Source organism: Peromyscus californicus, unplaced genomic scaffold (assembly GCF_007827085.1).
Source record: "Peromyscus californicus insignis strain IS unplaced genomic scaffold, ASM782708v3 Scaffold_15__1_contigs__length_86483966, whole genome shotgun sequence".
Lineage (NCBI taxonomy): Eukaryota > Metazoa > Chordata > Mammalia > Rodentia > Cricetidae > Peromyscus > Peromyscus californicus.
In genome coordinates, this window is record NW_026294447.1 from 66,920,396 (window position 1) to 67,064,574 (window position 144,179).

General features: G+C 41.7%; 1 protein-coding gene across 1 annotated transcript; it reads left to right on the top strand.

Annotated features, from left to right (window-relative positions):
• Nucleotides 1–101,198: 101,198 nt before the first annotated feature.
• Nucleotides 101,199–103,477, top strand: LOC128110552 (mitochondrial outer membrane protein SLC25A46). The gene has a single exon (XM_052738226.1). It carries the CDS (start codon nucleotides 101,273–101,275, stop codon nucleotides 102,527–102,529), a length of 1,257 nt encoding a protein of 418 aa, XP_052594186.1. The 5' UTR covers nucleotides 101,199–101,272; the 3' UTR covers nucleotides 102,530–103,477.
• Nucleotides 103,478–144,179: the final 40,702 nt, after the last annotated feature.

Here is a 144,179-nt window from a genome sequence, read left to right on the forward strand (position 1 = left end):
CAGTCCCACATATCACCTTTCTTATTTAAAAATCCTCCTGGTCTGAAGGATACAATAGACAAAGAAAGCTCAAGCAGGTTGTCTGTCCTATGTCTCTTTTCTGTTTTGATCTCTGGTCCTGTAACTGGACATCATGTGGAAAGTCATGCTTGTATTTGTTTTGAGGGAAATGAACTCTATCTCTCTAAGCCCTTAGAGTCCAATGACCACTTCAGGCTCCCTTATGAGGGGAGGCAATGTTCATAGAAAACACACACACTTGAGACTTTGTTGAATTGTTTTGTTTTCCTCCTGGGCTTTTATACGTTGTAACGTCTCTGTAACACAATGTTTCACTAGTTCAAAGATAATGAAATCTAAACACTGTAGTTCCATGAAGACTCCAGAAACAGTCAGATGATAGCTTTATAGTATGAATTCAGAAGGAACATCCCTTTCTTTTTCTTTTTTTGTTTTTTCAAGACAGGGCTTCTCCGTGTAGCCCTGGCTGTTGTAGAACTCACTCTGTAGATCAGGCTGGCCTTGAACTCACAGAGATCCTCATACTTCCAAGTGCTGGGATTAAAGACGTGCACCACCACTGCCTGGCAGAACATCCTTTTCAGAGAAATGACATCAACATGGTCTCTGTGTAAATCCTGTCAGCCTTGTCCTCACTTTACAAGACAGCAGAGTCCCGTTTAATCCCATTCCTCTGACTTTAAAGCAGCATTTACCGCGTCATTTCCAGTGGCTTGCTGTAGAAGGACACAACAAACACTGTTCATTTTCCTTCTTAGACATCACCCTTAATAACTTCTGAACCTGCTGACAGATAACAGTAGTACAGCAATCTTATAAATAACTCTCATAAACTAAATTTACTTGCATTAGGCTGGATTATGGAAATCATACAACAAATCATTAAGCTAACAAAACAAAAGGATACCTTGAAAATATGTTCCTTTTTCTTCTATTTAGAAATTGGGAAATACATAGACAAATTCTACTTAACCTTTGAGATTTTTAAAATATGACTTCATATCAATACCCTTAGTGCTTTCCAAGGAATTGTAACACATCCTATTAACTCTACGAATCCTCTGCTGATAATTAACTAATTATTTCAAAAGAATGTTTGGCTCCAAACAAATTCAAAATAAAATTGTGAAAGAAAGATTTTCTGGAGGAGGGGAGTGAGAGACAAACCCTGTTCAGAAATCCAAGTATTTGTTAGAGGACACAGAGTGAAAAACGCCAAGCCACCAAACCGCACATACTGTTGAGCAGGGCCAAAGACTGTTCGGCAGTGTGTAGGTGCTGAATGGAAGAAGCTAATGAGAAAAAGAGTGATTGTGACAAGCAATTATGTCACCTATGTGAACGGCTTAATTTTCTAAATTAGCCACTTTGATAATTATGACATCTCATTTGTCTTTTAATTCCATGAGCTCTGAAGTTTACCTTTGGTTTTTTTTTTTTTTTCAATCAGATAAGAGGCTTTGATAAGCCAATGGTCTATTATGTGTCTAAAAAAATTCAGATTTCAGGCTGATTGGCCTTGCTGTTTGCTTCCAGGAGAGCAAACGGCTCTCTCCACAAGAGCTCTCCAAACCTTGCATTTCTCAATTCTGTTTGCAGTAGTGATGGGGGAGAAAAGGTGGCGGGAGAGGGACGGACGAGACGGCAAAGCAAATTAACAGTGTCAACAGGACTGAAGAGAAAACTGTTCAGCCTACGTTGGCAGGGGGCGGGGGTCGGGAGGCAGGCTGGGTTCTGAGCACATTAGAAACTGCTTTAGCAGCATCCACCATGCATGCATACCCCAAATTACTAAGCTAATTACAAATTACCCTGATCTGTTTGCTGAAGTACTTTCAAGATCTCAGAGGACTGTGTATTCTATTTGCTGTTGTGTTGACTTGGAAGTTTGAACAAAACTTTTGACTTGTCTGGCTGGCATGTTATGTCCATTTCTTGAAAAAGGTTTCCTAAGCACTCCAGCAAATAGGACTCACGATGCTGAGTTATAGTCGCAGTGAGGAGCCATCCTGACTTCTTTGACTCATGAGAACTTCTGTTAGCATAGACTCTTTCTTTCTTGAATGAGTGACATTAGCAAAAAGATACCAAGATGTGTTAAATGAGGCAAACAGGGACATGTGCTTATGGCCTTGCAGAGATAAGAGCCAGGGATGGGAGCTCAGGGCACAGTACAGGTCCCCAAATACTTAGGAACACCAGGAAAATGATGAAGAAGGACCACATACGGTTATGTATTAAAGGCTAAGATGTTAGCTCCTGGGAATTAGGGATGGCTTGACTGCTGGCAGACAGATACCAACTCACCCCCACACATCATGTACAAGACCATGGACTGACCAGATACTGCTAGTGGATGGATGGTACTTCTTCACCCTGCAGAGGATGTACACTGCCTTGTGTCTTCTCTTCCAGATCAGTGCTCCCTCTAAGGTTTTTTTGAACCCAATATCACTTAGAAAAAGAAAGTTTTAATGTATGCATTGAGTATTCTGTATTTTAGAGTTAGTGTTACATTAAGTGATTAGAGCCAGTAATTCCTAAACCTGAATTGCTGTATACCTTTTGTTTGGTTTGGTTTGTGCTGTGGGATGGTCTGTATGTCAAATGTGTTGCTGATTGGTCAATGAATAAATCACTGATTGGTCAGTGGCCAGGCAGGAAGTATAGGCGGGACTAACAGAGAGGAGAATTGAGAGAACAGGAAGCTGGGTGAGGGAGACACTGCCAGCCACCATCAGGACAAGGAAGATGTAAAGTACCGGTAAGCCACAAGCCACGTGGCAAGGTATAGATTAATAGAAATGGATTAATTTAAGCTGTAAGAACAGTTAACAAAAAGCCTGCCACGGCCATACAGTTTGTAACCAATATAAGTCTCTGTGTTTACTTGGTCGGGTCTGAGTGGCCATGGGACTGGCGGGTGACAGAGATTTGTCCTGACTGTGGGCCAGGCAGGAAAACTCTAGCTACAAATGGCGTCCAACGTGGGGCAAGAGTTTCCACCTAAAACCTGAGTAAAAAGATTCTAAAACGGAGCTAAAAACAGCTCCTAGTTGTCTCTTTTAAGCTAGTGACAGCCTGCGTGTTTGAGCTACTATGGCGGGTTCCTGGCGTGCATGCTTGACCTACAGTATGGCGGGAATGAGGCCTCTACAAGTGGCACATTAACTGTGTGATGGGTTTAGCCTTTGCTAGTACAAAACAAAACAAAAAAAGAGAGGTTTCTGGGCTACACGCTGCTTTGATAAAAGCATAGACCCACTATTTCTGAGAGTTGATGGCTCCCAGGGCTGGCGGAAAACGTATCACCGCCATGTTGGAAAGCTAAAGTGGGCGGAGCCAACAGTGCCAGCGCCGTTTAAGGCTTAGAAGGCTACAGTTCAAAGCAATAGGCTCAAACTAATATAAAAAAATAAGCCACATAAAGATGGCTACCACACAAAAAATTTGGATTATGTTCTCTTTGATATTCGTAACTAAAGAAAAACATTTGATTACAAAAGCTGTTGAGTTATGCCAAAATGTATATTTTAAAGGTACCTTGACTTCAAAATTTGGATGTAAGGAAATGTTGCTTTAAAAAGGAGGCTCTGCTTTTGTTTCCACAGAAAGCCAGAGGCTATGGATTTGTTCCAGATTAAGACACAGCAGGTTTAACCAGCCAAGACCACCTAAAAAGTCTCCGATGACACCATGGCCCAGGTGATCCAACATCCAGAACCGTTTCAAGACAACTGGCTCAGACAATACACCCTCATGGACTACTCCATAACCCTAAAATATTCTTTGTGTCCCCATAAGATACAGTGCCCCCCTCCAACAGAAAATAGTAAGAAAAGCTACGCCCAAATTCCCAAATATACCAAACTGACTTTGGAGATATATAAAGGTTAAAACCTTCCTTTTTAAGAAAAGAAAAGGGGAAGTGCTGTGGGATGGTCTGTATGTCAAATGTGTTGCTGATTGGTCAATGAATAAATCACTGATTGGTCAGTGGCCAGGCAGGAAGTATAGGCGGGACTAACAGAGAGGAGAATTGAGAGAACAGGAAGCTGGGTGAGGGAGACACTGCCAGCCGCCATCAGGACAAGGAAGATGTAAAGTACCGGTAAGCCACAAGCCACGTGGCAAGGTATAGATTAATAAAAATGGATTAATTTAAGCTGTAAGAACAGTTAACAAAAAGCCTGCCACGGCCATACAGTTTGTAACCAATATAAGTCTCTGTGTTTACTTGGTCGGGTCTGAGTGGCCATGGGACTGGCAGGTGAGAGAGATTTGTCCTGACTGTGGGCCAGGCAGGAAAACTCTAGCCACAGGCTTGGTTTTTGTTGTTGTTTTTTTTGTTTTGTTTTTTGTTTTTGTTTTTTTGGTGGGGACAGGGTTTCTCTGTGTAGCCTTGGCTGTCCTAGAACTTACTTTGTAGACCAGGCTGGCCTCAAACTCAGAGATCCTCCTGCCTCTGCCTCCCGAGTGCTGGGATTAAAGGTGTGAACCAGCATTGCCCATCTGACTATCTTTACCTTCTTGATAGTAGTATCTTGAACATTTCAACAATGGTGTGAAACCCTCCTGTGTTTGGGGAACTGTGCTCAGATATTTTCATATTTATGAAGAACTCTGCCCTTCGATTACTAAGGCTACAGAGTATCTTAGTGGTTCAGTAACCAAACAGTCTGTGTAGCAGACCTTGAAGTGTCAGTACCAGTGACATCAAAATGAGATACTCTATCAGAGGAAGAGCCAGGTACCAAAGTACAAATTAGATTTTTTTTTTAATCAGTCAGTCATGGGCCTGGAGAGATGGCTCGGTGTTTAAGAGCACTGGCTGCTCTTCCAGAGCACCCAGGTTCAGTTCCCAGCACTCACATGGTAGCTCACAACTATCAGTAACTTCAGTCCCAGGGGATCTGACACCCTCATACAGACACACATCCACAAAACACCAATGCACATAAAATAAAAATAAACCTTTAAAAAAATTACCAAAAACAAAATAAAAGTTAAAAATCAGTCATTCTTTTTAAAAAGTTATTCACCATGTATGGATTCTATAAATGTATCAGTTGAGTTTATTGTTAGTCAACTTATATATTTTTATTTTTACATTAAAATTATGTATGTGTCTGTGTTTGCTCACATGCCTAAGGTACTTGCAAAAGCCAGAAGAGGGCCTGGTATCCCCTGGGGCTGGAGTTAGAGGTGTGTGAGCTGCTTGACATAGGTACCGGGAACTGAACCAGGTCCTGCGCCAAGAGCAGCCAGTGCTCTTGACCACTGAGCCACCTCTCCAGCTCCCCGTTTGGTTTTGGTTTTGGTTTGCTTTGCTTTGGTTTGGTTTGGTTTTGGTTTTTTCAAGACAAGGTTCTCTTGTCTTGAAATAGCCCTGACTGTTTTGGAACTCACTTTGTAGACCAGGCTGGCCTGGAACTCACAGAGATCTGCCTGCCTCTGCCTCCTGAGTGCTGGGACTAAAAGCATGTGCTGCAACCACCACTACCTGACTCCTCATTTGTTTTTTAATTAGATGGATTCTTAATTTTCTTAAATTGCAGTAAAATTTACATATAGCAAAATTCAGTCTTGTAAGTGTATAGTTTTGCAAGAATTGACAAACACAATTAATTACATAACTATGGCAGCAATCCACAGTTCTATCATCTCCTAAAGTTCCATCACATCTTCTTGTAGGCAGTGTCCACCTTCAACTCTCTAACAAACGCTGGCCTGTTTTCTGCCTTGGAGTTCTACAGAATGCCATATAAATGAAACTCTGCATGTACAATTTCTGACCATGCATAATGAATCTGGACACACCCATTTTGTTGTGTGCATCAGCAGTTCATTCTTCTTGGCTGTTGAGTGTTTTCTGCTGCGTGGGTTAACCTTCGATGAACCAAAAGCACTTAGTTTGTCAACAGGCTGGGGAGATCACTAACAAAGCACTGAACATGCTCACGAGCTGTAATCAGGACACAGCAGAGGAATTCCTATGCAGAGGATTCCAGAACTGTCCCAGTGTTGAACAAGTTCACAAAAGCTCACAGAGTGAATCACACCAGCACTTGGCCTTCATCTCCTTGCACACCGCTCCTCAAGGTCTCATAGAGAGTCTTCTTTCCTTCTACCGAGCTTCTTAAAATTCACATTATACATAATCATATCATATTTTATTTTCTTAGCATTTATAGTTGTTATATACTAATTAATAAATATAAACATGTCTGCAATATTTTTTCATTGTTTTATCTATGTTTATCAAGAAACTTCTTCCTAGCCAGACTGACTGTGGACACGTACAGTCCTTATATTCTGGGGGCCTAGACAAGACAAGAAGATTGTCTGAGTTCAAGGCCAGCATGAGTCAAGATGAGGGAGAGGAGGGGGAAAAAGAAAATTGATGAAAAAGTTCTTGCTTACTTTGTGGAGATACACCTGGAGTTTGTCTTTCTTCCTTTCCATGGGTTCTGGAATGCAGGGTATGCCCTTGACATTTAAATGGATGGCCACAGAGAAAGACATTTAGTTCTTTCCCTGTTTTAATATTTTCAGTTTTTAGGTACAGTGACAATTTTGCTGTTTCTGACAGCCACATAAATGACAGCAAAGACAAAGTAAATGTCAGCAGAGAGTGCTCCTGGATGACCCAAGAGCTCTCAGAGTCGCGCGGCACACTTCGCTTTTTCTTGGTCGACTCCGACAGGAAGAAAGGGCAGCACGAGAAAATCCCAATTAGTACCGTATATATGGGGCTCTAGACAGTCACCTCCACAGCCTTTCTCTCAGAAAGCTCTTACCACAGGCTTGCGTTTGGAAAGAAGCCCTTTCATTTTCCTGGTGCTCGATGCACCCTTCAGCAGCACACCGATTGCATCCGAGCAGATAAAGCAGGATTTTACCTTTATGCTAGTTTTGTTTTATGCTCATCTTGTGTGTGTGGGAGTGGAATGGTGATGGGATAGTGGAAGATGGTGAAGCCTGCTAATTTTTTCATAAGATCATTTTTCCCTTGACATACAATTTGATGCTTAACAATTTTTCTGAAAGTCAAAAGGAATACTACATTCTCTAATTTTCACAGCACTATAAATAGCCCACACAAAACATAATTGTATAAAAGAGATGACACCTCTTTATGGAAGAATTTCCACTGGAAAGATAAAAGGAGGTCAGAACTCTTATGTGAGGCATGTATTTTCAAGTATTCATAAAAATAGAAATCATCAGCAGTGCGAAAATTCTTCATGATAGACAGTCTCATAGAAGATACTGGAGCCAAAGCCATTTTTACAGGCGCCAACTGTAGTGAGAATGGAACTCAGCCAAGAAGCGGCTGCTGGGCATTTAGCTCACGTGCCAATAAAAGGGAGGAGTGTGTGCGTGTACACACACACACACACACACACACACACACACACACACACTCCAGCTTGGGGAAGTATTTGCCAGAAACATTTTTCAGGCCTTCCTCTGCCATCTGGTTCCTACAGCCAACTGTGAGGTCCTGCAGTGACTCCAGTGCCCAGAAGTTGGGTACTATGGAACAGAGAAAGAAGAGGTCAGAGGAACACCCTGCAAAGCTGAGGGGTAGGCAGCTACAGAATCTTTAGGAGTTCAAGACCCCAGCTAACATGTAATGATGTCCATGGGATAAAGCTCTGTGGTAACTAGCTGGAAGTCGTTGTGTGTACACTGGTACTGACTTTGCCATTTAGCGAGCGCTGCAAATATATACATGTATGTGTGTGTGTATCCAATATTTACAAAATTTGTATTTCAATGTTTGAAAAGACCATGACTGCCTAGCTGGATTTATAGGCTTGCAAAGACACTGTAAGAAACATATGAATTTTTTTATTTGTTTATTTTATGTGTATTGAATGTTTTGCTTGCATGTATTTATGTGTACCATAGGTGTGCATGGTGACCATGGAAGTCCCAAGGGGGAATTGGATCCCCTGAAACTGGAGTGATAGTTGGTTGTGAGCCACCATGTGGGTACTAGAAATTGAACCTGCTTCTCTGCAAGAGCAACAGGTACTCTTAACCACTGAACCAACTCTCCAGCCCCATATGAATTATTTTAAAGCGACTTGTAGTAATGACATTGAGCCAATGTCTTGAGTCCTTTCTATCTGGCAGACACTGGGTTAAGGCTTTACATACTCAGAAACTCTTGATTTTAGATTAGACTGGAAAATATTTGCAATAGCCTCATTTTACAAAGAAACAATCTTAAAGGAATTAAGTGGCTTGCTCAATACTCCACAGCTTGTATAATGTAGTCATAGCATTCGAAACCCACGTTTCTTCATGCCTCTGCATGAGATGATGTGGAGCCAGCCCTTTTTGCTTAAAATTAATTGCCTGTAACTTGCCAATGTTTTGAATTTACAACAAGGGGCCTATAGACCACTGATTGGCATTCCCCACGCCAACGCATCTCCTGGACTCACCCAGCTCAGCAGGGGAAGATATATAGCTGTCTGTAGGTGCACAGAAGCCTGGCTCCTCTGGATGATCGTGATTGCTTCACTCCCCATCCCTTATCTGCAGGGCTTCTGTGATGAGACCTTGGGTCCCTCCGTTCTTGTAGAGAGAGTAAAGCATTGCAGCTTACTTCTTTTCTCTATCCCTCGGAGGATGAGTGTTAGGGATGGGATGAAAGCTGTGAGTTAAGATTACTTCCCTGGCAGCAAACATTGCCCTCTGGTTGCTTCCAGGCTCTGCACAGCTCTGTTGATTACTTCCTGCTGCAAGCTCCGTTATTACACATAACAAAATGGTGGGAGGGAGGAGAAGAAAAACTAGGTAGGGTCAGGTTCTCGTTCACCTCATTGCTTGGTTCATTTCTTCCATGTTCAGAACTCTTTGTCATCAGGGAGAAAGGGAACTGGGTAGAAGTGAAAGAGAACTGGGCTAGGTAATTTACAACCCCAGGCAACCAGATCATTTTATACCAAAATGGTACTTTCTCAAAATCTCATCATTCATACCAGAAGTATTTCTTATGGAATGATACTCCTTAGCTTATGAAAACATTCTGTGCAGCTGAACTTGCTTAATCTATGATCACTTTGCCTCCCTGAGGATTTGAGGGAAGGGTATTATGCCATTATGGTGTTAAAACGCATCAGTGACTTGATCATTTGAAGTGCTTTAATAAAAATGAATTCTGTTAGCTGATTCTGATTATCCAGCACCAGATTTACAGGCTTTTAAGACAGTTTCCAGTTGTCAGATATTTTCCTGTGAGGCTCTTAAATATTTAGATTCCATTCTTTCTGGGTATTCTAAATATGGGAAACAGATATCTCAGTATCAGAAATATTAACAGTATCTCTCTGAGAACTGCCTTTCCGTAATGGCTTTTTAAAAACTGAAATCATGTCCCTTGGTTATGTATCAAAGTAGGAGGTGGAGACCTAAGATTCAGTCAGGTTAAGATGAGGTGTTGGTTAAAGAAATTAATTATTATGGCTAATTAGAGAGAATAGAATGTGAATAGAATAGTTTTACCCACAGATTTCTTCACAGAGGTAACTATCAATAAAAATTATTCTATTTGATAATAAAATCTGTGTTCAAATGCATGTTTAGCATGTATCCCTTGATGTCTTTCTCATTTGCATATATGGATGTGCAAGCCATGTGACAACCCCACTCCCACCCCCATCCACGCTGCTCTTGCTGGTGAAGTATTAGGAATCCTGCAGGCAGAAACAACAATTTCTACCTACGAAGCAATTATGTCTTCCCTTTGACAAGTATTTCCATTTTGTCCTAGGGCTTGTCTCCCGTTTTAGCTATATTATAAAAAGTATTTTCCTCAGAGAAAAGGCAATACCACAGCAAACAGATAAGAGGTATGTGGACTCAAAACACACATTGTTGGATATCTTGCCTATAACCCCATGCTGACCCAAAGTGCATATATGATCTCCTGTGCTCTGGAAGCATAGAGAAAGTAAAAACCTAAACCAAGAGGTACAGAATCAGTAGGACAAATCTCCCCCCACCCCTGCCAAGCCTGCTAACTGGGATTCCCTTCAAGCCAGGTAGTTTCAAGGACTTGTGACCAGTGTATTCACATGGGAATACGTTAGAATTCTGACTTCCAAACCACAGGTATGGTTTGTTCCTTCTTGTAAAGAGCCAGTATCCTAGCTAAGGGAATATGATGAACACTTCTGCACCATAAAGACATGGAAACAGCATGGCTTCCAGAGAGGCAACCTCCTGTCCCTTGCTTTTAGCTGTCTTAATAGGGATCACTGAGGGCCGGGTATAAAGCACTGGGCCCGTTTTGCAATCATATAGAAGTAAGCAACACATTCTTGTGGTCACCAGGACGACTCTGTTAATTACCTCTTTTAGTGATGAAGGTCATTCCACTTTTATAACTCGAAAAGGAAGAAATGTCCCCTCTCATTTCCTTGTACTCCAGCTGACCTCTGAAGGTAGCTGAACCCAGTGATTTGGTTGTCTTTATTCTGGGTCTGGAACTGCTTTTCTCTGGGATTCATATTTAAAAACAGGTAGGAAACGAGTCTAGCAGATCACTGATGTTCAGCAGGGCCTGGGAGCAGGTGTAACTAGAGAGGTTCATTTATCCAGCACCGTGGAGCCAGTTTCTGGACAGGGCAGGCAGAGACAAATGGCAGCATCCCCAAGATGTGATCTAGAGACTGGAGACAATTCCCATGAGCAATGTGGAAAAGAGGCAGAACTTCATGTTAATTGTATGAGTTCCGTATTGCAAGCTCACCCTGAGCTCTGTGAAGATGAGATGGACAGCCTGTGATAGCTAAGAACCTGTGAGCTGGGATAGCTCTACCACCCTGAGCAAAGAGGACTCAAAACCAAGATTCATTTGTTTTTATTTTATGTGTATAAGTGTTTTTCCTGCATCCATGTCTGTGTACCATGTGTGTGCAGTGCCCATGGGAGCCAGAAGAGGGTGTCATATCCTCTGGAACTGGAGTTACAAATGGTTGTGCATCTCTATGTGGGTCCTTTATAAGAGTGACAAGTGCTCTTAATGGCAGAACGATCTCTCCAGCATCAATGAGGACTTCAGTAAAGACAAATCTCTTCATATAAACCAGCCCAGTTCATTCCTAACTGCGAGGTGTGTGCAGATGGATGCAACAGACGGCTCTGAAAACGCTAAACTAAAAGTGTTCAGCACTGCTAAACACACTCTAGTCGTCCTTCACCTCTGCAGGGCACTATTATCAGTCACGAGACTTGTCCCAGAGCCTCTCCAAGGTTGGTAGCTTGTACAAAGAATCTCAGAATCTTTTATAGGAAACTTATTTTCAAATACATGGTGCAGTCACCTCCTGCCTCAGAGAAAAATGGTCATGGTAAGTGGTGCTGTATCATCGAATGGGTTTAAGCAGATTTCTCCATCTTGTTTTACCCACAGGGAAACCAGCGGACACAGAATCAGTGACTTACATAGTGCCCTCTGGAATTCTTAACCTTACACTATGTGTGTTTTGGTCCAAATCTTCATCCTCTAGCTCTCTGGAAACCTTTTTCTCTACCACAGATTAGAACTGACTCCTTATTTTTGCTCTTTTGATAATGACTAAGTATTATCTATGGGGAAAAAACCCACTGTGCTAATATTATGATAAACATGGGCCAAGCACATCTTCTTCAAACTTACAGGTATATATGGATTTATTATTGAACGTCATTATCCTCTCAAGTATCGTGTGATATAAAGTTTAAACAAAGCCGGCTGCTCATATTTCAGTTATAAATACATACCTTTCCATGCAGGAGTCTGTAGTATGATTTTTTCTGGGATCAATTACCGAATCTAAAAATATTCTGATCTTATTTTAAATTGCTTGATCTTCCTTATCAGTCCTCCACACTTTCTTTGGGGAGCTGAATCAAGCGTGTTATTCTTTTCATTTGTGTTTTCATTTCATTGCTGTCCTCCTAAGACAAACCTCCTCAACTGCTATCAACTGTAAAGAATGCTCTTGGCTAAATACAATAGATGTGCTTCTGAGACACTGCATGCAAATTGGATTTTTATAAACTACATCACATTTATACTTAGACTGTAATTTCAAAAGTGCAGTACAAAAGAATGCACTTACTTCAAGAAATGGTCAAATAATTTCTGATGTCTACTTGCAATTATTAAATGGATATGATTTCATCATTTCAATTTATATAGAACATAACAGAATAGGATCAATAAAAGGACTTCAAAAAAATCCACTGTGTAATGGAGGTAACACTTAACCTGAATATTGAACACATTGTTTTGGAAACCCTACCTGCATCTGAAATTTAGGACGGTGAATTAAAATTTATTCTTTCTCTGACTTTCAATTATTTCACCCATAGAGAACAAGATTGGAACCCAGTTCTCTGCAATTTAAGACTTGCAACTAGACTCTTTTGACACTTTGAAATTATCATGCAGTCCATGTCTGACCTTTCCTGGCCTTTGTGAAAGCTTCAACTTCCTCCTTTCCAGACAAGGCAATGAATGTACTTCAGGAAATAAATTATGTTGAAAACTGAAATGGGAACTGTAGATGTAGACTAGAACTGAGTCTCCTCTGTGTGTCAGGTTCAAAACCAGGCACTCCACGTGTACATGCCAGTTGTCATGTCGTCCCACACCAAAGCTAGGAAGACTATCAGTGGGTGGGTCTATTTCCAGTCAAGAAAATGATAGTTTTGAGAGGCTGGACTTAAATGCTTGGGTGACACTGAGAAAGGCACTTAATTTCCCTGAGCTTCAACTTTTCTACAAAACAAGGCTCTTTCCAGATTCACTGTGAAACTAAAAACATGTTCAATGTCTTTCAACACCCATTATACTGATCCCAAGTCTAACCTAATCCACAGCCAATGTTCTTCTCCCATTTGGAATGGAGCTTAGGTGAGGAAACCAAGAACTTCGAAACAATCTTTTAGACAATGGTGTCCTTAAAAATGGGATATCTGTCTGTCTTCCTCTTGGTTTCCCTAACATCAGCACAGATGCCCAAAGTTGGATTCTAGTCCTGGCTCAGTCAGGAGCTATGTGACCAAGGTACACAAATGTTATCCTCTGAGAATGTGTTCCCCTTCTCTTCCTGAAAATGGACATATCAGATGGAGTGCCATCTGCATGTTTCTGCCTCTGCAAGAAGCCATGACTCATTTGCCCAGGACCCAAGAAACACATTCCAGCTCTGCTTTGGGAGGCTCTTTCTTAAAAATTCTGTCAGACAGAGAGTGGGATAAAGAAGCAAATGGCTAGTTGATCATTTTGAGTCCATTTCCTCACTCTCTGTTCCGTTTGTCAGGAATCTTGTCATTGGGACACACATGTAAGCTGGAGCCAGGGAAACCTATAATAGACCCGCTTTCAGGGTGGATTGAAATGCACCAAAGAAGTCGATGACGAGAGATAACTGCTGGTCTACATGTGCCGTGGGCCGTGTACTGCTCCATGTCAAATTAAAACTGGAAAAGGCTCTTTGAGCAGCAAAAGCAGCTTTCCTGTACCTTCAGTATCTACTATCAGGAAACAAAATTAACCTCCTGAAATTCAGTGGTTGCAGCTGGTTTTGTCAGGTTGTAGTGGGAACAAGCGTGTGCAGATGTCCCCTGTACACATCCATCGCACTTATATGCTGAGCGGGAAAGTGAAAAGCTGTCATTTATTCAGCATTATCTTGGCTCCTGACTAATCTTCCTTTCTTGTCAGTTTTTGTTTTCAAAGTTAACAAATGTTAATCAACTATCTGCAGTTGCCGGGGTCTAAGCTCAGACTGTGAGAACAGGAAAAAGAAAAAGTGAATAAAACATAATGTTTGCCTGATGGGTGATGGGTGAATGATTTCCCAAACAGCATGATGTTTTGAGCTGTAATAATTTTAAGAAATGAGAACCCACTCAACATTTTTTAGAGGCTGAAATACAGTTTCCCTACAAAGTCAAAGGTCCAGCTTACTGGGAAGGGTGCTGAGAGGTCTGAGGGGGACTCCACATGCCCCATCTCTCACAATTGTTAGTGCTTAACACAGTTGCTTGGATTTTCTGATCCCAACCAGAGCTGGATCAGAGCAGAGACTGGATGAATCAAAGTTGGCTGTGCCTTCTGCCTCATTCTGAAGATTAAGTCAGAGGTTAAGAGCACCCCACTCAACTCAAGAAGCTCAGAGCAGACCTTTTGCCACAGTCAGGAGCTGGGTGGAGGGAGAGTGTGAAGGGGTGTTTTTCTTCTTGCCACAGTGCTTAGTCATGAGGTGAGAATTCCAGAGTTGCATTTTATGACCTCAGCTCAAGACTGAAATTTAACTTAAAAGTTGGTATTCAGGAACCACGGTGATCTGTGATGTTAAGATTCTCCCACAAACTGCTCTGTTCCTGAGTCATCAGCAGAGTCAGTGACCTCGATGAGAGTTTAGATATGCTCTTTGATATACACACATCACACACCAAACACTGCGACTGTGATGGTGGCCTCCTGCCCATTGCCTGCCCAGCAAACATAGTCTCCAGCATTCACTGCGGAGGCCTGGAGGATGTACAGGCAGCAGCCTCCGACCCGGCCAGCCATGAAAGCGGTATACGAGGGCTTCCCAGAGCCCAGCAGGGGCCCCATACATGCCTGCCAGTGTGACCCCTATATAGCCTCCCACCTGTGGACCCTTCCACATTCTAGGAATGAGTACCTGATATTAGGCAGGCAGGCTGTCCCCAGGCTTGTACCAAGTGACCTGTACATGCGTGTGTACTGCCACCACACAGTTGAGATCCAGTGTCTGACCCTCAGCCACTCTGGAGGATGAAGACTCAATTCTGACAGGCAGGACAGGTCCAGGGACTGTAGAGACAGAGGGCAGGTAATAGATACTTCCTAAGAGTGTTCTATCATGTATAATGGAGAAAGGAGCAGTCAGATTATACTAAATATATAATTTGTGAGACTTTGATATTCCTCTTCCAAGATGTGCATGAATCTTACCAAGATCTGAATTTTGAGCTTACTAGAGACAATGCTGTAACATTTTCCCATGAAATGTAGTGAAGGAATAAAAAAATTGTATGAGTTTCCACAAGCAAGATACTTGAGAATGGTTGGGGCCATAGTTCAATTGGTAGAATTCTTGCTTAGCACACGTGAGGCTGGGTTCTATCCCTAACACTGCATTAATGGAGAAACACATTCCAGCTCTGCTTTGCAGGGCTCATTCTTATTAATTCTGTCAGACAGAGAGTGAGATAAAGAAGCAAATAGTCAATTGATAATTTTGAGTCCATTTCCTCACTCAGCTTAAAGAAAGTGATGCGTTCCTATAATCCAGTACTGGGAGGGAGAGAGGTGTGCATGCAGGAGGGCCAAAAGAGCAAGATCATTCTCAGCTACATCAGAATTTGAGGTCAGAATGGAGTGTGTGAAATACTGTCTCAATAAAACAAACAAAATAAACCTTGAGGGCCCCCATCTTGCTCTCTCCCCTGATTGCAGACCTGATGACTTCTCCAGTCTCTTCCTACTTTCTGTCTCCCTCCTTCACCAGTTAGATGAATGGTCCTGAAATCGCCCATTCTTCTTTAAATTATTCTTTTTAATGTTATAAACCTTTTATAAAAAATCTTGCAAGTAAAATAAAACATCACACACCAAAATTAAATATTCTATATACTTATCCACCATCAAAGCCAAAAACAAAAAGAACTTTCATGATAGAATTAGAACTGGATGAATCATTAGCTTTATAAACACCTGAATTTCACATTTAAAGCTTTTGGGCTCTACTATACCAGTTCAGCTTTTCTTTTATCAAATCAATCTGGGATTCACCACAAAGCTTTCCTGGATGGAAATCTAGCCAATAATGTGTGTGTGTGTGTGTGTGTGTGTGTGTGTGTGTGTGTGTGTGTGTACACACATGTGCGTGCATGCGCGTGCAAACAAATGTATGTGTGAGTATAATATGGCACAAAGAAAAGAGATCTAGAGAGGCTAAATATAAGGAGATGAAGGACTGAATGCAGGTCATGCATGTGTTAATCCCAAAGATGGGAGAAGAACTACCAACCCAAATCATCATGGTCAAATTAATTAAAACAGCAATTAATTTAGGCAAAGCTCTTTTATTCCTGTACACAGGCTGCCTCTCCCTAAGTCAGGGTTCAAGAGTTCAGCATTAGATATGGGGAAGACAAGGTTTTTATAGCTCAGGAGTAGGGAGTTTCCAAATGGGGGATTTGATGGGCATAATAACTAGTTAGTCATAACAACCTCCTGAAACAAAGACATGATCACAAGGTGGTCATAACAAAGTAGTCATATCAACAGGGAGTCATAACAACCTTTTGAAACAAAGGTAGGGTTGCAAGATGGTTTTGAAACAAAGACATGGTTGCTGTTTCCTGGAACAGGTAGTGCAGAACCATTTGCAGTTAATGTTACAGGTTACACATCCCAATCCTTGAGAAACAGAGGTTGTCTTTACTATAAGATAGTTTATCTAAGATGGAGGCAGGCTGGTTCATCAGCTGCTTACACTTCTACTCAACCTAATATGACTTGGGTCTTGGCTCCAATTGGATGCTCCTTTCTCATTTTCACAGCATTGAGTAAAAATGGGGCCTTTATCAGGTTTGTAGTTTTAAGATTTTTTAAAAAAACCTTAATATTTTAAAGGCAACTGTGCATTTCCTGTTAGGAGAAAATGAACAGTAAGAATGTAGAGGTGGAGGAGTAGAAGTAATCCTCAGCAGTCCATGTGAGCTGTTTTCACAGCTCCAGTAGTGGACAGGACACACTAAAAACCTAGGGTGAGTGCTGATGCCATGGTTCCTTGTGCCCCCTCCCCCCGAATTTAATTTAATTGAGTGTGTGTAGGTGTTTTGCTTTCATGTATGTCTATGTACCACTTACATGCCTGGTGTCCACAGAGGCCAGAAGAGGCTATTGGTTCCCTTGGAGCTAGAGTTACAGGCTCTTGAGATGGGCACTGGGAATGGAATCCAGGTCCTTTTAGAAAAGCAGCCAGTGCCTTAACTACTGAGCTCTCTCCCAGCCCCACCAGTCTTCTTGATGATACTGAGTTTCATCAGTCTCCAATGGATAGTCTTCATGCTGGAAATAAATGAGTAAAGCTCAATAAAATAATTGATGGGAGAAAAGTGTGATGGAGACTCACAGAGTCCCTTAAAGAATCACAGAGGATTCCAGAGTTGGCTGTGGAGAGAAAAAATTGCCAAGTACAAAGGTTTAACTAAACTATGAGGTCTTTAGATGCAAAGCTTCTCCATTATCTTGGGAAATCTCTCTCATGGTCATTGCGTTTGGTCCAGAGGATGGCTTCCAGAGAAGTCTCTCTTTAAAGTCCCAGGGAAAGCCACTCCCTCTTCTGTCTTTGCTCTTTCTTTGCTCTTCCTGTAAAGATGAAGGATGGATCCTATGGCAAGAGCCATAGTCTCTGAATTCTTCAAAGGCTCTGCTTTCCATGGACAACATTATTCACTGTAGTCATATTGGGAAGAGGGATAAAGAGATCTGGCATCAGCCCCCCTCCCCCACAAAGTCCTAAAGTGAGATTAAAGTTTAAATAGATAGCCAAGAATATACACATCTAAGCAGTCCACATCAAGGTGTGGATCATTGAGCCATGGTTATCTGATCTCCAGTCTCATCCTGTAAGGTGATCTAACAAGTTGTTAGAACCATGTGAAATTTCTTTCCTGGAGACAAGTGCTCCTCTGGCTGGCACCTTGTCCTTCTCCCAGAATGAGATTCCTGGGGAAATTCCCATTTGTTTGGGGTTCATGTTTCTTTTTCTTTTCTTATGTTTTTTTTTTAAGAATAGAGATTTAAAAAAAATTTTAATGATTTACTTATTTTTATTTTATATGCATCAGTGCTTTGCCTGCATGTCTGTGTGAGGGTATCAGATCCCCTGGAACTGGAACTACAGACAGTAGTGAACTGCCATGTGGGTGCTGGGAATTGAACTTGGGTCTTCTGGAAGAGCAGCCTGTGCTCTTAACCACTGAGCCATCTTTCCAGCCTGGATTCATTGTTTCAATAGATTGAATAGACACAATTTCTTTTAAAAAATTATTTACTTGCTCATCTATTTATTTCTTGTTGGGGTGTGTTCATGCTATGGTGTGTAGGACAGAGGGAGTCAGTTTCTCTCTTTCTACCATGTGAGACCCAGTGATTGAGCTCAGATCATCAGATTTGGTAGCAAATGCCCTTGTCTACTGAACCATCTCTCAATCCTGAACTCACATTCTTTTTTAAGACAAGGTCTCACTATGCAGTCCTGGTTAGCCTGGTATTCACTATCGCTCACTAAGTAGACCAGGCTGGCCTCTAATTCACAGAGATCTATCTGCCTCTGCCTCTTAAGTACTGGAATTAAAGGCATGTGCCCCCATGATGGGTCTGAGCAGAGAAAGGAGAGGACTATTCTTCACTATTTCCACAGAGTTCTTAAAAACGAAACAAAAACTCACTTTTTAGCAACATATCTTTATAAACATGTATTAATTGTACAAAATGAGAAAGTTCATTATGACATTTTCTTACATTTATACCATGTACTAACATGTCCGACCCTCTATTATTCTCTCTTGCCCCCTCTCACTCACACTGATCTACTTCTTCACAGATTGTGCCCCCTTTTGCTTACACATCATCTTTTAAAATTATCTAGATTCTGCATACAAAAAAACATGCAACACTTGTCTTCCTGAGTCTGACTTGTTTTGATTAACATGATGACTTCCAACTATATCCATTTTCCTGTAAGCAATATGATTATTGCTGAACACTACTTCTTTATCCATTCATCATCTGTTGGGCACCCAGGCTGATTCTATAACTTGTCTACTGTGAATAGTGACCCTAATAAACTCTCTAGAGTTCTTTTTAGTCATTTAAAACTCTAGACTATCTTTCTTCTTACAAAGTACACTGAAATTCTGATGGGAAGGAGAAAATTCTGATGGGAAGGTGACTTCTTAAAAATGTGCCCTGATTTCTGAGCCTTCTGGGGGACAAATTATGTCTGAATGTGTTCCAAGAAGGCTAGAAGGGAAAGAGCATTAATCCCAAACAAAGGGTTCCAAAGATGGAATCACATGTACACTCTTGTTGTAACTCATGACTCATGCATGAATGCTTTCCTCGTAAGGCACACCGGTGCTTGTGCTCATGCTTGGCAGTGGGCAGTGACAAATAATGTTGGATGGGAATATTAGATCAGAGTGACACAGAGCCAACATCATAATAATGGTTAGTATTTGGGGGCTTACTACATGCCATTGGCTATATCATCTGTAACTTTTAATAGATTGAAACAATAGTTTTATTTTATTTTATTTTTTTTGGTTTTTCGAGACAGGGTTTCTCTGTGTAGCTTTGCGCCTTTCCTGGAACTCACTCGGTAGCCCAGGCTGGCCTCAAACTCACAGAGATCCGCCTGGTTCTGCCTCCCGAGTGCTGGGATTAAAGGCGTGCGCCACCACCGCCCGGCTAAAACAATAGTTTTATTATCTGTTTCCACAGGTAAGGAAGCACAGGTTACTGAGTTTGGGGTAACTGAGCTGAGTGCTGATTTTAATGTACTTATGAACGAATTTGCCTTTTATCTTACCACACTAATGCTATAAGAAGAAGATAACCCTTCTAGTGAGAAAATGGCGGTTCAATTTGTTCTCCACTGTGTGTACCTGGGCCACCATGGTATCGCTATACCGGAGTCCTTTAGAAGAGTCTCACTTTTATCTCCAGGCTTTGGACATTCCTAAGAGGCTGCTAGATACAAAGGGGTTCATGGCAGAAAGTCAGTCTGTCTGTGGAGATCCATGTGACCCACACCTTAGCTGCTGGGGAGACAGAACCTGCGGAGCAGGATTGGAATAGTGTAAGTAACCAGAAACAATACGGAAATTTATCTGACAAGACAAGAAATTCACAAGTCTACAGCTTCTGAGCATAAGACAATCAGTTGCCCAGTGACATCATCAAGGGCCTACCTACTTCCTCTGTCGCCTTGTCACTTTTCAGATCCAGTCCTAAATGGTGACAGGCTGGGGCAAATGCAACTGAGTGTTTCCTTAGCCTCATGAAGCAGGAGAAGGGCAGGGCAGACATACCCTGTAATATAATATTCTTTCAGTCTTACAAGCTTTAATTTAACCATGGGTACACTACTGAGGATGGGGGGGGGGGGGTGTCTAATGCTGACAAAGGAAGTGAGATCTGTTAGGAATCTAAAGGAGGATGGGCTCTAAGGAAGTAATGTTGAAGTACAACCGTTGACAAAAGCAACTCAAATGGTGTAACTTTAGTAGATAGCAATAACAACATTGGCTGGCAGAGTTACCATGACCTTGGGGCAGACCCCTCCACCCAAAAGAGGAAAATAAATAAACAAACAAATAAATAAATCAGCTTTTAAGCCGGGCGGTGGTAGCGCACGCCTTTAATCCCAGCACTCGGGAGGCAGAACCAGGCGGATCTCTGTGAGTTCGAGGCCAGCCTGGTCTACAAAGCGAGTTCCAGGAAAGGCGCAAAGCTGCACAGAGAAACCCTGTCTCGAAAAACCAAAAAAAAAAAAAAAAAAAAAAAAAAAAAAAAAAATCAGCTTTTAAAAAGAGGGCATCGTATGTTTTAACACTTTATTGACAAAGTTTTTAAGCATAGGATGATGTTAGAGATTTACATAGTAACTTCTGTGCAAATATCCACCCATTCAGAGAGATAATGCTATTAGCACCAAACAGCTCAGATAATTTGCACAAATTCATCTTTGCTTTTGTTCTGTATAAATCTCTAAAATCAACCATTTAACATCCCTGTGTGCATTGGAGTCTGTGATACCTAGACAAAGTCCCTTGTCCTACCACAAAACCCTTCTCTTCCCAGGAAGTCCCTTAATTCTCCAATGACTCAGTTTCCTCATCCACAGGTGCAATTGCCACGGCAAGAATAGCTACGAGAAGTGGATGAATTAATGAGTGGAAAGGGTAAGGACCGTGCTGGTCCTGCCCGATGTGTCTGTGAGAGATAGCTCCCTCCTGTTGACAACAGGAGGCTCCTGCCACCACTCTGTTCTAGTGCACTGCCTTTCTGGCCCTCAGGTGGTATCCAAGGGCTGTCCTGAAGACCAAGACTTTGCTCTCTCCACCCTCCTGGCTTAAAGCCACAGCCCACAGGCTGCCGGCATGTGACTTCAGAGGTCGGCCTTTCTTATTTCACAGAAAACAAAATGGAAGGCTAGCATTGCCAGCTGTCTGGTATTTGCTGGGGAGTACCCCCCTCCTTCCCCACCATTTTTTCATAGTCCACCTATCCTCTGTGCAATTACACGCCTCTCCAGCACATGCTACTTGCCAACTCTCTCTCCAGTAATTATTCTGTTTTAGTCCACTGCAACATACCTGCCAACAATCTGAACGGTGCAGGTGGCAGGACTGTCTGTGCCCCCATTTGCATGCACCCTGTGGTGGCTACCTAACAGTGAAGCTCTGACACCATGGACAAGCAGAACAATGACAGGGGCCCAGCTTGGGCCAGCACTGCTCAATTTCCCTTCCCTTTCATTCCTTCATGTATTTATTTATTGTTTACTCATTCTCTTTTAAACACTCCTGCCCCCCACCCCTCTTTTAAACACTCCTGCCCCCCACCCCAGGGAGGTAAGGTAAGAGCCACCACTGTGAGACACTTGGAAATTAAAGTGCTCTCAGCCTAGCAAGGCACAAGGTCTCTCTTTCCAGCACCCACCCTGAGCAGCACAACCCATTGGCTGCTCCTTTTGACTTCAGGAAGAGCACTTGTTTTATCTGACTTTTGTCAACAGAGATATCTTTCAGAAATGTATTCTGAATTCCTTTAGGGAATGTGACAGATAACAGCTAAAAAAACAAAACAAAACAAAAAACGATGTTTTTTACACTAACATACCATTTTTGCTCATCGATTCCTTTTTCTTTATTTTTCTGAAGAAAAAAAGAAAGAAAGAAATACTTTGGGATGGAATTTTCTAAGATTGGACTGAACTTAACCATTATCTAAAAGAAAAAAAAAACTTCATTATTTTAAAATTGGTGAGCTACATTCTTTCAATTATTTTTGAATTATGGAAAAAATACAGTTTTCCCACTCTGACAATGGCCTCCAGCCATTTACTGGTCTGACTCAAACACAGCGATCAGCTCCAATCAGAGCAACCTGGTGCTCTGTGGACAGTGAAAAGGAATCCAAATTTGAAGTGGTGTGTCCACAGCTCTCCACATCACAGCTTTCTGAAATTACAAGGCTGAGTGTGCAATTATTACATTTTTGTCTCAATCGTTTTTTAGAGTGCTTCTGCTAAAACTCTCATTTCAAGCAGTCCAATAAAGTATCAGTGGTAAAAAGGCAAGAAGACTCACTGTGGTTGCTCACTAAGTAAAGTGGGGGTGCAAAGCCTTGGGAGGCCCTCTGGGTTTCCAGAGCATTGTGTGATCACAGTTTCCTTCTTCAGGCATTGGAGCCTTCCTCTACTTTCCTCTAGCTTCTCCAAATCTTCAATGTACTATCTTTCTTCCCAAATGAAAGCCTTCTTGTTTTCCTTCTTTTATTATTAATTTTTCAAGGGCAAAAAATGAAGTATTAGGACATATAGGTGGCGTTGACCATCCTGGTCAGGTGAAGGGCAGGGTTCACGTTTGAATCCCTTTCCTGCCTGAGATACTCTCTGTCTTACTAAAGGTACGCAGCTACTCATTAGCTATTCAGCATTCAAAATGACTGCCACAAAGCCATGGGGTGTCTTGCTTTATGGAATGCCTGTAAGAATTGCTTATTTTATGATCTAAAAAGTCTTAAGTATCCTGTGTGCAAGAATCAAACAATGAGCTAATTTCTTTGTTTTGCAAATGAAACTGGGGCCAAGAAAAAGGTCATTGATCCACTCATATATAGTCAACATGTTTTATTGAGTACCAATTATATACTAGCTGTATATACTAGTCTCCGGAGATACAGAGCTGAGCAAAGCCGTCCACAAGTGGACTTGTGAGAGAAACTCAGATAAATCATGGCATCCCACATGGTATACACAGCTGAAGCACAATGTATACTAGAAGTCAAGAGACCAGGAAGACAGGCTTAGAAGCTGCACTTCACCTTCACACATTGTGGACTGTGGAAGGGAAAGCTGTGTGTGTGACTCGTGGTGGCAGAAAAACATCTGGGATGCAGCTTTCCAAGACCTATGCTCGAGACTGACCCTTCTCCACCTCCCTTGGAAGCCTGATAAGAAAGTTAAAAACATGACTCTAGCTGCTCCGTTCTTTGAGTTTGGACATGCTTCGTTTGGCTTCCACTTGAACTTGGGAGTCACTTCCAAATGGGACCTATACCAAATTGGATGAACACTGCATACTTGTGCTGCTTTTCCCAGAGTGATACCACCAGGACTGTGCTGCGTTTTATTTGAAAGATGACTGCTTTTACTACAGTAGTCCAAAACAAAGAAAGTAAATAAAAATACAGTTCTCAGTATGTAGTAATAAATACACGTCTGAAAGAATTTTTAGTTTATTTGGTTATTTATTTCCAGTCAGATTAATTTCTAAAAAGATTTGAGGTGAAATGTAAATATTTACATGAGGCAGTAAGATTAATCAGATACTGCAATCACCACAAAGGGGGAAATAGAGGATTATAAACTCTGAGGGTATATATTTTAAAGATGGGTGCATTGAAAGTCTGTGGTCCACACAGCAATCAAGGCAAAAAAGAAGCTTAAAAACTGGGTATATCAGTTCAGCACTTGCCTCCCTGGATTTAACCCCCACCCACCACCACCACCTACACTTGCAATCCCAAGACCTGGGCGGGGGGGGGGGGGGGGGGGGGGGGGGGGGGGGGGGGGGGGGGGGGGGGGGCAAAGTGGGATTGGGGCACAAAAGGAGAAATTCAAAGTCCTCCTGAGCTAGTTAGGGACTTGCAGATCAGTCAGGATCACAGAGGCGCTATCTGAGAAAGCAAGGAAGAAGTCTGAAATGGGAGCCAGTCTTTTGTGGGAATAACTCCATAGGTGCACTCAAAGAAGGACCGGCTGCCAGGACAGCTCCCAGGAGGAACTCAAGCCGATTAACACATTTCTCTGGAAAAGGCAGCTTCCTTTTTCTTGCCCTGTTGATTTTTGTTTTCTTTTTCTTTTTATTCTCAAAACAAGTTTGTTTTTTATTTTGTTTTGTTTTCCACACTAGACTTTATTTATTTATTTTTTATTTAGAAAATGCTTCTCTCTCAAAGCAACAGGAAAGGCTACTTAAAAATATATTGGACAATCATGGTACCACATGCCTTTCATCCAGAGGGATCTCTGTGAGTTCCAGGCCATCCTGGTCTACAGAGCGAGTTCCAGGACAGTCAAGGCCTCACAGAGAAGCCCTACCTCAAAAACCCAAAAACCAAAACAAAACAAAACAAAAAAACCCACAACAACAACAAACAAACAAGTGATTGCATTGAATTAATATTTGAAATTTCCCACAGACACTGTATATCCAACAGTAATACTATTTCTTTGGTAGCCACACAGTTGTAAAATGAGTTCCTTGCCATTAATCATTTGCCTATTTTAGCTGGTTTATGTGTTAGTTGGTGGCAGCAGAGAAATGAAATATGTCACTCCCACAACACTGGCTGTGACTTGAATGCAAACATGGGCATCTGTGACTTTGCAGCTCTGGTTATAGTTATCTCAACCTGCATCCTCTCACTGAATGATGGATTCATCAATTCAGTAAACTTCTAGGAGGTGTTTACTCCATGCTAGGTATGGTGCTGGGTGCTAGTGAGCAGCAGAAAGAGAAACAATGGGAAACACATTGGGTTTTATTTTTGAATGGTGGTGAAGACCTAGGTGTGTTCAAATTTGTTTGTTAGAAAACTCTCACATTTCATGGTCGGTGGATTAAAAGAAAGTAGGACTGAGTGATGATGTAGCGGTCCAGGTAAAGCATGGAGCGATCCAATGATGCGGAAGATCAGGAATCTTCGGGGTGATAGAGTCAGGGAGGGGAGGGGCGGTCTGTGAGACGGAATAACTGAAGAGTAAGATGACTATGAGCTGACAAGGAAGCAATGGAGGATGGTGACTCCTGGGTTCCCAGGCCAGCTCCCAGCAGAGGCTTTGAAGTAGCCAGACATGAATATAAGAACAAGAAACGGGCATTTGAGGATCAGCTAGGTAAGAAGATACACAAAGGGCTTGATGATGGATTGACTTCTACAACGGTGATCGGTAAGACTTGAGGTAAGAAGACAAGAACATGTGGTCAAGACGCAGAAGGAGGCCAAGGAGGAGCTGTTTGCAGAGACATGGGATGACAGACAAGGCCAGTTTCTTTTGGGGCAAGTAAGACTCGGACTAAAGCAGCACTAGAATCAGAAAGAAGACGAGAAATGAAGTGGAATCCAGGGTATAATCACACAACCATGCCTCTTTGTTTGAGCTCCCAAGTAAGACGCTTCCCCAGCTTCCCGCCCCTGCTTACTCAGCAGAAGCAGAATGCCTTCTGCTTCCTCACATTTCCCCTCTTAATAATGATAGAAGCTGCTTAATAAAACCCATTCTTCTTTATCCTACACCACTGTTTGTGGCCATCCTTCATCTCTTTGCTTCGAATCACTACAAAAACCAATTTTTATTTGTTTATTTCAAAGGTGAAAATACCCTCTTTGTTTAGGCTGACGGTTAAAATACCACCACTGTCACTTAGCCAGTAGTCAGCAACACAGAAAAGAGTAACGGGAAAACCAAGCATGCTTCAGCCCGTTGGTGCCTCCTGATATGTGGGTGTCTGTCCTAAGTGGAAAGCTTTCCTTCTAAACTGCTCCATGCCCTAGCTTGGTTTCTGTTCTTGTGAACTTGGTATGAGGTCTCCCAAACAGAGCTTTTTTTTCATTAGCTTACAGCCAAGCTGAGGGTATGCACTTTCAGATGGAGAATTTGGAACCCATGACTGGACCCAAGACCAAGGTAAAGACAGGAGTCAATATCCTCTTGCTTATAACATCCTTTAAGTTCTGGAATGACCAAATGCCACTGGAATATAAGAGAGTGTCCCCAACCTATATATTTCTAGGGTCAAGGAGTTGCAGGGCCAGTGGAAGGCTGTCATAGCTTTTGGTTGATTTAGTGGTAAGCCAGGAGAGAATTCAGAATTATCTGCCAAACTTTCTTCCAGTCGATGAAAAGTCTCTGATGCCTTCAACCAAGTGGGCCTTAAGAAAGCTACAGTGTGTCCCCAAACCTATCAAAGGCACCTCAGAGTTAGGTCCATGGTTAGCTAGTCCCAGTGTTTTCCTGGTTACATGCATGTTCTGGGGAAATGAAGCATTGCCTCTCACCTAGGTCAGACTGTGTCGGAGGAGACAGTAAGGTGAGAGAGGAAGAGCGGAAACACATGAAAAGAAAAGGCTGCCTGAGAGAAATGGCTTTTCTGGCCAGGGCAACTATGGAAGCCAGGGAAGTTTGAAGATCAGAGAAGCAGAAAAGCAGCCACCAGTGACTTCTTACCTCTCCAGATTCTCTGACCAAATGGGTACCGAGATCCTGTCTCCACCTGCCTTATATTTTTGTTTCCACCTCCCAATTGTGTTGGGATTAAAGGCATAAGCCTCCCAAGTGCTAGGATCAAATATTTGAACCTCCCAAATGCTGGGATTAAAGATGTGAGCCACCACTGCCTGGCCTCTATGGTTAACTAGTGGCTAGCTCTGCCCTCTGATCTCCAGGCAAGCTTTATTTGCCAGAACACAAACAAAGTATCACACAATACCCAGTCACACAACCAGCCACAGAGTAAGAAGGAAAGAAAGGTATACAGAATAGAGAAAGGTAAAAGCCCAGAGGCAAAATGTTGATGGGATAATTTGAATTAAGAATGCTGGCTAGAAATAAGCCAAGCGAAGGCCAGGCATTCATAAGTAAGAATAAGTCTCCATGTATTTATTTGGGAGCTGTGTGGTAGGCCCCCAAAGACCAAAAAGTAGAAAACAAAAACAAACAAAAATAATTTCAAGAAAGTGTTGGTGGGGCTCCATTGAGAAATACCTCAGTGTTGTCCCACCCAGTGGCTTTTATGGATCTTATGTTGGAAATTTGGTGGAGACTTAGGTAATTTATATTGGGATTGGTCATTTTTTAGCACATCCCTGGCCAAGCCAGTAAGGAGTTGATATGCTCTACACATATTCCCTATACTCAATCTGAGAGTTACTCATTCAATTGTTATGGAATAATCTTTTTGTACACTGTGAAGATGTGTCTTTGCCAAGACACCTTCTGATTGGTTTAATAAAAGAGCTGACTGGGCAGTAATGAGGCAGGAGGTATAGGCAGGACAGCAAGACATAGAGGATGCTTTAGAAGAAGAAGGTGGTGTCTGGGGAGTCTTGAGAGATGCAGAGAGAAGCAAGATGAACATGCCATGTTGAATGAAGGTACCGCCATGTGGCAAAGGGTAGATAAAAAATATGGATTAATTTAAAATGTAAGAGTGAGCTAGTAACAAACCTGAGCTACCAGCTGAACATTTATAATTAATAAGAAGTTTCTGTGTGGTTATTTGGGGAGTGGCTGGTGGGACAGAAAAGTCTGCCTACACCCAATCAAGGGAGAAGTCATGTGTGTTGCTATCTGACTAGTCCATGACTGACCACGGAGCCTTATGGTCTAAGGTAGCTATCTCATGTTTCAATAAGATCTTAGTATTTATCACTGTCAGTTGGGCTAACTCTTACTCAAAAAAAGAGTGCTAAAATTTTGTATAAACTAATTCTAGTAGCATTATGATTTCAATTAATTAAATTTTTAACAATTTTTTGTGTGTACATGAGCACACACATACCATGTTATGTCTAAGGAGGTCAGAGGACACCTTGTAGGCCTCAATTCTCTCCTTCCATCATGTGGGTTCTGGGGATAGGATTTAGCACCTTTCTCCACTAAGCCATCTCACTAACCCAGTCTTATGTTTTTTTAGGCATCTATCGATGAAATTTTTATGTCTTAGTTAAGGTTTCTATTACTGCAATGAAATGCCATGGCCAAAAATCATATTGGGGAAGAAAGGGTTTATTTGACTCACACTTCCATATCACTGTTCATCACTGAAGGAAGTCGGCACAGGGACTAAACAGGGCAGGGACCTGGAAGCAGGAGCTGATGAGGAAGCCATGGAGGGACATTGCTTATTGGATTGTTCCCCATGGCTTGCTTAGCCTTCCTTCTTACAGAACCCAGGACTGTTGGTTTAAGGATGATACCACCTGCAGTGGGCTGGGCCCTCCCTCATTAATCACTAATCAAGAAAATTCCTTACAGGCTTGACTACAACCTGATTTTATGGAGGCATTTTCTTAATTGAGGCTAGTTCCCTCCTCTAGGATGACCCCAGTTTGTGTCAAGTTGACATAAAACTATCCAGCACAATTTGTTTGTATTTAAATACTTTTCTTCACAAAACATGCCAGAACAAAGACAAATAGCCCACACATTTCAGAACTGTGCTCAGAGCCACCATGACGTAACTACTGATGTTCCCAGGAAATTCTACAGAAACAGACATAAGAATTCTGAGGCATTTCTTACAGGACCAAACATCTCATTTGTCCTTCCTGTGACAAAGTAAAATGTCCTGTCTATTCTATACATCTAAAACTGTTTTCCAAACCTAGTTTTTGTTGAAAGGCTACATTCTCTTTTAAAATAATAGCTTTTGAAGTGAAAGATTGTATAATAATGGGTTAAAAAGTAACCCCTGTATTTTCTTCAATTATAATTATGTGGCGAGCTTAATGAAATAACTTTGAAAGGAGGGGATTACAACCCCTCCCAAAGAAATTTCCCCATCCCAGAGGGAGCACAAAAAAGTTCAGGCAGGCCTTTGAGGACTGTGGATGCACCAACTCCTACCAGCATGGAGTTACTGGAATGATCCTGTTCTCTTTAAGATGACGTGTCCTTACTATGTACTATAGGTTTCATTAAGAGGGACACCTCTTAGGTGGAGTCAAAGGACATTTTGGTAGTTAACTTCTACTTTTTCATGCTAATGGTTTTAAGTATTTCCAATTAAAGAAATTCATCTTAGAACAAGCACTAGCCTACAAGGGAGTTCACTGGATAGGTGCTATTTAAATATTTTAAAACAAAAATTTGCCTCACCATGGAGTAGCTTCCCTTTAATTTAAATCCCATAAAGCTAAATCAGAATCAAACAATAGAGCTTTGTCAAAGAGGACAGAAAATCCTACCTCTGCTTTTGTGGTGGATGTGAAGGAGTATCCAAAGATTTCTTCTCTGTAGTTAAGTTATAGTTGCTTAGGAAAGGATTGTGGTTTTAGTTTAAACACAATTTCCAGGGAACTCTGAATATGTGGTTGGTTTTACAAAGATTATTTCCTTTGTTGCATCACTCCGAAGTTTCCAGCAGCAGTCATTAGAGTTTGGTCTCCAGAAGACCATGTCCTAAAGAGTCAACCAGTCTTTGTCCATCAGAACTGGGAGGACACATGCCCTGTGTATTAGTACTTTTTGCATAGTTGGGACAAGATACCTTATATAAACAACTGAAGGGAGGAATGATTTATTTGGAGTCCTGATTTCATGGGGGGTTCAATCCATGGTTGTTTGGCTCCTGCTCTTGGATAGAACATCACAGAGGCATAAGTGTGTGATGGAGTCGTCATGGTGGTAGGAAGCTAAGAGAAGTGAGGTATTGTGAGAGCCAAAGTTACATTTTAAGTTTTAATTGCCATGCCTTAGAGATCCATGAAATAAAAATGCCCCTAATTTATAAACCCCTTGCCCAAGGACAGATAGTTCCTGAAATGTTGAAGGCCATTATTTATGGGTGATAACAAGCCACATGTTTTCACTCCCCTAAAACAAGTTTGTTTGACCCATCTGCAGTGGATGTGCTTGATTACATGTGGGTGGGAAGTTCACAGGCAGGAAATATGTCAGGATGTACACTTGCCCCTGATTGGACCTGATGGGAAATGAATTATGGGATTCCCTTCTTAAGCCACTGCAAACTGTGTTTCTGGACCATTTCCTGGGAACCTGGGTATGGACCTGGCCAGAGCCCATCTGCCTGGCCAGTATTTAATTAATGTTTGCTTCAAATTTGACTTTAAATTGTGGTAGTGGTGTTATTCTCAATTGGTGGAATTAACAGTACTGGCAAAAAGTGTTCTTCTTCTCCCTTTTTATTCTGACTGGTACTGGGTCCATGTGATGGTGCTATCCACACTCATCCCCTCTGGAAATGCCCTCAAAGACACACTCAAAAGTGTGCCTCAATATCCTAAGTGAGTCTAAATCTGCATAGATTGACAATAAAAATGAGCCACCTCACGCTGCTTCAAAGGGAACATGTACTTTCTGAAAGGACTAGTAACAGAATTACCTCCCTTGCAGAGGCAGAAGACACTTCTATGACTCTTCCTGGAAAGCCTGCCTGGTAGGGCTTCATTTAGAGCTTGCCTCCTGCCAGTCATTTCTCTGTAGCTGTGCTTATGAAGCTGTGCTAGCACACAGATGCTTTATTGCCACAGACACATAGCCCCTTCTCCTAATTAATATGGATTTGCTAAGAGGTTGAGTTTTCATTTTCTCATAATTTCTTTTCTTCCTAACATGATGCTTCCAAGCTTGGCAACATTTCATTTTGAATGCAGAAATGAATCCACCTGTCAATTTCTAATGAACATGAGTAAACAGAAACTGTTTACTTCCACACCATCCTTCTTGATTTTTCTTGCTTTCTTATACACTTTGAATTCTTATACTATAAAGAGTACAGAATCAAAGCACACAGAGGAATATTTAGGTTCAGAGAGACAAAAGTTCCAGAATGGTTCATACTCGGAAGCACCCTGAGAAAATCCTATCCCAAAACCACAGTGGTCTTCAGCCCTTCATGATGCAGCACCTTGCATGTAGTAGATATTAACAGCCACTTACTATTGTGGAGGTATGATGTGGACATTCATCTTGGTAAGGACCATGTATCTCTCTCTCCACGAGGAGGGCCTTTGGCCAGCTTTATACAGAGGCTCAGCTGGGAAGTAGGCAGAGGAAGTCTGTGGAGCGACTGGCAGGGGCCCCGTCTTTGCCAGCTGTACTTTTATGGTCTACTTTCATGAAGATACACTGAGCAGGATGCAGAAATTTCTTGTTTATCCCCTGTTCACCCTAGTACCACTGCAGATAAAAATCAGAGAAGTGAAATCTACGTTGTCAAGTTTCTACAAAGTTTGTACTCATTGTTTGGAAAGGCCATGGTTGGGAGCTGCCCAGCAAATCCTGTGAGATTACTGAACTGGAGAGAGTGGCAAATGGGTCTCTTGGGAGGGAACTCCTGCCTTATTTAAAGGGCAGTCATTCAGTCTATGGGGATGGCATGCCGATGGACTTGCTTCCCAAACCTTCAGACAGATTCCTAAAGCATATTACCAGACCAGTTCTACCTCGACTCAAGGGAATGTTACCGTATTACAACCAAACTGTGTTCCTTTGTTCTAAGGACATGGGTGTTAGGGAAATTCTAAAATATTTATGCCAGGTACTATAAGGCTCTAAAACACACATTCCTGTATACCAAGACATCACTGTTTTCTTATTATAGCTGAACACATATTTATAATGTATTTTCCTCTTGTAACTGACAGATTACTCGAACAAAAGACCATTTGGCTAAGTGATACTTTTTTAAACAGAGTATCTTAGAATGCAAATGCCCTATATATTCTTCATGCTACTCAATGGCTTTCTTATAGGTTGATATTGCCATTTTGAGGATTTTTTAAAAATGTTAAAACATTGTTGTAAAGTCAAAAAGTAGAGAAAAAGTATATATACAGAAATATATATTTTTTAAAAAAGAGCTCCTACAAGCTAGTAAAAGCAATTCCCAACCAGGTAAAACTCAAAATGAACAAAAAATTAGTACACATAATGCCACATGTTCAACCTTATTAATATTTGAGTAAATGAAAATTGAAATGGTAATTTTTACCTCTTAAGCAATATTCCATTGTGGAGAAGATTTGCTAAATCTGACTTCTGTTCTTTACAGTGTGGCTATGCCACTGAAATAAATCATTTGCTAAACTCAGTCACCCAAGGCCACTTTCTGCCTTTTAGTTCATAATGTTGACTATCAGATGTGAGGAGCCAAGTTATATAGACAAATTTCTAAATGGTCTTATTAAATAAAAAATACAGAGCCAAATATAGGGGTGAAGGCCTTAGAGAGATCAGGGAAATAGGGAAAGCCACCAGCCAACCTTACCTCACCAACTCTGCAGCTTCCAAATGTGACCTACTTCCTGTCTTACCCACGCCTTTATTGCCTTGCTGTTCTGCCCTCTCATTGGCTATCTTAGCCCAGCTACCTCACTTCCTTGTCACTGTCTGTCTGTACAGACCTCCAGGTCTCTATGGTTGGTACTGGGATGAAAGGCATGTGTTACCACACTTGGCTCTGTTCCCTAGTATAGCCTTAAACACACAGAGACCCTGCCTAATAAGTGATTGGATTAAGGGCGTGTGCTGCGTGACTTTGTTTACTTAAAATGGCTGGCCTTTTCCCCTGATCTCCAGGCAAGTTTTATTAAAGTATAAATAAAATATCACCACATTTCAGCACAAATAAAATATCATCACAAAGTTAGATTGAACATTTTTTTTTTTGGTTTTTCGAGACAGGGTTTCTCTGTGTAGCTTTGCGCCTTTTCCTGGAACTCACTTGGTAGCCCAGGCTGGCCTTGAACTCACAGAGATCCGCCTGGCTCTGCCTCCCGAGTGCTGGGATTAAAGGCGTGCGCCACCACCGCCCGGCCTAGATTGAACATTTTAAAGCATAACTTAAAGTAATTGTATCGAAGCGTATGGCCTACTTCATATTTCGATTGAAATAAAAGTCCAGAGAAATGAAACCTTATATTCTTTAAAGACCACAGTATTTCAACTCTTTGATTGCCAGTTACAACATGTTCCCTTTATTATTTATGTCGCAAGTGTTTATTGAGTAAGTACTATGTACACAGCATTGTTTTAGGTCTTGGAGATGCAGGTAGGAAAGTTGAAAACGTTCCTGTTCTCCTGAAACACTCTGCAATTATGTCTGAATTCCCTTACTTAGGAAAAGTCTCTACTTCTCCACACAGAGTACAGAATAGTATTTCAAAAGTTGATACTATTTGCTCTATAATTATTATTATTATTTAATATGGATATTTAAGCCAGCATGGTAGAGCATGCCTGTAGTCCCGGCACTTGGGAAATAGAGTCAGGAAGCTGAGGAGTTCCAGATCACCTTCCCACAGTTATGTAGGGAATTTGAGTCTAGCTTAAGCTACATGAGACCCTTTCTTTAAAATTCAAAATAAATTATTTAAAAACTAAACATTGACATTTAGCCCTAAATTCCAACTCCTTATTTTTGTAGGCCTAGAAAAGGAAAACAAGCGAACTCCTCCTTCACCAGAGGCTCATTTGTGTCCAGTGCATCGAGTTTCCTGACTTCTCACTTCCAGTTGGTGTGGACGCTAAGGTTCTTCACAGTGGGCAAGGAGAGAATTGACTTCTGAAGTTGTTCTCTGACACTCACACTCAAACAGACAAGCAGGCAGGCAGGCGATGCGGCGCGCGCACGCGCGCACACACACGCACACACACACACACACACACACACGCAAGCACACGTGCACACACTTAATAAATGAACATAAAAATTAATAGAAGAGTATAAAAGGTAAGCCTCTAGACACACCTGTGAGGGATTATCCAGATTACGTTAGCCTACTGGCATGCCTGTAAGGGATTATCTTGGTTAGGTTAACTGAGGTGGGAAGACTTACCCTAAATTTGGGACACCATTCCCTGGGTTTGGGCCTAGGACTGCATAGAAAGGAGAAAAAAGTTGAGTGGCAACATCCATCTCACTCTGCTGGCTGACTGCAGATACACTATGAGCAGCTGCTTCAAGCTTCTGCCATTGTGACTTCTCTCTGTGACAGACTGATTCAGAGCTGTGAGCAAAACAAACCCTACCTTCCCGAAGCTGCTTTTGCTTAGTATTTTGTCCCAGCAATGTGTAGAGTAACTAATGTATTTAGGTCTATTTACTTATTTATTCAAACATTTGTTTATTTATGTGTGTGTGTGTGTGCAGGTGTTCACATGCCACACTACCACATCGTGAGTGTGGAGGTCAGAGGGCAATTTTCGGAAGTCAGAATTTTCTCTCTTCCACTCTGTGGATTGCTGGGATTGAACTTAGGACATCAGGCTTGGTAGTAAAGCACCTTTGCCTGCTAAGCACCTCCCTGGCCCCATACATGTCTACCAATTGTTTAAGTACCCTGACCTTTGGGGAAGGGAACACTACACCCCTTCTTGTCCTCACCCTGCTAATTGCTACCCCTGTTTATGAAAAAGTCCATTTCCTACTGCTTCTGTTCTTTCCCCTTTCTCCACCATCTGCTGTTACTGTCACCCCAGTGCTGTGGTATGAGGCATTCCACACCTACCACTCTAACTACTGTAACTGCAGCTTCTGCTGGCAGCCTCACTGCCTGCCAGTCTGGTTTCTATGCTATAGTTTTCCAAGAACTTTTAAACACTGTTGGTCTCTACGTAGATGTTGAATAGACTGCCAGCAAGGCATATTCTGGATGGCAGTACTGTCTTCTCTGTGAGAAAGAGAAGTTTATGCTTACATTCATGAGGCTTCTGCAACAAAGGGACTTCCTATGTATTCAGTCCACGCCGTGCAGACAAGGAGAATAGTCTCCCAACTCTCACTCTTGCGTTGGCTTTCCTTTTGTTTGCAGTGCTGAGGACTGAGCCTGGGGCCTTACACACTTTATGTAAGTGCTCTATCAGCCACCCCATCCTACTCTTCCTATGATATTTAAGAACCTGCATCCCATTTCCTGCATACATTCCTTTGTTTTTTCAATGAAGTGTTATTGAGAGCCCACTATGTCCTGGGTGAAAGGTTTACAACACGCCCCCACGGTCGGGCGTGTTCGCATATGCCCAACAGACACTTCCACCTAGCCAGTTCCAGGTCAGGATAGCCATTTCCGGGTCAGGGCATCTTGCGTGACCAAGATCCGTGACGTTCCATTGGCTACGTAGGCGCGCAACGTGGCCATGTGATCTACGCGCTTGCGTGTAATAGTGACGCTGATCTGTCCACGCCCAGCCTTTAAAATCCGGCGCCATGTTCCCGGTTTCTTCTTCTTCTTCTTCCTCCTTCTTCTCCACACATGTGTTTCCTGCAGGCCTGTTCACTCTCTGTCCCTTTACCTTTAATAAAACTCTTGTTAGCGGATTCTGTCGTGTTTCGTGACATTTCCTTGCAGGGTAAGAACACAACGCAGCCGAAAAACTAACATTTTGGTGCCGAAACCGAGCGGGCGCTTCCGGGTGCCCTGCGCCTGGAAACCTGTAAACCGGGGACTGCAACACTCTGCTCTGTACGCGACAGACCGCTCTCCATTTTGCCTGACCGCAGAAATTCCATGCAACACTGCTTTCTCCGATTGGTGAGTCTCCCCCATTTTTTGGCCAGTGTAAACGGTTTCCTGAATCTGTGAGAACAACCGGTACCTCACAAGTATTCTTGAGACCGGGGGAACCCCCGGCCACGGTCTTCATTGGCTACGGTCGGCCCCTATCGCAGGCCTCAGATTTGTAGCCCTCTCCCACGTCTGCAGCCTGAGATATTTCTCGCGTTGGGACCACCGCCGTTGGGTGCGTCCTGGGGGCCACATGGGGCCGACACGTTCATCCGACTTGACGAAGCGGCAGACGCTGTCCGGATTCCCGGGGAATCCTTTCCTCACATGGCAGGGGCCCCCGCTTCTGTGGCTGACGAGCCAAGGAGCGGCTTGTGCCCGGGATCCGTCCTTGGCCTTGGGGACGCCTGGGGCCTTGGCTCCGGATCACGTTTGTTTTTTTATCTTTTTTATTTTTCTGCCTCTCCGCTGCAGACATGGGAAACAAGGCTTCCAACCCTGTTAGTCCTTCCTCTCCGTTAGGCTGTCTTGTTGAAGCTTTAAAACCTCTCAGTTTAATGCCTTACATAAAGATTCCTAAGCTAACTCGTCTATGTTCTAAAAAATGGCCAAAGTATGCTTTAGAAAACAACAAAAATGGCCGCCGAGCGGCTCCTTAGATCCCGATATTTTACGGGAGTTATCTAATTACTGTCAGCGCTCAGGCAGATGGAAAGAGTTGCCCTACGTTATAGCATTTTTCTTTCTCAGTGCTAAACCGTCTCTTCTGGATTCCTTCTCTCCTGCTCATATGCTCTTAGCTATGCCTGAACTGGAGGATTCTCTGACTCCGGAATCTCTGACTCTAGATCCTGCTAACGAACCTCCACCTATTCGACCTCCAGCTCCAACTCCTAGAACAACCGTTCCTTCCGCTCCCCTTCCAGATTCTTCTTCTTCTAAAGCTGCTCCTTCCTCGGCAGCGGCCGGTTCCAAAGGCCCTGCCCTAGCTCCAAACTTCACTCCTCCTACCACCCGCTCTCGGGCTGCTAAATTGCCAGATTCCAGCCATCCAAAACCTTCCACTGTTCTCCCTTTGCGAGAGGTGGCTGGTGTGGATGGACTGATTAAAGTTCATGTTCCATTCTCTCTAGCAGAACTCTCTCAGATAGAAAGTAAGCTGGGTTCTTATACTTCTAATTCTGCTGCCTTTATTAAACAGTTTCAATATATAACTCAATCTTATAGTCTCATCTTTCATGATATATTCATGATACTTTCTAATAACTTACTTCCTGAGGAGCGCAGGCGGGTTTGGGAGCAGGCTAGGATTCACGCAGACGAAATTCATCAAACTAACCTCTCACACCCTCCAGGAGCTGAGGTGGTTCCTGACCGAGAGCCACACTGGGATTATAACACCCAGGGTGGCTGTCTAGCCAGAGATAGGTTTATTACCTGTCTCCTGACAGGTCTCTGTAAGGCTGCCCTAAAACCAGTAAACTATGAAAAACTAAAAACGGTTATTCAAGATAAGGACGAAAATCCATCTCATTTCCTAGAGCAGCTCACCAAGGCTCTACTTCAGTTCACTAGCTTAGACCCGGAGAGCCCTGAGGGCAGGCAGCTGCTAATAACCCAGTTTGTCTCACAGAGCTTCCCTAACATTAGGGATAAACTTAAACGTTTGGAGAACGGCCCTTTAACTCCACAGGCAGATGTGCTGGTGATAGTGTTTAAGGTGTTCCATGGTAGAGATGAAAAAGTCCATAAAAGGAGCTGCCAGATGCTGGCAAGCACTGCCCGACCGGCTCCCCGAAAGCCGTCTGGTCCCTGCTTCAAGTGTGGGAGAGAAGGCCATTGGGCCCAGGCTTGCACCGCCGGCCCACGAAGGGCACCAATAAAGCCTTGTCCAAACTGTTACCAAAAGGGTCACTGGTCAGCTGACTGTCCTAATGTCCCAAGCGACATAGGAACGCCAGATGAAGACCAACCTCCAGCTGACTTTGTAGGCTTGGCTTACAGCGAGGACTGACGCTGCCTGGTTTCCGCCCCGGCCACTCCCATCTCACACAGGGAACCTAGGGTAATTATAAAGGTCAATGGGCGGCCCCATCTCGTTCCTTTTGGACACCGGAGCTACCTACTCTGTCCTGAGAGAGTTTTGGAGGCCCACCTCTCCTGCTCGTCTCCCTATTGTCGGGGTTGGGGACAGCCTTATCTACCTCATCAGACACCACCACTCAATTGCATTTTCAGAGGCATCCCTCTCACACACACATTCTTAGTGGTGCCAAGCTGCCCTGTACCTTTAATGGGGGGGGATCTTCTAGCTAAGGTAGGAGCGTCCATTTCTTTCGCTCCACACATTCGCCTCATCCCAGACATGCCAGCAGCTCCTTTACTTCTCCTCCTAGCCACTCACTCTTCTGACTAACAATTCCTTTCCCCTACCAGTCTCTCAGGTAGACACAGTCTCTCAGGTAGACACACAGAGCCGGAGGCAAAAAGGACCATCAAAAATATCCAGGCGGTAAGGAATAATGTAATACAATAATCTATCATTGTTCGATACTCAGCAACTGATCACCTGCATTTCCTAAATGCTAACCTAATAAGGGAAACCGGTGCCTTAAATAAACTACCTCTAATAAGGCTTGTCTCAGATAGAAATTAAGCAGAGTACTAAGGCCAGATCTACCTCAGGTAAATATCACATGTCTCTATCTGGACAGGCCAGATCTACCTCAGACAAATGCCAACTCCAAAATAAAATAATAATGATTCTTTCTCTCTAAGCCTTTTCTATGTCAACAGTATCTTGTCAAACAGAAGGTTCCCAGCCACAGCACGGATGGACAGCTGCAGAACGAGGGGACGGCAGAACTTCATTCCAGGACCTGCCCACCATTATCCCAGGACTTCACAATATACCCTCTCATCCCCCTGCCCCCCAAGAGCCAACCAACGCCCACTATTCAGCTGGAAGCAGTCTTTGAGAGAAACGTCGCCCCCATACCCAGGCAACCACAATTTTTTTCTTTTTTAAAAAAGGAAGAGTCAGGGATGAAAGGTTTACAACACGCCCCCACGGTCGGGCGTGTTCGCATATGCCCAACAGACACTTCCACCTAGCCAGTTCCAGGTCAGGATAGCCATTTCCAGGTCAGGGCATCTTGCGTGACCAAGATCCGTGACGTTCCATTGGCTACGTAGGCGCGCAACGTGGCCATGTGATCTACGCGCTTGCGTGTAATAGTGACGCTGATCTGTCCACGCCCAGCCTTTAAAATCCGGCGCCATGTTCCCGGTTTCTTCTTCTTCTTCTTCCTCCTTCTTCTCCACACATGTGTTTCCTGCAGGCCTGTTCACTCTCTGTCCCTTTACCTTTAATAAAACTCTTGTTAGCGGATTCTGTCGTGTTTCGTGACATTTCCTTGCAGGGTAAGAACACAACGCAGCCGAAAAACTAACACTGGGGTCATCGCTTCGCTGTTCCTTCTTGGTGCCCTGTCTTGTTTCTCATTCCCAGATGTTCCTGTCCCTGATTCATACCTGTCACCTTTAAGGAGAAATCCCTGGAACAGCTGAAGGAGAATTCTGCACAGAACCTCAGTGGCTGTACTAACTGGAAACGCGATAAATCAGACACAAGTGGTAGAAGAAGAATGTAATACACTCAAAGAACGGATGCTTCCTAAACTCTCACCTCAGTGTCTCTGATCACATGACTACAGGAACAACCAAATTCAACTGGGTGGATGTCAACTTCCTGGCTCATCATCATTGCTAAAATCTGAAATATGATTTCTACTTTTTTTGTTGTTATCAAATAACAATTTCTATTACTCAAATTTCAGAAGGTCTTAGTGGATCTTGTTCTTGATTTTGAGATTATAGCCATAGAACAAGATATTAGAAAAGTAATTAAAATTGAGTAGGGTCAGATAAGAATGTAGCACAATTGATAGAGTGCTTGCCTAGCAGGCACAAGGCCCTAAATTCAATCCCAGCACTACATAAACTGGGTATGATGTGCAGGCCTACCGTCCCAGCACTTCAATGTTAATTTAGAAGAATCAGAAATGGAAGGTGAATCTTGTCTACATATTGACTTTGAAGACAGCATGGGCTATAAGCTTTACTTGTTTTTTTTTTTAACCCTGTCTTAAAAAAATAATTAAATAACAGCCTGGACTACAGAGTGAGTTCCAGGAAAGGTGCAAAGCTACACAGAGAAACCCTGTCTTGAAAAACCAAAAAAAAAAAAAAAAAAATTAAATAAATTTAAATAGCTCAGTAGTTTACATAAATAATTTAAGAAGACGACGTTAAAGATGAAAACCTTGTCAACCTAAATTCTTGCTACATCGTTATAGTGATAGCCAATTTTATGTGTCAACTTAGCAAGGCTATGATGTCTAGATGTTGCATGGAAGGAACTTTTTGGATAAAATTTGAACCACTTGACTCTCAGTAAACTGGATTCACTTCTATAATCTAGGTGAGCCTCGCCCAATCCGATGAAGGTGTCAAAAGACCGAATTTCCTTGAAGAGGAAAAACATTTGCCTCCAGATAGACAACATGGGCATTCTGCCTGCTCTCAAGGCTTCATGATGGCTACTCTTGATTGTTAGCTCAATTGGGTCTGGAATCAACTAAGAGACATATTGCTGGGTCCATCAGGGCATTTTCGGGAAGGATGTCATCACCTGTACCAGGGAAGACCTGTCCCCAGATCGGGCTGCACTTTCCCACAGCCCAGTTGTAAAGAAATGAAGGAAAAGCAGGGATCTTTGCCTATCTGCCTCTGCTTCTTGCTGGTAGCTATGTCTACCTCATTACTGCTGCTACTGCTATTGTCATCAGAACTTAGCCTCTACCACTTTCCAATGTGGACTGAAGGCCAGTGATTCACCAAGAATCTTATTGGCCTTCAACACCAGATTCGAACTTCTAGGTGTGATGGCTGGTTTTATGTCTACTTGACACAAGCTAGAATTATCAGAGAGGAGGGAGCCTCAGCTGAGAAATGTCTCCATACAGGCTGTAAGCAAGCCTGCAGGGCATTTTCTTAATTAGTGATCCATGGAGAAGGGTCCAGCCTATTATGGGTGGGGCCGTCCTTGGACTAGTGGTCCTGGGTTCTATAAGAAAAAAGTTGAGCAAGCCATGGGAAGCAAGCCAGTAATCAGCACTCCTCCAAGGCCTTTGCATCGGCTCCTGCCTCCAGGGCCTGCCCTGTTTGAGTTCCTGTCCTGACTTATTTCAATGATTAACAGCAATGTGGAAGTATAAGACAAATACACCCTTTCCTCTCCAACTTGTTTTTGGTTATGGTGTTTCATCACAGTAATAGTACCACTAACCAGGACATGAGGTGTATACAGCCTCACTCACTAAGCAGCTATGGCATTCTAGGCATCTTCAGCACACAAATGGCCATTGTTGAACTATCCTAACACACAAATTACTACTGTTGAACTATCATTCTACTACTTAAGCCAACCTAGTAATCCACTCTTATGAAATGCATTCACTCTTTTCACACTGTTGGTTTTCTTCCTCTGGGGACTCTTGGCTGACATAAGACTCAAAGCTATTACTGTGAGCTTTGCAAGGACTTCCAGAAGTCCTGCTAACTTCAGGTTTGTCAGTTCCCACAGTCTTGTGAGCAAATGAGTATATTACTTAAAATAAGTCTCCACCCCCTTCTCTCCTCCTTCTCTCTCTTTCCACTTATATGTGTGTGTACCTGCACACACCCTGTTACACAAATTGCTAAATGGTCTTTTAATAAAAAACCTGATACCAGATATTGGGGTAAAAGCTGAAAGATCAAAGAAGCAGAGCAAGCCACAGCTACCCACCTCTTACCTCACCAATTCCTCAGCCTGAAAGAGCCCTAGCCAAAAGGGCTTCAGCTTAAAGAGCTTCCTCAGCCTAAAAGGGCTTTAGTTCCTGTTTCCTCGTGCCTTATATACCTTTCTCCATCGCCCTGCCATATTACTTCCTGGGATTAAAGGCATGTGTGCTTCCCAAGCAAAGCGTTAGATCTCAAGTACTGAGATTAAAGGTGTGTGCCACCACTGTCTGGCTCTGTTTCTCTCCTAGATTGAGTCAGTCTCATGCAATCCAAGGAGGCTTTGAACTCACAGAGATCCAGGCGGATCTCTGCCTCCTCCGTACTAGGATTAAAGGTATGTGCCACCACTGCCTGGCTTCTTTGTTTAATCTAGTGACTTGTTCTGTTCTCTGATCTTCAGCCAAAGTTTATTAGGGTACACGATATATAACCACACACCCCATTAGTTCTATTTCTCGGGGCACTGGGCAAATTGAGTTACACACTATTATATTCCTGCCACATCCAGCCCGGTTCCAGGAACCTGACTGGGGCAGCCAGGGAATGAAGAAAAGACAAAACACAGAAAAGATGGGAACACGGTAGGCTAGGCTCACTGATGGAGAAACTACAGCACCCCGGAAGCTCAGTTTGTTTATTATGTACAGTTGAACAGAGAGGTGGGGCTATTGCACACAGCTGAACACAGAGGCAGATATAGTTAATCTTAGTAGAAGTAGTCTCTGTAGGGGAGCAGACTTCAGGGAGGAGGCTGCGGTGAACCTTTTCTGCATACACTGTCAGCATCGGCACACAGACCTGAAGGCTCACAACCCTTTGAGCCTCACCCTGGAGGAAGGCTTTGACATTTTCCCATGGGTCTATGGCTATGGTCCTCCATTTCTCACATCCTCCATCACAGATATTGACTCTGTTACTTTTTGTTGCTGTTATGATTTTTACATTTTATTATTTATTAATTGTATGTGTATACACACACATAAGTGCAGGTGCCTGACCATTGCCAGAGTATCCCTAGGAGCTAGAGTTGCAGGCAGTTATGAGCTACCTGACATAGAAGCTAGGAACTGAACTCCAGTCCTTCAGAGGAGCAGTATGCAATCTTAACCACTGAACCAACTCTCCAGCCTTCCTCTACTTATTTTTTGTGTTGATTTATGCAAAAAAAATTTCCTTTCCTAGCCAGGCAGTGGTGGCACACGCCTTTAATCCCAGCACTCGGGAGGCAGAGCCAGGTGGATCTCTGTGAGTTTGAGGCCAGCCTGGACTACCAAGTGAGTTCCAGGAAAGGCGCAAAGCTACACAGAGAAACCCTGTCTTGAAAAACCAAAAAAAAAAAAAAAAAAAAAAATTTCTATGGTGATATTTTAATTGTACTGAAATGTGATTTTATATGTATGTTAATTGACCCGTCCTGCGGGCCAGGTTATTGATGAGACCGGAGGAGGCACCTCCTGAAAGATCAATGGGGGCGAGAGAGAAAGGAGACCAGGCGCATAAAGGAAGACAGAGTCAGTCTGAGTCGCATCGAGGTCTCGTTTATTGACTGGGTATTGAGGCCTATAAGCAGGGCTTCAGGCAGGGAAGGGGAGCAGGGGAAGCAGGGAGAGAAGAATGGAAAACTCCTAAGGGAGGGTGAGGTTGCTTTGGTCCCAGGCCCCTGCAGCTGACTGATTAGCACGTACTCCAGGAAGTTGTACAGCCTGCTTTTGCAAGGTTTGATAAAGTAAGGAAGGTCACACAAAATTCAAGACACAGCTGTCCGGAGTCGGTCCCCAACAGTTAATAAATAAAGTTGCCTGGGGTCAGAGCTAATAGTAAGCCATAGCAGAAGCTGGGCTTTGGTGGTGCACACCTTTAATCCCAGCTCTTAGGTAGATCTCTGTGTATTCAAGGATACAGCCAGCATGGAGACACACGCCTTTAATCTCAATACCAACCATAGAAGACCTGGAGGTCTGTACAGACAGGCAGTGACGAGGAGGTCATGTGGTTGGGTTTACAACCAATGAGAAGGCAGAAGAGAAAGTCAATTAAAAAGGACAAACAGACAGGAAGTAGGTCTCTTGCTGAAGAGGACAGCAACAGCAGTGAAGGGTAAGGCTCTTAGCTCTGACCTCTTGGGCTTTCATCTCTGCATTGGCTCTGTGTTTCTTATTTAACAAGACTGTTCTTCTACAAATTTCCTTTCCCAGAGAATATCAAAATGCCTCCCCATGAAGATCAGTCACCTCAAGTTTTTTGTCAATAACAATCTGAGCACAATGTCCACAGAAAGTCTGCAGTGTTGCAGGTGAGGATGGACAAAGATGGACAGCAGCTCCCCCACTGTGGTTTCAGTTACCAACAGTTAACCCCTGCTCTCAACTATTACATGAAAACTTGTAGAAATGAACAATTTCGAAATTTCAAATTGTGCACCATCCTGAGGAATGTCACAGAATCTGGCTCCATTATCCTGCCAAGACATGAATCATCCCTTGACCGAGCATATCCACCCATGCTGTATATCACATACACCCTTTAGTCACTTGGTAATCATTTAGTAGAGATAGAAGCCACACTCACTTATCTTTTATAATTGTATATTGTCAGAACTGTCCTATGTTATTATCAATTATTTTGTATGCAGTTTTAGAAATGAAGCTTAACTATAGTTACATATTTGGTAAAGCCCTCAGCATCTATAGGTTGTGGTACTACCTGCAGTTTTAGACCAACATTGGGGATTTGGCATGGATTTCCCATGATTGAGACAGGCTCCTATATTTGCTAATCTGAAAAGAAAATCTGCACTCCAGGAAGTCAGTTTCCAATAAAGAACAATGGGGGCAAGGAACACTCTGGCCCAGCTCATAAAGTAGAGGATCAACCTTGGCAGTTTATCTTAAGCCTTGGAATAGAGGATAACTCTAGAAGCTTCCACATTCAGGTTTTTTTTGCCTTCAGGTTTAGCCACTGATTGGCTTTGGTGAAGGCAGCTGGTAGAATCCTTGTTCCACTTTGCCAAAGGCCTCACCTCGTAATACTGGAGCTTAAGATCTCAACATGAGAATTGGGGAGGACACAAAGCATTCAGTCGTAGTATTTCTTCTCCTTTTTTCTTTTCTTTTTGTTTATTTGTTTTGTTTTATTTTGTTTGTGACAGGGTTTCTCTGTGTAGCCCTGGCTGTCCTGGAACTCTTTCTGTAGACCAGGCTGACCTCTGCTTCCAAAGTGCTGGAATTTAAGGCGTATGCCACAACTGCCTGGCTTCTGCTCTTTTTCTCCCTCTCTTCCTTCCTTCCTTCCTTCCTTCCTTCCTTCCTTTCTTCCGTCCTTCCTTCCTTTCTCTTCCTTCCTTCTTTTCTCTTTCCTTCTTTCTTTCTCTTTCTTTCTTTCTTTCTTTCTTTCTTTCTTTCTTTCTTTCTTTCTTTCCTTTCTTTCTTCCTTCCTCCCTCCCTCCCTCTCTCTCTCTCTCTCTCTCTCTCTCTCTCTCTCTCTCTCTCTCCCTTTCTTTCTGTCTGTCTTTCAGATTTATTTATGCATGTGTTTTGTCTGCATGTGTATCTGCAAACCAGAAAAGGGCATTGGATCCCACGGGACTACAGTTACAGGCAGTTGTGAGCTGCCAGTTGGTGCTGGGAATTGAACTCAGGATCTTTGGAAGAGCAGTCAGTGCTCTTAACCACTAAGCCATTTCTTCAGCCCAGTCTGTATTATTTCAAACCCTCTGACTCCACAAAATCCTTGTCTTTCTCACATGGAAAACAAAGTCATTCTCTCACAACAGTCTCCAAAGTCTCAGCTTGGGGCCAGTATCAGCTCAAATGTCTAATGTGCAGTGTCTTCTAAAAATCACCTCAGTCGTATTCCAGTGGTATTCAAGGCACGATTTGTGCCAAGGCAAATTTTTCTCTGACTGTGTTCTCAAAAACAAACATATTGTGTACTTCCCAAACACAGGGCTGGGGCAGGCACGCTACAGACCCTCCTGCACGAACAGGGGGAAAGAGCAATCGCCAAAGGTCTCAGGCAAAGGGCAGCACAGACCCTGAAGACAGAACGGTGCTGTTGGGGTTCATGCTCAGTCTTCCAGACACTTCTGTGTTGCAGGCCGAGTTCACCCTGTCTGAGCTGTAGTTGTGTGTCTGTCTGCAGCTCTCCCAGGTGGCTGCCCTGCTCTCATGGCCTGAATGACAGGAGCATTCCTGTAGCAGTAGCTTTCTCTGTGTTAGGGACGTTGCTGCAGCATTTGTCTTGGGCCCAATGCTGTCACTTGAAAGCCAGCACAGCTACGGACCCTTCGTTGAGCCCTAGTGTGGAGTGACCTTAAGTGAGTATTCTGAGGTTGGAGGACAGGGCACACATACAATCACTAGTCTTCTGTTGTCAAGTGGCTATATTAGAAGTGAAAGTCTGCTGATATTATCATTTTCACAAAAACAAGACGAAAGGAAGGACAAAACCTTAAAACGCAGACTATCCACTGAAAAATTAATAAACTTTATTAAAACTCACTATATATGCAAACGGTTTCCAGGCCTGGAGATGGAAAAACATACTTCAATAACAGGAACTATCTATGTAGTATTATCTCCTTTCTCTTGATTTGACGAGAATCATCAGAATTTAGCTTACAGAATTAAAAAAAAAAAAAAAACCAGCATTCAAAGGTTGAAGGACCTTAAACTGAAAAGAGCCATGCATCACAATTCAAATAGTCCTGTCATTTCCAGCAATGCATTATTATATTAATAATGTTCCTTCGTCCTCCTTCCAAGTGCTTCTGCTGCCTCACAGACACCCCACCACACAACAGCATCTCACTGTAAGAACTGCTAATAATTAAAAAGGAGATGCTGGCCAGGATCCCAAATGGACCTTCTCTCCTCCTGGTATGATAAAATGTCCACTCCCCCTGCTTTCTCTTGTAGCACGGTCAACAAGAGAAACAGTTTGGAACACCAGAGCCCAGCAGCCTTTGAGGAAGAATATTTCCTCACAGATTGTTGAGAATTACTGAACTTAGTCTCACACTTGGAACCACCGTGAGTCCTGCTCATAGGTTTTCTGTGAAAGAAGGGTAGGCCCCTCGAAAGAATAAAGCTGACTCAGAGCTGTTTGGCCTTGGCAAATAACCATCTATCTCTTGGTCCATTTCCTCACTAGCAAAATATTTGAAAAATCAAGACAAAATGTACACGTAGAAAAAATGTTTACCTACAAAATGGTATGTACAAAAATGGACGTAAACAGATATTTCCCGGAGTAATCTCCAAAAAAGAATACCGAGCCGCATTCCCTGCTCTGGCCGAGCGGAAGTGGGCTGTTGGCGCTGTTCGTCAGCGCTTTGCCCTCACCTCTCCGTCGAGCCTATGAAGTATAGCTCGATGAATAACTAACAGACGATCACATTTATGAGGGAAGAGTACTCAGAGCGGACAGCTACTTCCTGTAGGTGACAAGCAATCTTCCGCCCGAGCTTCACCTGACGAGTCATTTTGGGATGTGATCACAAGGGTTGGAGACTGATGAAATTATCCTGTCCAACATCAAACACAAAGTGGCTGTAAATCAGCAGAGGCCGTGGCAGAGCGAGGGCAGCTCATTCTTTACGCTTTGCCAACAGTCCTCAAGCCCGGGGGGCTGCATGGAGCACCTTAACAACATCATTAAGTGACCCTGTAAAGAGATTTAATTAAAACAAGGAAAACATCAGCCTGTCAAGGGGCCTCCGAATCCTTCAGCTGTCTTGAGGAAGAGATTGTCAAGCAAGTTCTATGGTTTAAAAACTTAAATGTGTTAAGCTCAGTCTACAGAGCACAGTGACACGTATAAATAAATAGACGCCTGTCTGTTATGGCTCTCCACTTGACCTTGCCAGACAATTGCGCGCTGAACTGTCATTGTGCTTTTCGAGGGTCACTTAGGGAAGGGCAAACCACCACCACCACCACCAACAACAACAACACTAACACCACCACCACCACCACCACCACCAGCAACACCAACAACACCAACACCAATACCACCACCACCACCACCAACAACAACAACAAAGCAAGCTGGCGCTAGCTGAACCTGGTCAGGGGCCCCGTAAAGTCAGAAATTGATCTTGCAAATGTGGTCTATCAAAAGGAGAGGGGACGAACTACGATGATTTACACGTGTTGTGTGCTGAACAGTACCTGATTTACACACGATTTGAAGAAACCTCGAGAAGCCATTTTGAAGTTTGCCCCATGGAAGGGATCATATTTTAAGAGTAAAAAATCGTCAGGTTTTATTGAATAGGGAAGGCGCTTTCTAAAGGTCCCATTTCCCCATCACCAAGGAACGGATTTATATGCTTTGTCCTCTTTAGTTGAGAAGTTCTGATGTAAATCCTTTAGGGTTCACTGTAAGAGAACCAGCTACTCAGAAGTTTCCAGGACCCAATAATCTGCACAAAATTGTGGGTGGGAGTGGGGGCCTAAACAACAGAGAAACTCTTTTTATGCTAGAACGGTAACTGAGCTCACACAGGTCGCCACGCAATTTTATACGAGCCCAAAGCCTTTCTGAGTTACTTGTGGAACCTGCTATGCAAGGGCATTTGAGCAGTCCTGCTTTGAAAGACCTGTGCACGTTCAAATGGGCTGCTTTGATAGGAGCTGTGACGGGTGTAAAAATACCCCTGGCCTTTTATTCCCTTCTTAGCTCTCTCCCTTTGTAACTGAAATCTGAAATTTCGGGAGATCACGAGTTTAACACACTAATGTGTTCCCCGGGTGATGGACGGGGACATTGGTTTTACTTTTTAAATTTACAACTTCTCAGGAAATATCCAATAAGGAAGACAGAAAGAAAAACCCTGTGCACTGTGTGTGAAAAGGCAAGTGAATCTATCCCGGGAGCCTGCTCTTTGGAACTTTGTTGATGGTTGTTTTTGTGCTCATAGCTCTGCAGTGCCCTTCCCTCTCTGGGAGTTGAACTTTAATTATCTAGCACTTTGTTGGGGAAGGTATGTATTGGCTCCCGGCCAATGTGGGCTAGGCCTCTTCTTGTCATTACAGTGTCTAACAGCATGTACAGAACAATGTCCCAATTAGATATTTAAGTGTTAGAAACATGATACATGGTGCATTTTTCTGAGGGGCTGATCAGTGGGAAGTTTCAAAAACACACAAAAGGTAAGCTTCATTCACATCTTTTAAACATCAGCTCAAGAAGGCTGCAAAAGAGGCTGAAAATATAATGAGAGATGTCAACACCTTTTGGGTTTGTAGTTTTGTTTATCTTAGAAACACCCATAGATCAGACTGATGAAACCATTATTTCCAAGTAGCATTCTTTCTGTTATTGTTGCCATCCTCGGAGTGACTACATTTCCGTGGTAACAAAGGGAACTTTTCTTCTTCATCTTCTACATCCGTGATGTTTCACTGTCAACTAAAGGGCTCTGGATAAATTAACATGGGGAATACTCTAAGCAACCAAGTAACCTACATTCCTTTTCAGGTTAACTCTCCAAGATGGAAGGGTGAACTCTTTTCTCTCCATATGTCAAAGATGGTAAGGGAAAAAGTAGGTGGGAAAGGAAGCGAGCTCCTTTTATTCTTCTACCCTGTTGAGACAATAATTGTGTAAAATGTCTGGAATAAGTTAAAAGGCCCAAAGACAGCCTTTAATTTACACCCTGCAATGGGTTAAGAGTCCAGTCAGTCGCCTCTATCAGTCACTCTCCTTGCAATTGAGCTTAGTTATTTTAAATGGCAAAGTATTTAAATTCTCCTTACTGGCCTCACAATCAAACACCACATGACTTACCAGCTCCCACTATCCTCCAGTTGTTTTTCAGACTGCTTTGCACAAGCTGTGGGGTGGAGGTGGTAATGAGGCGTAGAGGAAAGTAGACAGAGTCCCCGAAGAAGCCAAAACTGCCCCCCATTACACACACACATACACACACACACACACACACACACACACACACACACATACATTCACACACACACACACATACATTCACACACACAGACACACACACATGCATTCACACACACATACACATATACACACACATATACATTCACACACACACAGACACACACACACATGCATTCACACACACACAGACACACACACATACATTCACACACACACACATACACATACACACACACATACATTCACACACACACACACATACATTCACACACACACATACACATATACACACACATATACATTCACACACACACAGACACACACACACATACATTCACACACACAGACACACACACACATACATTCACACACACACACACACACACACACACATATACATTCACACACATACACACACACACAAACTTTCCTTCCCAATTGTGATTTTCGTCCAGTCTTTCATCTTAGCTTAATTAAGAATTAACTGTTCCTGCTTTTGACTGTTTGTTCCATAATTACACATTCCTTCTTTTAAAATACACCTCACTGACACCCCCTCAAAATGAGCCCACATATTTTTTCAAGGTATTGGATATATTTAAAGGAAAAAAAAAGAATGAGGTCTTAAGAAGGAAACAGCTAGCATAGGATTCTAAGGGGAGAGAATAATCATGTTCCTCATACCAGGGTAAGATCTGATTACCATAGCCATTTGGAGAACTCACAGATGGTCATGTGATATAAAGCTGCATTTCCCTTTAGGAATTTTCTTTTTCACAGACTTCATCCCTGAATTAACTAGAGTCTCAAAATTCCAATGGTCATACCTCTGAACCCAAGTTTGTATTTTATCTGAATTCTAGAATAGACTATTTAGGTGAAAACGTTGAGTTATCCAAAAGCACAGCCTTGTGTCTGGAGGGATGGCTCAATGGTTAAGAGCACTGACTGCTCTTCCAGAGGACCTGGGTTCAATTCCCAGCACCCACATGGCAACTCACAACTGTCTGTAACTCCAGTTCCAGGGGATCTGACACCTTCACACCAATTCACATAAAATAAATTTAAGTAAATTGTTTTTAAGAAACCATAAAAGCATAGCCTTTGGAACTAGAAGAAACACAATGTTGGTTAAAGGCCTAAGAGCTCTCAGCTTTGAAGTCCTTCAGGAATCCTCAGAATAGACTTAATCAAAGTGGAGTGAAATTCACCACCATCCCCCAGAGTTGATTTCAAGGTTTCTCTGGTTGTAGGTAGAGATATTATAAACTGATGAGACAGCATTAGGAGAATATGCAGAACAATTACTAATTTAGACTAACTTACAATAAACTCAATTCAGTGGCCAGGCCATCAATTTTCATATAAATATATTTGATTGATATGGAAGGTGTCAAAACATTCACTTTTCTCCAGTGTCCTTGTAATGATCAGGAACTTGAAATGATGGTTAAAATCAAGCTGTGTGTTCCAGGTCGCACAGTGAGTGAGGGGTGGACAGTCTAGAGTGTGGATAAACGCTGGTACAAAAAACCCACCATGCTCTCCCAGGCACCACTCCCAGCACAGCATGGATACCTTCCTGCTTCTAGAAGATGCCCAGCTCTACCAGGCAGAACTGCCCACTGCATGTGCACTTTTTAAACACTTCCCCTTTCATTTATTTCAGAGGTCTTTGAGGGTTAAGCTGAGGAGCTGGTCAGGGACAAAAGAAAATTTAACAATACGGGGCCTAACTTTACTTCAAGTTTTCATAGTTTGTTCACCATGGAATTTTTGCAGGAATTATACTTTTAAAAATGGCCTTGGTCTGGGAAGTAGTTCAGTTGGTAGAGTGCTTATGTAGGACGCAGAGAGGCCTGGGTACCACATAAATCAGGTTGGTGGCACTCACCCATAATCTCAGCACTTGGGAGATAGAGACAGGAAGACCAGAAGTTTAATCATTCTCCTATACATCACAAAAGCATGGACAGCCTGGGACATGTGAGACCCTATCTCAAAAAAAAAAAAAAATTACTATTTTGATTGCGGAGCTTTGTGCATTCTTCAACTATCTTAAATTACAGTCCCTGACAAGTACCTTCTTGCCTCCTTCTGTCCCTTGTCCTATGTGTGTTACTAAAATAATCTGTAGTTTCTCCCAATCAAGTGTTTCGGAGAGTCAGATTGTACCTGATGAAGGAGATGAGGGAGGGAGGCAGCCCCTCTGCGAGGCTAGGGCTATGTATAGGTAGGCTTCCGTAGGAGGGTGCTTACTTACTTACACATACACTCACAGACTCACACATGCATATACTCACATACACATATATACATACACATATATATACTCACACATTCACACACATACATGCACACCTATCCATATCTATATACACATACACTCACACACACTCACACACACACACACACACACACACACACACACACACACACACTCCTATTTGTATAGTATTTTGGGAATACAACACATGTTTGTTTGGGTATTGTTTTAAGAAGCTAGAAACACATTGTACAGGTTTCTTCTTTGCCTAGACAGCTTGTGGGGAATGGCAGTACAAATACAAATATTATAAAGAAGAAAGCTTATGAACAATAATAGGCGTTTTAACTCAAAGTAGCAAAGGCATTTTTAAAAGTAGGATATATTTTCATACATTTCCTCTCTTGCCTTTCCATCAGCATGTAGCAAAAACAAAACAAAATATTTTTCTAAACATTTCTGTCAATATGTTTTTTAAAAAATGTAATAAAATCTGAACATTATATTTTATTGAGTTGTCTTTTTGGTTGTAGCTGGTGGGCTTTACATCGGTGGGGACTGAGCCCTGGGTCTTGTGCCTGTGAGTCAAACACTCTGTCACTGAGCCACATCCTCAGTTCTTATCAAATTCTTTCACTCAAATGTAAATTCAATTGTAGTTAGTGGAACAAACTTCATGAAGATTGTTCCTGTGCTGTGTTTAGCCTGGCATTTAATGTGTATTTTTTCATGGGTCTGAGCTTGTTGCAAATGATAAGGTCTTCATCACAGAGGCAATGTGATGGGGTCTGTCGAAAAGGAACAGAAGACTCGAGTGTGGGGGGGTTCGTGGGGGGACTTGTCATTCACTGGACACCCTGTTCTCTCTGCTAGCACATGCCAGGCAGTGGGATCTGCTTTTCTCTTATCTTCTTACTGCCTGAGGAGAGTGTTTGCCTTAAAAATCAAAACAGTTACATTTGAAAATGACATTTCAGAAAGAGAAAAAGCTGAAGCTACCTGGAAAGAGGGGAGAAAAACAAAACAAAACGGATAACCTTGGTGTTTGGTGATCTTGAAGTGACGCCTGTCGTCGTAGCTTTTGATAGCTCACATTTTGCCAGGTTTTCATTTCATCTTAGCCAATGCCCTGAACAGAAAACACAACGAGTAGGTAAAAAAATAATCTGTGAACCATAATAAATGGATTTCTGCCAATGACAGGTCATGATACCAGGGAAAAAAATCGGTGATGACCCTCTTTCCTCTACACTCATTTATCTCTTCCTAGTGTCCACTGATAGATTCTTGCTGTATGATTTATTGCAGAAAAACACCACCTAGAAATGGGCTTTTGATAAAATTGTTCAAGGATTCCTGAACAATAAATCCTAATCTTAACATGCAATGCTGCAGAATGTTTCACCTTTCTTATGCTATAAATAAAATATGCCAAATGCGATGATAAATCCATACATTTAAGCACTATCTATGTAGTTTAGGAAATAAAGTCATAGTGTGTACGCCTGCTGTTAATAGCAACTCTAAGTATGGGAATATTGATGGCAGGGTTTGTGCATTTGCCATCCAAATATTTAGCACTCTGTGTGCTTATGAAATTTCATGGCTTTTCATGCCTGGAAAGGCTGGTTCTGCAAAGAGCCTATGTGGGTTAAGCATAATCAGTTTCTGATGGCTTGGATCAAGGGATGCTTCCTGAACACAGACAGCTTACTTTGGGAGACAGCTGAAAATCTGAGTTCATGCAGAGACCTTGTTTTATAATTAATTGTCTACTGAGGGAGTGATGAAAGTCTCAGTCATCTTATTGTGACCCCACTAGTGACACCGGGTGTGAAGCATGCAAAACCCTAGTATTTAGGCTTCTTCTCATAATCTCAGAGACAGGTATCTGCCCCCCACATGGTAGAGAGCCGAGGGAGCCTCCGCCCTGCCTTGACACTGTTTGTTCCTCTCTGTGTAAAACTTAAAGGCTGATTTTAATTACTGAGCTCTGAAGGCTCATAAACTAGTGCATGCATCTATCTAGTCAAAAGCTCCGAGGCCAGATTTTAATCTGGCTCAGAGTTTCTCCATCTTGGTACTACCAACATTTAGGGCTGAAGAATTCTCTTGCAGAGTGCTAGGCAGATCTCTGGCATCAAACACAGGTGCGAACAGCCTCCTACCTACACTCCCATTTGTGCTAACTAAAACGTTTCCGAATGTCTCCTGCAAGGCAAAATCATTCCTGGGTGAAAACAGAGTGGGCAGGGGTTGGTAGGTTAGGTAGAGCACACCTACCCTAGCATTGGAGAGGGCAAGGCCGGGGAGGTTTAGGCCAGTTCAGGCCACAAAACAAGAACCCACTTCAAAAAGAAAACACAACAAAACCACAAGGACACCAACGAAAACAAAAGGCAGGCAGGCAGAGGTTGTAGGTCACTGGAAGAGTATATGCTTAGCATTTTTGAGGCCTTGGGTTCAATCCCCAGTACTCCCACTAATAAGTTAATAAAGATCCATGACATTGAAGGAAACAAAAGTACTTTTATTTTCAGAAAAAAGGAGAAATATGAGCTGAAAAACAAAAGGCCCTGAGTTTGGAAAACTGAAAGTTGGATTTAAAGAAGGCTGGATTTGCAGAATGATGTCCCCCATTGTCACTCACAATAATAAAGGGAAAGACCCATGAAATGCTGGTGGATTGCCTGGCAGGTAAGAAATCTCGTGTTAAATGCCACACTTGTGTAGTCATTTACACTGACCCTGGCAGAATTAGGATACAGAAAGAGTGTGTTCTTCAGGAGGTGTTCACCCTGGGAAGAAACAAACGGAAATGGGAATCAAAGAACCCAAGGCAACCTTTTTATTTTCCTCCAACAAATTGAAAGTGGAGAAAATCCATTATATCATGTGTAGTTTCTTTGTGTCCTCAGATATTTATTGAAGGTCAAAGACAGAGATGCCTAATGGGTTATGATTATGTGAAATGAAGTGAGAAGCAATGTTTTATAACACAAACACTTTCTCCAGTGACAGTGGATTATGCTCACTAAAATGCCTCGAAGTTGCTTTCCACCAGCATCCAGGCCTCGAAGCAGGAAAATAATATGTTATTCCAGAAATACATGGAAATTGGGGGTGTGACTTGCTCAGAGCCAGGGCTCTTGTCTCAAGACTCAGGAAAATTCCCCACCATGCTCCATCCAACTTGAATAACTGTTTACTTAAAAATATCGTTGCTTCCTTCACATCACTTTTTCCTTCTCAGTTCTCAAAAACAGATATATTTTAGTGATAACAATTTTATGAAGATTTATGTCAGAGCTCCCACATTTTCTAGCTTAAAATATCTTTATGATAACAAAGATAGGGGTTAAAGTCTTTGAAATGAAAATAATTCTGTGTTATTAATCAATAAGACTTTTGAAAGGAACTTGTATTTTATCTGCCACAATGACATCTACATAGACTTTGAAAATAGAACAGTTCTGGGAAGATAGCTGAGTTGGTAAAGTGATTTTCATGAGTTCAGTCGTTAGAACCCACCAAAAAGATCCTGGTGTGGTAGCTCACACGATTAATCCCAGTGCTGGGGAGTCAGAGACAACGATCCCTGGGACTTGCTCACTAGCCAGTCTAGCCTAGTTAGGTAAGCTTAGGGCTAGAAAAAGCACCTCCCTTGAAAATAAGTTGGGTAGTTTTCCTGAGGAACGACACTCAGGCCTCCATATGTACACACACACACACACACACACACACACACACACACACACACACAGACACCTGCAGGCACATGAGACAGCACACATATAAATACGCATATACCCATATAAATCAATAAATGAATAGAATAAACATGGACGCATTATTTATGTAAGGAGTTTATTGGCTGGAGACACTGGATGGAGACACAAAAATTCTGCTTAATCCACAAATTGGGAACATAGGATTTTCTAGAAGAGTGTTTCTTATGTTAACGTATTTAACACTCACACTACTATGGCATATGTTTCCAGTTTCTGCCAATAGGTCTTGGGATCCTTTCCCTGTGACGCCTACCAGTCCCTCCCACAGCTAGCCGCTTGTTTCTCTGTCAGAGGACTGCCCTTATGTAGCAAGGAATCACAGCTTCCTAAAAATTTATGTTTAGAAGGATGGACCAGTGTGGACAACTGACATGCTCTTGGGACTGACCCTGACCCCAGTGGAAACAACCTGGGGTAAATCTCACTCACTTCAGTTCTACCCTACTCCTTTACAGAGTTGAGCTTAGCTTGCTTGGATGATAGTCACTCACGCTTCACCTGGTGTGGCTTCCTTCCCTTCTGCACCCCAACCCCCCACGCCCCGTTCCTGGAGACACTGATTAGAAATTACTTTCTAGAAGGGTCACCTTGGGATCTGTGTCTGTATGATGCTGCCTAAGGTAGATGTCATGTAGGCAATGGCATTATTATTCATTCATTCAACAGTGTTTCTCAAGTGCCCCTTGAATGCCAGGCTCTAGGGATAGTGTGATGAGAAAAAAAGAATGATCCTTGCCCTTGGGAGCACATGGTCTAAGGGACACACTTGTTCACTATTCTGCCTTAAGGTTCAACATAGGACCCACCAAAATGTGTGCACATCATATGTTTGGTATTAATGCATACAGATACATAGAATAACATCAAGCATCTAATTTTGGCCTGTAGATACCTTCACTTCTTGCCTTTATGACTTACCTCTTAGCATCTTCCTACTCAGTAACCTTCTCTGTTTTAGTCAATGTTCTATTGCTGTGAAGAGACATCATGACCATGGCAACTCTTATAAAAGAAAGTATATAATTGGGGCTTCTTAGAGTTTCAGAGGTTTAATCCATTATCATCATGGTGGGAAGCATGGCAGCATGCAGGAGAAGCAACTAAACATTCTACATCTGAATCTGCAGTCCACAAGAAGAAGGAAAGCCACCCAGCTTGGCTTGGGCTTCTGAAACCTCAAAGCCCACCTCCTACTCCAACAAGGCCACACTTTTAATTCCAGACAAGTAGCCACTCCTTAATGACTAAGCATTCAAATATAAGCACCTATGAAGGCCATTCCTATTCAAACCCCATACTTTCTCAGCCATTCTGGCTTGTCTCTACTTCTCACTCATGTCAAGTCCTATCAGCACCACCCTAGGCCGAATTCCCTTGGGCTTTTATCTGCCCATGGAAATCTCTTCCTGCAAATATTTCATTAGCTGGTCCTTGTAGTTTCATGCTCAGCACTTGCTAACTCTCTATTGAGACCTTCCTTGGCCTCGCATAGTCCTTTTCTATTTTCTTGATAGTGCTAAACACTACCTCATGTTTCCTTACTTTTTTTTACTTGTTTATTTTTTGCCCATGTCTCTTTAAAATGTGTGTCCTATGTGAACATTGCCTTGAGAAGCCATAAATATCAATTCCATCTAGTACCTAAAATGTACTTGGATCACAGGAGACACTCAAATATTGGTGGAATGCTGAGGAAAATGAACATATGTTAATAACAGATGCAGATGTAGGTACTATGAAGAAGGTAGGACATTGCCATGGAGATCAGTGCAGAGAGATCCAAAAAGGGGTTAGTGGTGATCTCATGGAGAAAGCAACATCAGGCTATCACAAACACTCCTAGGAAAAATGACTACACAGCACCAGAGGAAAGGGGGCTGGAAGAAAGACATACTATTGGAACTTGCAGAGCCAGAAAGAGGGAAGAATGGAGATGCTAGACATACATGTCATGTAGGCTAGGGTTAACAACCTAGTCTGTGTGTGAATCTGGCTTGACATTGGGAAGTGTTGGTGGCTCTCCTTGAAGATGGAGAATTTGAGGTGCTACTGCTGCCCAGTGTCTTGAGAACATGTTGCCTTACATATGAAAACCTGGGAAAGATCAAAACTTAAAAACCTGCATGCGATGTCATCCATCTGTAAGCCCAGCACATGGGGTGTGGAGACAAGTTCTAGGTCATTCTTGGTTATATGTTACCTCTGAGGTCAGCCTGGGAGGTGTGAGGTTCTGTCTCAAACAACCCAACAGTTTTTTAAAGTTTCAAAATGCAATTTGGGAGCTGGAGAGATGGGCCAGCGGTTAAGAGTACATACTGCTCTTTCAGAGGAACTGAGTTCCATTCCTGGCATCCAGATTGGGTGATTCACAACCACCTGCAACTCCAGCTCCAGGGGGACCCTAAGTCTCTGGCTTACTTGAGCATCTGCACTCATGTACATATACCCCTATCCCTCAGCACACATGTACACATAATTAAAAATAACAAATCCTTTTAAAAAAGTATAGTTTCCACTAGATGCTTATTGCCTTTGTACCACTGCAAATGAAAAAAGTGTAAGAAGACTGGGGTAAACTGCAGGTGCGACAGACATGGCCTTTCATCCATCGAGTGCTATGGAGTCTTTGGCCTTTGTGGAAATACCACACCCTGCGCTGGTCTCAGAGGGAGACAGCAGTCTTTAGATGTGTCCATAGTGCTTTGGTACCTTTCTTTTTCCAGGTAGAATCTATGTCTCTTGTCCTTGAATGTGAGCTCTGAGATTCCTTAGCCAGTGGATGAATTAGGTGAAATGAATAAGCCTATTTGAATTTCTGGACTCAGATGTGAAGAAATTATTAACTTCTATATTAGATGTCTCAAACCCTAGGCACTACAGTGTGAGGAAAAGCCCATGGGAAGTCCCAGAATGTCTGCCACCCAACTCCCCTGAAGAGGTATCTGCTCTTTACCACATGCTCCAGGGAGGAGCTTTCCTCATCCAAAAGGTAGGTTTGTGAGCAAAACAACTCATTTGCATTACAGTTAGTTGCTGTATCTCAGGGCACTTTATTAGGCAGCAACTTCATGAGCAAGGAAACTTTTATGTCATTTCCTACATAGACTACCATGTCCCTTATTTCCACGAACTGTAGAACTTCTTCCTTAATGTTTACCAGTCTTCCTGCTTCCTGTTGTATCTTCAAACTGATCACCCAGCTTCTTCCATTCCATCTATAACCAAGCGCCCAGTGTATCCTGGAGCATATAATGAGTATACAGTGTATAGTGGAGTCTATGTCACACATACTAATTGCTTTGTAGTTTGATATTTGAGTACATTCAGTTTAAGAGCAAATGCTCATAATTCTAGGACTCTCGTCAACACTGAAGAACACATATTTATTTAAAATTGTTTTCCTGTTACTAGATTTTAATTATGAAATTTAACAAGCTTCTACCCTCATTTTCTGAAATTTCAAAGAATGGTTCAGCGATAACTGCAGAGTCATCATATGACTGTGAAGTTAGTACTTCATAAATACCAATTATTATCCTACTTATAAATTAGCCATTTTGCTTTAAACTATTAGTGCTCATTTTATTTTAATAGATAAAATTCAATAATTATAAACAGATGTTGATGTAAAAACTAGAAAACAAACACTGGAACATAAGGAAAAACATTTAGAAAATATTGAAAAATTAAAGAGTCACATATATTTTCTCCTTGGGGAGTCTGGTATGGTTCTCTGAAGATTAGTAGGAAATGTTTTAAATGACCAGGTTAATTTCTTTGGTGTTATGCAAATACTCACCTTTTGAAGAAAGCTCACCTGTCTACCTGCGTATAGAAGAGTCAAGGAGGGTTTTCTCCAGTCTCTTCATTTTTATGGGCTACAATAATGGGGTAAATTTCAAAGAAAAAAATTATTTTCCACTAACTTTACAGCTCACACTGAGTAAGGCTGAGGTAATTTATGGCGGCGTGAATGTTCTCCACTTGGCATCTCCAGCCGAACCTGCCACATGACTGAGTTAGTTTCCATGAGGAAGCTAGAAATCCGGCGCCACGGTAAAGGAAGAAAATGAGTCTACTCACTTAACAAGCTTGTTGCTTTTGGATCCTGGTGGCGGGAACTAAATGAGACATGGAAGGAAGGTCAGGAGAGATACTGAATGTCTGTGCATATTAAACAAGTCAAAATGAGCCATTTCCAAGAAAGTGGGGGAGAGCGAAATGCTGGGGTATAGGGCTCTGAGTGGCAAAGAAAATTCTGTGCTGGCAATATGGGGCAGTTGGTAAGATGGTAAATGGAGGAAGTAATTTGGTTGGGCAGTTGCAAGTCCTGGAGTAGCAAAGCAGTTTGGCAATAGTTGGTTCTGGTCCAATGAAAGCATCCATTCTTTGTGCCCTGCAAATAACCGCATCCTCCATCAAAGCACACATCTAGGGAGGTGAAATGCAAATGCCATGCTAATGGTTCACTCAAGGCAATACTGCAGTAAGTGTTGGAGAAAGATTTTGAAACAATAAATTACAACATTAAAGCTAGCTGATGAAGAAAATAAAGACCACTCAAAGATATCCACATTCTGATTGCTAGATTCTGTGACTGTTAGTTTACATAGCAAAAGGCAAAAGGCATGTTATAGATTTGAGGAGATAAATGTTTCTGTGAGATGTGACTGTCCTGGATTATCTGAGCAGGCCCAAGGTAACAGAACCCTTATGAGGAAAAGAACAAGAAGTTGGCAGAAGAATTGGAAAAGATGGTACAAAAAAGGCATGAGAAATGCAATACTATGCTACTAGCTTTTAAGATGGTAGCCAGAGCCTGAGTCTATGAGCATCGACTTCCAGAAGTGGGGGAGGCCAGGATGGATTCTATACAAGACTCTGGGGGTGGTAGGGCCCTGGTGACCCCTTGCTTTGGGTCCAATAACCTATTTTGTATTCCGGCTTCTAAAACTATAACCTCAGGGCCCTACTGTTTTTTTGTTTAATGTTGCTATTGTTTATTTTGTTTGTTTGTTTAACTTGGGACCACTTTTTGCTTGAGAAATTTTTATGTGACCCTGAAATTTCCATAAAATAGGCATACAAATAAAACCTTTACTGGTAGTAAATTACAATGAACATAATTTACAATAATTCTTTGGTAATTTTTTAATTTATTAAAGACAAAAGTAAATTTACATGCTAATGAAATGGATGTGCTTGTTTATTTTTATGTAAAAATTTAAATCTTGAATGTTTTCAGATTTGATCAATATTTTTATTTTATGATCTAATCGTCAATGCTGAGAATGATGCTATTTTGCATAAATACATAAGACAAAATGGCAGAAGTATGTTTAAGTCCATTTGAGAACCAAAACCAAATGGAATAATTTTTAAAAATTAAACTCAAGTTAGTGACCTAAAACTAGTAATTTTTAAAATAAAAATTTGAACACAATACAATCCCAAGATAGACTAATGTGATATGTGCTAAGGAGTGACAGGGAACCTATTAAAAGGCTTTGTTTCCACATTTGAATCACTGTTTAAGAGCAGAATACCTTAGTACTGAATCTGAGAGGGAGTGTTTCAAGCATTGTCCTTTCGTACTATACGCCATGAAAGCGGCATGAGCATGGAAAGCATCTGTGTTGCATGTCCAGGACCAGCTGCAGTGAAATTGCATGCTTTAACACAAATGATCACTGAAAAATACCTGGAATAATTACATGAGTTCAAATTAATTTTTGGTCATTGCACATTCAAAACTCTTTTAGTACCACCAGATTTCCTGAACCCCCCACATTCAGTTATGTGGTCTTATGTACTATTATATCCCACAGTTTCAGAAGCTGGGTTGTAAGCAACTCTGTGATGACTTGTTACAACAGCCCTAAGAGAACAATCAAGCTACAGCAACTGTGTGTGTAGTGTGTGTTTATCATTGTAAGTATACAATGCTATAGAATTGAAGCTATAGAACTGCAGGCTAGAACACTCTTAGGATGAAAATAAGCACTTGGACCACTGCTTGACTTTTCCCCTCTTGTGTTGAAAACTGTTGAGCAGCTTCATCTGAGCTGCTGTGGAAGCCTTGGGAAAGAGACCACATCTGTTTGAGTAGTAGGCTCGTCTAACCCACCATCATGAGCTGCCCTTCTGCATGCAGATTCAAGTTTGCAGCTTCTACCTCTATGTGTGAATATGTGGCAAGCAAGTCTCTGTGGGTTATACACACATCCCTCTTTGTTGTTGTTGTTGTTGTTTTTCAAGACAGGGTTTCTCTGTGGAGCCCTGGCTGTCCTGGAACTTGCTCGTAGACCAGGCTGGTCTCGAACTCGCAGAGATTTGCCTGCCTCTGCCTATAGTGGGTAGCCATTCCAGCTTTGATCTGGAAGCTCCAACCCCCATTGAGACTTCGGTAACTGTCACGCCTACAAGGCGGGGCCAAGGGAGGCGCCTGGGGACCCGAGATCTGGATCGGCGGGTGCTCTCTCCGTTCCAGGACCCTGGATAGTGGAGGTGGGCCAAGCAGAGCTCCAGAGAACACCGCTGGACTGTGATACACCTTCCCCAGACTCCGCGACCTACCTATCCCTTAATTTGTAAGTTACGCCATTAAATAAATCTCCTTTTAACTACGTGGAGTGGCCTTAATAATTTCACCAATATCTGCCTTCTGAGTGCTGAGATGAAAGGTGTGCACCACTACTGCCTAGCTCCAGATTTAATTAGCTAGACAAATTTAATACATTTGTTTATGCTGTGAAACATTTGTTTTAGTGATGAAAAGATGTGTTGCAGTCTTTTATGATGTATTTTTTCAACTCTGTGAAGTTGTGTTACTTTGCCTGTCTAAAACACCTGATGGTCTAATAAAGAGCTGAAAGGCCAATAGCAAGGCAGGAAAGGATAGACAGGGCTGGCAGGCAGAGAGAATAAATAGAAGGAGAAATCTGAGAGGATGAAGGAACAAGAACAAGTAGAGGAGGATGCTAGGGACCTGCCACCCAGCCACCCAGCCAGCCACAGAGTAAAAGATAAAATAAGATATACAGAAGTAAGAGAAAGGTAAAAGCCCAGAGGCAAAAGGTAGATGGGATAATTTAAGCTAAGAAAAGCTGACTAGAAATAAGTCAAGCTAAAGCTAGGCATTTATAAGAAAGAATAAGCCTCTGTGTGTGATTTATTTGGGAGCTGGGTGGTGAGCCCCCCAAAAGAGTAAAGAGTAAAAACAACCAACAACAGTGCTTAGACCATGGATTCAGGCTACACTGCACAGGAGTCATCATGAAGCTTCTATATCTTGCTGACACCTGGCATGGAAATCCTGATTCAATGGGTCTGGTAAACACCTCTCACACTTTCCTGAGGTTCTCTTCTGAGTTCTCTCCCATTGATTCCTATGGACAGTTTTACCAACTCTCATGACATCTAGCCCATCACCTCTAGTCATCTTCAAACTTCTTCTCCAGACTTCAGTCTCAGGAGAAGGTTTACAAAGCATATCCGCTCCCATCACTTACTGCTCACAGGATTATGCTGGCCCTGCTGGTCTTTCGAACCACAGAGCCAAGTGTGATGAGCCAGCGACAGCCTGGCAGGTGGGTTGGAGGCTTCCATGTCCCCACAGGCTTCGGCATTGCCCATCTTTTCCTTGATAAAGAGAAACAGTGTTTCTACACCTTGTGTCCATGTGACCCTGCCCATCTGCCATTCGGATGGCTATGTCAATCCCTTTCATATAGGAATTCTTGGGCTTCTTCTGTCCACCGTTCAGGTGTCCTATGATCCCACTGTTCCATCTTCTACTTAATACCTGTATAACATCACAGAATTTCAGAAATAGCTAAGCAGCAAAATTCTCAACTCTAGAAGAGATCAAAACTTTGTTGCAAGGAGCTTGTCATGCTCAAGAAAGACTGGGAGCCCTGATGGATTTAAAAAAAAAAAACAAAACCTCATATACATCTCTAATAGCAGCCCCCCCCCCCCCCCCCCGGTGGTGTGACAGGCAGAAACAGGGCAAATGTCAAACTACCAATGATAGTGACAATTCAGTGGGGCCTCCATTCAGCAACTACTTAAAATTCTTTTGCATAATTACGCACATCTCTTTTTAAAAATATGTACATATTAGTTTTAGCACAAGTAATGATAGCTTTTCTGACATAGGATGTCTTTGGTTTTTCTCAATAAATTGCTATTTTTTATTTTTTTATTATGGGTTTTGGAATGAAGATTGATTTTTGAACCATTTTGGGGGATAATAGCTGACTTCTGTGCTACTGTGCCACTGCACAGCTCCCATTTTGATAATTAAATATAAACACGCTCCCTCCAAAGAACACAGTCACTTAAAATGCAGCTTCATTAATAATCGATTTACATTACAGAATCTCTGCTCACAGAAACGACAGCCTCCTAAGGCTGCCATGACACTGTCAGTCTTGTAAAGCAGGTAAGAATTACTTCCTGAGCTTGAGAGTCACAAATAGCAATGGTTTCCTTGGAGACTCAGCTGCAAAGCTGCTCGCTGTTCCTGGAGGACTGGCCTCCCCAAACTCGGGGGTAGTTTCTCTCTGTAGGTGAATTGGCTTCCTACACTGAGAAACACTGGGCCCAGTCCTAATGCCTACACTGTAGATGATTGTTACCGGGACTGTGTGGCAAAGGATACCTGCTTTCAGCAGGGTAGAGGTGCCTGATGTTCAGGCTGTGGACTAAATGGCAGGCAGAGCCAGAGCCATGGGCACCTTGGTTTGTAGCATTATGCAGAGAGATAGCAGCAAGCCTCATCATGAATGTGTCACCTCAGAGGAAAAGTCTCTGGTACTAGCTAAGGGCCAGTTCTTGACAGACAATTGCCAAGTCATTAGGCAGAAGGATACTCTAGAAAAGGACACAAGAACAATACAATTTTATTTTATTTGTTTGTTTGTTTTTTGAGACAGGGTTTCTCTGTGTAGTTTTAGTGCCTGTCCTGGATCTCGCTCTGTAGACCAGGTTGGCCTTGAACTCACAGAGATCCACCTGGCTCTGCCTTCTGAATGCTGGGATTAAAGGCACGAGCCACCACCACCCAGCTACAATTTTTGTTGTTGTTGTTGTTTTTCTGGTATTTGCTGTTGTGGAACAATTTTTGTACAGTATGAAGATGTGATGCTCTCATTGTTTTAATAAAGAGCTAATAGTTAGGCATGAAGAGGTAAGGCAGGACTTGCAGATAGATAGAGAGCTCACTGGGATGAAAAAGGGCAGAGTTACCAGGAGATGCAGAGAGAAGCAAGATGAACTTGTGCTGAAAAGAGATACCACCATGTAGTAGAACATAGATAAGAAATATGGGTTTCTTATGTAAGATGTAAGAGCTGGTTAGTAACAAGCCTAAGCTATTGGACCAGCATTTATACTTAATAATAAATCTTTGTGTGGCTATTTGGGAGCTGGCTGATGGGACAGAAAATTCTGCCTATACTTTGCTTTTTCCTGTGCTGTTTTATTTGTGGAACTAAACATCTTTTAATAATTTGAGTGTTCTGAATACTATCTCTGAGTTTGGGACTGTAACTGGAATGGCATGCCTCCCCCCCCCCCCCCCCCCCCCCCCGAATTCACCCATACTCTTCAGAGCATCCTTGGCAGGAAAGGTACAGTTTTATAGGCAAGATCTGAAGGAGATTCAGATGCAAGATGTTTACTGCTGGCCCCTACTGCTTATTCCCTAGGAGAGGGGTCAGATGCAGAGTTCAAGAGGAGACAGAAACTTGAAATTGAGTCCAGATGCTAGGGGTCAAGAAACATTATAACTTCTGCATAAAATGAGTGCATATAAAAATGTACTTCTAGAGAGGATGGGTACTTTAAAAATCTTGTCTTTTAGTGTCTAACTCTTCACACTGTATGGGATTACATTACTGAATGAGAGCAGGGTCATTAAAAAAATCTAGCAACAATGGAAAATTTTCTGAATGTGAAACTCCAAAAATTAAATAGAAACCAAAAGTAATGAATCTGAGGCTGTTTTGGCAGTGCTGGCCTGTGTTGCATCACATGACTTCACTGCAGCCTTGATTCTGAACACACAGCGTACGTGCTTTGTGGTGGCCAGCATACCAGAAAACACCTCAGCTCAGATGCAAGTCTACTGAATGTAATTAGCTGCAATGTTTTTACTCTTCATATAAACTGCCCGCCCTTATAGAAGCTAATGATTTAATTGTAAAAACACAGAGATTTCTAACATTTCTGACATCACTCCTTAGCATGTCAGTATCTTTGTATCTTTGGACTGTACTAGGCTAAAACATTCGATTTTAAAGCCTGCTATCTGAGTTGCTGATTTGTTTAAAAAAAAAATCACTAAATGGATTTCAGTTTGGGATTAGGACAGAATTTTCAGCAACTTCTGAAATGATGCTAAAAATACTTCTACCATTTTGTACTATTTATGCTAAGTGCCGGACTCAATATTGACAATAATAAAATCAAAATTTTGATAACTCTGAAAAATTTTATACTCAGCCAGGTGGTAGTGGTGCATGACTTTAATCCCAGCATTCAGGAGGCAGAGGTTGGTGGATCTCTTTGAGTTCAAGGCCAGCCTGGTCTACAGACCAAGTTCCAGGACAGCCAGGGCTGTTACACAAAGAAACCCTGTCTTGGAAAAAAAAAAAAAAGCAAAAAAAAAAAAAAAATTATTCTCTATGTCCTGCAGTATCAACTATTCAGTCAAGATTTTATTTTTTATGTAAAAATAAACAAGCATATCTACTTCATTATTAGTAGACAAATTTGCTTTAATTTTTAATAAATGGTAATGTATGCATATTAAAGAATTTTATTTATTTATTGGTTTTTTTGAGACAGGATTTCTGTGTCTCAAAAGCATTCCTAGCTGTCCTGGAACTCACTCTGTAGACCAGGCTGGTCTTGAACTCACAGAGATCTGCCTGCCTCTGCCACTCAAGTGCTGGGATTAAAGGCGTGCGCCACTACCACCGGGATAAAGAATCACTTTAAAATATAAGTCCTTATAGTTTGTTGTCAGTAAATTATTTTATATACCTATCCACCCAAAGTCATGTGAAAACTCCCAGGTGAAAAGGTTTAGGAGAGGAAGAGGTTAAAAAGCCTGATAAGTGCACCTGCTTACAAGGCAGAACAGCTACAGGATCACTGGCTGCTCTTCTATTAAAGTTCATGGTTAACTTAGTCTGCTTCACTACAAGTACTGAGCAGCAGAAGGTGGAGAGGTGAGCTCTGAATGCCTTGCCTTTGTACAGACCACCCACTGAGCCACCTGCCACATCCAGAAGTAGCTGTCAGGTGTGACTTATGCCAGGAAGACCCATCTTCATCCACCAATGGTGAAAGCTAAGTCATGCAGTGAGACATTAGTTTTCTTTATATTATAGGTTATGTTCATTTCCTTAGGAAAGATGATTCAAATGTATTTAAGACAGCTACTCCTTGGAACATACATATAAACAACTCACTACACAAATCTTTGTCTCCGTGATTTCTTTGTGTTGGTGTTTGTTCCAGCTTGTTTTCTATTGCTGTGATAAAACATGGACCAAAAGCAGCTTGGGAAGGAAAGGGTTTATTTACTTACACACCTGATCACGGAGCATCCTGATGGGCGGTCAGGACAGGAAACCCTGGAGGCAGGAACTGGAGCAGAGACCAAGGAGGAGTGCTACTTTCTTGCTCCCCATGGCTTGCTCAGTCTGATTTCTTATACAAATCACGACAAGTGTGGTGGACAGCACTAGCCATAGTGAACTGGGCCCTCCCACATCACTCATCAATCAAAAAACAAGGGGCCACAGGCTTGCCTAATGCCAGTCTTACGAAGGCGTTTACTCAATTGAGGTTCCCTTTTTGCAAATGATGCTTGCTTGTGTCCAACTGACAAAAACTAATCAGAATGGTGTTAGTGAAAAACTCATTGCTGGGTGTGTTGGTTAAGACCATGAGCCTCCACAGCAGGCAGGTGTGGACTTCAAACCATGACCTCAGTTGTGTGGCTAGAGATAATTTTGTTAGACTCAGTTTTCTCATCTGAAAATGGGCTTTCTATAGAAATTGATTGAAAATAATACTGGAAAATAAAGATCTTTGTGGTGGTATTGTGTTCCCCAAAATATTGTGCACCCTAATAAACTTATCTGGGGTCAGAGAACAGAAAAGCTACTAGATACTTAGGCTAGAAAATGTTGGCACTCACGCCTTTAATCCTAGCATTCCAGAGGCAGAAATCCATCTGGGATCTCTGTGAGTTCAAGGCCACATTGGAAACAGCCAGGCATGGTGACACGAGTCTTTAATCCCAGGGAGTGATGGTAGAAGGCAGAAAGATATATAAGGCGTGAGGACCAGGAACTGGAAGCATTTGACCTGGTTAAGCACTTGGCTGGTTAAGCTTTCAGGCTTTTGAGCAGCAGTTCAGCTGAGATTGATTCTGGATGAGGACTTAGAGGCTTCCAGTCTGAGGAAACAGGATCAGCTGAGGAATTGGCAAGGTGAGGTGGCTGTGGCTTGTTCTGCTTCTCTGATCTTCCAGAGTTCACCCCAATAACTGGCCTCAGGTTTGATTTTATTAATAAGAACTTTTAAGATTCATGCTATAGATCTTAGTATACATACAGTATATAACAACAGCCATTCACTGCAAGGCCAGCAGAATTTTGCCTGTATTTAATATTTATATGTACATCAAGTCAGGCATGGTGGTGCACGCCTTTAATCCCAGCACTTGGGAGCCATAGGCAGGTAGATCTCTGTGAGTTTGAGCCCAGCCTGGTCTGCATAGTGAGTTCCAGGACAGCCAGAGCTACAACAGGGAGACCCTGTCTCAACAACAACCAAACAACAGCAAAATATTATATATATTTAATTAATTCTTCCTAGGCTTTCAAAAATGTTTTATGAACAATATATTAATTCATAAAGTTTATTTTTAGAGATAATTTTTTTACTAAATTGTACTATTTTGAGTTTATTTAACTTTAAAAGATGTAAATATTGGTGCTGGAAAGATGGCTCAGTTGTGAAGAGCACATGCTGCTCTTGCAAAGGATCTGGGTTCAGTTCCCAGCACCCACATCGTGACTCACAACCATCCTTAGCTCCAGTTTCAGGAAATTCAAGGAACTTTTTTGATCTCTCTGGACATCAGGCACACATAAAATGTACATATGCACATGTAGGTAAAACATTCATACATGAAATAAAATAAATATTTTTTGAAGTTTGTAAATAACTTTTTAAAACAGCCCTGCACAGTCAGGCCATTCTAGGACGTGGTTTGCCAAGTGTGCCAATACGTAATTTATTGGATGTCAAGTAGATCAAATGACCCTAACAGTTCATACTCTCCATTATTACCTTTGTTGAGACAATACTTACTGATTGCTACGGTACAGGAACAATATGCTAGGTCTTCTGGATCTTTCTTAATACACATCCTCACCATCCTCATCATAACCACAAAATTATTTTCAGATAAAATAAATGCCATATTTTTTACTTGTAGAGTTTGTATTAGAGTCTGAGGAAAATTTAAATCACATCACCTGATTGTTTAGACTATTGTGGTATGCTGGGATTTGCTAATATTCTAAAAAAAATAGGCATTTTGCCTTTGTAGATCTGTGCATATTTATGCATTTCCCACTTGGTTCAGAGCCATACTCTCCTAAGACTCAGGGAGCTTATTAGTGACTTTTCTATTGCTGTGATAAAACACCATGACCAAAACAACTTATAGAAGAGGGATTTATTTTGGCTTATGGTACCAAAGGGCTAGAGTCCATGATGACAAAGTTAATGCCTGGTGGCAAGAACAGGAAGCTGATGGAGCCTGTTAAACCGCAAGCAGGAAACAGAGAGAGTGAACTAGAAACAGTGCCAATTTTTAAACTCCCAAAGTCTGCCCCAGTGGCACACTCTCTCCAAGGAGGCCACATTTCCTGAGCCTCTTGCAAACAACACCGCCAGCTGAGGGCCAAGTGTGCAAATCCCCAAGACTATGAGGGACGAAGGTCATCTCACTCAAACCACCACACAGAGGTTCACAATGTCAGGCTCTCCCTAGCTTCTTAAAGCTTAATATATATATATATATATATATATATATATATATATATATATATAATGTCAACAATTATTTTTTCAAATCAGTTTTCCCTCTTACCTTATTCATTCATTTCTTTCTTTATTTATTTGTTTTTCAAGACAGTTTCACTATGTAGCTCTGGATGTCCTGGAATTCACTGTGTAGACCAGGCTGACCTAGAACTCACAGAGGTCTGCTTGCCTCTGCCTCCCAAGTACTGGGGTTAAAGTCATGCATTGTTATGCCTATCTTCATGCATTTGTTCAACTAATTAAAAAGAACTTTAATGCATCCTAGGATTTGAGCTGCAGACTAGAGAGATTAAGAGACAATTCAGCGCTAGCCTTTGTTTTTAAGGTAAACTATGTTAGTGGACAGAGGAATACACAGCACTTCTCTTACGGGAGTGTGTCAAGGCAAGAAAAGAGATGTGAGAGAACATTTCATTTCTCCCTAAACAGGCCTGAAAACCTTTTAGTAATCTTGGCTTCAGCTCCCCCATGCAAGGCTTCTCATGCACTTAATGAGCAAGTTATTTGAACAAATTTTCCCACTTTCCATTTTCACAATTGCTGTGGAAAATGAAAAATGACCACAAATTCTTTGACAGTCTTCCCACTGAAAATGGAGGTGTATTCCTTTCTTCTGGACTGCCTGCAAAAGCAATGTTGGTCTAGGCTTATGAAACCAGGTCCCAGGAAGCCTTGAGCTCTTCCAGAATCCAGCTGCCACTCTGTGGAGCAAAGGTCATGTGTCCAGACTCCCATCAGAATGGGTTTCCAGAGGACACCCAGCATCAACTGACAGTCATGAAGATGAATGTTATCAGAGAAAGAAACAAGGAAAGGAACAAAGAGGAATTTTGGTTTATTCTGTAAGGCATGATGGGGATAAGATGGCTACAACACGATTACAGTTTTACATGAACACTGTAGACAAGTGCTCTACCACTAAGCTATTCCCCAGTCCTTTTACTTTTTAAATTTTTCAGATAAGTTCTCACTAAGTTGCCGAAGCTTGCCTTGAGCCTACAATCCTCCTGCATCAGCCTCCCAAATAGTTAGGATCACAGACCCCAAACACCAGGTCCAACTTGAGTTCTACTTCTGAAACATTTGCTAGGGGTCTGGGTCACTTCTTGAGTCTAAGCTTGAAGGGATATGGTTCATAAGCAAATGAGGATGTTCTTAGACAGTTCAAATTTCATCACCATGGAATAGGTGTCAATCTATGAAACACTTGGTCAGAGTCAGTACCTATGTTTACTGTTTTCAGGAATTTCCCACTGAATAACCCACTCAACATTTACTAAACTCACTGGTGGTTTGAATGAGAATGCTCCTCCACCCTCAAGTAGGGTCATACATTTGAATATTTGATTCCCAGCTGTTGGGATATTTAGGAAGGATTAAGGGGTGTGGTGTTGTTGGAAAAGGTGTGTCACTAGGGTGGGCATTGAGGTTTAAAAAGTCCTGTGTACTTGTGCCTCAGATATAAGCTCAGCAACTCCTTCAGCACCATGCTTGCCTGCTGCCTTGCTCTCTGCCATGATGGTCATAGACTCACCCTCTGAAACTGTTAACAAGCCCCACTTAAATGCCTTGGTCACGGTGTCTCTTCACAGCAATAAAACAGTAACTAAGACAATAGGAGATACTGTTATTTTTTCATGTTATCAATGGAGAAACCAATGTTCAAGGAACCCCAAAGTGCTTTCCCAAAAAAAACAAAAACAAAAAAACACACTACTGGAGCCACCAAGACAGCATTCCAATCAAGGTATACCTAGGCCCTGTTTTCCCCCAAATAACAATGCCTCATTAAGTCTTGGTAGAAGCTGAATGCCTACCATCACCACTACCTCTATCTGCTACAGCTTCTAGCCATGCTGTCTCCACAAGGCTGTACAATGATATCTTCTGCAAGAACCCTGACTGCTCTATATCTACAGAATACAACACCCTGTTGAAGTATCACTCAATTTGAAAATCACTTGAACATACTAAGACAAGAGAAGGGAATTGGAAGTCCTCACTCTCTGGGCTCAGAAGCAACTGTTTTACTTTTCTTAGGAATACCTGCAGAGAACTGACTTAAAGATGGACCCTTGTACAAACAGGCTTCTATGTAGTACACAGTGATCTACCATATTAGAATAGTATGCTATAGTTTGCAAAGCCTGTACCCATAAATCATCTTTACCGCTAGAGGCCATCCATGAGGCACAGGATAGGCTTAGCCATCACTAATTTAAAACAACACCTGACGGGGCTGGAGAGATGGCTCAGCAGTTTAGAGCACTGGCTGTTCTTCCAGAGGACCCAGTTTCAATTCCCAGCACCCGCATGGCAGCTTATAGCTGTCTGCAACTTAGTTCCAGGAAATATGACACCCTCACACACATATATATGTAGACGAATTTCTAAACAGTCTTATTAAATAAGAAACACAGAGCCAAATACAGGGGTAATAGCTGAAGAGATCAGAGAAACAGCGAATAGCCATGACTAGCCTTAACTTACCACCAGAGAGAGCTTCTTCCTGTCTAACCTACTCTTTTATTGCTTTCCTGTTCTGCCTTCTCATTGACTCTAAGCCTAGCCACATCACTTCCTCGTCACTGCCTGTCTATACAGACCTCCAGGTCTCTATAGTTGGTACTGGGATTAAAGGCTGGTGTCCTTGTGTCCTTGACCACACAGAGACTCTGCCTGCCATGTGATTGGATTAAGCGCGTGTGCTGCCACCACCACCTGACTTCTGTTTATGGCTTGCTATGTGACCTCTGATCTCCAGGTAAACTTTATTTATTAACATACAAATAAAATCTCATTTCAGCACAAATAAAATATTACAACAGACATACATGCAGGCAAAACATAAATGCACATTAACAACAACAACAAAAAAGCTGAAGATAAGAAATGGGAACACTGACCACATTCCTGGGTATCAGAATCATTTTATAATGGTCAAGATCCAAAGCATGAAAATTATACAAGAATAGTTATTCTCAGTGAGGTTTGATGACTGACCCAAGCACATCACGTGCAAATGCCCAGACCCCATGTGGTCAAGTTCTCACTCAGTGTTACTTCTCATTTAATCTATGCAGATGGAGAGCAAATAAGACTGTGCTCCTCTGAAAGTAAGGCGCTCATCTCACTGTCCTTCACCATCTCTATCCTATTGCAAGATATTTGATTACACTGTGTAAAGTTATGTCACTGTGATTGGTTTAGTAAAAAGTTGAACAGCCAATAGCTAGGCAGGAGGTATAGCAGGGACTTCTGGACAGAGAGAGCTCTGGGAAGAAGAAAGGAGGAGTCCCCAGCCGGATGCAAAGGAAGCAAGATATTCAGGAGGAGAGGTAAAAGCCACAAGTCATGTGGCAACATATAGATGAATAGAAATGGGTTATTTTAAGTTATAAGAGTTAGTGGGCAAGCCTAAGCTATAGGTTGAGCTTTCATAATTAATAATAAGTCTCCATGTTATTTTTTGTGAGGTGTTGGCCCAAAGAAAAATCTGGCTATGCCATCCCTCCTCATCTCCACCCTCAGTACCTGGCAAGGAATGAAGCTTTGTACTTGGTGCTGAAAGGGTCCAAACTGGCAGTTATAATGCCCTACACCTAGGGCTTTCTGCTTTTCTTCACAACCCGTCCTCAGCTCTTCTTACCTCCTGTAGAGTTCCTGCAATCTGTAGGTGCTGGGCAGGTACCCATCAGAACCGAAGGTATGTTCCACAGAGTGGTGGACATGACGTGTTGGGGTGCAAACCTTCACCAGCAGCCACACAAGGTGCTGGGCACCAGGAGCCTTTTGTGATCTATGTTCCTTAATCCAGCCTGAATGTATACATACTTTACAACTATTTATTAATGTGACAGAATAGTCTAGAAATCATATATCCCTGTTAAAAAAATGTAGCTGAATTTCAGTGAAAATTTGAAAGATATATATATCCTGGGAACTGTATATTGCCTACATTAAAAGGTAAAAGAGAAGAAATATTAAAGGAAGCCATTATTTCTCCTTTCTCTCCCCAGTAGACAGAGATTTTTCCCCATGGAAAGCTCCCTGTCTCACACATACCCCAGCTACTTTCGTGTTACCCTCTTAGTGGTCTGCAAAGCGTAGATCCTGGGACAGCATCATCAGCATCAGTTAACTTGTCCAGCTGATCCAAGAGCTCACCCTCTACAACCCAAGGAGAAAGTCTGCAGGTGGGGCTCAACAGTCTGAGATTTAACAGCCCTCCAGATGATTCTAATTCAGCTTTAAGGTCAGGAACCATTGCCCTGTCTGAATGCAACAGTATGCCCTTTGATACGTTAACTGGTCCGTCAGTGGTCTGAAACAATATACATGCTTGTCTAGGTCCTCAGGTCAAGGAGGGGATGGCTGAGGAATGGCAACCATTTAATTTACTGTGCCATAAAATTAAATTTAAAGTACTACATTAACAGCAAGGGTTATGTCTTCTGAATGAAACACTGCAGAACTGCAGGAACTCTCAGTCACATAAATGTCAGGTAATAGCAATAAAGGCAGTGGTGTTTAATCCATTCTTACTGATTTCTCAGCTTTTTTACTAGGCAAACACCATGTTTTCATTTTGTTTCCTTTGTTGTTTAGTTTCCCTACTCTGTTCTTCCACAGCTTCATACAACATTACTTGGCTAAAAATATGTCTAGATCTTTTATGACTGATGGAACGGTGTGGTGGGCAGTTTTCTGCCCCTTAGTGAGGGCAGCTTGGGAAATTCTGAAAACTCTCTCAGATCTCAAGTTAAACTCTGTGATGGACTCATTTTCTCCCTGAGGATTACCAAGGAAACTCTACAAGTTATTTCATTCATTAAAAGTTATTTCAATGCGATCTAAACGCTAATGCTCTATCTAGCTATGAGCGAAATGAAATCCCCAAATCTGATAAAAGTTAATCAAAACAGAGGTGTGTGACTCATTCAATAGACAAAGCATGCCTATTAAAAATGTTCCAAGAGAAGACACGTGGATGGAGCTGCTGGAGGCCACTCTAACTTGTGTTATGATCATTTAAAAGGGATTTTAAATGACTATTTACATCACTGTTCAATCAAAGGCACCTTCCCTGACAGCCTTGCATTAGACAGAATATTTATCCTGTGCCTGAAGCGTGGAGCACCTCCTGGCTTCGCAGCCAGCCCACTGATGCATTGTGGTTGACCTTTCCTTTAATGGCAGGTCTATAATCATATTTTGTCACTTTCTTCTTTCTTACAAACTATTTGGGAAAGAAATAGGATGTGAGACATAAGTTTTAAATGAAGAGTTACAGAGGTATGGACAAATGTTTGTTGGGCCTCTTTATACCATCATTCTTTTTTTTCAATGAAGCAGAATTGGGTTTATTTGCATTTAATCTGCATTTTAAATGTACAGGTTAAAAAAATTCAGGTTATATACTCAGTGTGGCTAGTATTTGAAAAATAGTTTTAAAACTTTTTTCATTTGTATTAACAATTTTCCTATTCTCTAAGAGCCTGTTTGACATAAAGTAATTCCAAGTAATCATAAAGCTGTGAGCAAATGCAGGACAGAGAGACTTTTAAAAAGCTGAAGTGTCTGTCCCTGGGAAGAGTGAGCATCTCAGGCAGTTTTGGCTAATGTATCAGAGGAAGGGGAAGGCTTCCACTCATTATCTCCAGCTCTTGAAGCCAGCCATGCCATGCCACCATTATCTCCAGCAAATCAAACTGTTTTTGCAGCCTCCCTGTCCTACTAATGGTTTTCTGTCAGCCATTTTTCATGCTCATTTCTGATTCATCTAGATGTCTTTTTTTTTTTTAACCAGTCCTTTCAGATTTGGTCTGAAAATGGCAAACTTAATCATTTTAAGTCAGAAGAAATCTTTGAAGAAAACCTTGTCCCAAATGTGCATATTCTGGGAGGTGCTTGCAGATGAAGCAGTACTAACTCAACCTAGGCTTCTCTTATCCAACTCTCATATTACTGACTCCTGTTTTCAGAGCCAGAAATATCCATCTAGTGAAGCTGAACTATGTAATAGAAATGTCAAGATCATACTTTCTGGTGTCAATTGTCATTTAGTTACCAGGTAAAATACGGCTTCCCATGAACATTTTGGTGAAAACTCTTCTTACGTCTCTTCCTCATCATTCTTGTTTATAATCTATTAAAACAAATGCCAAGGACATGACCTTCCACCATTTAAAAACATATGGTGGATCTGGGTGTGGTGTCATGTGGTGGTGTTGTGTTACCCAAAATATTGTGCACCCTAATAAACTTATCTGGGGTCAGAGAACAGACAGCCACTAGATACAGAGGCTAGAAAATGGTGGCACTCACACCTCTAATCCTAGCCTTCTGGAGGCATGGATCTCTGTGAGTTCAAGGCTGCAATGGAAATAGCCAGGCATGGTGACTCACGCCTTTAATCCCAAGAAGTGAGCCTTTAATCCCAGGGAGTGATGGCAGAAAGCAGAAAGATATGTAAGGCGTAAAGACCAGAAACTAGAAGCTTTTGGCTGGTTAAGCTTTTAGGCTTTCGAGAAGCAGTTCAGCTGAGATCCATTTGGATGAGGACTCAAAGGCTTCCAGCCTGAGGAAACAGGATCAGCTGAGGAACCGTTGAGGTGAGGCAGCTGTGGCTTGTTCTGCTTCTCTGATCTTGCAGCATTCATCCTGCAAGATCCTGGCTCCAGGTTTGATTTTATTAAGACCTGTTAAGATTCCTGCTACAGTGTCACATACCTGTAATTCCAACACTTGGGATGCAGAGGCAGGAGGAACCAGAGTTCAGGACTAATCTCAGCTAAATAGTAAGTTCAAGGCCAGCCTGGGCTACACTAGATCCTGTCTATAAACAAACAAACAAATACAAAACAAGTAAAAATAAATAGGCGGTAGATGGACATAGAAAGCCACAGTTATTTTATAATTTGGTAGGCACTCCCTTTTGGTTTGTGGAGCTTCTCATTAGTCAACATTGATCACCTGTACAGAGCAAGAATTTTATCTATGAGTATGCACAATGCAACCCCACTCAATGGAGAATAGGGGAAGGTAAGTGCACATTAGTGCCTTGGAGCACTTGTTTGGGTTAGCCCAAGAAATATAGCTATGGAAACATGAGCATCTATTTTGAACACCCTTATGCAGGAAGACCGAGAGGCACGCTAATTTAATCTCCTCTCCTAATGTTACCAGCAGAGTAGAAATGGACGCTGTCATCCCTGTAATCAGTTGCATGGTGCACAAGGGCACTGGTCTCTTGTGCCTCATCTGAGAGCTAATCTTTCATTTCATAGCAGATCTTTCCATATCAAACAACACAAATGACTTAATTTGCATGACAGGATTTGTAACGGGGCAAATCTAGTGTCAAAGTCGATTAAAGATTACACCAGAGAACTATCATAATCAGTCCTCTAATGAGCCTAAATAGTGCATGTAAAGTCTCCCTTTTTGCCATTCCAGTCATGTATAAAAGGGAATGCGATTCTTTTCATCGATGAGCCAATCCTTTGGTTTGCACATTGCACCCTATGTAGAGCTAAAGTCATGTCAGTCTGGTTTCAGAGGGAGAGAAAGGGAAATAATAAAGCAAACATCACTTCACAAATGACATTGCTTGGTATAAGCCAACGTTTGAAGCCCTTAATTCTTCTAATCTGCGGAATAGTCAATGCTAATGGGTTTTTGCCATTGTGAAAGCTGATGCATAGAAAGAAAAACTTTAATGAGCTGCCTGGGCCGTGTGCTTACAGATACCTGTCAAATGTCTGTCATCTTAGCTATCGCTGAGGCATTATAAAGAAAGTAAGAAGGAAGGAACGACAGTATTTGTACAAGCATTTTCATGCTAAAATGGCACAATTTTCTTCCTGTCATAATTTCATTGTATCTGAAAGTCAGGAAAGCTTAACCCTTTCCCTAGCCATGTATCATGCCATATGGGAGCAACTGGTTTAAAAACAGCCCTGTGATTTTGTAAACAGTGTTTCCTATTAAATTTGTTTTTGAAAATGGAATTACCTATTTTTTTTCTTTAAAAAGACAACAACAAACTATTGAATCAATTGCTTCAAATCAGTTGCACCCAGGGAGATTGGGAGTTTGTTAAATGCAAAAACTCTGTAGTGTGTAAGGCTGTCATTTAAATAAATTCTTTATGAGTTCTTAATTTAATATTTCTTTGTATTTTTGTGTGCCTCATACATATTCCAGCACAATAAGGTCAACAAACTCCCCTAGTCTCAACTTATTTATTAAAAAATACAGAGAGTGTAAGTGTATCTGATTATACTAGCAAGCTCTGTTATCAGAAAGCAGTGCTCTCTTTATTTTCTTGGATTTTTTAAAACACAGCATAAAAGTGCAATGTGAGTTGAATCCTGGAGAGAATAAAACGTCCCTGCCCAGGTGTGGTTTGCTTTTCCAAAGGAAAAGAACAAATAACTGTACGGGTATTCGTGCACTCTGCACACGTGCACCCAGAGAGGGGAAGAGTCCAAGGTTTAGGTCAAACAGTCTTAGGTTGTAAAGAAAGAGAATGACCTCTAGCCCTTCTGATTCTGCATTGTATTGCAGTGATCACGGAAGGGGACTGGTCTCTGATCCTTTCTGTTTGCCACACCCCCAGCCTAAATAAAGCAAGATGCAAAGAAAAGGGAAGGAAGTGCTTTCTAAGGAGGGAGGAGCCTCTTCCTACATGCAGCATGGCCAAGTTCAGGAAGGCACTTCTGTCTTCCAGGGGTTTTCTGACTGTGCATACGAGAAAGGCTTCTGTATTTTCTCCTTTCTGTATTTACAAAAGAATTAAATTAAATTATTTTAAAAGTCACATATTGGGATAATCCTCCAAGCTTACAGTGCAACCGTAAGAATAAAAGAAATATTTATGAATACAATAAAGCCACGTGTGAGTTTTGTACCTGTGGGTTTTGTAAATAACACAAACCTGTCATATCACTTCCCTGCAGAAGCAGATTTGGGTACATTACAATGGTCACATTACTGTTACACTAGCCTGCCACCTGAATTCCAACAACCTCAACACAAAATCATTATATCTTCTAAGAGACTCTAGGCATGAAGATGTGTGCTCTGATAAGAAGGTCACTTTGCTCTTTGTTCCCAGGGAGGGATCCCTAAGAAGTGCTACACACAGGACCTTAGTCCCTCCAAAGGAAACCATCTGGGGAAGCCAAGAGAGCCTTGTCAGCTGTCTTTGACTCATTTGCTAGCCCTCCCCATTATGACCCAACCGAGAACAGCTTTAATGAGCTCATTGGGCTGCATTGTTCCCCCCAAACTATTGTGACTTGAAAGAGGAAGTATTAAATGTTTATGCTGCAGGTAAAATCCCAAGGCCCTAATTTGTTCTCTTTCCCCTGTTTCCTTTTCCCAGAGTGATAAGTCAAAACAAACTCAAGGAGAGGGCAAATCTTAGTCAAGTGGCATTAAAATTTCAAATTAGATAAACCGCGCCAAAAGCATTAGAATAAGGATGCCTCTAGCATTCACTGCCTCCATGTGGCCCAAACTAGTCCCCAATTAGCTCTCAAGGTTGGGTTTATAGAGAAGAAATGAGGCCAACTTTAACTGGAATGAATTGTCTTAACAGTCTTTGGTCCAGGATGCTCAGCTATTTTGAAAGGAAACAAATTCATTTCACCAGAACAAAAAACATCCTCCTTGGGACTTCTTGTGATTTCTAAACAAGGAAACCTTTTAGGTTAAAAATGAACAGCAGAGCCAGCCTCTGTGACTGTGGGGTCTTTATTTATTTAATTAATATTTACTGAGGTCCCTTAGTTTGCCAAGCCCTATTCCAATATAGGATTGTGTTCTTTGACAAAGCCCACCTCCATGATGCAGATCCTCAGAGCTCTCAAGCTTGCTTTCTTTAACAAGTTTTGTGTCTCTGAAAAACACATTTTGCCTATAAAGTCCCATTTACCTACTGTGTTCAGTGTAAAAGTCTGCTAAGCTGGACATGGTGACTCAGACCTATAATCCTAGAGTTTTGGAAGGAAGAGGTGAGGGAAGTGGATTGCCAGGAGTTTGAGGGCAGCCTGAGCTGTATAGCACATGCGTGGCCATCCAGAGGTGTTGTGAGACTCCACCTGGAATACGAGGAAAAAGGGAAAAAAAATCTATTAAAGAGTTCTAATGTCTGTACTAGGCCCAACACAGCTGTTGTTATGCTTTTTTCCTGTTTTAAAATAAAAAGGTAAATTGAAACCCTAGTTAACATCCCTGTGGGTCCCATCCCATGGTGCCTAGGAAAGCCCACCTACTTCATTTAGACATGTACTCATATAAATCACTTTCTGCTTACATCTCAACCTCTATTTATCAGGAGGCCCTAGTTTCATCCGGGGCCATTATGTCACAGCTCCAGAGTCTTTATTCCACATGGGAAATAGAACCTTCAACCCCCAGTGCTCAGACTTGAATAACATACACTAGCCATATATACACAAGGTTGAGGCAGAATGGAACCACTTGTGTATGAGCAACTTGGCATCCCTGCCCAATTGCTCATGTCTGGCTACACTATGGATGAAAGAACTGTGAGCCATCTTCCTGTAGCCCTTGTGAGCAGAGACATTGCATGTGTACTTCAGAGTCACTTTTTCTGGCTGTCCTAACCCCTCCTCGCCAGGAACACTGCCTCTGTGACCCAGTTGCTATACTTCTGATCCGCTGCACCCCAGAGGCTGTCACAAGTCGGCCTCCTTCCCAGGAGTTGAACACACAATAGAGAAAGGGCCCTGGCTGGGAGGTTCAGCTGCCATTAACCCCTACCAGCTGTGCCTGTGGGGAGCCTTCTGGCCTGAATGTCCTTTCTCTGCGGCCGCCTTCATGCCACTAATCTAAGCATTGTTGGGGAGGAATGCTGACAGGAGAAAAGAAATTTTTCTTGTGTCCATGCAAGTGTGTGTATCCATGTGTAAGTGAAGGAAGAGTGAAGGCTAATTTCTATAGTTGGCATGAATGGAAGGATTGGGAAAAAAACCTAGTTAAAATGTGTTTACTTGCTTAAAAGGCTCAGTCAATTTAAATAATTTCAGTAGTGTGCTCTATTTTTTTTTTTTTTTTTTTTTTTAGGGACGGGAGAAACTAGTTACTATTATAAGTTTCTTTAAATCCTTTGAGATGTTTGGGCATGTTTAAGACTTTTAAAACTCACTGCCAACAGACAAAAAAATTGAATTGAGATTCGTAAAAATACTGGCATAAAGTTACAGACGTACAGAATTACTCAGTTCTAATGGGCCTGAAAAAAATTAGAGAAAAGGAACTGGTTATACGGGCCACACTTCCCTCTGAAAAACTCCTCATTAAACCTTAGACAAGTGGGGCTTTTGTTTTTTCTCTTAGAATTGAAATGTAAAGTTTAATTTTATCAACCACCTTTAATGACTTTAAAAGAAAGCTATATTCAAAAGAAGGGAAAGAAACCCATCCAATTTTGTTTTTAGTGAGTCAGAATATTTCAATAAAAAACTTTCATTTTTCTCTTCAAGGGATTTTTCTCTTAAAGGAATTCAGACAAGACCTGAAGTGGCAACTTTGTGAATTTAGGAAGCCAGGTGAGGGATGGTGACCACCAGAATGCTAATTACATGGCCAAACAGGAATCTTACTGACTTTCAATTTTTGAGGATTTCATTTGCTTTTCCAAAGGTACTGCCATTGAGAAAAACAAAACAAAACAAAAACCCTTCAGTTTAGCCCCTTGCATTATCATTTGAGACAACAGTTGGCCTGTTTCAAATCAAATTAAGAACAATTCATGTAGAAATGTCTGTTCTGGACAATTAAATGTATCATAGTAGGGCAACTGTCTGATACAATAAAGTGCTACTTCGCAGCTGTCCCCTTGTCTAGACTGTTGTGATCACTCGCCCTTCTGGCAGCCACAACCACAGAGCATGCCCCTCACCAGTTCTATCCAGAAAATTCAGTCAGAGCTTCACTTTTACTACTTCAACCACATGACTGTGATAAAGCAGACTTAACTTAATGAAACCATAGTTTTCTGAGTTTACACGCTTGGATGGATTGGCAGAAGTAGTAGTGTAGCATTGGGGGCATTCTTCTCCAACTTTAGACTGACTACCCTGGTTCTCATTTGATAAGGGGCAATGAACTGATCAAATCAAACAACAGGAAAGGTATCTTCCCTCACTGTGCCTGTCTCCTAGCCACTTAGGTCTGTGAGCTTCCCAAAAAGAAGAAGAAAAGCAAGCATAGATGGAATAGGTAAAAGCAATAATGAAGTTTGAATTCTAGTCATTGGCTTATTCATTCAGTTGTCCATTAGGTTAGTGAATGCCTCTAAGATGGAAGACACTCTGCTAGGCTGCTTGGAAAACACAGTTCTACACACAGCTTGCATTCAAGATATTTTTCTATCTTATCTAAGAAATCCTGTGTTGTATAAATGTACCATTAAGTAGAAAGATTAAAATGCTTTCTGCTGGCAGGTGTTTGGTTAAGTTCTTGCCAAAAAGTCTTAGCTACCACCTCTCACTCTGGTCCTCATGGTTATTCTGGTAATTACTTTCCACTCTCCCCGTTTATATCACTAGTAATTCTCTGAAGCAAAAAAATATAATGTAAGGAACAGGAATGTAACTCAGTTGGTAGGATGCTTGCCAAGCATGAATGCTGAGTTTGATCCCCAGCACCACATAAACCAGGTGTGGTAGCACATATCTGTAATCCCAGCATCTGAAAGATGGAGGCAGGAAGTCAGAAAATCATCTTGAACAGCATAGAGATTTGAGGCCAGCCTAAGCTAGAGATGACCCAGCCTCCCAAAACAAAACCATACACATACATACACAAACACACACACACACACACACACACACACACACACACACACACACACACACACACACCAGGAGCTAGGTAAAAGCTCAAGAAATTTTCCTTTGGGGTTCTCCAAATTGTCTTACACATTTGAATGTGAACTGTGTATTTATACTCCTGTTTAGGGAAGCGTTTGAAGTTGTTTGTTTGTTTGTTTTTAATTATGTGTAAGGGTGTTTTACCCGCATGTCTGTTTGTGCACCACGTGTGTGCAATGCCCATGGAGGCCAGAAGAGGGCATTAGAGGCCCCTGGAACTGGGTTTGTGAGCAGCTGTGCAGGTGCTGGGAATGGAATCCAAGTCCTCTGGAATTATAGTGAGTGTTCTTAACTTCTGAGCTGTCATTCCAGACCTAAACTTCAGAGATTTTACAGCAGAGCAGTTGCTGAAAGGTGTGGGTATGTCTCCAACTTAGCAAGTGGCAAAGGACTAACAAAGTGGAGAGCTAATGGCTAGGTATAACTCCCTATTCCTCCCTTGTCTAAAAGGACAAACAAGTATGTTTTCTACTTGAAGGCCTTTGCTCTAGCCAACTTCACTCACTGTGTAGACAGGCACTCATTAGATATAGATATAAGTAGAAATGACAAGGCTTTTAAAAGACATTTTATTTACCACTATAAACAAATGAATAACCAGAGGAGAACCCTACAGTAATTAGAAGCTTATAATATATTTTTTAAAAAGTAAAGTTCCTTTAACTTTACTAATACTAAAGGGCACATTAGTTTTATAATCTCTAGCTAATTAAAAAAAAAAAACTATTCCCAATTCATGTATTGGATAGATAATAGATATTTAAAATGGAGAAAAAGGAACATTTCAAAACCAGTATAATGACGACAACAAGCAGAGAAGTGACTAGTGCCCTTGCTACCTGTACCTCCTGCCTAAAAGCAAAGTGTTGAACTCATTATGATGCTGACTACAGCAGACAAAGTTTTATAGTGCTCAGAAGAGCTTCTCATGACTCATGAGCTAAACATCTGAATACATGAGAGCCCATTTCAAAAAGTGAGGGGTTGAGGAGAGAGCTGAGTATGTGAAAAAAATTAAACTTAAAAATAAATTTTAAAAAGTCTTGAAAATCAACCCAAGACAACAATCATAAAATTTTAAGAATATAACACATCTAACTGGCTCCTCAAATCAATAAACAGTTGTTTAATAGCAGCTTCCTGCTCAGCTACCACTTACTTAGTGCAATTTCAGTTATTTGTGGTCCAGGGAAGTTTGAATATATTAAATGGAAATTTCTTGAAACAACTTATGCAATACTGTATTTTATTATTTTGGTTGCTAATCTCCTGCTGTGTATCAAACTTTAACATATGTATGGGTGTATAGGATATAACATAGTCTAGGGGTAGCTGTAGCTCAGAGGTAGAACATACTTGCTGATATGAGGTTCAATCCCCAACACCATAAAACAACAAATAGATGAACACATAAACACAGCATATATGTTATATACTCAGACTTGGATGTCATCTGTAAGATAGCAGCACCTGGCCAGTGTCTTGGATCAAAAATGAGGGTATGTAACACCAATTGAACACAGGAATGGGGAAGTCCTGGGTAAGGAATGGGGTATAACATTTAAGTTTGTCTGCCACAGCCCTCTGGCTGATGTAATCCTCCTGGGGATATGCGGGGTGCCATTCCACTAAGAGACTGTCCTTCTCTGTCTGCCTATTGTTAGAACCAGTCTGTCTCATCTCAGAGTTCTTGCTTCCTGCCCTTTCCTCCATTTCAAAGCTCAAGGAAGTAAAGCAGGGGTGAGGGAAGTCCAGGCCCCAGCACGTCCTCATTAGCCCAGAAACAACTCATAACAACTCATGCCTGTGGCTCAGGTTGGGTGGTCATCAGTCAACATATTCTGTGTTAATTTTCATGGGAAAGCAAGCCTTGAGTCTTCAGCTCTCCTGAAGGGGGTTTCTGGAAGAAAAATCATCTGGAACTGTGGGGCCACCTGCACAGCAGATAATTTTGTTTGAAAAGTGTTGCTGATTTGAAAAATTGGACTTGAAGAACAAGCCAAATCAGAACTTCAAAATGAACCTCTGCTAGCTGTACATTCCAGGCATGTATAAAGCAAACAAACAAAAGAGAGGGCAAAATCCCCAATAAAATGAAAAATAAAAGCCATCACCATCTCCCACTTGAGGTGAACATTACTTTGTAGTTTATGGTCTACATGAAGACCATAAAAGGTGTTTAGGCAGAAAGACAACAGCCAAGCACAGGGCCATCCTGTGCCTTACAAATGGCCAAGAACACTTCATATAAGAAATATTTCTCTTTGAAAATGATACAAAACAAAAACTTGAGTACTTACTTCCCTTATTAAATGTTTTTATAGTTATTATTAATGAGAGAGAGGGAGTTATGTGTACCTTGGTGTATGTGTGGAGGTCAGAAGACAACTTTGTGGAGTTGGTTTTCTCCATCTACCTTTGTATGGGTTCCAGGAATCAAACTCAGGTTACCAGGTTTGCACAGCTAAGGCTTTTACCAGCTGAGCCATCTCACTAACACTTGTTTCCATTATAAAATTTTATTTATTCAGGAAAAATATGTAGTCTTTAGAGGTGGCAAGATGGCTAGGCAGGCAAAGGTGCTTGCTGCCAAGGCTGAAGACATGAGTTCAATACCCAGGACCCACATGGTAGGAGAGAACCTACTCTTGTAAGTTGCGCAGACTTTGACATTTCTACTGTGGTGTGTGTGTGCACAGGCGCGCACGTGCACACGTAATTTACTTATTTGATTTTTGAGACAGGGTTTCTCTATGCAGCCCTGCCTGACCTAGAACTGGCTATGTAGACCAGGCTGGTCTCCAACTCACAGAGATCTACCTGTACCTGCCTCCCAAGTACTGGGATTAAAGGCATGCACCACTACTTAAAATAAGTATAATTTTAAAGAATGTAATGTTTAAAACTTCTTTAAATTAGAAGCTCCAGGGCCTTAGGGATGTGGCTCAGTTGGTAGAATGCTGAGCTAGTTTGCATGAAACCTTGGATTCAGTCCCAAGCACATATGACTCAGAGACAGTGGTACAGGTCTGTGATCTCAGAATTAGGGAGGTAGAGGCTGGAAGATCCAGAAGTTCAAGGCTATTCCTCAGATATCTAGGGAATTTGAAGCCAACGTGAGTTATACACTCTCCCCTACCCCACCCCCACTTTTTTCTTTTGGTCTTTCAAAACAGAGTTTCTCTATGTAGCCCTGGCTGTCCTGGAACTCACTCTGTAGACCAGATGTCCCTGCTTCTGCCTCCTGAGTACTGGGATTGAAGGCATCCACCACTGTCATCCAGCACTTTGCCCATTTCTAGTTACTTCATATTTGCATGCTCAGGAAAGATTCTATCTCAAAATTTTTAATTCATTAATTAACCAATCAATTAATAGAATTTCCACACTGTATGGCAGTAGGTGGCATTCAGCCCACGAGGATGCCTTACAAGTCTGTTGTGAAATTAGTTAAAATACACTAACTTAACACAAAAATCCATGCATATTTCTGATTCCTCTGGAAACATCAGAACACCTCACTGACTCATGAGAGGCTGTGGAGTTCCTATGAGACCTCAGTCCTAGCACCCCATGCCTCTAGGCTGTACATTTGCAGTCCCTGCAATACTTACTGTGAGGTATAGATTGATGAACTTGAGGAGGTTGAGAGATGCCTGGGAGGTTAGTAACACTCACTTTCTGGGACTGTCTGTGAGGATGTTTCTAGAGACTAAGGCACTGTGAGGGTATCATTTCGCTGGCAGGCTATTAGGTGGTGTGCCTGCTTGGGGATGGGATTTGAAGGGTGCATCTTGCCTTGTCCCCTTGCTGGCACTTCTTCCTGGTTCCTTCTGTCATGAGGCAATAGCTGTGCCCTACCCTGCTGCTCTACCATGATGCTTTGTCTCTCCACAGGACAAGATCAGGGGAGCAAGCCAGCCATGACCAATACCTCTGAAGCCAGGAGCCAAAATAAATCTTTTTTTCCTAAATTGTTTTCTCAGGTTATTTGTGGCACAACAAAAAGCCTGACCAACACTCCTAGTGAGGACTCCTCATTTATGTTACAACCTGGATGATATCATTTCAGGAAACTCATGTCCATTGTCTGAAATTAGGTGAAGATTCATTGTGTACTTGGCCCTTCTTAGAGACAGCTATAGCAGCTTCCTCTAGATTTGACTCCTCTTAACTGATTAACCTCATCTTTCCCCTTTGGAGACACACAAATTTGTGCAAGTACACACACAGTTTCAATCTACTAAATGTATAAAATTCTTAACAGAAGTAGATAGCAACAAGAACTTTTTCAGAGAGTTGGTGGTGAAGGTTGTATTTTAAAATATTGAAATATTACAAATTTGGTCATATTTCTCTAACACAGGCTATTTGATTGTAGCCCCTGGATCTCATTGGTCTAAATGCATTTGTGTGAGAATCAGGGCCACTGATATTATTCAGACTTAAAAAAAAAAAAGGCAGGGGTAGACAAATGGCTCACCGGTTAAGAGCATTGACTGCTCTTTCAGAAGACCTGAGTTAAATTCCCAGTACCCATGTGGTGACTCACAACTACCTATAACAACAGTCCCAGGGGATCTGATACCCACTGTGGACACCAGGCACAAAAGTAGTGCATACACATGCATACACTTAATACACATAACATAATAATTAAAATAAATAAATACAAAACAACAACAAAACCCAACTCATATTTGAGGAGCTGAAAGTGGTATGTCTACCCCATCTCTCAGGAGGCAGAAGCTGGAAGATCGTGAACTTGAGGTCAGACTAGGCTATATAGTGAGACACTGTCTCTAAATAACATGCTTGAGAAGAAGTGTCTTCATACAATGCAAAAGACCAGACATGAAAAGCAGAGGACAAATGAGACAGAGACCAGAAAAAAGGCCATGAGTAAGAAGGAAGAAAGCACACCCTGTGGGCAACTGTGCATCCTGCTTCTGAGATACTAGAAATCAAGTATGGAAATGTAATGGGTCTCTGTCTCTAATGAATTAAGAAGTTTCCAATTCTCCTTTACAGGCCAAATGTTAGAACAGACAGTAAGGGAAATGCAATTTTTCAGAAACTGTTATGTAGGCAGACTAACCTGGAACTCATTATGTAGCCCAGATGAGATGATAACTTGGAACCTTCCTGCCTTGGCTTCCATAAGGCAGGGATGACTGGTGTATGCCACCACACACAGCCTGCAGTGACTGAGTAAGGGCAATTTTATCAGCAGCCTTCCTCTTTACAGCTATTAGCAAAGCCATGGGGAGAGTATGGACCGCAGGGTAATCCCTCCCAGACCTACCTTCATCATTTGAAAGATGCCTGGCTGGCTCCCTCATTCCAGAACACCAACTATGGGAAGTGGGGTGGTGAAAAGGAAGGGCTGGAACTTTAGTTCTTTTCTTGAAATGCTCTGACTTGCATTTCTCAATGCTAGACATGTATAGCCCACCAAAGTAAAATAAGGATTCAACTGCCTACTTTCCAGAAAATGTTGACCCAATAGCTACATTTTGAGAAATCAAGAGCCTGCTTCTGAAAAACATATTGAGGAACAAATTCAAAAGTGAAGTGACCAAACTGGGCGGTAGTGGCACACACCCTTTAATCCCAGCACTTGGAGGCAAAGGCAGGCGGATCTCTGTGAGTTTGAGGCCAGCCTGGTCTACAAAGCAAGTTCCAGGACAGCCAGGGCTGTAACACAGAGAAATCCTGTCTCAAAAAACAAAACAAAACAAAACAAAATAAAAAAAAGTGAAGTGACCAGCCTTTCCACCCTCCTCTGGAGCCCTTCTAGGACAATCGTAGGAGCAAGCACACACACCAAAGGCTAATCAAACATCTCACATTCACTTTTTCAAGGGGATGGTTCAAATGTTACTTACTCAATGCATTCTGCTCTCCTTGACTCAGAAGAACTTACTATTTCTTAAAGAAAATATTCTGTGCCACCTGATACAACTAGGCAGGCTTCCTAAGTGCACTTGAAAAGGGGTGTTCTATGATATTCAATGTACAGAGTCCTTCCCTAGCTTAATAAGTGTATGGATTGCAAGTGTTAACATAGCCATGGAATACCATCCACATAGGGAGGAGTCAGGGTTTTCTCAAAATGGCATGTAAACTCCCAGATGTGCTTCTGTGCACAAAGAACCAGCGAATGTATAATTAAATCAAGTAAATGTTTTATAAGTTCCTTTAGAAAGAGAGATGGTGTATCAGCTAAGCAACAGTGGTTTTTATGATATGTAACCAACTGGCAGCAGCGACTTGACTGAAAACTATGCTCCCATTGCTCGATGTAGAATTTTTTTTTAATATCGAATTCTTGGGCACTGACCATGGTGATTAGGTTGTCCTCTGGCTTTTATGGTTTGACTCTTCAGAGGCGTGTTCTAGGTGAATTTGTCCTGCAGTAAGCTCAGTCAGCCTATTGCCAAGGTAGAGCTTCCAAAAATACTACCCTCTCCCCAGTATCTTCTTTTCATCTTTCTTTATGGCCACATACACAGAAAAGGACACTTTAAAAAGAAGTCTAAAAATGTACACAATCACCACGATTGCCTCCAAAGAAGTTGGGCAGTTTGTACTGTTAGAACACTCTCTTACATTACCCAGATGTCCATTTCATAATTAAATAGTTTGGATCTACATCTGTATGATTTCTGCCAAGTTTAAAATCAGTGGATGGGACCTTTTATATTGCACATCCACACTGGGTACTGTAGAGAGATACACATTTTTTTTAAAGGTAAGGCTGGTTATCAGTTTTGAAAAGAAAGATTCTTAAACCGTTTGCTTCAGAAAGGAGTATAAACCTTCGGAAGACTAGTACCTTTTAGAAACCACGAAGTCGAGAGAAGAAAAAAACTACAACTATTAAAATGCGCACGCACTGCTGCCCGGCACTGTTGTGACAGCCGCGGTATCGGCGTCAGTCAATTATCTTCACAAATGCCTCTTGTGCTAATGAGCACTCACAAGAATCAGCAGACTTTTCTGGCAGGGAGAAAAGATCAGTTTCATTGCTTGCAGAACTAATTCAGGGCACAAAAGTGACGGGCTCTGCCATCGCTGTCTCTTACTGCTCCTTTTGTGAAGGCTTTTGATGTGCGCTGAAGAGCGGGGCCTGTTTGCGACCCTCCAGCCCCAGTTCATTGCCTGCCATTAACATACATATCCATATGAAAAGTTCGCTAAGTCACCAACAGCTGTCCAGAAAGCAGTTTGAGAAGGGAGGGAGAAAAAAGGAGCTATGCCTTCTCAAAATGCTGACAATACTATTTAGCCCCTTTTTGGCAATGATATACCTAACTTTTTAAAGCCGCCTTTCACTCCAAATGGAACGAGGCATAATACAACATTCAAACACATAGTGGTTTCATTCTGAAACAGTCATTTGCTGTATTCAGAGGGAAAACGTCTATAGTTACCAGATGCAAAGAAAATCCATCATTCATGAAACATACGTGTAGGGTGGACACACAGACACACACGCACGCACACACACATTTCACATGGCTTTTGCAGAACACTAAATAACCTCGCATATTCCACTTAACCCAGAGGAAAACTCCCGCAGCAGATGCTCATGAGTGGTTTCGTGTCCATTGCTTCCCTCAGTCTATGAGACAGTTATCTGTGTTCAGTTTGTTATCGGTGGATTCTCTGTTAGCAAAAGAAAATACCATCCAATTGCACCATAAAACTTTTTTAAAGATTAAATAATTTCTCTCTGGAAACCCTGATGAAAATTCCTGTTGGGATTAAAAAAAAAAAAAGGCATCCTAGAAATGTGTAGTCATGGCTTTGAAATGGAGAATTTGTATTTACACTTTTTCAAGTCCCATGAGCCTTTTAAGACAGCTGCTTAATTAAATGACTCATCTCGTTCCTGGTCAACTTTTTCTAAAGGCAAGAAGGAAATGTTATTTTCCTTAAGAAGAGGCCCTGGGAGCAGAGTGGGAAGAAATAGATTTTAAATTAATGATGAAAAAGAGAGCTTCCTTATTACTTGGGCTGGGGCTTAGTCTTATCAAGCTCCAAAAGAAAGCGGGGGACAGATACACACATCCTTTGGCTCCCAAACCGGGGAGTTCATGACCCTGAGGGCATCTCCACTGCGCCCGACATTTTTCCCATCTTGAGCTTGAAACTTAGGGTTGGCAAATATGTCAATTAGAAGGTTTATCTCATTTACATTGGGGACACTTCTTTTTCTCTCTCTTTTTAATATCTCACTTCCTTTCTTCCCCCGTCCTTCCATTCTTCGTCCTAAATCAGTCACATTGCAAAGAAGAACCAACAGCCCTCAATTCTGTGAAGATTTCAGTCCTGTAAGGACCCTCCCACCATGCCAAAACAGCTTGTGCCATATAAAACCAAGACTTTAATCCCACGTGTTGCTCTCCCCGCCCTTCTTTCTCCACCCACCCCCACTTCGGAGTCTCTTTGCAGCCGCATCTCCAGATCTGTCGCTAAAAATCTTTAACCCTGCCTATTTTGATCTGAAAATTAAATCTTATTTATTCTGCATCCTGTTTGTTGTCCTTGGAGAACCCCAGCACTCATTTCAAGGGGTCCAGCATGACTTCTTAAACACATTTCTCTCTGTGCTGCAATTAAACAAAGTGGGGCTGTGATTAGCCCTCCGTAGGGGGGAAAGAAAAAGACACCGTTGAATCAAAACGCCGGGACCTGGCTGGGCATTATTGCCTCACAATGCCGGAGTTTATTGCTGAAACCTGCTTATCCCCTAGCTCTGCACTCCATGGGAACTGCAGTCAGGTGGAAAGTGATTTTCTTCTCTGCAGTTTGAAGTATCGTTAAGACCCGCTAAAGGCCCTAAAGCTGTTCCTAGTAACTGAGACATTTAGGATAATCTTTATGGAGTTTTGCAGGAGCGTCTGCTTTTTGTTGCTCTTAGGAGAAGAGTTAATGATGAGCTTTCACTGACTCCCCTCCACCTTTTTTTTTCTTTTTAAAAAATCTAAGCCAAAAAACGCCTGTTTAAGTTAAGTACCACCTCCCTCCAGCTCTTGGGAATCCACTCAAGAGGGCTTTGCTTGGCTCTGTGTTCATGACACATAATGAAAACAATTTTACGCTGTGGAGGGAAGTATTGGGCAATTACTGATGTAACAGCCACCTGCAGTAGCCGAGCCCTGGCTGTAGCATCGTGTGGTTCATGAATATTTTATGGTGTGATGTTATTTTGAATGGCTGGGGCAGGTGAAGGGGGCCGAGGGTGTAATAAGTGACTCTGCTGGAGGCTGTGTCCTACTCTGTTTCCCTGCAGGGTCCACAGTGTAACACCAAGAAGCATCCTGACCCCGCCTGGATGGAGGCAAGGGCCACTGAGGCTGAGGCAAGATGCTATGACAAGTCACGGGGGGGCACCCTTTACAAGCTCTTGTCTGCCGATTTTACACATGTTGTCCAGTGTGAAAAGCCACAGCATCAATCTTGTCTGATTTAATTTGATAAATTAAGTGTGGATAAGGATTAAATGAGAATTTTGTAATGGAGAAAACTTGTCTTTGCTCTTTAACCCAGTTGTAAGAGAGAAACCCTATAAAATATAAAGGAGAGAGAGAGAGAGAGAGAGAGAGAGAGAGAGAGAGAGAGAGAGAGAGAGAGAGAGAGGAGAGAGGAGAGAGTGCACTACAATAGCATTACAGATAGATGCTGAATTAGAATGCTCCTTGCTTTCTGGTACTTGTGTGGAGACTGCACTCATCCTGTGTACAGGCATGTCTACCACCATGCACATATGATGGAGGGAAGCAGGGACTGCAACATGTTTTTTCACAGTGGAATGCACCTATTGAAAATTGTTCCTGAATAGGTGGACTATTTAGTGTATCATTTCATTTTTCAAGTGTTATTTTCCAAACATGAAATGTCAAGATTTAAACTGAGTCTCATAGCTTAAAGAATACATTTCTGTCACCTCAAACTTGGTGAATCCTCCTTCCTGGCATATTTAACATATCAGACTCCAAACTCATGTCATGTATAACCAAAATGAAAAGGGGATACAAGTGATTCTCCATGACAGATATTTCTATAGGCTGGGACAGTCTGAGCAAACACTAGGTATCCAGACAATTGATGGAAATTCAAAACAATTCTTTGTAAGACTGTTAAAAATTTGTTTCAAACTTGGTGTGTGTGTGTGTGTGTGTGTGTGTGTTGTGTGTGTGTGTGTGTTGAGAATGGTGGAGTGTGACTTTTGAAGAAGTATCTGAACAGGTTGCAGGTTAGAGTTCAGGCTGAATGGCTTTCTGGACAGAAAATGCTTAGTAAAGGATACAAAAGATTTACAGAATCCATGGACACAAATTGGTATAGAGAACAGAAATTCTGAACAGTCCTAGGAGGCAAATGCAGCTTGCTTGACAACCTGGGAAAATGTGGGACAACAGAAGAATTGCCAGAGTGTCAGTCTGAAGATTCCAGAAGGTACTCTTTAATGTTTTGTAAGTGGTAGTTTCATAGGCGTGCTCATAACATTTCATAACATTAATTTAGCGCTTTTACCAGATTGAAATAATGTGGTGATATACTAAATCTTCTACTTCCACGTTCCCCTTGTGTTCCACTAGTGAAGTCACACCTCCCAAGACATTGACAATCCCATTTGCACTTCAAAAATTACAAAATGAAAATGACAAAAATGATGAATGCTTGTACAACATGGGCATGAGTCCCTACATCAAAGGACAGTACATTGCCTAAATTCTCATCTTATTTAGTATTGGCATTGCTCTCTGATATGGCCACTCGAGAATTATCTCAGCTTGCTAAAATATGTCATCTCTTGTCTATGTATCAATAATGCAGGAAGCTTTTTAAAATATTGGGACTTTTCATTAACCAAGAAAAAATGATGACATCCGATGGTCTTGATAAATCACGTCACAGTAATCCACATCTCTCCATGAACAGGTGGAATTCAAGAGGAACACACTGAAATACCAGTGTTAATATACCAATATTAACAGAAATTGACACATATTCAAGAAACCCCAAAATATTTAATTTAAACTCACTATATATATTTTTTCTGCTTCATAATATATGTGAAAGGTGCCCCGATTAGCAATTTTATAAAGATCAAATTATTAACATGCAGTAAGTTTCAGATTTTTGTAATTAGATTTTTAGCTTAAGAGATGTTAAACTCTGTATGTAAACGACATTATTGAAAAGCCTGTCTTATGGAAGAAAATTGCTGTTTGACAATTCTATAGAATATTTAAGAAAGGTAATTACACTGCTCCAGTAGTTAAAGATGCAGGTGTTGAATAAAGTCACTGCTTTTGATTTTGCAGAAAACTCCAAGGAGAGAAAAAAGGGAGCCTTGGTGACCTGACCTCACTGCCAAGTCTGCATCCTCAGCACCCATTTGTGTTGCCTGCTCTCCACTCAGCACAGTGATGGTCAGAGGGAACACTTGGCCAGTATCCCAGTGCAAAGAACCCGTGATGAAAGAGGACAGATGTCATTGTAAAACCCAGAGTGGCATTGCTACTTGAAAATCAGATACTGAGGAAAAGCACCAACAACCAAATCGAGGGCCATTAAGAACAAAACACTGGCCTTGTCAAAAAAGACCACAGGGGGAAAACTGTCTTGACCAACTCAGTTTGACAGAAATACTTAGAAATACTTAGCTCAGTTATTACTTAAGTCCAAGGAATACTCTAGAAGAAAGAATTACAGATTTCATTTAAAAAATAAATATGTTATTCTTTGATGTTTTCAATCTTTATTTGGTGCCCATGTGTGTGTATGCTTGTGTATTTAGAGACCACGGGTTGACAGGGTCTGGCTTACTTTTTTTCTTTCTTTCTTTTTTAAAATTTTGTTTCTGGTTTTGGTTTTGTTGTTTTGAGGCAGAGTCTCAATAAATATCCCTGGCTGTCCTGGAACTTGCTATGTAGATCAGGCTGGCCTTAAACTCACAGAGATCTGCCTGCCTCTGTCACCCTAATGCTGGGATTAAACGTATGTGCCATCATGCCCAATTTCCAGCTTATGTTCTGAGGCAGGGTCTCTCACTGAACCTAGAGCTCACTGAATGGCTGGCCAGGAAGCCCAGGGAGGCTGTTGCCTCTTTGTCTTCAGCCCTGGGATTACAGGCAGTTGCCACCATGCCTGGATTACGTGGGAACAGGGATCCAAACTTATGCTTGAATGACAAACACCAACAGAATTATCTCCCTAGTTCTTATTATTTTCTAACATAAGAAGTGTTGAAGCCTGGTGTACTGATGCATCACAGCTTTAATCCCAGCAATAGAGAGGCAGAGGCAGGTAGATCTCGGTGAGTCTGAAGCCAGCCTGGTCTTTATAATTGAGTTTTAGGACAATCAGAGCTACATAGAGAGACCCTATCTCAAAATAAATAAGTAAATAAACAAATAAATGACATATTGAGCCTATGGAATCGTTAAATGACTATTTTGTTGAAGAGTAAAATACTTTTTGTGAATTGTAGTAAGTTTTTGAAAGAATGTGAATGCCTGCACCTGTGTAAACACACACACACACACACACACACACACACACACACACACACACACACACACACACACAGAGTGGTCAGCATTGTCAGAATAGCTGCCCTATGAAACACTGAGTCCCTTAGATCAGCAGCAGTAGCTATGGTCTGTCTCTGTCTATGTCTCTGGATTTGAGCACTCCTGAAAGCTTTAGTGGACACGTACTGAATTTTTTGTACTGAATGAGGAACAGAAGTGAACAGGACATGGATCAGAAGTAGTTAAACCTGCAGAAACATCAAGAAGAACACAAAGATTCAGCTGCTGAGCTCTTCATTCTTGGCTCTTTCCTGAGGTTTGGAGCAGAAGAAACAGGTTCCAGAATGTATCTCTCTCCTCAAAGTCCAAACTCTTCCCATTTTTTTTTTCTTTTTAAAAACACACATTAGAAAAGAGCAAGCAAGTCATACCACTTTTCCTCCTTAAATCTGCAAATATACCCAAACAATCACTTTTGTCCTTAATTAAGAAAAAAAATATTGGGGGCTGGAGAGATGAATCAGTGGTTAAGAGCACTGGCCGCTCTTCTACAGGATTCAGGTTCAACTCCCAGCACCCACAAGGCAGCTCATAACTGCCTATAGCTCTAGCTTCAAGGCTCTGACACCTTTACAAAGATATATATACAGGTAATCACAAATGCACATGAAATAAATAAGTTATATTTTTTAAAAAAATGAGCTGGAGAGATGGCCCAGCCATTAAAGTCTGGGCTCACAACCAACAATATAAGAAAAAAATTTTTTTAATCATGTATCTGTATGTATATATGCACATGTACATTGGATCCCCTGGAGATAAAGTTACCAATGTTGTGGATGGCCTGACATGGATGCTGGGAATCAAACTCCAGTCCTCTGGAAGATAAAATAAGTGCTCTTAACCAAAGAGCCTTCTTTCCATCTGCCACCCTCCCACCTGCTTTTTTTTTTTTACTTTTCCTCCCTCCCTCCCTCCCTCCCTCCCTCCCTCCCTCCCTCCCTCCCTCTCTCTCTCTCTCTCTCTCTCTCTCTCTCTCTCTCTCTCTCCTCTCTCTCTCTCTCTCTCTCTCTCTCTCTCTTTCTCTCTCTCTCTCTCTCTCTCTCTCTCTCTCTCTCTCTCTCTCTTTCTCTCTCTCTCTCTCTCTCTCTCTCTCTCTCTCTCTCTCTCTCTCTCTCTCTCTCTCAGAGACAGCAGTTGACTAAGTAACCCAGACTAGCCTTGGACTTACAGATTTGCCTGCCTCTGCTTCCTGAGTGCTAGGATTGAAGGCAAGTACCACCACATCAGACTTTGTCCTTAATTTTGCTAAACATCTTTTGCTACTTTTCTTTTGCATCTTCCAGTGAGTAACTCAAGTCCCATCCTTTCTATTGACATTTCTTCAGTGTCTCCAGCCTCTGCCCTCCTCCAATGCTTACTGCTTAGCCCCTAATTGAAGGAGCTGCATTCCTACCAACTCTTCTGTTCTGTGTGTGTGTGTGTGTGTGTGTGTGTGTGTGTGTGTGTGTGTGTGTGTATGTGTGTGTACACACAGGCCATAATGATTCCCTTTGCAGTGTACTGGCCCCTGAACACAGGTTCCTGCTGTGAAGTATACTTCTTAGCTCACTGGCAAACAGTGCACTTTCACAGTCCACCCTCTGCTGTTTTCCTAGTGTTACTCCCATACCTGACAGTCAATGAAGCTCACTAATTTCAGCACTCCTCCTGTTTGTGTTTTGTAGACTTTTGCCAGAGCACTTTCCACAGTTTGTAGCTACTAAATTCTCACTGCAGCCTCCTCAGAAAAGCAGACACTTTCATTGACGGTACCCTGAAAAGCGGATGGCATTAAACTTGAGTCTGCTCTTTCTCTGTTAGCTCCTCTCTACAATGTCTCCTGTCTTTGATAACTGTCTCCATACAGTTGAACAATCAGAACTGAACAATCAATTTACAGGAATGAGAAGAGGCTTTGTATGGGCCAACACTGGGTTTGGGATGCTTGTTTCTCCTGGACTAGGCAAAGGCAGATACACAGTTTTTGTTGCTGTTTGTGGCCTGAAATCATCATTGGGCAGGGACAGGAGGAGAGAGGGTGGGACAACATGTAGTTGATGGGGTGAATAGCCCCAGAATCCTTTTGAAGCTGTAGGTCTCAGAGTTCCACCAATACTCTCTTCCTGAGACCTGTTGCTGAAGCAAGAAACAAACCGTGGGAATGTAGACAGAATGGTAACTGCTTACCTCCTACGAATGGAAATCCCATCTGAGAAACTCACCGGCAGAAAGTCTGAGGCTGATTCCATGGAATTTCACAAGGGAAACTGGCTTTCATCTCAAGGAGAAAACATGTTGGTTATGATTTCTCCTTTGAAGTCCAACTTCCCCCAAACAAGACTTTAGGAATTAGCATGTAGGTGTCATAGAATTTTTATTAACCTGTATAGACCAATTGTGTACCCTAAGAATCACTCTAAATCTTTTTAGGACACAGCAGCTGCACCAGTCCATGTGAATAGCATTCTTAACACAACCCTAGAATTCTGAAACATTCTATAGTTTTGTTGGGAATGTAAATTCTATTTTACTGAATTCATCTTGCCCTGCCTTTGCTCTTACCTGATACACCACAGCTACATAGATTGTTTCCGTTCCTCAAACGTGAAATTGTCCCTGATTTAGGGCCCTGTACTTGTTGTTCCCTTAGAGGCGAGCACTCTTCCCAAGCTGTTCTGGCTGCATCATCATTTTATCGATGCTGAAGACTGAAAACACTCTACATGGGGAGGACCATCCACAGTTGTTCCTCAATTACCCCAGGTTCTCCCTTCTTTTCTTTTTTTCTTCCATCATAAAAAAATTACTACCTGAAATCATTTATCCTTTTAATGTTTTTCTTCCCTTGCCTACTGGTTCCAAAAGTTAAGAAGAGTATCTAACACATACTAGGTACTTAAAAGTATTTGCCAAGTGTGTGTTAATGAATTACTAGACCCGGTGAAGCCACAGACAATAGTGTATTGCCTTACACCACTTTGAACTTTACAGCTTATGAGATGCACTCACTTGTCTCATTTATCCTCCTGTTGGTTCTGGGAGGTGGCCTGCAGGGAAAGTATGAAACTCCACTAGAACTGAAGTTCCAAAATGTCAGTGAATGATGTTTGGTCTCTGAATGCTGAAACTGCAGTTAGAGACTCCCTCACAGCCTGTTCTTTCTACCACCTCAGTTGAAAAGATTGTCCCAGAGAGAGAGTAACAGTAGAGTAAATTTTATCCCTGTTGTGAGTAAATCAAATGCAAAGTCTTCCAAAATTTTCACTGAAAAATAATACAACTATATTTCTAGATAGATACACAGATAGATGATAGATGGGCAGATTTGCATTTTAGTTAAAATTAAGTTAAACAGACTTCACAGATATGCTTTAATAAACAGCTGAATGTACATTTGCTGTGTAAATTATTTGGTGATTCTCAACTGAATCAGGCTGAATTTTTTTTTAATAAACACCATAGCAATGTTGCTGTGGTAAAGTAGAATATCAGCTATAAATTACTTCATTTCTGGTGTTATAAATCAACCAAATTTAGGTTCTAAGGTTTCATGGAGATTACATGTTTACAATAAACACTGATGTAGACTCCTACAGCCGAAAGGATTTCCATCATTTAACTGTCTTGTTTTATATGTTGCAGATGCTGAAGTAGTAGAAGAACTTACCCAGGTCAACACCAAGTTGATGGTTAAGCAGAGCGTTTCAGAGCTAGAGAGATGGCTCAGCAGCTAAGAGTACTCTCTGCTCTTCTGGTGGTCCTCAGTTTGGTTCCCAGCATCCGTGTTAGGCAGCTTACAGTCACCTCCAGCTCCAGCACCAGCATATCTGATGCCTCTGGCCTCCAAGGCCACCAGTACGCAATATGCATACACCCATATGCAGACACACACACACTTGGAAAAAAGATACAAGAATTATAAAGGTATTCACTCAAGGACACCATTTAAGCTGTCTGTTGCCAGAGTCTTGCAGAATCTGTATGACCAGATAAATAGGTCAGTTGGAGAAGAGAACAGCATTTGTTGAGTTTCTGCCTGTCTGTGGTTTGGCAAGGAAGTCGAAAGCATAGTTATCCCTGACAATATGTTTATAATGAAAGCTTAGATTATATACTAAGGGCTATTGCTTACATGGTTTGGGACAAATCAGTTCATGTGCCAGGCAGTTGTTCTGCACTGGCCTGCACCTCCAGCCCCCAAATCAGTTAGCTTCACTTTGCCTATTGCAAGAATTAAGTGCAAAAAAATCATAGCATAATGTTAAGTGCAAAGGCTTTATAATCAAAATAAACCAAAGGTCACCTGATTCTCAGTCAATGTCCACATATTTATGATACCAGGCATATGAATAAACTTTTCTATGAAGACTGATACAATGTATTCCAAAAATGTACTGTTAAAATGACTGACCAATGAGATTAATAAACATACTTGAACCAGGAAGTTGCATATAAGCCCCAAGAAATCTATGAAGTTCCTATAATCAGACCAAATAAATGTCTTTAGGAATAGCTCATGAAAGAGGTGAGTTTGGACTTTGATAAAGACACTGAAAAGGTTGAGAATATTTATAATAGCTGGATTAAGCCAGACATGGTAGCATATACCTTTAATGCCAGCACTTGAGAGGCTGAGGTAGGCAGATCTCTGTGAGTTCAAGTCCAACCAAGGCTATTATGTAATAAGACCCTGCTTCAAAAATAAATAAATAAATAGGTTGGATGAATATGCATATCCAACAACAGAGTGATAAATACTGAGGAAAGTATAAATTAAATACAAAACAATACTATAAGAATGTTCAAGGCTGATTATTTGAAACAGCAAAGATTACTTACTATCTACTAAAAAGGAAAAAAAAAACCACGGTAGCATCATACATAATAGGAAAATATTTAATTATTTTACCAGTGCTAGAGAAGAATATAAATCTATTATCTCTACTTCTAGTCAAGATCATCTTAAATTAAATCCACAGCTTCATAGAAAAATTTCTTCAAATATAATGGATTAAAAGCGTAGCATTTGTGCTGTGGGATGGTCTGTATGTCAAATGTGTTGCTGATTGGTCAATAAATAAATCACTGATTGGCCCGTGGCCAGGCAGGAAGTATAGGCGGGACAAGGAGGAGAAGAGAGCTGGGAAGTGGAAGGCTGAGTTAGGGAGACACTGCCAGCCGCCATGATGAGAAACAGCATGTAAAGATGCCGGTAAGCCATGAGCCATGTGGCAAGGTATAGATTAATGAAAATGGATTAATTTAATCTGTAAGAACAGTTAGCAAGAAGCCTGCCACGGCCATACAGTTTGTGAGCAATATAAGTCTCTGTGTTTACTTGGTCGGGTCTGAGCGGTTGTGGGACTGGCGGGTGAGAGAGATTTGTCCTGACTGTGGGACAGGCAGGAAAACTCAAGCTACACATTTGAAACACGTCACACTTTGTTGGTAAAGTATATAAGTATTCTGTTACACATGACATTGACCAGCCACTTAGCGGTATTTTCTAGAATTTGGGTAGCTTTGGGACACCCAAGATGGTCTGTTCATACGCTTGGTAAAGGTGGCTGAAAGGCTGGACTCAGCTGGAACTTTTCCAGAGTGTCCTTACCTGACTGAGCCATAAGGCTGGGACTTTTGTGTGTCTCAGAGTTTTATTTCATATGTGGTGTTCAGGAGTCTAGAGAGCAGTGAGAAAGCTGTCCTCGTTACACCATGTCCCAAACTGCCCTATCCATATTCTGTGGGCATAGCAAAAAATAGAGGCCACATATATGAAGGGAGGCAGAGAGAGGAGAAAATTTGTCTCCATTTTTAATCTATAGTAACCTTTAATTGTTGTATCCATGGAATGGAAAAAGTAAGTCTATTATTAATGAGATTTCACATATTTCTCCCTATAGAATACAAAACAAAGTGCATAAAATCCAACATAATTAAGAAAGGAATTCAGCTGGGTGTGGTGGTGCAGGCCTTTAATCCCAGCACTCAGCAGGCAGAGGCAGGCAGGTTTCTGAGTTTGAGGTCAGCCTGCTCTACAGAGCTAGTTCCAGGACAGCCAAGGATACACAGAGAAACTCTGTGTATACAACAAACAAACAAAAAAAGAATTCGGCGCGGCGACTGCGGCGGGGACGCGGTGGAGGCCTGGGCTCGGTGGGCCGGCCCCTCTCGTCCTCGTCCGCCCGTCCGAGATGCATCCGCGGCGCCCTGAAGGCTTCGATGGCCTGGGCTACCGGGGAGGCGTGCGGGACGATCCGGCTTTCGGCGGCCCCTTCCACGCGCGCGCCTTCGGCTCCGGGACCGACCTGGGCCATTGGGTGACGACTCCCCCGGACATCCCGGGCAGCCGCAATCTGCACTGGGGCGAAAAGAGCCCTTCGTACGGCGTGCCGTCCGCGCCCACGACGCTCGAGGGCCCCGCGGAGGAGCCCTTTCCCGGCGGCGGTGAGGGCCCGCGGCCCGGCCCGAGCAGCGAACAGTTGAATAGATTTGCTGGATTTGGTATTGGACTTGCAAGTCTCTTTACAGAGAATGTACTGGCCCATCCTTGCATTGTTTTACGCCGCCAATGTCAGGTTAATTACCATGCTCGGCATTACCATCTTACTCCATTTACAGTCATCAACATTATGTACAGCTTCAACAAAACTCAGGGACCAAGAGCCCTCTGGAAAGGAATGGGAAGTACATTTATTGTTCAGGGAGTCACACTTGGAGCAGAAGGCATAATTAGTGAATTCACACCTTTACCCAGGGAGGTTTCACACAAATGGAATCCTAAACTAATAGGTGAACACCTTCTCCTGAAATGCCTAACATACATGGTGGCCATGCCTTTTTATTCAGCAAGTCTGATTGAAACAGTACAGAGTGAGATAATCCGAGATAATACTGGCATCCTGGAATGTATTAGAGAAGGGATTGGCAGAGTGATAGGCCTGGGCGTGCCTCACAGCAAACGCCTCCTTCCACTCTTCTCCTTGATCTTCCCGACAGTGCTGCATGGAGTTCTTCATTACATCATCAGCTCCATCATCCAGAAGATTGTCCTCCTAATTCTGAAGAGAAAGACCTATAATAGCCACCTAGCTGAGAGTACTAGCCCCGTGCAGAGTATGTTGGATGCTTATTTTCCAGAACTTATTGCTAACTTTGCTGCCAGCCTTTGCTCTGACGTTATACTTTACCCATTGGAAACCGTTCTGCATCGCCTTCATATTCAAGGAACACGCACAATAATCGACAATACAGACCTTGGCTATGAAGTTCTTCCAATTAATACGCAGTATGAGGGAATGAGAGACTGTATAAATACCATTAAGCAGGAGGAAGGAATGTTTGGTTTTTATAAAGGGTTTGGTGCTGTTATAATACAGTATACACTGCATGCAGCCATCTTACAGATTACCAAAATTATTTACTCCACACTTCTTCAGAATAGCATTTGAGATTTAGGTTCTATCATTGGCTGATCCAGAAGATGTGGTCTAGGTAATTTGCTCTGAAATTGCAAGTAATAAAAGTAAAATGCTGGGTGGAGAGAAATAGGCTGGGAACTGAGACTGGTGGAAAAGCTCATGCTGATTGTACCGACTTCTCATTTTTCTTAAGGTATAAATATATAAATATATAGCTATATAAATAATACTGGATCAAAACCTTTCCAAAATTGAAAACTCAGTAAAAGTAATACTTTAAATTTAAAATGTAAAATTACATTTTGGTATAGTACTCAGGCTGAAGTAAAATTGATCCTGGGTAGAAGCAAAAATGTATCAAGTATAAAATGAAATTGCAATGACTTGAATCTATTTTATTGACCTTAACATTTGTTATATGTTTGTCTAACCTGGATTCAGGTCAGTGTGTTAATTCTTAATGCAATGTATAGTATCAGGAGTTTTTACCTTTAAGCAAATAGATTACATCATCATTGGAAAAAACTAATGATTAGATTTGGCAGCCTGTAAGCAGGGGTTGAAGGGTTTTTAATTGTATGTAGCCCTTTTATTTGCTGTATATATTTATTATGTGGATCCATTTGTGTATGTACATGTAACTTGGGATTTTCTTCATCCCTGCAAGTTCTCATAGGCCAGCTTATTGCACCAAGTGAAGGTAGACACCTTCTGCTTGAACATCAAGAGTAAGACATCAAAACGCCAGGAAATAGTTTTCTTGTCTGCATCACACCCAGCATTTCAGTGCCAGAAACCTGAAATTTTCCATATGCTTGTGACGCTTGGATCATCAGATGATTTTAGAGCCACTTTTAAAGATACCTTACAATCATGGCAGCCATTGCCATTCCCACATTTACCAGAAGGAGCCTCACTTGTGTTTCATTTGTAAAAGAACTTACGTTAGAGGGGACAAAATTAAAGTTCACTTGGGAATTTGTGCTTCTTGCTCACCATAAATAATGACTGCAATGTTTCTTTCTGTGTGTGTGTGTGTGTGTGTGTGTGTGTGTGTGTGTGTGTATGTGTGTGTGTGTGTAAAGTTTTATTCTACAAATGAGCTGCCCTGAAGATAAAAATGAGACATCCTTTTTACTTTTTATTTAAAGTTGCTTGGATAAGTACTGAAGAAAAATACAAACCTCATAGGAAATTTGCCCTTACGTTTTATGGAGAGGGAGAGTCAATATATTCCAACAAATGAAACTTGTTAATCAGTTTAATTAAACAAAGTTAATGTGTTCTATGATGGATTAGACTTTGTAATAAAGTGATATATATAGTTCACTGATCAAAAAAAAAAAAAAAAAAAAAAAAAAAAAAAGAATTCATCAATGCTTTATGAGAAGGATGACATATCCATAGCATTTCTATATTTATATAGAATTTATAAGCATAAAAATAAAACATTGTACGTAATTTCTAAAAACTTTAAAATAAAATGGTTTAAATAGTTGATAGCAAATCAAACAGAATACATGTTAAAATTCTATACTACATATTACAAATTATTATTATTATTAATTATTATTGTTATTGAGACAGGGTACACTGTGTAGCCCATGCTGGCCTCCAACTTTCTACATAGCCAAGGATGACCTTGAACTCCTGTTCTTCCTGCCTCCTTTTCTGAAGTGTTAAGATTACAGATGTGAACCACCACAGCTGTCTTAAGTACTGTAAAATGTCGTCACTAAGGGAGAACAAGGACTCTCTAAATGAATGAAAGCACACACCATGGTGAAGAATTGAAAGACGGAATAGTATAAGTACATCAGTCTGTAACTGTTGCCCCTCTGATCACTATCCCAGCATGTGTGTGTATCTGTCTGTATGTGTGTCGTGTAAAAAATCTGATTCTAAAATGCATACAAAATATAAAGGGTTAAAAATATTCAGTGCAATTTTGAAGACACCCATAAGTTGAGGACACAAACTGCCAGATTTAATAATGGCTAATGGATTGGTGTTGGTGCAAGGGTAGACAATGAACCAGTGGGACAAATTAGAATTCAGAAACAGATCAGAAGACACAGTGACACCTGACGGCTGACAGAGCTGACACTGCAGAGCAGTGGGAAAGGATAACAATTATTTCTTTTTCAATAGATGGTGCAGGGTCAATTGGATATCCATTTGGAAACAAATAAATGGTGAACCTTTTGTCTCACACCATCTACAAAATTCAATTCTAGTCGAATTGTAGATCTAGATGTGAAAGGTAAAAAAATTAAAGCTTTTAGAAGAAAACTTAGGAGCATATGTCATGACCTTGGAATAGGCAAAGATTTTGTAAAAGGGTACAAGATACCACGAAACATAAAAGAAATAAAAGATAAATTAGATTACATTGAAATTAAGAACCATATTCATCAAAAGACTCCATTTACAAGAAGGGAGAGACAAGTCATTGAGTAAGAAAAATCATTTACACTCATTTCAGACAAAAAATTCACATGCATAACATACCGTAGTGTGTGCAAGGACAATTAAAAGTGAACAAGTCACTGCTGGCACACACCTGCAGGAAAGACGTGAATTTGAGGCCAGCCTGAGACCTTGACTATAAAAGAAAAAAAGAAAGGGAACAAGCCACTTTTAAAAATGGATGCGACTGAATGACACCAAGCCAAAGGTGACCTGTGGCCAGGGGGAAGTGGGGAACTGCATGCGTGTTGTGGTAGATGCCACCACACACCCTCTAGGATGGCTGCACTTGTAATACAGGCAATGTATATGCAGGTGACACGTAGAGCAATCGCATCCACCTCTGGAGGAAGTATGAACGGACTTTGTCACCCTGCACACCCTGGCAGTGTCAACTAAGCTTCATACATCCATTTGTATAAGAGTATAACTAAGCCCTTGTCTTTCTGCTGTATTGGACAAGCACACCCACCAGCATGCACTGAAAAGAACACTCTGAAATACACTGACTGCAGGTTCACCTGTGTAGTTCCTCAACAGAAACAAGGCCTTGACTATTTCCTATGATGCTGGCCGAGCTTGAAAAAACAAATTCATTTCTGCTATCTAAAGACAGTCTGTCCTTGGCTGATGGGATGCGTGTGAGGAAGCTGCCCTTTTCCCACTATAAGTAGATGAATTAATTAATGAAACCTTGACAATCTGTGTCTTAGTGTTTCTATTGCTTCTATGAAACACCATGACCAAAATCAAGTTGGGGAGGAAAGGGTTTATTTGGTTTACATACCTTAGTCCATCATTCAAGGAAGTCAGCAGAACATGAACTCAAACAGGGTAGGCGCCTGGAGGCAGGAGCTGATGTAGAGGCCATGAAGAAATGCTGCTTACTGGCTTGTTCCCTATGGCTTTCTCAGCCTGCTTTCTTATAGAACCCAGGAACAACAGCCCAGAGGACCAACAGCCCAGGGATGGCTCCATTCACAGTGGGCTGGGCCCTTCCCAACTAATCACTAATTAAGGAAGTGCCCTATAGGCTTGTCTACAGCCTATTTATGGAGGCATCTTCTCAAGTGAGACTCCTCTCTGATGACCCTAGTCTATGTTAAGTTGGTATAAAACTAGCCAGCACAATCTGGAAGGGTTTTGTTTTAATCTTCAAGTAAGTTGCTTGTCTTTTTGTTTTATGTTTTTGCTTCTAAAATCTAAGTCTTCCAGACCACTTTGCAAATAAACTTACTTTATCATGTCTGCAAGACTTCTTTTGACAAGTTTTAAAATGGAATTATGCCCATAGTTATGCATACAGCACAATGAATACATATGTTTAACAGACATGCACAAGACTGTTCACTGGAGATCAGGAGTGTATGTGTCATGCAGAGAGTGCATAAAGCTCAATACATACGTGAATATGGTAGTCTGCTGATTCAGTGCAATCCTCTACCACGTAAACACAAGCTTCCCAGTGGCTCCTTAGAACCCATCCAACTGGTAGTAAGTATAAGTCAGTCTGGTTCATGAGGAGAACACAGCTCAGTGTGGAAGGAAAACAAACTAACAAATTTCAGAGAGTCCTGAACCAACAGTTCAACCAGGAAGACTTTGGGGTGGTGAGGTTGGGAATGCTGCTGGTAGTGGTATGAAATGGACAGGAAGGACAGAAAATCAAACTCCAGGGAGAGTAAGAAGACAGGAGCCTGTAGTAAAAGGAAGGCAGGGGAGAGTCAGCATGTTCAGACATGGCTCCCATCTTCCCTGGATTGATGAGTAATACACTTCCAGCTGCACTCTTGTCTTCTCTAATCTGCCCATGATTAATGTGATTAGCTCAGTACATGCCTCAAACATCTCACACGTGTAAAGTCCTTCAAAAACGGAAGTAAATAGCTGAAATATGTTGTACTACTCAAGATTTATGCAGCTCAGGCTTTTTACCAAAAAAGACTCATCAAATGGTACCCAGTATTAAATGATCCAGTTCATATATACACAGGTGTAGAAAGTAAGATGTGTGGCTGGAGAAATGGCTTAGCTCTTAAGAGTGTTCATTGCTCTTCCAGAGGACTTGAGTTTAGTTCCCAGCATCCACATCAGGTGACCCACAATGACCAGTAACTTTTAGCAAAGGGATCCGACACCCCTCTCTGGTCTACACAGGCACCCACAGGCATATAGCATACACACACATTTAAAATAATTAATAATAATAATAATAATAAATTAATCTTAAAAAATAATATGATGTCATACCTTTCTTTTAAAAAGCTAGCAATATGTTCAAAAGAAGCAAGACTGTCATATATAAAACCCATGGGGACTAATCATGGCGGTGCCTTTAATCGCATGTGAGTGAGTTCCAGGATAGCCTGGTTACATAGCAAGTTCCAGGACAGTCAGGGCTACATCATGAAACCCTGTCCCAAACCACACTGAGTGGGTGTAAGATGCTTTTCCAGTGTCTGCTGCTCAGGACAGGCTAACACCAAGTGTCCATCAGAGGATCTCAGCTGAATAGAGCTCACGGCTTGCAGTGGTTGAGACACTTGGGTGACGTTTCCTGAGACCACCACCACATCATAGTAATACGTAGTAAACATGGGGTTTTGCATTGCATGGATTTCCTTATTGGTTTTATTATTATACTCAAGTGGAAGGCTGAGTTGGTGACTGCTTTGATTTGAGTATGCAGGGTTCCTCACAGGATCTTGTGTTGGAAAACTTGATCTTTGGCTGTATGGGGAGGTTGGGAATGTTTCGGACATGGGGGCCTAACTGGAAGTTCCAGGGATATAAGGGTGGAGATTGAGAATTGTAGCCAGCCCCATTTCCTGTAGGGCTCTCTATTTTCTCTTTCTTTTTCTTTTTTCTTTTCTTTTGAGACAAAGTTTCTCTGTGAAGCCCTGGTGTCTTGGCACTCATTCTGTAGACCAGGCTGACCTCAAACTCAGAGATCTACTGCATCTGCCTGGGATTAAAAGTGTAGGCCACCACATCCGGCTGGGCTCCCTTTTTAAAGCAGCCGGCTTCATTCTAGACTTTCCCTGCCACTGATGAAGTCCCAGTTGCTGTGTCTTTCCTACTCTGATGCACTGTATTCCCGTAAACCATGTAGCCTCGTCCTTAGATGCTCTGTCAGCCATTTGCTCGCGACAATGAGAAAAATAATACAATGATCTTGAGAAACAAAGCCTATTAAGCATGGAAAGTGGATGATTCTAGATACTGGATCTCGCCTTAGCATAGTCCAGTAACTTTTATACGAAATGGAAGGTCAGAAACACTTTGCAGCCTTGTCAGTTTTACAGTGGAGGCACACTTTGCTGATCAGGACACAGGAAAAGGCATCAGTTCTCTCACAGGTGTGCACCACCACTGAAATGACTGGTTTTGTGTGTCAACTTGACACAAGCTAGAGTCAGCAGAGGAAGGAGCCTCAGTTGGGGAAATGTCTTGATGAGATTCAACTGTAAGGCTTTTTCTCATTTAGTGATCAATGTGGGAAGGCCCAGCTCACGGTGGGTGGTACCATCACTGGGCTGCTGGCCTGGGTTCTAAAAGAAGGTGGGCTGAGCAAGCCATGAGGAGTAAGCCAGTAAGCAGCTCCTTTCCATGGCCTCTGCATCAGCTCCTGCCTCCAGGATCCTGCCCTGTTGAGTTCCTGTCCTGACTTCTTTCAGTGATGAACATTGCTGAAGTATAAGCCAAATAAACCCTTTCCTCCCCAACTTGCATTTTAGTCACGATGTTTTTGTTGCAGCAATAGATCCCCTAAGACAACCACTCTCCATTAAGAAGAACTAAGGATTGAATTCAGGACTTCACCTATGCTATGTAGACACTCCGAGATATATCCCCAGCCCCACATCATCAAAATTGGAAATACTGATAAGAATGCATCCCATCCATCCACTCAGTAGATGTTTATTTACAACCTGGTCTCTTTAAGGCAAGATTGTAGTCTCTTGGGATCAGATTACACTAATACAGACAAAGATATCCTAGGATTGGTGAGGAGGGGGAGACTATAAACTTGAAAGTGAAAACAAACAGGAAATGACAGAGAAGATCAAAGCTTCTAAAGAAAGAATGAACTGACACTGATCTGAGGAATCCTGGACTAGGAGGTGCCTTAGCCAGGCCAGCCTGTGGATCCAAATGCCGAGAAGGAGGCCATAGTAAGTAGGACAGCTTCAAGAAGAGTGCACATGCCTGAACATGCCATTTGTAACAGTCACTGGGAATTTGAATTCTAGATCACTGCTGCTGCCACCCAAGGTTCTTGGGGGCATCCTGTGGACTCCGGTGTATGCTGAAGGGTGCACTGGACTCCTAGGAGAAAGACTGTTATGAAGGACTAGGGGTCAGAGATATCCCTGGGAGGCAGGCAGAGAGGGCAACAAGGTTCTAGGTAGATTAATGTACTTTCTACTTTTCAAACATTAAAGATAGTCAACTTCCTGGTTTTTCTCCTTCTCGAAGACAAAATGTTGGTGGACTTCTCCCCTCCCTAAGCTGTCCCATTATCTCTCATGGGGGGTGGGGGGGATCCAGAATTGGGAATGAATCAACTTCTCATCTTTGTCTGGGTTATCCAATCCCCTGTGATCACCCTAACCAGCCAATTTCTTGTCTCTGTGTGTTTTCAATTTCAATATAACTTGGCTGAGTGCTGAGACAGTACTTTTCCTGCCTTTTTATTCTTTAAATTGGTAGAGAAAAAGGAATCTGTTCATGCAACCATGGACAACATTATCCAGACAGCATCGTTTAGCGGGAACATGTGAAGTCAGCATTGAATGTGACTCTGGACACCCATCCAAAGATAGTCTCAAGTTTTCCTGTCCTGCATGGCAGCAGCTGTAGCAGTGTTCTCAGAGGCTGGAGCAGTATGAATGCGTTCAGTGTTACCATGGAGGCCTCATGATCCATCCAAAGTACCTGTGGTAGTTTGAATGTAATTGGCCCCCATAAGCTCATAGAGAGTGGCATTATTAGGAAGTGTGGCTTTGTTGGAATAGGTGTGGCCTTGTTGGAGGAAGTGTGTCATGGTTGGGGTGGAATTTGAGGTCTCATATGTGCTCAAGCCATGCCTAGTGTCTTAGTTCATCTCCTGTTGCCTTTGCATCAAGATATAGAATTCTCAGCAGCCATGCTACCCACCATGATGATAATGGACTAAACCTCTGAAAATATAAGCCACCACTTCAATGAAATATTTTCCTTTATAAGAGTTGCTGTGGTCATGGTGTCTCTTCACAGCAATTAAAAACCCTAACTAAGACAGTGCCTAAATTCAAGATTTGAATTCAGCTTTGGGCTGTAGCCACTGAAATGAAATGCTCTTAGATATCTATCTAATCTTCTCAGCTCAGCTTCTTCCTCTGTATTAGAGGTAATATCCGAATCACCAAAATATTACAATTATGAAAGCATACAGTGTCTATAAAATATTTTGTTCATTCCAAAACACAAGGCTAATATTTGTCACCAAAATTCATTCAACCTGAATCAAATACACAAGCTGGGTTCACATAGATCTCTTCAAGATCTATGATAAAGCCAGGCATGGAGGTGCACACCTTTAACTCCAGGACTAAGGAGGCAGAGGCAGGCAGATCTCTGAGAGTTAGAGGCGAGGTTGGTCTACATAGGGAGTTCCAGGCTAGGCATGTCTACATACAGTAAGACTGTGCCTTAAAAACAAAAGTAAAAACAAAACTATGACTGTAACTAGAGTTTTCCTGCCTGGCCCACAGTCAGGACAAATCTCTCTCACCCGCCAGTCCCACAGCCGCTCAGACCCAATGAAGTAAACAGAGAGACTTATATTGCTTACAAACTGTATGGCCGTGGCAGGCTTCTGCTAACTGTTCTTACATCTTAAATTAATCCATTTCTATAAATCTATACCTTGCCACGTGGCTCGTGGCTTACCGGTGTCTTCACATGATGCTTGTCATGGCTGCGACTGGCAGTGTCTCCCTCCTCCTTCCTGTTCTCTCAATTCTCCTCTCTGTTAGTCCCGCCTATACTTCCTGCCTGGCCACTGGCCAATCAGTGTTTTATTTATTGACCAATCAGAGCACATACAGACCATCCCTCAGCACTATGACAACATGCAAAGACACATCTCTCTTTATGAACTGCCAACCAAGAATCCCAAGGATCTCAGCTGAACTGCCAACCAAGATCCCAAAGGATCTCAGCTGAACTGCTTTAGTTCCTATTTCTTCATGCCTTATACACCTTTCTCTGTCCTGCTGTCACTTCCTGGGATTAAAGGTGTGTGCCACCACTGCCTGGCTCTGTTTCCAGTGTAATCCCGAACTCAGAGATCCAGATGGATCTCTGCCTCTCCAGCGATAGAATTAAGGGTGTGTGCCACCACTGCCTGACCTCTATGTCTAATCTAGTGGCTGGCTCTGTTCTCTGATCCTTGGGTAAACTGTATTGGGGTACACAATAACCAGGTGCATCTCCGGAGTTCAGGGTAGGACTCATTCATTCTCAAACAATTCAAATTATAAACACAAGAGCCAAGCCTCTTCTTATTCACCTAAGCTTCCAGTTCAGCCGGTGGCTATTCTGTATTTGTCATTCAGTGTCTTCAAGTGAACAGGAAGAAGCTACCTCAGGAATGTTCCAGGCAGGACTATAACTAATGACCACAGCAATTCATATCTGTTCAGGAATAAGTAGGCCAACAGTGGCTCAGATTTTTGTTCCACTGTCTTCCTTTAAGATTTGGTATTCTGTTTGTTTGGGTTGGGTGGCTTTTTACTTGGTTTCTTTGTAGTTGTTGTTGTGGGGTTTTGTTTTTTGTTTGTTTGTTTTTAAGAGGGAAGAGGGCTTTGTTTTTACTTTTATATACCAAGTGCTACTTTCCAAAAGGGGGATTACTGGGCCTCTCACCTCTGAGAGCAAGCTGCAGGCAGACAGTGAATGTTCTTTTGTCACTAATGACTAGAATAAAACGACGACAACAAAGAAGCCTCCACAGATGACTGAAGCTTGTGATGCAGAATGATCGACAGCTGGCCTTTGGTCTGCCCACCTTTCTGTAGGACTTACAATCTACCTTCACAACCAAAAGAATCAAGACTGAAAAGTCTGCCACATCACTTATAAAAATAACTAGGCTTGTGCCTTCCACCTGGGTGGAGCCTAAGTCCCTGCCATACATAGGCTTGAGTCCTGGTTCCAGCCCTTCCGAGAAGTGGCCACATCTGGGCTCCCAGTTTACTTTGTGAACTAGTTTCCTACTGCTGGTGTAACTGGCCACCATACACACATTACCTTAACACAACTCAAATGTATCATTACATGATGCTTAAAGTCAGAACTAAAAATTAATTCCCATAGGGCTAAAATCAAGATTCTGACTGGGCTCAGCAAAGTGGGGATCAATTCCTTGACTCTTTTGGCTTCTTTTGACACTAGTTCCCCTCAGGTTGTGGCCCACTACTACACTTCCATGCTTGAACCATCTTCTACTTCTACTAATTTTGATTTGCTGTCTCCCTCTTAAAAGGGCCACTGTGACGACTCTAGGCCCACCAGAAGTGCAGAATAAACTCCCCCCTTCAAAATCTTCACTTAATCACAGCTAATAAGTTATTTTTCTTTTTTTGCCATGTTAAGGCTATATTCACAACTTCTTAGGGCCGGGATATGGTATATTTGGGGATCATTATTCAGTCGATTATACCTGAGGGGCCAGGTTCAAAACATTATGTCTAGCTCAGGATGGAAGGGAGTCTTCTAATCAGAGGACAGGAAAGCACAGATTGATTTAAATTGAGGGGGAATAACCATGTGTTCTTCCTTTCTCTATTCCAATGCCTTAGCTAATTGTGGACACGTAAGTACTAAAAATGACGTTTTCTAGCATGCCTCTGACATTTTGCCGTTTGTTGTAGCCTCCTCCAGGCTTGCTGAGTAGAAGGTACCTGCCATTAGGGGTTCCTGGGTCCTGGCTGATGAGAACAGATTCAGTGTGTACAAATGCTGAAAGTGCTGTTGTTGGATGGCTGGAGATGGCTTTGTTCTTCTCTCCCCCACTTCTGACTAGCTAGAACTAACACGAATTTGAAAACTGAAGCCATTGGGTTAGAGCATGAGATACAAGCCATGAGCTGAAGATCAAGGACTAAGCTTGGGTCACCCACATGGTGGAACTGTCATAGCAGCCCAAGATCGCTCATGATCCCACTAATCTACAGACAGCTGAGTTAGACGACAGTATTTACTGCTATTTGGGCGTCTGTCTAGTAGCCAACCTTGTAACCTGATGTGGTTCTTAGTATGAAGTCCATAATGGAATAGACTAATTCCACCCACAACTCTGTTCCAGGATGGTTATGCATCTTACATAGATCAGCTGGCCTCTCTGAGCCTTATCTTCTTTAAGTGTAAAATGGAAATGATAATCACATGCAACTCAGATATTGAAAATACGAAATAAGAGAGGACACACAGACCTCTTCTGTGAACTCTAAGCCACTTTACAAAGAAAAGGGTTGAAAGATTAAAATGTAATTTCTCATTTCTCTTCAAACACGCTTGGCTTTTTAACATCTTATTGCCCAAAAGCTCTGCCCATTTTCTCATTGACTTTCACTTACTGAATAAGGTCGGCAATATACTTTTTAGGATATATGTAATCTTTGTTTCTTCAAGGGCTTGATAAGGCTGTGTTTATTTCATTTGGGAAAGGGGGGTAGTTAACTTTTATTTTAATGACAGGCTTAAACATGTCTTTTCCTCTGTTTAATGACTCTATAAGAGAATACTGCTATCTCTCTGTGGATGCGGAATTTCTGAAAAGGGAATTGAAAGCCCACATGTTGGGTAGTGTTTGGTGGCAGATGACAGGAATTCAGGCTTTCTACCCACAGAGCATGGAGGTGGTAAATAATCACCCCTCCCAGACCAGGAGACATGCTGGACAGCCCAGGAAGCCAGGAGAGGACTGCCTCCAGTGTTCTCAGGGGTGATTCTTGCTCCCAGCCTTGGGTCTTTGAGCTTTGGGCTAGGCCACAGCTTCTGTTTCATTTTCTTAAAGAGCTTACCGTGAGATTTGAAGAGTGTACATGAACAGGGTCATCTGACCCCTGGAGATACCCTTCCAGGATCCCAACAGCCTTCTGGGTCTGGACCAGAGACTACAATGGCTTCAAGGGCCTCCATCAAGCCTTCCTCTGACTTTTTGTTAACTCCTTAGCCTTCCTTTTCATTCTTTATCACTTGACATGTGGAGGCCATGGATGTGGTGAAATAGAATGAGCATCCTGTGGTGGTATTGTGTTCTCTAAAATATTGTGCACCCTAATAAGCTTACCTGGGGTCAGAGAACAAAACAGCCACTAGACAGACATAGAGGCCAGAAAATGGTGGCAGACACGCCTTTAATCCTATCACTTGGCATGGTAACTCACGACTTTAATCCCAGGAAGTGATGGCAGAAAGCAGAAAGGTATATAAGGCGTGAGGACCAGGAACTAGAGCCGGTTAAGCTTTTGAGCAAGAGTTCAGCTGAGATTCATTTGGATGAGGACTCAGAAGCTTCCAGTCTGAGGAAACAGGATCAGCTGAGGAATTGGTGAGGTGAGGTGGCTGTGGCTTGTTCTGCTTCTCTGATCATTCAGCATTCACCCCAATAACTGGATCCAGATTTTTTCTTATTTGATAAGACCTGTTAAGATTCATGCTACAGCATCTAGAAGTGAAGAAAACAATATGGAACTCTCAGATCTTGGCATCAACTGGTTGTAAGTAAAATCTGGGTGCACTTTGTATGGTGAAATCGTGAAGTGGAAAGACAACTCCTTTGGTACTTACCTCCCACCCCCAGCCTCTGGCTGTGTCAGATTCACACTTTAAAGCAACAGGTCATCCCTGGCCAATGTTGCCATGTTCGTGAAGTGGAGAGACAACTCCTTTGGTACTTACCTCCCACCCCCAGCCTCTGGCTGTGTCAGATTCACACTTTAAAGCAACAGGTCATCCCTGGCCAATGTTGCCATGTGTGGATGAAAAGATGACCCTTAGTAGGCAGTTGCACTTCAACTCCACAGCTCAGTGGTCACCCAGGACTTTCTTCTGCTGTCTTTGTGCTTGGCATGGATGGGTACCTTTTGGGAGCTATTCCAGATGTCAAGGGTTGTTCTTCTAGATGAATAACAACTGGTACACGTGAAGCCACCCAGAGCACTGTAATTACAAACTGGAAGCTCATAATTGGTGCATGAACCACTTCCTTTATGAGTTACTCGGCTTTATTCAGTTTTTCTCATTGCAAGGGCTGTGTCTCCTGGCTCTACCTTTAATAATGGTGACAGTCATAATAAGTGTAATAACGCAGCATTACTTTCTAATTACAAAGAAAATTTCCTCTCAGGAGCTCAAAGCGCTCTACAGACATTATCTCATTCATGGTTCTAACCTCTGGTGCTGCTTGGCGGTCACCAGCATGACCATGCAGTCAGATGGCTACACTCCACTTCTCAATACCCATGCAAGGCCAGGGAGGGAAGAACAGCCTTTAGACTTTGCAAACTCAATATATGCAGAACATCAATATATCTTGCTGAAAACAAAACAAAACAAGATTTTTGTAGTTTAAGCATAGCCTTGGAAGGGACATCATGATCCAGTTCCTCTGAGGACAAAATGCTTTGTACTCTGTATCATTAAGAACTCCCAAAGGCCAAAAATTCACCCATATTGAACATGCTACCAGTGTATGGCATTGTGGACCCTCAGGTATAAATCAGTCATCAAAAACAGAGGTCAGAAAATTTCAGTTCAGGGACAAAATCAGGCTAAGGATGCATTCTTTTAGACAGGGTGTCATGTACCCCTGGCCTTGAGTTTGATATGTAACACAGAATGACCTTGAACTTCTGATCTTCCTGTCTCTACCCTCTGAGTGCTGGGATCACAACCATACACCACTAAGCCCAGTTTATTTGATGCTGGGACCAAATCCAGAGCTTCATGCATGCTAGGCATGCATTCTGGCAACTACGTTCCCAGCCCAGTTTTCTATCCTTGATAGTATACAACCTGCTTATACAAATCACTACAAAATCCTAGGTTTTGGTCTCCTGGATCACAACCACAGAAGTATTTATCATATAGTTCTTTATTTAAAAGTTTGCTGACCCCATTTCCAAAGAATAAGACCAGTGTGCAAGGGTCTATAGTGTGGGAAGTGAAGCGAGTGAGACATCTCATGCAGGGGTAGGAAAGGTCCCAACTGTGATACACCTCAGGTACTAACCCTGTGAAAAAGCTAAGACCTGTCCATGACTTCCTGGTTCTTTACAGTCCATTTAATTTCCCAGTGAGATTTCTTACCAGCGATTTCCCAGACTCTTTCCAGAAAAGCCTGTTCTGTCTGCATCTAACATTGCTGCACTAAGTGCTGTGTTTCTATTTTCTCTTGAAGTCCAGATGAGATGGTCACACTGCTGCTTGTGTCTGAGCTGCTTTATGTTTTTTGGAAACGGGATTAAGTACAGAGTCCTGACACACCTTGAGGGTGTTCACCATTCCCCACAGTGTGAATGAGCAGTGGGTGTGGCCCTCTGAGCGTTCTGCTATTTCTGGTCTCTCATGTTTGTTTTTGTTTTGGATTAAGTCACACCCTAAGATCCAAGGCACTGATATTCAGATTCTGCTGTGAGAGTGTTTAGTTTGCACACAGGACCAGGTGGCTGATAAGAATGGTTCTCCAATGTCATAAAGCAGAACTGGACTGTGGTATTTCTGAGGTTGGCATTGGCTTTTCTGGTCTCCTAGGTCCCCATGCTCCTCTCAAGCTGGCATCTTAAATGACTGATTTCCTTCCTGATTTTTCCTCTCTACCTTTAATCCCATTGCATTAAAAATTTGACAAAATAAAGCAAGAACTAAGGAACAAGGGTCAGAGAGGGTAGGACTGAATGGTAAAGTGTACACCTAGCATTCATGAAGTCCCCGGGAAGGTCTTCAGCACAAACAAGTAAAAATTAAAAGACAAAAAAAGTAGAGGAGAAAATAATTTAAGAGTCATGCAATATTGACTACTTTCATATTTTATGAATTAATGAAGATTTCCCGAATACTTAGCGCAGTGGGAAAGGGATTTTTCAGCACTGAATTTGAGGTTGTTGCTTTTGTTAACTGCACCCTAAGTGACAGAGATGATTTCTGAAATTGAATGAAAAAGGACTAGGAGGGGCACATGCTCCCCACACAGCATGTCTCAGACCATGAATGCTGCACAAAGCCTTGCTTTGTCTGTTCTTCTACAGAGAAGAAAGGATGAGGTGGCGTGCAGTTGCCAGGGAGGATGTACAGCACACATTACTTTTATATGACTTTGAGCATCATGTTGGCTGTAAAAAGAGATTCGTCATCAGTCACAGAACCCTGTAAAGCAAGACATAGCTGATGGTGAGAGATAACAGAAGACAGGCAAGTTGCAACAATAATTATTGCAAGTAAAACTCAAGGTTCTATTTAAAACTTTCAGTTGTGACCTTTGCGATGACACCAAAAGCAAGGGCCTTTGAACATCAAAGGAGACTATCAAGAAAGCAGAAAGGGCCAGTGAGATGATTCAGTGGGTAAAAGTGTTTGCTGTGCAAACCTGACTAAGTCCAATCCCAGAACTCATATAAAGATGGAAGGGGAGAATAAATTCCACAAAGTTATCTTCTGACCTCTACATACATGCCTCCTCCCATATTCTACTCAAACATACAATAACAGTACATAAAATAAAATTTAAAAAGACAATTTACAGAACAGAAAATACAAACCTGTCAAGGGATTAATTTTCAGAATATATTTTTAAAATACCAATGTAACCAACAACTACAGAAATGGCAAACCAATTCAGGACTGAATAAAGACCAGGCATAGTGACACACACCTGTACTCCCAATACTTGAAGGTGGGGGTGGAGTGGAGACAGGAGGATGGAAATCTTGAAGCCAGTCTGGATTACATGTATCTCAGGAAACAAGCAAACAAAAAGACAAAACCACATAATGAGCACAGAACCGAAGCAGACGTTTCTCCAAAGATACACAAACTGCTAAAGAACATGAAAAGATGCCCAGTGTCATTCATTAGAAAAAGTAAATCAAAACCAAATGAGATACTGGTTCACTTGTAGAATGACAATAACATCATGATAAGCATCAAAAGAACAAGAAGTGGCAAGGGCATGCATGAATAAGAACACTTCTGAGTTGCTAGTAAGAATGTGAGATGGACAGCCGTTGGACCAAACAGTGTGGTTCTCAAAACACAAAGCATAGAACTGCCTTTTCATCTGGCAATTCCAATTTTAGGAGAATACCCAAAGTAACTGAAGGCAGGAACACAAACAGATTATGTGACAACATTGTTCACAGCCGCACTACTCAGGGTAGTCAAAACAACTCAAGTGTCCATGGACAGGTAAACGGGGTCAACAAAATGTATAATCCTGTTCAGCTATAAGAACAAATGAAATCTTGACAGATGGCACAATGTGAGTGGGCCCTAAAAGCATTCTGTTTAATGAAAAGAACCAGACACAGAAGAATAAATGTTGTGTGATTTTGTTTATGTGGGATACAGGGACTGGACAAATTCATAGAGACCGCAGGTAGAATAGAGGTTACCCAGTGTCTTAGCCAATTCTCTATTGCTGTGAAGAGACACCATTACCAAAGAAACTCTTATAAGAGAAAGAATTTATTTGGGGGCTTGCTTACAGTATGAGAGGCTTAGTCCATTACCATCATGGCAGAGAGCGTGGCATCATGTAGGCGGTGGGTACTGGAGCAGTATTTTAAAGCTACTTCTGTAGGCAGAGAGCAAGATACTGGGGCTGGCATGGGCTTTTGTTTTCCTTCAACAAAGCCTGTGGTGGTTTGAATAAGAATGGCCCCATAGGCTCATGTAATTGAATGCTTAGTCATCAGGGAGTGGTACTTTTTGAAAGGATTAAAAGGATTAGGAGGTGTGGCCTTGTTGGAGGAAGTGTGTTTCTGAGGGTAGAATTTGAGGTTTCAAAAGCCCATTCCAAGCCTGGAGTCTCTCTCTCTCTCTCTCTCTCTCTCTCTCTCTCTCTCTCTCTCTCTCTCTCTCTCTCCTCTCCCTCTCCCTCTCCCTCTCCCTCTCCCTCTCCCTCTCCCTCTCCCTCTCCCTCTCCCTCTCCCTACAGATCATGATGTAGCTCTCAGCTACTGCTCCAACACCTGTCTAGTGTTGCCACCATGCTCCCCACCATAATGATAATGGACTAAACCTCTAAAACTCTAAGCTAGCCCTCAAGTAAATGCTTTCTCTCATAAGAGTTGCCTTGGCCATGATATCTCTTCACAGCAATAGAACAGTGACAAAGGCAAGGCCACATCTTCAAATCCTTCTAATCCTATCAAACAGTTCCACTCCCTGGTGGCTAAACATTCAAATATATGGGGGGGGGGGGCATTCTTAAACAAGCCACTACACCCAGCACAGGTAGGGAGAATGGAAATAGATTGATTAAGAAGGACAAGGTTAGATTGGGGAATGAGATGATGGTTACCCAACATTTGGGGATGGATTAGTGGCAATGAATTATACAAGTGTATATAAATGGTTAAGATGATAAATACTTGTGTACATGTTAATGCAATTTGAAAAAATTTACTCTTCAACATCCATTTAAGTACTTGGTATCTGATTCTTGCTTTGGGCTTGTGTTCTCATAATCTGGAAGGGTGATTTCTTCCTTGAAGCCAAGAACAAACCCATAGATCCTGCATACCTCTCCAGGAAGCAGAGCTTTGCCTATAGCTGTGATTTGGGAATATGTGGACTAAACCCATAATATCTCTGTTACAGAAGAGCTACAATTCATCTTAATGATGGTATGTGGATGAACACCTCAGCAGAGCACCTTAATGAAATGACAATTGGTTGAAGACTTCGAAGATTAAAAATACCCAAGACTATCAGAAGCTATATCTCTTCCTATTTGGATCCTTTTAGGGAACAGTGTAAAACAATGTTCTTTGGCAAACAACATGAATGCTTATAAGAAACAGAACAAAAATCCTTTGAACATGTTTTTAGGACAAAGCCATTAACAATGTCTAATCAGAAAAGCATTTGAAAATAGGAACCATGTTCTCAAGTCTAGGTATTTAGAATAGACTGAAATATCACCCCAGATACTTATAATCTCTTAAAGTAAAATTGTCATTTATTAAGCAGCACAATGTTACCATGCGAGAGAAGCTACAAGATACAACAAAACCTACTGTAAGAGTTTATTAAGAGAAGGGAACAGAAGGGGTGTGTGTAGGCCTATGGAATGACCGTGCAGGAAGAAGGGGGAGGAATAGGTGGACCCTGCTTTTTTAGGATCTCCCACACAAGCGCATATAGGTTTACATACCTATGTCACTCATGCACATAGATTACGTGATCACACTGCATGCAGATTATGTGATCATGCAGTGCATGGATTATGTAGGACATAAGGCCCTAGAATGACTAAGCATCTTGCCTGGCTACTGGACAGCACACTCGTGGTTATGTACTTGGGGGAGTGACTAGGAATTCTAACAAAAATAGCCATAATTCCCTTTGTGGAACACAGACACTTTTGTGATCAAGGACTGTACTATATACAATACATAGATTCTTTTAAATAACTCCAGGAACAATGTATGAGGCAGGTAGCAGTAAACCCACTTTACTGATGGAAAACTGAGAGTGGTAAGTGAACAGACTGAAGCTTGTAGTAAGGGCTTCACTATTCTTAAGGCATAGCTGTCATTTAATATGAAATATGTGGCCAGATCCTACATTCATTGATTGACACCACAAAGAAAAAAAAAATCATCCTCCAGTTAAATTTGCATTTTTTAGTATAACATGTCAAATAAAAGGCAATACATTTAATGAAAAGAATCACAGTTCTTCCCCTGGCTCCAATTCAGTCACATTGCTTGACTCAAGACAACATTCCCTGCCTCTGTCTCCCTAAGAAAAATACTATTGAGCTCAAACCTACTTCAGTCCCATTATATGCCACCTAGTTTCACACAAATGTTCTCTGCTGGGGGATTCAACCCATTTATTATTTTCCATATCACAGTTAACAAACATCAAATGTGTGGTAATGCCCTGTGTAAACAACCATATGCCAGTGTTTGACAATAACATTACAAACTGCTATAGTTTGCAATTAACAGCATTTCTCATTTTTTCCCCCATGTTAAATGCAGTTACCAATATTTTACAAATTAACTAAGCCTGGGGAGAGGGCTCAGTGTGCAAAGGGTTTGCTGTGCAAATGTGAGGACCTGAGGTAAGATCCCTAGAACCCACATGAAAATCAGGGCACGGTAGCATCAGTCTGTAACCCCAGCACTGGGAGATAGAGTCAGGCAGATTCTGGGGGGTCATAGGCTAGCCAGCCTAACATAAACAGTGAGTACCCTGTTCAGTAAGAGACTTGACTCAAAAGAGAACCACTGAGGATGATGCCCAGCATCAGCTATGTCTAGCACATGTGCCCAGGACAGGTAAGAGCACTCACATAAACATGTGCACACATGTATACCACACACACACACACACACACACACACAGACACACACACACACACACACACACACACAGACACACACACACACCCCTACATGCATGCGCCCACATATGCACACACACATGTGTAGCCAGAAGTTTCTCTGTGTCCCGCCTGGCCCCCACCGTCAGGATGAATCTCTCCCACCTGTGGTCCTGCACCTACTTATAAATAGTTACACAGAGGCTTATATTAATTACAAACTGTATGGCTTATGGCTTCAGTTAAATTAACCCATTCTATTAATCTATATGTTGCCATGTGGCCATGGCATTACTGGTCTGCTGGCATCTTGTTACTTCTTTGGTGGCCACTGATATCTCTCCCAACTCCACCCTTCTCTCTGTATCTCTGCTTGAATTTTTCACCTGGCTGTAAGCTTTCTTGCCATAGACCAAAACAGCTTTATTTATTATCCAACGGGAGCCACACATAGTCACAGCATAAAGAAAGACATCCCACAAGACTTCCCTTTTCTGTCTAATCAAAAAGGAAGGTTTTAACTTTAACATAGTAAAATTATATATAACAAAACAGTTATCAAGCAAGAATTACAGTCATAATATCTAGTCTATTTGTATTTGGCAAAATTAAAGAAAATATTCTATTATCTATCCTATTTTTGTGAGTCTAAAGTTTCTTATCTAATTTATCTTTTATCATGACAAAATTAATTCCTAGTTAATTACAAGGAAAACTATAATTATAACTATCTAGTCTTCAACTCCTTCAAAGACCCTAAAAGGATATAATATTACCTGAGTAAACAGGAAGTACATTGCAAGCAACTTCCATAATTCTAGAAATGACAGACAGCTGGCTGCCTGGACAGTCCTCAAAAGTTCATCTGTAACATTGGGGCATCTGTCTTTAGCCTACAGGCCTAGAGTCTCTCATAGCTTTCAGTGAAGCAGGAAATTTTAAGGACTATTCTGCCCATTCTAGCAAAGTTTGTCAGTTGCTTCTCCCCATGTCTTGTAAAATGTCTGGCAGTTTCTTCTGTGAAGCAGGAACCTGAGGACCATCTCACCTTGCAAAGTTCAGTGGTCATCTTCCTATGGGTCCTGCATATCCAGTTTATACAGCATCCTGTCAAGCAGTTGAGGCAAGGGCACTTTTTTGCCCAGTGACTAACTTTTGACACAAAGAAAGCAAACTCCATAAGGAGTTTCTTCAAGGTCCATCATCCTCTTTGAAGTAATTGGTGCTGCCAGGAACAGATGTGTCTCACTGTCCAGAAATGTCTAGTATTTTAAAACATTTTAAATGCCATGTTCTATAGGTCTTTGAAGTGTTTGAAGATTATCTATCTAGTTGAAATATATCTTTATGTACAAAAAAACTCAACTAACATGACTATAAATTTGATTATCATAGATGACTATTAATCTGTATTTCTTAATGATACATTATAATTTTAAATGAGTTACATAAACATAATACCTTAAACAAAAATAGAAATATACATACAGTATAACAAAATTGATCTTAAATTTGTATTAATAAACCAAAATTCATACCAATGTAAAGTATTTTGAGATTAACAGTTGTTTCTTGGATTAAAGTAGATTCAATAATCTACCTTTTTTCTCATCATTTCTATATCCTATCTCCCTTTCTTCTTTTAGAGATTGACTATGACCAATAACAATTTGTAACCAAACCCCTAAACAAAGATATACATCCATAATTCATTTTTTTATAATGTGGGCATAGTATTCTAGGCTACTTCCTGCTGATTGGGGGTGCTGTTAGCTTTATGGGGATTGTGAGAAAATTCAAGATAATGGGCAGGTCCTGGGAAGACCAGCTATAACCTTTGTTGATAGATACCATCTGTCAAGGTTCAGGAGGTCTTGCTTGATCAAATCATCTCATGCCATAGTGTTCAATAACATTGACTAACGTCTAGATATCGTGCCAAGAAAAAATATTCTGAGTTTCCCAGTTCCTATGTGAACAGGTGTGTTAGTGTTGAAGGTGCCTCTCAAGTTATTTTCTAAAGGCCAGAACTGTAGCAGAAGTATATGGTTAAGTCTGATTTGAGCCAAATTTGTGCTTTTTGGAGACCTTAACTAGATTATAGTTATCGTTTTGAGGAAAGGCTGAGAATTCTATTATATCTGGACCACGTGGGTTAATAATCCAGGTGGGTTTTTTTTGTGTGTGTGTGTGTGAGTGTAGAGGAAGTGTTGTTGTTATTTTCAGTACTTATTGAACACAGGATGCCAGACATGCTGACCAAGCACTCTACCCCCAGGCCATATTCCTAGTGCAACAATCTAGGCTTTGAAATAACCTCTCATTCTGCCATGTGCCTTGCAGCCCTTGGGTCCTGCTGTCTGCCATGGAGGCAGCACCCACAGCAGAGGGGCCCGATATCTAGATAGTTCTTTACAGAACCATCGGTCTCCACCTGTCTTTGCCATCCCTCTGGTTCCTCTCTTTACTACCCAGCTCTGCTTGTGTCCTCATATGGTTCTCATCTTCCCTGCCATTCCTACTTTGAGCTACTGCTGCCTTCTCTGCCACAACCTGGGGTTCCCCTGACATGCCAATCTTCAATATTTTTGCATTTTACATGGCCAGGTGTTGACTGTGGAATTCTGCTGTGCTGTTCTCACACACAGCACCACTTCTGGGTCGGTGCTGCCTTCCAAGCAGAAGAAGATCAGCGTGATGTCAATTCTAAAGTCAACAACAAGAACAAAACAACTTAGTTCAAATCAGGTACCAAGTCAATCTCCAAAGGGGAGTTAATCACTTATTTTGTCAATGCAACACACACACACACACACACACACACACACACACACACACACACACACACACATTTATGAATTGCTAGATCAAGTAGAAAATTGGAGTTTGATTGCCACTGTATTATCTGGGAGACCAGGTGAAAAGTAATGGATCATTGTGGTCAAAGGACTGAGCAAAGGGTTTGTCCTCAGTGTCCTACATGGTTGAGAGAGTCTCTATTCCCACCATTGGTGACTGTGTACCCAATGTCTTCACATCATGCTTAGTCATCATGGGTAGGTGTGATGCTAATTATGAACTGGTGGGACTTAGAGTTATGGTATTCATCAAGACCTAAAGGGTAGACTAGAGATAAAAAAGACACCACCCCTGCATGCTTCTAAATACGAAGTTGGAGATCAGGCCTCCTCATGCTGGCAGCACTGCCATCCAGGAGACAATGAAGCCTGGAGGCATTTTTAGTTTCCAGAAAAAGGAAGGGGGTGAAGCTACTTAAATCTACTCTGGTAAAGACCAGAGATACTGCTGAACACCTTTCAGGGAGTAGGGCAGCTGCCTGCAACAAAAGTTTGTTTGGACCAAAGGCCAGAGTGAGGCCAAGACTAATAAAGCCCGACCTAGAGTGTATTTCAAAAGCAGCTGCTGACAGGTGACTCCTGTCAAAGGCAGACTTGCATCTCCCCATACCTTCTGGGGTGCAAGCTCCCTGGCCATGTGTCAGGCTCCCCCTGCTGCTTCAGCTTTCACTGATACTCAGAAAATGAATCATAATATTCTTTGTAATATCTTTATACACATCATTTGTCAAAATCTTAAAGTTTCTTTAAAGCAATAACATCAACCCTTCCCAAATCATTAGTGCCGACAACACAAAGTGGGTTACTGTCTCATGACCATTCTTTTCTGCATGTGGAAATATTTTCATACAGTGTGAAGTATTAAGACGTAAGTATTGAATCACTAGTTATGAAATCTAAGCTTGGGCAGCTTTATAGTATGAAACTATTTTTCATTTGGGAAACTTAGAGGTGATATCTCTCCCAAGTAACTGACACTTTGCTCCAGGATAAAGCTAGCCCTGGCTTACTCATAGAGTGCATTGCTCATGATCTCACCAAACAGATACTGGCAAAAAGGGACATTTGCCAAAGCCCACAGTCATCATATAATGAACAATTGAACTAACTTGCTTCTGAACAACAGATGTCCCATGAAGACAGCAACTGTATAATTTTTTTCTTGTAAATTAATTAAAGATGTAATTAGAAAATGCTATTTGCCTTTCAATATTTCATTTTTTAATACTTTATTTATTTTTATTTCATGTGTATTCATGTTTTGCCTGTATGTATTTCTGTGTAAAGGTGTAGGATCTCCTGAAACTAGAGTTATAGATAGTTGTGAGCCGTTACGTGGGTGCTGGAATTGAACTCAGGTCCTCTGGAAGAGCAGTCAGTGCTCCTAACCACTGAGCCATCTCTCCAGTTCCCCTTTCAACATATCTGTCAAAATGAAAACATTGAGTGATACCTTTGTTGAATGAACTCTTGTGTAAAGCAAATTATATTGGACTGATAGGATCTTATGCCTCAAAATTCTATCCCCTCTAAATTTTGATTTTTATAGGAAGCTTTAGTTGAGAAACTTGGGATTTTTTTTTTAAAGAGATTTTGAATATTATAAAGAGACTTTGGATTTTTAAGTGTTTGAATTTTTAAAGACGGTGACACTTCTTAAAAGTTGGAGTGTTTTATATTTTGATGTTTATATTAATGTGTGATTTTCAGGATCAACAAGAAAAGAAAGGTTGTGACTTAACAGTGATGTGTTTGTGTGTCAAGTTGACAAGGGGTCAGTGTGTCTTATATTCAACTTCTAAAAAATTTTCATTTTCAAGTCATTTTTTAAATGTGTAAAAGCAGCTCAGTGTAAGCTATATATTTAAACATGTAATTAAATATGTATGTATAGATATCTCAAAGTAAGCTTGCAGTTTTATTTTTTTTAACATATATGTCTATATGTATTTAAATATATGAGAAAAATGGTAAGAAGTAAATATACAAGAGGAAGAGCATGGATTTTTTTCCTGGTAGCAGAACAGGTCATTTAAATTTATTTCTTTATATTTCTCAATATTTTTAATCAAACTATTTATAATTTTTATAAGCTGAATGTGTACCAGAATTCTTTCATTGCTCTGAACTATTAATAATAATTTTTGAATGATATGGAGGAATATATATCTTATAAAACACCACTAGGTGATCCTAAGGCATGACCCATAACTGTAATTAGAGAAACATTTTCTAGCCAATTTTGAGTTCCAACAGTCCACAGCAGAATCAAAAGCCCATTTTTATTTCTAATGTGGAAAAAAGTACACATACAGCTATATTTCTAAGACTAGGAACCAAAATAACAGCATCTGAACATTCAGAACCATTCTGGCAGCCTTTCCTAACAAAGGGTAAAAATGTTCATTACAAGCTGTGCTCCCTTCAACTTCTGGAGGGAGCTGTCTTGGAAACTGGACACTGGTTCTTTTGGGAGGTGATTCATGTTAAATGGAGTCCTAAGTACGGGACCTACCCAGACAGAAGTGGTGCCTTTGCCAGGATAAGAAGGGGCATCAGAGGCGAAAGTCTGACACTACAAGGGGTGAGGCATCACCAGACACCAACCCTGTGGGCATCTTGACCTTGGGCTGGAGAAAACCCATCTTTGTGTTTAAGCCACCCAGGCTGTGGTAGTCTATGACGATATTAATATATGTACCATTCTGAAAAACAAATATAGGGCAGTTACCTAGAGATATGCCCGTTAGTGATCCAGGTATGGACACAATCCTTTGTCTTTCAAAGAAAATTTCTATGAAAAAAAGTGTTTTCATGAATCTTCTCTTGTGGAGGATTTTTAAAAAATGATGTTTTGGTTTCATAATTGTATTGATATACATTCAATATTTTTGATAAACTCAGTATTTTAGAATATAAGCTAAGCATACAAAATTAGGCATATTTGTATACATGAACAGTGAACTCCCTGAAAAAAATGAGAAAAATTGTTTCTCATTCAAAATAATAGCAAGCAGCATAAGCATAAGGTATAGATGTGTATAGTGAAAAGTTTAAGATATGGATTAAATAAATCAAAGACACAAACAGCGATATAACTCCTGTTCATTGACTGAAAATATCATTTAATGCCCATCATCAGCCAAATGATTCACAGAGGCAGTACATTCTCTGTCAAAATTCCAATGACAGTTTTAGTAGAAATAGGAAAAAATTCTAAAAGTTTTGTGAAACCACAAAAATCCATGATATCCAAATCAATCTTGAGAAAAAAAAAAGCTGAAAAAATTATATGCCCTGGTTTCAAAATATATTATAAAGAGATAGTAACACAAACAGCGTGGCACTGGCCTAAAGTTGGACATACAGATCAGTGGAGCAGACTAGAGCTCAGAAATAAATTATTTACATATCACTGACTGATTTTCAACAAGTCATCTCAAAATTCACAATAGGAAAAACATTATTTCTTCAACAAGGAAATTAGGAACTGGATGCTGCAGACAAAGAACGAGGTTGGACCTTTATGGAACATCTCAAAAATCAACTACAATGTATTAAAGATTAAAAGCACAACCTAAGCTGTAAAACTACAAAACCCATAAGAGAAAACCAATCATCTGATGCCAAAATGAAAAAGAAAACAAGTGGGGATAAATCGAATACAAACACGTAAAGGAGTAAAAAGGTGGAAAGGAGGAAGTGTTTGGAAAATACACGGCAACTGAAGGCTTGCTTTCCAGAGCAGATAAAGTCTTTCACAACTCAAAAACCAAACCTTGCAACACATTTAGCAGTGGGTTATGGCCTTGAGGAGCTATCTCCCCAAAGAGGCCACATATGGCTAATTAATAATAAGGACCAGTGTCCTTCCAGTGTCACTAGTGATCAAGGGGAAGCATGTCCACACTACAGCAAGACACCAACATACAACTTTCAGGATGCTCATTATCACAAAACCAATTCTTGGCAAGGTCCTGTGAAATTGGGACCCTTGTACACTGTTGATAGAATTCCAATGGGAAATCAATATGAAAAACAGCTTGAAATGTCCTCAAAAAAGTAAGAATAGTGTAGTAAGCTTTCTTGTTGGACTATCTTTGGATTGCCAGCCCCCAAATAACGACACAGAGGCTTATTATTAATTATGAAAGCTTGGCCTTAGCTTAGGCTTTTTCCAAACTCACTCTGATAACTTAAATTAACCTGTTTTTATTAATATTCATTGTGCCATGTACCTTTTACCTTTCCTTAGTACGGAATGTCCAACTTGCTCTGAGTCTGCTGGCAATATCCCCATGCTTAGATACCTCCTCTTCCTCTCTATCCCTGGAAATTCTGCCTATCATTGCCTGCCTAGCTATGGGCCATTGAGCTCTTTATTAAACCAGTCAGAAGGAAACTTGGCAAAGATGCACCTTCACAGTGTACAAATATTCTGCAACAGAATAGAACTATCATATGATCCAGAAATATTTTTTTAGATTTATTTATTTATTATGTATACAGTGTTCTGCCTTCATGTGTCCTTGCAAGTCAGAAGAGGGCACCAGATCTCATTATGGGTGGTTGTGAGCCACCATGTGGTTACTGAGAATTGAACTCAGGACCTCTGGAAGAGCAGCCGGTGCTCTTAACTGCCAAACCATCTTTCCAGCCCCTATTATTATTATTATCATTATTATTATTATTATTATTATTATTATTGGTTTTTCGAGACAGGGTTTCTCTGTAGTTTTGGTGCCTGTCCTGGATCTCACTCTGTAGACCAGGCTGGCCTTGAACTCACAGAGATCCTTCTGGCTCTGCCTCCCAAGTGCTAGGATTAAAGGCGTGTGCCACCGCTGCCCAATCCAGAAGTTTTACTCTTGGATATTTATCCCAAAAAATTTGCACAGGGCTTGTGAGGGTGGGAGCTGCTCCTTAGAGCACCATCTGTACTCCCATGTCACCACAGTGTGATTCTCACCAGTTGAAAGGTGGAAGACCTCTGACGTCTGTGCCCATGTGATGAATGCAGAACTATGCAGGATGGAAAATCCCTAACATGTGACAACTTTCATGAACCTGAGGTGATGGTGGTGACAAGAAGACAAACACTCCAGGGTGCTGCTTAGACAGGACATCCGAGACAGTTTGATATGGGGTGGAGTGGGGTGGTGAGTTCTCGAGGCTGGAGGAGGGGAAACAGTTATTAATCAAGGAAGCTCCCGCCAAGCAAGGTTGAGACCCACCCTGCAGCACTGGACCTACAGAGCTGAAGGCAACTGGACTCCCAGATCGGCCTGGACCTGACAAAGCTGAGATGGCACCTTGGGGCAAGTGAATGTGGGGCTAGAACTCAGAAAAGATCCTGGAGTTGCCATACTCTTCCCTTTAGCACAGAGCACAATCTTCTCAACACCTCTGACTTAGAGTAAACCCTTATTACTTTTTCTAATTACCTAATTACCAAACCATCATGAATCTCACAGTCATTCTTACAATTCAAACAATATCAGAAAGCCCAAAGCTTACCCAAACACACTCCATCCAAAAGACGTAACTATTCTTTCCTTCTCAGAAGCTAACTAACCTTCCAAATGATCTCAACAAGGTCAACCTAGGCACCTGCAAATGCAAGATCAACATTGTAAACCTATATATAGGATTCAATAGCAGTTAAAAATCACAATTTGTTTTTAGTTACTTATAGAAAATCAATTAAAATTTCTTCATAAGCAATACTGACCTGAATAGCCTTGTTTGTTTGTACGTCTGAGCATACTTACTGAGTTATTTTCTCTGCTTACATTCCTAGAAGAATAACTGAGTAATCAAAGTGGATGCACATTCATTTCACATCACATTAAAATTATCCTCTTCAGCCTTCCCATTGGTATTAAAAAAAAGTTAATCTCAGTCTCAACGAATAAAGTTTCCACCTTTTTCATCTATTAGAATTTTCTGGCTGTGGGGATCTGAGGAAGCCTTGAGTGAATGTGTACTGTTTGCAAGGGCATGCCCATGTCACTGACCCAGTGCCTGAGATCATAGGAATGGAAAAGCCTTTCTCTGGTTCAAGTACAAGTATTCACAAGTGATGACAAGTGTGCATAAGAACTAGCAGCTGCAGCTTCCTTTTCTCCCCATGTTTACAGCCTAAAACTGCTCTACTGCAGAGAACTCCCGATACTAGTCAATTCCTCCTCTGTGCTGTACCTATCACCACACTGAGGTTCTCTGTTGATGCAGTAGTTGGTGGCACTCCACCAGAGTGCACCCAGCCCATCTGACCCCTGATTTCTGTATGCATGCCTGACATTCCTTCCGTGTGTGTCCCTTTCTTTACCCCCTCTCTGCCGCAGTCAGGTTTCAAAGCACCAAGCCATGCCAGTGGTGGTGTCTGATAGCCACTGAAAGAATGAATACTATGGAAACACAACTTAACTTTCCCTTTACATACTGCACTTGTCAATATTTCATAAAGCCTCACTTTCTAACAAGGATATGTCCAATCATGGCAGTCATATGATTGTGCCTGCTGTAACAGCAGACGTGTCTGACATGAAAACAGCCTCAGGAGATGCCTCAGCCTATCCTAAAGCGATCTCAAGTTTGATATGGATGGATTATAGTACAATATTTACTCAATGTAATTAGAATTGTAAAATGTGTGAACTATCACCCTTCAGTACTTCCTATGTCCTGCTGTACAACTTCAAAGAACCCAAACATTCGGAAGACTCTTTGGACACAATCAAAAACTAGAACAGTAATAAACAAGTGTAGTGGGTAGCTGTTCCAGCTTTGACCTGGAAGTACTACCCCCACTGAGGCTTCCAGTAACTGTCATGCCCAGGAGGCAGGGCTTAGATGGGAGCCCTTAAGACCCCTTAAGATCTGGATGTGCCGGCTCTCTTGGTTCCTGGATCCTGGATGTTGGATGTAGACCGAGCAGAGTTCTCCAGAGAACACCGCTGGACTGTACTTCACCTCTCCCAGACCCTGTGACCTATCCCTTTATTTGTAAGTTACTTCCCAAAATAAACCTCCCTTTTAACTACATGGAGTTGCCTTAATACTTCCACCAATAAATGGGAGTATTCAAAAGGCTAGTATGTATTATTTGCTGCAAAAAGACCCATTAACACTCATGTTTTCAAAAATTCCACATGAGAAGAATTATTACCTCATTTTAGAGATGAGAAAACCGAAATTATTTAATCAACAATTTGTCTCAGGTCACCCAAGCTGTATTGGTAAAACCCTGCTACATCCTGCTTGCTTCTGGAATCTGTGAGGTAGGTGTCCTCTCTGATACACAGGTGAAGAAATGGCCTCCATGAGTTCTACATCCATTCCATTTGTTTTCTAGCTCTTAGGACAGAAAGCTAAGCACACAGTAGGAGTGGGTATGTAAATGTATAGGCAGATGTGTTCCTCTGCAACCCATAGATTTCCCTATGGCTACATAATAACCATTTAATCAACTCATCGAATGTCTTTTTTTAAAAACAACTTTTTATGGTCCGTCAAGAAAAGTACATTTTCTTACACTGTCAGGTGTTAGGAACAAAAAGGGGACGGGAAGATGGGAGTCTTAATTGCCATGCTCTGTCCACCAGCTTTCCGAGGCATCTCCTTGGTAAAGAATTACAGTGGTGCCATGCTGATGGTGGGAGGAAGGCTGGACGGCAAATAGATGACTTTCATACATATTTTCTTCTCAAAGTTAATTTTGAAAAAAATTACATACTACTTTCAAATTTCAACGTGTTATTTGATTGTATCACGGCACCTATAATGAATAAAGACCAGTGTTTAAAAGAAGAGGAATAAGCCGAATAATTTCAAGGCCAAATACGTGTCACGTCTAGATTAAATTTGCAAATCTATTCATTTAGTATGCTCAGTCAGAAAGATGGAGATACAGAGTCCCCTAAATGACCTCTCCCTGAGAAATAATTAATTGGCATGTAGTGTGCTTTGTTAAAGAAAGTAAACACCCTTCATGAATATGAATTTAATGCTGTTTGAAGCAAATTGATCTGGATATTTTTAATCCTCCCTCCTCTTTTGGGACTAGGCATCTTTTTTGACAAAACAGAAGAAATTTTATAGCATTTAGATATATTTTCATAAGTAAATAAAAGGTTTCAAGATTTTGGTTGTTACTCATGGATTTCCATTAACAACTGATGCTGTAACTACAGTGTGACTCATGAGTGAGGTGTTGAGAATGTGTCAGAAATGAGCAATGGCTGGGGAACATGTGATTCACCTCCTTCATTCACAGGAGCCACGGACAGAGCTACCAACAAAGCTAGATGTTCAGTTCCTGCAGCAGCAGGAGCACAGAACATCACAGTGCTGCTACTGCAAACGCCAGATGCAAAGGGCAGGTGTGAGTGTGTGTGTGTGTGTGTGTGTGTGTGTGTGTGTGTGTGTGTGTGTGTGTTGCATTTGCTCATCTTGTCCTTCCTCTCTTCTCCTGAGCAATGAAGTGCAGACCTTGAAAGGACGTGTTTTCTGAGCCGTAAAACCTCCAATTTTTTGTTTTTCAGTGCTGGGAATGGAACTTGGGGCCTCATGAATGCTGGGCAATCGCTCTAGCTCTGAGCTGTATCCCCACCCCAGACTTTCAAATCCTGTGTGCGTGCATGTGCGTGTGTGTGTGTGTGTGTGTGTGTGTGTGTGTGTGTGTGTGTGTGCCTGCATGTGTGCGTGTGCACACATGTGATACTGCTCTAGAAACATAGTGGGAAACACTGATGTACATGAAGCTGTGAGACTGAGAAAATCTGAAAAAGCAGCTTTTAAAATGTCTTAGACAGAAGCCTAAGAAGAGAAACAGAAGGGGCGAGAGGGAGGAGGAGAAAGGGAAAGTGGAGAAGAAAGAGACACTAAGGAAAAGAGAGAGATAGAGGAGAGAGAAGGGGTAAGAGACAGAGAGAGGCAGATGTAGGCACACACGGGGGTGGGGTAGATCTTAGGGGGGTTATTCTAGAAGACAAAAATGTTTGGTAATTATTTTTGCCCAAACTGTTCAAGTCAAATGAAAACATCTCTTGAGGATGGAGAGAGAATGGGAAAGAAACGGGACAAGAGAGAGGGATAGAGAGAGAAAAAGAGAGGGGGAGGGGAAGGAAGGAAGAAGAGTGAAGTAGGAGAGAAAAATTAATCTTAACATAATTTATTGTATAAGGTAACCATGCTCAGAATTCTTGTTTGCCCAAACTGCCCAAGACAAATGAATGTTCCCTGATGAAGAAGTGGAGGGAGAAGGAGAGATGGAGAGATGTGGGGAATTGACTCTGTCCATTTTAAAGTTAATCAGCACCCATGGTGATGTATTCCTCCAAAATAATAAAATGGATTAATCAAGAGCTAAGGGAGAGAGGAGGTAGCCATTTGTCCCCCTCCTGCGCTGGGATGAAATATACATAACACAAGAAAGGGCCCTGGCAAGTAGCCACAGGAAGAGCACCTGGAAGATTAAAGCGGAGGCCGTAACATTAACAAAGTACAGACCACACTGAATTAATGAGCACTGGAGATAGACACTCGGTGGAGTCTTAATTTATTTCCCTTTTCTAGCTCATCCTTTAAGAAAATGACAGTGTCTTCTTATCGATTTTACACTCAGAGATCAATCAGAATTGCCCTGACTCAGACAAAATTTACAGCAGAGTCGACACCGCCCGGAGCATGCGGGCCCAAACAGACACTACAAGGAAGCAGTAGATCATGTTTGTGTGTAGAGCTTGACATGCTTAAAAATAAGCTAATCTGGAGTGGAATTTCCTTCCCTCTGACAAGCAGCTCTGCCCAGCTCTTCGGCCCCTTGTTACGAATTTCTCTCCCGGCTCCACTATTAATTATAACATGCGAAAAGGATTCACGTATTTAGGCCCTGAGGGAGGTCATCTGATCTGCAGTTTTAGATAAAATATAAACTAACAGATCACTCCTACTTAAACAATGTGAAATGTCACTCTGAGGCACTCCATAAAAAAGAGAGCTAGAGGTGTTCCCGTCAAGAGCTATGATCAATTCTGACAAGCCGACAATATCAGGACTAAATGATGGGCCTGTGCATTCCTAAACAGCCCCCAGTGGAAATTGCTGGATCCGGAAGCTCTTTTGTGCAAGTAACTAGCTGTATTAAATGCAATAATTACAGAAAAGACACTGACTGTGGCGCTCGGGCAGTTGTTGGCTAAGCCAATTGTTTCCACACCGCCATTTAGCCTGTAAGAGCTGTGTGTGTCCTGCCTTGATGGAAGGAACTTTGGTGTGGTGTCCCTTCTGTGCCAGTCAAAGCTCTGGCTCTCTGGTGACAGTGGGTGAGACTCGAGAGGAATGGGGAGCAGAGGAAAAGCATAAAGTCAGCTGCTTGGAGGAAATGCATTTGTGGAAACGGGATCCAGAACCTTGCCCATGCTCTACAAGAGCTCAGACCTTGTCCCCAACCCTTTATTTTGCCTGGTGATGGTATCCCTCCCACAAATCATATACAACAGCGTAAATCAAAATATGTAAATGTAATTTTAAAGTATGTTCTGAAAAAACTCCATGTGTGGCAGGCTCTAACAGATCCTGGAGATATAGATGAAGAAGGTATGACCACTTCCTAAATAAAGTCTACCGAGAAAAATAGCCATGTTAACAATCCTCTTAAACTTGGTGTGGTGGTACACACCTTTAGCCCCAGCACTTGGGAGGCAGAGGCAGGAGGATTTCTGTGAGTTTGAGGTCAGCCTGGTCAACATAGCAAGTTCTAGGACAGCCAGGGGTATATAGTAAGACTCTATTTCAACAAACACACAAACAAAATCCCAGTCTCTTTAATACATTATTATATGTATGTATGCATGCATGTATTATGTATGTATTCATGCATATATGTGTAACATGAATCTTAAAAGGTCTTATTAATAAAACAAATGCAGAGCCAGTTATTGGGGTGAACACTGAAAGATCAGAGAAACAGAACCAGCCACATCCAACCTCACCTCGCCAATTCCTCAGCTGATCTTGTTTCCTCAAACTGAAAGCCTCTGAATCCTCATCTGAATGGATCTCAGCTGAACTGCTGCTAAAAGCTTAAAAAGGCCTCTAGTTCCTGGTCCTCACGCCTTATATACCTTTCTGCTTCCTGCCATCACTTCCTGGGATTAAAAGCATGTGTCACCATGACTGGCTGTTTCCAGTGTGGCTTTGAACTCACAGAGATCCAGATGGATCTCTGCCTCCAGAATGCTAGGATTAAAGGTGTGTATGCCACCATTTTCTGGCCTCTATGTCTATCTAGTGACTGTCCTGTTTTCTGACCCCAGATAAGTTTATTAGGATGCACAATATATTGGGGGACACAATATCACCACAGGTATGCATATAAATACAGCTGAGAAGAGTTAAACCTGCCTGGGAACAATACTTCAGGAAGGATGACAGAAAAGATTGCATTGCAATAGAAGCCTAGAGACCAGCAGAAGTCATCCCTGTGATCTACACAGAATGGGTAGTATTCCTGTCAGCTGGAAAAGCACGAGGCAAGAAATGTCAGGAGCTATGAGAGCAAAACCAGCCAGTGGGCTCATAGGAGTTAGGCAGCAGAGACCCTGAGTGGTGTGCGTGTGCGTGCACAAGTATATGCATGTGCAGGATTGGCACAAACTTACAATAACTGGTGAAACCTGGAAGGTAGGTGGACAGTTAATTGAAAAAAGCCCTCATCTGACTTTTATTGTGTTGCATGTAACCATATCTAGTTGAATTTCACTCAGTTTCATGGTCCATAAGGTGAGTTATGAATATACGTGTGTATTCACACCCACAGGTGTGTGTGGGTTCTAGATGTGACAGTCTGAGGCACCTAGTATACTATGCAAGACACTTTACATTGTACACATCTATCCTCTCTTTCTGAGGCCTTTCCATTTAATTAATCTTCCTATAAAGACACTCCTATTCATTTGTGCCATCATGTCTGTTTGTCCTTTGAAATCAGTAGTTTTTCAATTTGACCTGAACATGGCTGTTTCAGTATGAAGTTCTAGATTTTGCTCTGTTAACAGCAATTCAAAAAGTATTCTTTCTGCAACAAGAGACAGAAAAAAAAAAAAAGCTTCTAAATGGTTCCTAAATTAAGTTCCACCACCAACCTCACTTAATTTCCTTTAGTGCAAAATGCTCCCTGTTCCCTATAGATTTGTTTGCCTAACCAGCAGCTTAATTGCTACTCATGGTGCAGACAAACAACCCAAGGTGAGTCTAAAAGGCACCGATGTAGAAAGTATTCAAATGGATTCATTTGTTGTAGCTCCCCCTCCCCCAAGGGTTGCCTCCCATCTCCGCTCTTGCAGTTTCATCCTTGTGACTCAACTCTACCTAGCAAATTCCAGCCCTGTTACGGTTGACTTTATCCATGCTCATGGTCTTCCACCATATACATACTCAGAAATTGTCTTAACTTGTGAGTCAGAGTTTTTAAAATTAAGGAGCAAAGTGACCTCTACCTAAATATTCTTGGCAATATTTTATTTTTATAATAAAAATAGTTACAATAATAGGTGTTCATTGTAGAATATTTAATTTATATTAAAGCAAACTAAGAACTCAAAATCATCCATAATGCTAACCTTCCAATCAGAAATTAATCACTGCCAAGAATGTACACAATTTGTTCATTTTATGAATTAAGATTACATGTGTTTAGACATACTTAGGTTTGTATGTGTATGTGAAATTAGAATATGAAGTTACTTTGTATCCTTTTTAAAGAAAAAAATTAAAATTCATATTTTCTTTCTCTATTCCTCCCCTCTCTTTGTTTCTCTCTCCAGAGTGGAGGTTGGAATCAAGAGCTACATCTATACTAACTACACCCGTGATAACCATCAAGTTACATCTCCAACCCCTTTTTTCCTACTTGAATACTTTACATTTTATTACAAGAAGGTCAATACATTATTAAGTCAAGTAATTTAATTCCCAATGTTATTCTTTTTGTTAATATTAAAATTTGTGTTATTATCAACACTAAAGTTGTATAGTCTATGTTTTGTGTGGAATCTTTATTCTGTCCCAAGGGCACTTTTCTGTGAAACTATTTGGGGAAAGAAATTGTTAGCAGCAAATGTCTCTCCATCTTGCATGAAGAGTAACTCAGGAGCAGGCCAAACCTTCTCTAAGAATCTGTTTGGATATTCTGCTTCCCTGAAAAGGCTAAGAAAGTCCTTTTTTAGCTACTTGACTACCTTCCTTGTTCCTGTTTAGAGCAGCCCCAATGTCTCAGGAAATCAGAAGGAACAAGCGCTTTTTGAGACTGTGCTAGGGCTGCACCATAGCTCATCAAGGAGAGGCAGCTGTTGCCAAGCCTGAAGACTGGAGTTTGATCCCTGGAACCCACATAAAAAAAGGAGAGAATCAATTCCAGAAAACTGTCTTCTGACCTCCACAGGCACACCCCAGACACACAAATAAATACAATAATGCAATAAAAAATTTAAAGAAACTAAAACTACCATTTTTGTACACCAAAAGTGGTTAAAAATTGACAATTTTATGAATTACAAATTCACATAACTGCACCCAGTAAGTGAAAATGTTTTTTCTCTTGACCAACTCTCCTCAACTGAATGTATTTTTAATACCTGGAAACAATTTTGTGTTTGTTTGTTTAGGCACTTGTGCTGCAAAAAAATTGCTATCTCAAAAGCAGAAAGGGAGCTTTTGTCTGAGACATACATTAAATGAAAAGACATTTAAGCAGGTTGTGGGTGTGTTCTCACCTGTCCTCAAGAAAAGAGGGGAATAAGCCAGGATAAATTTGAAGATGTCCATGGTAGGCCAGAGGATGTTCTAGTTTTATTGACAGGATGTCAAAGTATCTGGACGACCCAAGCCACCCAACACATAAATTACCACAGTTACAGCCTGGACTCAGAATTTTTCAAAGGTCCCACACTGCCTTGCTGTGTGGTCCAGCAGAAGGGCACTATGACACATGCCCATGGAGAACCACAGAAAACTTTCATGCATCAAGTGAACAAAGCATGACAGGCAGATCCCTTTGATATGGGTCATGCTGCTGATAACTGTCGCCCTTTTAAAGGGTACATTTTAAAGGTTACATTAGTGCTGAAGCTGTGCATGAAGATGAGTGCCCTGTGCAACTATAAGCTTTACATCGCTTGTCATCTTAAAAACATAGTTGGTGATATAGATGGGACATAACATTTTGAAGAACTCACTTGGTATGATAAGGACTTCCCAACCAAAGTACCACCTTTTTCTGAGTAGTAATTCCATTAAGGGGAAAAAAAGCCTCATAAGACCTTATTTCCTTACTATCTGCTTTCAATCATACGGCAATATTATGAAACAAATTGCTGCTAACAGTGAGGCTGTCATATTCAGGAAGAAAGTGGGCACACCCACACATGTAAGAGATTGGCACAGCTTAGATTTCTTTTTATCAATTACATAAATCCAGAAAATGCCAATGTTTTAAATGGCTCTATAAAGTTACTAACAGAAAAGCATCCTATTCACTCAGAAGACCCCAAGGTCCCACCTACACCTTTTGTCTAGAGCTTACCAATAAATAGGTCAGCAAGTTGGTACTTATGCATCTTGACTTCTGCCTCCAAGTTGCTAGGCTAAGCCATTGTCAAGAAGACACTTTTATTTAGCCTTGATAGTCTTACCTATAAGATGGACATAAAAATGCCCACTTTCAGTACAAAAATGTGTGCTTCTATGATTAACAGGGGAAAACTTTTATATCTATTAACAATTTGAGAATGTTCAAAGATATCCTCCACCTCTCCATGGTTTTACTTTGACAATTTTTAAAAGTGATTAATTTAGCAAATATCTACTGAGCACCTACTGTGCACTAGATATGTTTAAATTAAACAGGAGCCTGGACAAACAGGGCCCTGTCTCTCATGAAACTTCTGTTCTAATGATAGTGCCAGAGCCTAAAACTTGAGGAAGTATTGGCTCATTGGTCTTGTCCCTGAGTCCCGTTGCTCACCAGCAGTCCTTGGGCCAAAGCTTAGGATTCAGTTATTGAACTGAATAATTTGTAAATTCTGCCTCATTTTCTCCTTACAGCTCTTTGAGGGGTCTGGAGAGAACTGGAATGTGCTGGACTGAATTCATAAGTCCATAAGTGGGACCAAATTGTTTTGCATACTACAAAGATTTTATTTAAGGACTCAGTAACATTCTGTTATTTATTAGAAAGTGGAAGAAACTCTCTTGATTAAAATGTATCAGTTGGGCATGTTGGTGCATGCCTTTAATCCTAGTATTTGGGAGGCATACGCAGGTGATCCCTGTAAGTTCCAGGACAGCCAGGGCTACATAGAGAAACCCTGTCTTGAAAAATGAAGAAAAAAAGTATGTTTCATTCAGAAAGTGCTATTGAAGATAGTTGTACATCAAGGGTGCTAACCCAGGTCACTTAAGGATGAGTTCCATTCTTTGAACTTCTTGATCAAGTTCCAGGACAGCAAGGGCTACACAGAGAAATCCTGTCTCAGGAAACAAAACAAAAACAAACAAACAAACAACTGCTGCTTGTTCTGGTGGAAGCTCCACCCCTGGCACCCTGTCATCCATATACCCAAAGAGTCTGGAATGTTCTGGTGGAAGCCCCACCTCTCTGGCCAGACCCTGCCCCTCAGAAAGTCCCACCAAACACGGCTCCTCCCTCGGAGATGCTCAAGACCACTCCCACAGGGTATTTAAACTGCCCCCCAGAAAACAGACATGTAGTTTTTTGGTCTCTCTTCCCCATCTCTTCTCTGGGGTTTGGAAAAACATCCAAGAGTGCTTTACCCATTAAACCGGGGCTTTTTCTAATTCGGTCTGATTTGGATTGCTGTGTCGGCCGAGGGGCTTATAGGGGTGCAGAAAATGTTCATTGAACACTGTAGTAAGCATGGAGCCCTTTTGAGTATAGATGTACAAGTACAGGTTACAGTCCATGAATCTGTGGACTGTAGGCCTGCCCATCTGAGGTAGGCCTACCCTCATGATGGAACTGATTCTTGGAAGATGCCCTAGGTCTTAGCTGCTGCTATTTCGTGGGGCAAACTGCTCTTCTGTTACTGCAGCTTGCTATTTCTGGAGTGAACGACTGCAAAGCAGAAAAACTGCCTGCTTTCCAAATTCTCTTTCACCCTGGCCACACTACCCATTTGCATCTCTGCTCCTCAGACACAGAAGTCTTTGTGTGAAATTTCATGCTCAGCCTCCAGGTAGCCAGGCACATGAGTTACGCAGTTCCAGAGAAAGCACTGTTAGGTCACCTCGTCCACCGTGTGCTCAGCTCATGTGCTGGAACTGCCCATGGAAATGCTCTCCCTTGGTAAGGAAGCCCTAAAAACACTTAAATTTTCCCCAGTAAATCTGAAAATTAAACACTTCAGAAAAACCGAACATGCTGTTACTAAGGAAGAGTGCTCTGAGAAGTTACCTAAAATATTCAAATATGGTAAAATATGGTTATTTCTTACTAAGCCAATGAGCCCCTTTAGCTTTTTATCCATAAGGATGTTATGAATCAAAAAGTCTCCATCTTTTTAAAATGGTTCTAACTTGTGAATACTTTAAAATATGAGCTGGTTAAATGTAGATAAACTGTAAAATTTATACTAAACAGTCATTGAATGTCAAAATGTAATTTAAAGACTAACATCAATAAGATGTTATTATTATGAAATCCTCTTGTGTCTACTCAAAGAGAAACAGAAATAAATATCCCAGGTTAAGGGGGGGTCTCTATTTAATGCACAATTCTATCATTGGCTCTGCAAGATTTTCCTTGATTTCACATTACTTAAACATAGCTTATTCTCAAACATTTAATTAAAAGGAAAGTCTTTGCTGTAAAGGGTTGTACATGTTCTGATGTCTCTACAGATGGTGACAATGTGGGGTGGAGGTGCTTTTGCACGGGTTCTGGCTCCCTGCTGTGAGTTCTCACAGTATTTGTTTCAGCCAGTGTTTGCTAACTGGATTCCTCCACCACCCAGGCTTTGAGGAATGAAGGTTCTCCTGGTCCAGAAATCATCTCTTATCTGGTGGTGAGGAAAGTAAGTAATTGTCCATTTTGGGTTTTGAATGGTCTTCTCTCCTCTCCTCTCCTCTCCTCTCCTCTCCTCTCCCCTCCTCTCCCCTCTCCTCTCCTCTCCTCTCCTCTCCTCTCCTCTCCTCTCCTCTCCCCTCCTCTCCCCTCCCCTCCTCTCCTCTCCCCTCCTCTCCCTTCCCCTCCCCTCCCCTCCCCTCCCCTCCCCTCCCCTCCCCTCTCCTCCCCTCCCCTCCCCTCTCCTCTCCTCTCCCCTCCCTCCCTTTCTTCTTTCCCTCCTTCCTTTCTCTTTTGTTTGCTTTGAATGGTTTTCTAAATAGTTAAAATGTTCTCTCCCTAAAAATTCATTTACAAAGGAACATCATGCTTCTTTAGAATGGGTGTCTGTCATTCAAGATAAAGTAGGTTAAATTTTTCTTGGGGTCTCAGTCCACTGGGGTCCACAATAAAATATCTTAAACTTGGGTAATTTAAAAGTAACAGATATTTCCTCAAAGTTCTAGAGGCTGGGAAATCCAAGATGAAGGTATCGATAAGCTCGCTCTCTAGTGAAGACCCCGGGCTGCAGCGTCCAAGGTGACCCCAGGCTGTTTCATCCTTACATGGAAGAGGCATGTGCTCACATGATGGAAGACAGAAGGGCAGCCTGAAGCATTAGCATCTCCAACCTTTGAGTAAAGTCAATTCCATCACAAAGACAAAGCTCTCAGGTCTAAATCCTAAATCCTTAAACTTCTAAAGTCCCACTTTGTTGTGTGTGTCTGTGCCTGAACCCCAGAGGACAGCCTCTGGTGGGGTGTCATTTCTCAGGAACATCCACCTTGTTGTTTGAACTGGGGTCTCATTGACCTAGACTTGCTAGGGGAGGCTGGCTGGCTAGTGAGTTCCAAGGATCCACCTATGTCTATCTCCCTAACACTGGGCTTAAAAGTCCACATCACCACACTTGGCTTTTTACAGTTTTAATATGGGTTCTGAGAGAGAGATTACAATTCAAACATTTTACTACCTGAGTTACCACACCAGCATAAAATTTATACTCATATACTTATTTAATTTAAATCATTCATTCATTCACTATACTGGAAATTAAACCCAGAGCCTCATGTATACGCTAGACAAGAATTCTACCACTGAGTTATTTCCTCACCCCATTTGTTAATATAATCACATCGGCAATTAGCTTTCAATATATCAATTTAAGGGACACATTGAGACAATCTTCTAGAACTAAACACTGTTCTTTCTCCCAAGTCTTGCTATTTCTCTATAGGTACATTAGCCAGCTTTGAGCCCTGAAAATTTCAGCTTGAGAGAGAGAAAGAAAACATGTCCATAGAGGAGTCTCCGTGGCTGGCCTCTTTTGGGATAACATCTACAATTATTGTTAAATGATGGATAGTAGTATTTGCCATCACAAGCTATTATAGGAGGTTATGCACTGACCATGAAGAGCCCACTATGGAAATACTGGGAAGAGGAGGAAGATCCTCAAGTCAGACAAAGAGAACAGAAAGTGACCTCCAGAAAACTGTGGAGAAATCTGAATTCTGTCGTGCTAGGTCAGGAATTGGGAGGAGTGTTAGTGTTAGTGTGGACCCTGTGGGTTTTAGCTTTCTAATTTTTATTGATTGATTGAGTGTGTGGAGGTATGTGAGTATGAGTGTGTGCCACAGCATGTGGACGGAGGTCAAAGAACACAGTTCTGGCTTTCCCCCTTGTTGGGTCAGTCTCTTTTACTGTATGTGCTCCTGCAATATGTACTCCAGACTGGATGGCCTTCAGGCTTCCAGAAGGTTCTCCTGTTTCTGTCTCCTACCTCCCCACGGGACTGCTGGGGAGGTAGCACATGCATGTAGTTGGAGTTTTCCTGCCTGGCCCACAGTCAGGGCAAATCTCTCTCACCTGCCAGTCCCACAGCCGTCAGACCCGACCAAGTAAACACAGAGACTTGTATTGGTTTCAAACTGTATGGCCATGGCAGGCTTCTTGCTAACTGTTCTTTCAGCTTAAATTAATCCATTTTTATAAATCTATACCTTGCCACATGGCTCGTGGCTTACCGGCATCTTCACATGCTGTTTCTCATGGTGGCGGCTGGCAGTGTCTCTCTGACTCAGCCTTCCACTTCCCAGCTTTATTCTCCTCCTTGTCCCGCCTACACTTCCTGCCTAGCCAATGGCCAATCAGTGTTTTAATTATTGACTAATCAGCAACACATTTGACATACAGAACATCCCACAGCACATGCATCCCACTGCATGCATCTTTTTACACGATTTCTGGAGATAGAACTCATTCATCAGGGGTTTGTGGCCAGTACCTTCACCTATTACGTCATCTCACCAACCACCCGATTGTTTTTTTCTAAAATACAATTCATCCTCCCTTTCTCTCTTTCTTTTCTTTTTCCTTCTACTTCCTTTCGTGAGTGTGCACACACGCGCATGCTATCATGCTCTCTCGAGCACTAGTATGTGCGGAGGTCAGAGGACAGTTTTTGGGTGTCCATTCTCTCCTTCCACCATGTAGATCCCAGGGATTGAACTCAGGTGGTTAGGATTGGGAGTACTTTCCTTAACCTGCTGAGCCATCCTTCCAGCTCTCCTCTTCCTTTTTAAAGTTGGAACTCATCAACAGCTTCTAGACTCTGTGAAC

Coding starts and splice junctions, on each gene's coding strand:
- LOC128110552 (XM_052738226.1), top strand. CDS start 101,273: ATGCATCCGCGGCGCCCTGAAGGCTTCGATGGCCTGGGCTACCGGGGA.